General features: G+C 36.4%; 10 protein-coding genes and 1 non-coding gene across 16 annotated transcripts; 7 read left to right on the forward strand and 4 right to left on the reverse strand.

Moving 5' to 3' along the window:
* The first annotated feature begins 5,242 nt into the window (after nucleotides 1-5,242).
* On the forward strand, nucleotides 5,243-19,409 carry LOC125469360 (cellulose synthase-like protein G3). Its single transcript, XM_048566607.1, has 7 exons — nucleotides 5,243-5,332; nucleotides 14,558-15,199; nucleotides 16,752-16,901; nucleotides 17,130-17,255; nucleotides 17,369-17,812; nucleotides 18,035-18,379; nucleotides 18,615-19,409. The coding sequence occupies exons 1-7, from the start codon at nucleotides 5,243-5,245 to the stop codon at nucleotides 19,164-19,166; spliced, it is 2,349 nt and encodes a 782-aa protein (XP_048422564.1). The 3' UTR covers nucleotides 19,167-19,409.
* A 1,874-nt stretch (nucleotides 19,410-21,283) lies between these two features.
* LOC125469336 (cellulose synthase-like protein G3) lies at nucleotides 21,284-25,966 on the forward strand. Its single transcript, XM_048566556.1, has 6 exons — nucleotides 21,284-21,962; nucleotides 22,780-22,929; nucleotides 23,354-23,479; nucleotides 23,591-24,025; nucleotides 24,135-24,482; nucleotides 25,415-25,966. Exons 1-6 carry the CDS (start codon nucleotides 21,378-21,380, stop codon nucleotides 25,964-25,966), a joined length of 2,196 nt encoding a protein of 731 aa, XP_048422513.1. The 5' UTR covers nucleotides 21,284-21,377.
* Nucleotides 25,967-27,141: 1,175 nt separating this feature from the next.
* TRNAS-UGA lies at nucleotides 27,142-27,223 on the forward strand. Its single transcript has one exon. It is a non-coding gene; the product is annotated as a tRNA-Ser (tRNA).
* A 302-nt stretch (nucleotides 27,224-27,525) lies between these two features.
* LOC103949337 (probable E3 ubiquitin-protein ligase RHA4A) lies at nucleotides 27,526-30,054 on the reverse strand. Its single transcript, XM_009360455.3, has 3 exons — nucleotides 29,693-30,054; nucleotides 29,253-29,338; nucleotides 27,526-28,266 (listed from the first exon to the last, which is right to left on the reverse strand). Exons 1-3 carry the CDS (start codon nucleotides 29,939-29,941, stop codon nucleotides 27,801-27,803), a joined length of 801 nt encoding a protein of 266 aa, XP_009358730.2. The 5' UTR covers nucleotides 29,942-30,054; the 3' UTR covers nucleotides 27,526-27,800.
* Nucleotides 30,055-41,168: 11,114 nt separating this feature from the next.
* Nucleotides 41,169-42,656, reverse strand: LOC125469394 (30S ribosomal protein S6 alpha, chloroplastic-like). Its single transcript, XM_048566700.1, has 2 exons — nucleotides 42,270-42,656; nucleotides 41,169-41,595 (listed from the first exon to the last, which is right to left on the reverse strand). Exons 1-2 carry the CDS (start codon nucleotides 42,639-42,641, stop codon nucleotides 41,356-41,358), a joined length of 612 nt encoding a protein of 203 aa, XP_048422657.1. The 5' UTR covers nucleotides 42,642-42,656; the 3' UTR covers nucleotides 41,169-41,355.
* Nucleotides 42,657-43,212: 556 nt separating this feature from the next.
* LOC125469393 (26S proteasome non-ATPase regulatory subunit 8 homolog A-like) lies at nucleotides 43,213-46,059 on the forward strand. The gene is made up of 6 exons (XM_048566699.1): nucleotides 43,213-43,403; nucleotides 43,880-43,958; nucleotides 44,182-44,284; nucleotides 44,443-44,706; nucleotides 44,983-45,094; nucleotides 45,717-46,059. Exons 1-6 carry the CDS (start codon nucleotides 43,299-43,301, stop codon nucleotides 45,855-45,857), a joined length of 804 nt encoding a protein of 267 aa, XP_048422656.1. The 5' UTR covers nucleotides 43,213-43,298; the 3' UTR covers nucleotides 45,858-46,059.
* A 1,864-nt stretch (nucleotides 46,060-47,923) lies between these two features.
* LOC125469335 (protein ABIL2-like) lies at nucleotides 47,924-50,535 on the forward strand. Of its 3 annotated transcripts, none has more exons than XM_048566553.1 (10): nucleotides 47,924-48,096; nucleotides 48,392-48,514; nucleotides 48,610-48,692; nucleotides 48,915-49,065; nucleotides 49,151-49,250; nucleotides 49,365-49,448; nucleotides 49,626-49,653; nucleotides 49,785-49,861; nucleotides 49,990-50,087; nucleotides 50,175-50,535. In XM_048566553.1, exons 2-10 carry the CDS (start codon nucleotides 48,401-48,403, stop codon nucleotides 50,349-50,351), a joined length of 912 nt encoding a protein of 303 aa, XP_048422510.1. In that variant the 5' UTR covers nucleotides 47,924-48,096; nucleotides 48,392-48,400; the 3' UTR covers nucleotides 50,352-50,535. The 3 variants fall into 3 exon arrangements, with proteins under 3 accessions (XP_048422510.1, XP_048422512.1, XP_048422511.1); XM_048566554.1 differs by having other exon boundaries at nucleotides 47,934-48,068; XM_048566555.1 differs by lacking the exon at nucleotides 48,392-48,514 and having other exon boundaries at nucleotides 47,925-48,096.
* A 1,658-nt stretch (nucleotides 50,536-52,193) lies between these two features.
* On the forward strand, nucleotides 52,194-53,671 carry LOC125469392 (protein kish-A-like). Its single transcript, XM_048566696.1, has 4 exons — nucleotides 52,194-52,355; nucleotides 52,453-52,559; nucleotides 53,208-53,242; nucleotides 53,358-53,671. Exons 1-4 carry the CDS (start codon nucleotides 52,353-52,355, stop codon nucleotides 53,423-53,425), a joined length of 213 nt encoding a protein of 70 aa, XP_048422653.1. The 5' UTR covers nucleotides 52,194-52,352; the 3' UTR covers nucleotides 53,426-53,671.
* A 17,744-nt stretch (nucleotides 53,672-71,415) lies between these two features.
* Nucleotides 71,416-76,457, forward strand: LOC103939539 (protein NLP6-like). Of its 2 annotated transcripts, none has more exons than XM_048566589.1 (6): nucleotides 71,416-72,334; nucleotides 73,146-73,717; nucleotides 73,997-74,044; nucleotides 74,176-75,109; nucleotides 75,261-75,488; nucleotides 75,642-76,457. In XM_048566589.1, exons 1-5 carry the CDS (start codon nucleotides 71,788-71,790, stop codon nucleotides 75,473-75,475), a joined length of 2,316 nt encoding a protein of 771 aa, XP_048422546.1. In that variant the 5' UTR covers nucleotides 71,416-71,787; the 3' UTR covers nucleotides 75,476-75,488; nucleotides 75,642-76,457. The 2 variants fall into 2 exon arrangements, with proteins under 2 accessions (XP_048422546.1, XP_048422545.1); XM_048566588.1 differs by having other exon boundaries at nucleotides 71,418-72,334; nucleotides 75,669-76,457.
* An 872-nt stretch (nucleotides 76,458-77,329) lies between these two features.
* Nucleotides 77,330-80,634, reverse strand: LOC103939538 (bidirectional sugar transporter SWEET4-like). Of its 3 annotated transcripts, none has more exons than XM_009349637.3 (5): nucleotides 80,191-80,634; nucleotides 79,929-79,965; nucleotides 79,138-79,519; nucleotides 78,038-78,157; nucleotides 77,330-77,750 (listed from the first exon to the last, which is right to left on the reverse strand). In XM_009349637.3, exons 1-5 carry the CDS (start codon nucleotides 80,231-80,233, stop codon nucleotides 77,547-77,549), a joined length of 786 nt encoding a protein of 261 aa, XP_009347912.2. In that variant the 5' UTR covers nucleotides 80,234-80,634; the 3' UTR covers nucleotides 77,330-77,546. The 3 variants fall into 3 exon arrangements, with proteins under 3 accessions (XP_009347912.2, XP_048422705.1, XP_048422706.1); XM_048566748.1 differs by having other exon boundaries at nucleotides 79,126-79,519; XM_048566749.1 differs by having other exon boundaries at nucleotides 79,126-79,519; nucleotides 79,929-80,032.
* A 32,524-nt stretch (nucleotides 80,635-113,158) lies between these two features.
* LOC103935930 (protein KINESIN LIGHT CHAIN-RELATED 1-like) lies at nucleotides 113,159-116,538 on the reverse strand. Its single transcript, XM_009345761.3, has 3 exons — nucleotides 115,683-116,538; nucleotides 114,185-115,090; nucleotides 113,159-113,761 (listed from the first exon to the last, which is right to left on the reverse strand). The coding sequence occupies exons 1-3, from the start codon at nucleotides 116,327-116,329 to the stop codon at nucleotides 113,521-113,523; spliced, it is 1,794 nt and encodes a 597-aa protein (XP_009344036.2). The 5' UTR covers nucleotides 116,330-116,538; the 3' UTR covers nucleotides 113,159-113,520.
* Nucleotides 116,539-144,179: the final 27,641 nt, after the last annotated feature.

Here is a 144,179-nt window from a genome sequence, read left to right on the forward strand (position 1 = left end):
AAAACATATAATCATGGCTTCGAATTCACCTCTAACTAAAAAGAAATTAGTTCCACATGTTCGCAAAACAAAGATAATTAAACTTAAACATTAAAAACAAAGATACAATACACCTAGAAACACTCCAGGTGGCTCCTCCTTCCTTTCTTGCTGCCAACAATGGGGATTTGTGTGAATTTAGGCTCTTGAGGTGTGGTGGATGGTGTGGTGTGAATTTGTGGTAGAGGGTGGTGGTTTTTGAGTGTTGTGGCATCAAGTATTTATAGGGTGAAGGGGAGGCACGAATTTAGGCTGAAAATGAGAGGAATTAGGACTCCAAATCACCAAAGAACAAGGATACTTTCAATTAGATTCCAATGAGGACAAGGAATGGTCCTTGTGGCAGATTCTAGAACTTCTAGAAGGGTTACATGTGGCATAAACTTAATGCTCGAAAATAGGGCTTCTAGAACTTGATATTTAGGTGATTTAATGTGAAAAGGAGTCCTCTTTGAAGTTGGAATTAAGGTAGGAAAAGATTAGGATAGGATAAGATAAGATAAGGTTGGATAAGGTTTGGATAAGATAAGGAAATTTGGATAAGCTTCCTTATTTCTTGCTCTTTCCTTATCTTTCTTGCATTTGGACTTCTTTCTCCAGATTTTTAGCCTTTCCTAGCATCTCTTGACTTCAATTTCGTCCATCCACATTGCTCCATAGTTAAGCTATCCAATCCATGCCCAAAACTGCTCCAAATAGCCTCAAAATGCACTTTCTTGCTCCTTTTGCCATTAGGACCTAAAAACATACGAAAATAGCTTAAAAGACTAAAATAGATAGTAATTAAGTAACTAAATGCAAGGAAACAACATAGCCAAGTAGCATAAATATGCTCCTATCAAATTCCCCCACACTTAGCTTTTGCTAGTCCTCGAGCAAAACGAAATAAACAAAACAAACAAAACACAATCTAGACCTTCCAACATGTGCCTCAAGGATTTCCAATGAACATCACACATTAAAGGACACCACATACATAGATTTTAGTTATCCCTGCCCTCGAGCATATACTTAACCATAGTTACCACACACTAGCTCCCATTTAATCAATTAAAACATGATTTTGAATGTAGTAACATGCCTTACAGAATCCCCCAATTCCTCACTGGATACACTCTATTTTCACACAGATTTTCGGACTACACTCCCTACACTAGGTATATGTGAGAAGATTGATGTAAATATGTAAACTAATACTCACATATGTCATAACAAAGAAGGCATTTTCCGGAATTATTAACATGTATATGATCTCATGAATGGAATGCCACTACTTAGACGCGAGAACCAGGGATACCATATGCTCAAACCAATTTTAAACTCCACATATTGAAACACATAACAATCAAGATCGAAGTCTAAGGGTTGTAACGGGGCTAAGGTATTGGCTAACAAAGAAAGGTAAGGATAAACAAAAGTTCTTAAAGCAATAGTAAGCAAAGTAATGAAATAAACACTTAGAATTCACTTTTGAATGCAAAAATCAACTTTGAACACCAAGGGATGATTCACATAAAACTTAGGGTAAAATTCAAACTTTTGGACCCTTTCTTCAACAATCAACACTTGTGAGTTCATTCTCACTTATTTTCAACTTTTTTTTCTTTCTTTTCTTCTTTTTTTTTTTTTTCAATTCCCTTTTTCTTTTTCACGTTTTTTTTTTTCGTGCCCTCTTCTTTTCTTTGGCACATCAATCATCCATCCCCCTAGATTCCCACGAAAATCCTTCCCCCACACTTGTTTTTCCGCAAATTGTAGAACAAAAGGAATTCCCTCTAAGTCATGCTTTACTATACTTTAAGAACAAGAATATGGATAGTCCTATTCTAGGCTAGGTAAGGATAATGTGGTTAACAAAGAAAATTAGGCTAACTAAGGCTCAAAGGGGTTAAACCTACAATACATATGCAAATGGGTAAGGCTTTTTGACTCTGGTTTAACTAAACAACTTCATCTTGTTATATGTTATGCACTCAATTTTATGCTTTGAATGAAACAGGCATGAGTTCTAGTATTTGGAACTATAGTGAGAAAACGCATTCTAAGTAGCAACCAAGCAAAGAATGATGAGATCATGCAACGACTTTAGAAAACAAGACATCAAGATTAATAACTCTTCAAAGAATGTTTAGGCTCAAATCTCTCAGGGTTGTAGCATTAGTTTGAGTTCCTTCCTTCAAGCATGTTACAAAAACTGATTTTTTTCATTTGTGATTACATGTGAATTCGTAAATGTCAACTACAACTAAGCATAAACCAAAGAGCATATCAAACTTCCATCCATCTTTATAACTTTCTTTAATAGTCATGCAATTAAAAACCAAATCCATATTAGTAGCGCCACCATAGGCTGATTACAGGTTAGAGCCCGCTCGGATGGATGGTTTCGAACGATTGGTTAGGAATTAGTCCTACGAGGTGGTTTCATAATTCTAGGGAAAATACTTACTACTTTTGGGATTCCTACTAGCCGTAGGTATAACAACTTGCACACCTATGCCTATGCTCATCAAAATGACGAGTGCAACACCAAAAGAAATTCTGGAAACTAGTATTGGTTGGAATGTCCTAAAGGCTGAAAAATGAAATTTGTTAATAATGTACTTTAGAACGGACTTAAATCGAAGTCCATTTTCCTTCTAAAGATCCAGAATGATCACTAGTACATTTGAAAAGATTAGTGTTATCGGGGACCAAAAGTGGTTGTCCCCCAGATGTTCTTCCGTCGAGTGCTACCACTTAGCACCAGGCTGTTGCTCAAGACATTTCTAGAATCTCAACAAAGTAAGCTTCATAGAAATTCTGCTAGGTGGTATATTAACGGATACCACCAAGGAATCAAAACTATTCTTGGTTTCCTAACTCGAAATGACTGGTAATGATAATAAGATAAAGGTAGTGGAATTGGTTGGTAACTCTTAGCTTTGGGCCATCAACTTGTCTCAATTTGGGAATTTCCTTGGCAGGGATGTTCTCCGTTTTAAGTCTACAGACGTTCACCCAAATGTTCTTCTAGAATGTCAATAAGTTGTCTAAATAACCCAAAACTTAAGAAAAAGCTAACAAGTTTTTCGTGTTTGACGAGGTGGTAAGATTCGACAATTAGGTTCAAGAACCAAGAATGCTCACATCACGCGTGTGATGAACACAATACTACGCAAACTTATGCTTGGATACCAAGCTGACACACCCTGACCCAAAATGTCCCCCTGAACTTTGAATCGAGTTATGTTGGGCGACACCAGGAGGGTGATGAAGTCATAAAGTGTAGTGATGTGGAAAATGTGAATAAATTTGAACCTAAAAATGCTTAAATGTAAAAGTGCGCTTGTGAGTGGGAATGAACCCACTTCACATGTGATGTCAGAGCATAAGTAAAGTATAGTAAGGTAGGATGAGAATTATACCATCGAAGGTAACCACCTATACCAAGATTTGCCAAGAATCATCGTCGACACAAAAACTCAGCACTAAAACCTAGAGGGGCAAAAAACAAGGGTAAGTAGTCCTAAAAATAAAGCTTTATAAAAATCTTTTCAAAAACATAATAACCCCTCGCCGTAAAACAAGTATAGTTTCCAAATTATACATACTACGTATAGTAAGAAAATACTTACAATAGCCTGCAATATCTCAAGAATTCAATACAGCATAATATTTCGTAAGTAACCACATAACGTCTGTAATCACATAATCTCGCATAAGTAAACATATCATTTCGAGTGCTCATCGACACATTTTGACATGAGTTACATGTAGAGATATTCAGACATAAAGATGACTGGGTGTAACAATGATATATGCTCTAGTACTATAATCACGTGAAGACTGGCGCTATATGTAGCACATACGAGTCCTAATTGCCTATAGCAATCTAGGACATGAATGACACTTATAATGGATCCAAATTGAGCATACGGTGTGATGTGTAAATACACGTGAAAAACTAGCCCTGGCCCGGGTAAGTGCTAACACTGGTGTAGCAAACAATGAGCAGATAACATAAATATAACCATGCCATAATGATTGGATAATTCTAGTCAACATAATAGTATTCATAGCCATAAATATAAGTATGGCATCAATAATAATACGCATACTTGTGCATCCCGTAAGACGTAGCATAACTTCATAATTTCTGTTAATGTGCTCAATCTTATAAACATCACGCTAATCTAGGCGTATTGTAGAAAACTCTTTATGAAATGTATAAATGGAAATTAAAAATTATATATACTACATAAAAGAAAAGACCCACTTATAGTTACTTGTGATGTCACATCCGTTCGAGCTAGGAAGCCGGAGTCTCGGATAAAATTATACATAAGCATAATATTGTGACCCATTAGTAAAACTCAATCTAAACGACTAAATTTGGGAAAACGAAGTGCGGATTTGGAATCAGGACATTGAAATACATTAAGGAGGGCCCCCAAAAAATTTAACAAAAAGTCAACGATCAACCCTAAAAAGTCAACCAAGACACCTCGGTGGTCAACTACATTAAAACTTTAGAATTTCATCAAATGGATGCCAAAAATGGACCCGAGACGTCGGAATTAACCTAAGGGGGTTTTGAGAAAATTCCAAAGAATATTCTAAGAATAATTCCAAGAATATTCTGAGAATATTCTGAGCCCATTTTGGAACTGGGCTGGGTTAGAACATCAGCCCAAAGCTTTGGGCCAGTTGGGCTAAAGATTTGGGCCAAAGGTTTTGGATTGGGTTTTGGGCCTAAGGCCCTTTTTTTTTTCTTCCCTTCTTCTTCGGTTAGTTGCCGCTGCAAGCGTCGAATTTTGGAAAAATGATGGCCAAGATAAACCCCAGCTTCGAACAACCACACACTTTACCAAACCTAGTCATGTAATATACCAAAACAAAGATCAGGGAACAATGATTCAAATAGTACCATTGGTTTCCTCGACCGTGGCTGGATTTCGCCAAAAAACGGCTTGAAAGCTGCCGGTTCTCACCGAAAAAACTGGGTTAGTGTTCTAAGGGTGTTACTTGCACTAATCATCACCAAATTTCTTGTGTAAGCTCAAAATCAAGCTAGAGATAGGAAATTAAAACAATAGAGACCCTACTAAGTCGAGAATATGAGGAATCACTTAATTTTTCTCTGGTGTTCGTGTGCAGCGTGCACAGAAAGAGAAAGAGCGTGATGAAGTTTTCAACGAAGGGAAAGAGGAGGTGTAGGTCGATGGTGATGGTTGTTGGTGGCGGTGAAGCTCACCGGAACAACGAGGGCTTGCCAATCTTGGTGTTATTATCTGTAGAGGAAGAGGTTAAGGCAATTGAGAGGGAGATAGGATGAGGTGGCAGAACAAGAGAGGGTGAGTGAAGAAAGGGAGATCCAGGAATGTAGGGAGAAAAAGGACACATGGCAGCAAGAGAGTGGTTCCAAAAGTTTGAAAAATAAAAAGAGAGAGTTAGAAAGACAGAATGGACACGGGATAGATGGAGTCGAGAATAGGTGTGAGACCCACAACACAGACATTTTTATAAGAAAATAATAAAATAACTAAGGGTCAAATATAAAAAATTATGAATTTACCACAATACTCTTCAACCTTGTAAGTTCGTAAAATCTCCTTCGTAACTCCAAACAATGGTCATGAGTACTACACAAATACACTAAAAGAATGAGTCATACATCTCTCAAAACAATGGTCAACAGATGTCAAAATCCTTGCCTCTAGGGGTATTTTTGTCAATTCATACTTTTAAAATTTATAAAATCGTAGAATTAGGGACAAGTTGTTGCAGAATTGAGGATGTTTATGGTGTTACTATGGTTAGTGAAGATGAAAATTCTAATATTTCTCAGTTGATGAAATTATAAATGCTCTTGTTTTCATGGATCATTCGAATGCTCTCGAACCTAATGGTTTTTCTAGTTTTTTTATCAGTCATGTTAGGATAACATTGAATTGGCTAATATTGCTTTTGTACAAGATTTGTTTAAGGTTATATCCATTGCTAATTGTAACTTTGAGGGGCTTATCTCTAAACTCGAGGTGCCTACCACTATCACTCAGTACGACCACTTGCAATTGCAAACTTTCTGTTCAAGAAAAGCTCTTAGCCAAGGTTTAAATTTGCTTTACTCTACTAGGTGGATTACTTCTATCTCAACTCCACAAGGGTGTTGCCATCCCACGCATGTGCTATGCGCTGATGACCTATTTATTTTTTCTTGTAGGAGTGTTCGATCTTTTCGATCTTTGCGGGATTTCCTTGTCAAGTATAATCATGTTTTTGGACAATTTATTGATGCACGTAAAAGCACTTTTTATCTTGGGTTCACTTCTTTTCATCATATGACTTTTGTCTCCAGACATTTTGGGCTTTGTTTAGGTGTTGCTCCCTTCACGTATCTTGGAGTCTTAATTTTTCGTGGTAAGCCAAGGAGAACTTACTTTTAATCTTTGGTTGATAAGGCTAAAGCCCGTCTCTCGGGTTGTGATAGGAGCATATTCATGCGACTTAATTAGCTTGTTCTCGTGCATTTATGTTGTGTTTACTTATCTATTTCAGTGTTTAAGGCCACTTTTGTGTATTTTCAGATTATAAGGCCAAAATGTGCAAGAAGATGCAAATTGGAGTCTTTTGGAGCGAAAGAGGAATGAATGAGTTGAAGACTTGAAGAAACGACGAATTCCTACGCCAACGATGAATTCTTACCAAAACGAAGAATCCTACTCAAACAAGGCTTCCTATTTTAGGAAAGTTGACCCTACGTTTCCCGTTTTGGTAACCTTTCCTAATCTTAAACGTCCGTATTTTCTAGCCACTTTGAAGTCCTTGTAGGTGCTTTAGGACACAAAACCAAGGCCCTAGCTGCACCATTTTAATCTTCCCCCTTTAATTTCTGATTTTTCCTAAATTCTAGAAGCCTTTGAATTTATTTTAGTTAATAAAAATAAGCTAGGGATTAATTTCTGGAACAAAAACATTTTTTCAAACCCTAGGTTCTACCATCTTAGCCGCATCTCCCATTGCTCCATTATTCATATTAGCCACCATAAAATAATTTCCATGCTGCCGTGGCCTCCCATGATTAATAAAAACCTAATACGCCCATTATTAAACCCTAGGCCGTGCATTTTCCATTAACCCTAATTTCTTATTCAGCCACCATAATCCTAATCCTCTGATATTTTATTCCATCCGCAAAAATGCCATTATTCTTTGTCCTTTAGCCGCATGCAACCATTCAACCATCCCATATACTTCCATTCTAAACAGCCGCAATTCCCATTTTTCCTTTCACTCCATTCTTTCCCATTATTAAACCCTAATCCATTAAACCACCATGAAACCTAATAAACCAAAAAGAAAATCCACCTTCCATCCACCATATCATTTTTTTATTGTTCTCAGCCGCATTTGTTTTTTTTCCCCATTAATTTCAGACCTTCACACCTTATTCACTCCATAAGCCGTGCTTTTTCCCATCAATTTCAGCATTCCATAACCTAAAAACCGTGCAGCCATCTTCCACTTTTTCCTTCTCTGCCGCAGCACCACCATCCATTCTCCTTCCATTCCACACCTCCACACACCCTTGCCGCACCACCCAACCTCCCTAAATCCATTCCCAAATCAGAAAAACCTCCAGAAATTCCCTAGACCATCTCTGCCGCAATAAAGAGAAGAGGAAAGAGGAACTCAGACGCGCAAAAATTCAAGTGGATTCGTTGGGCGTTCTAGGTGTAATCAATCCTTTGTGCTTTATGTTAAATTCATTTGTAATTCTCTTTTTGTGGACATGAGAGGCTAAATCCCCCTAGTTAGCTAGGGGGTGATTCGAAACCATGTTTATGCTTGCAATATGAATTGATTACTTTCGGTTGGAATTTCATAAGTTGTGGATTCAATTCGTTCATCTATTTGATTGATAACTTATTTGTGTATGTTGATTGAGAGTGCACGCTTAGTTTTCATGCATGAATATGATGCTAGATTATGAGAGAGTTTCACCTAATAGTTACAATCTTATAATCACAAGTAGTGAAGATCGCTTGAAAACGATCGCGTTGAATGAATTCTTAGCATAAGTTTCATGCAATTCATAGTAACGAATGTTTCGTCAATGCTTATGTTTTTCATAGAACTTAATGATTCTTGCTTGTATCTCTATTATGCAATTCATGTAGGGAACTTGTAGGGAATGTTTTGGGTTGTCGTATGCAATCATCCAACTTAATAACTTGTGGAAAAACTGAGGGTTAATTAGTGCAATTCACGGTTAATTTGGGGCGTTGAGTTTCATAATTTATCGAAAGACCAACTGAGAATCAATCTTGTATGCAAGTATAACATGTGTGGAGAAGAACCCCTTAGCTAGCCTTCATTCCGTTCATTCCATCATAAATTCATATTTACATTCCGCTTAGTTTGTTACTTTGTTTTGTTATTTCAATTTTCATCAAATCAAAACTTTCCCCCCCCCCCTTTTACTTTCTTGTTCTTTAGTGCTTAGAATCTGTTTAGTTTATGTTTTAAAGTATTTTGAATCAAGCCATAATCTTAAATTCGTCCAAAATTAGTTTTGAGTCTTTTGGTTTGTCTTAATGTTTTAAATTTTAGTTTTGCATTCTTTGAGTCTAGTTTAGTGTTTTATATTGTTTTTACGTTCTTAAGTCAATTTAGAAGGTTTTAGCAAGCCCTCCTAATCCCCGGTCTAGAACGATCCCTCACTTATCCATTCTACTACAATTGTCAAACGAGGGTTTAATTTGAGTGTCAAGTAATTCTCACATCAGGTTGGAAAGGAAAACTTCTTTCTATGGCTGGATGAGTTCAATTAGTGCAATCAGTTTATTAAAGTTTAGTTTTGCATAGTTTCTCATTATATTAGTGGATGGCTTGCCTTTTGAAGCATCTCTCCTCTTTATGATACTTTATTTGGTCTAGAGATTTCGCTTCTCGTAAATTGGTAATTATTAAATAGAATATGGTGTGTGGGCCTAAAATTAAAGGTGGTCTCGTTATTTAACTACTTCGAACTTGACGGTTTTGCTCAATTTTGGATGGGCTTACTTCACAATCTTCTTCCTTGTGAGGTTCTTTTGCTCACCAAAATTTTCCTCTCATGCCTTACAAAATAAAATGTCTATTTGTAGTCATCTGTGTAGCGTGGTTTGAAGGTGATGTACTTGTTATGAATATCAATAGTAGTTGGATTATGGGAGATGGAAGACCAATTTGTTTTTAGTTTGATAAATGGATGAACAAGCTGATTATTAGCCCTTCATTATATCTAGTCATTTCTTTTACAATTCTTCTTGAGGTGGTCATTATAGATTTTTCAAGCTCATGAATTTTTGCGTCATCTTGTACCCTTGACAACGACTAATGATAAATTGATTTAGGAAGCCATCTCTTTGTAGGAATTTTTCCTTCTCTTCTGATTATGATCTAATTCAAATGAGACATAGTGATTGTGCTTGGGCAAAAGTTACATAGCAGTCTTTCATTCCGTCTCGACTATCTATTTTGACTCAGCCTTTTTTTCATGACAAACTTCCTAGCGATGTTGCAATGCAACGACTTGATACTTCTTTGGCATCCATTTGTTGTCTTTGTCATGTTTATGAGGAATGTACTTCTCATATATATATTTTTTTCTTTTCTAGCTACCAGTTTTCTAAGCAACTTTGGAAGTGGTTAGCGTATTAATTTGGTACATCTTTGCTTGTTTCAGATTCTTTGGCTATTTTTTTGGGATGCTTTTGTGTGTAACTGCTTTTCTCGTCAGTTGCACAATCTTTGAGTCTTTGCAAGTTTTTTTACTATTTCAGTTGTTTAGAAGGGTTGGAATAAGTTTAATTTCAGGGTCATTCAATATATTTCCATCATCCTTGCATGTCCATTATTTCTGACCTCGTCCACGGCGAGAGGTTTATTACAAGATACTCTCAAGGTTTAGATACTTGTATCATTTCTTCTTAGAGATTCAACATATTTCTCTCAAGGCCCCTACTATTTTTCCTGTGTTATGGTCTCATCCTTGGTATCCTTGGATTAAACTTAATATAGATCGTTTGTCGAAGGAAAATCCTGATCCTGCTGCTTGTGGGGCGTTTTAGGGATTGTCATGGTATTGGTCATCACAATTTTTTCTTTTGCTGCACTTTATAGAATTATTATTATTGTAAAATTTTCTTTTCAGAGGGGTTGGCGTGTCTTTGGTTGGAAAGTGACTCTTCTAGGATTGCTGATATTCTCGGTTTGGATGACTTGATCCTCATTGATTTCTTTGCACACAATGATTTACTTTTTAGGTTCGCATTCATTAGATGAATTTTTGTTGTTCACACATCTTTCAGGAAGGGAATGTTGTTGCAGATAACTTTGCTAACATAGGTCTATCTTTTCCTTATTTAGTTTGGCATGATTCTCCTAAGTTGGTAATTCATGCTGCTATGTTTTCAGATTTTGCTAGCTTGCCTGGCTTCCGCTTCTCAAATTAATATGTATCACAACTTCGGGTGATAAATTGCTTAGCTAATTATGGAGTTGATCATCCAGTGATTTATAAACAGTTTCCCTTGGCTTGGTTTGGGATTGTAGTTTGAGGAATTTTTTTTCTTTCTTCATCCAATTTTCCTTTTTTGATGTTGTATTGTTCTTTTCTTCGCGGATTTTGGCTTCGTTCCCTGGCTTGTACTAATTTTTTTTCGCTCTTTTTTTATTTAATAAAATTTCAGAAATAGTGGACAGAGAGGTTTTTCTATAGGGGAGTTGACCATTTCTAATGGCTCTGGACGAAAAGGAAGTAAACTAATTTTGTAGTTGATAGCTAATTCTTGAGGTCTTGGTTCTTTTTTTAATATCGTGTGCGGGTTTGGAGAGTAAAGCTACCTTGGTAAACCAATGACCAAGTTTTATGCGTAGCTTGATCATCTAATTCATTATTATCCTTCCCTTAACAAAAAAAAACTAAAAACTTAATAGGTCATTCAAATTGTCGGTGGAGATCTAATTTTAGTACGATGGAAGCTACTCCAAAATGATAGTTATACAATGAAATGCCTCTGTGAGTCTTCCCGGTCCTCGTAAGATATGGATAACCATGGCTTGCCACCAGTTATCCTCCTTTTTTCAAAAAACCAAAAACAAAAAGAAAAAAAAAGTTATACAAAAATACTCAAATATTCTTAATTAAGCTAGGATGTCTGAAATATTCCTCTTTCAAAACAACTTTTCACTTTCCCTCAGATTAGATATTTTATATTTAACTAATCATTTCAAGGTAAAACTACCAAAATACAACGTAGCGTGAAAAAACGACATCACGTCCTCTTGTTTTTGTGTTTGTACCGTGTGCTGAGGATGGCCAATTTTTAAAACGACAGATATGGTCACATTGCTATCACAGTTCAATTTCTATCGCCTTAAATTGAGCAATGTCCAATTGTTCACGCCTCCATCAAATCGGCCCGCCCACCATTTGTCTCGTTCAATAATTGACAAAAAGTGATTTTGGTACACTCTAGTTCATCCAGACTTGTCGATTGATTAAAACAAAAGAGAACTAAATAATAGAAATTAAGCAAATGAGAAAGAAGAAAGACGACGTGCGGAAATTATTTTTAATAATAATTGAGGGAGGACTGCCAAGTGGCAGCAGGACGTTTCATGTATATTCAGTGATCATTAGACCTCATCTAATATAGCCGACGTACAAAAACGAGAATTGGATTATTTGTTCATGTGGGTCTAAATTTGGCAAACGACGTTTCATGGTAATTTTTGTTTATGTTGCTTCAAATGATGTGTCGTTTAATAAGAAAACTGTAAGGTCTAGAGAAAAAAAAAAAAAAAAAACCAAGGCAAAGCAAAGAATTCCGATCTTGAATATCAAGTAACCGAATTTTTACAAACGCTCACTAAGTGCCAAAGGCTGTTTTGCATTTGAATCAGCGGGATACCCTTCTCTCCTGAAATTTTGATTATAAGGTGAAGTATCAATTTAGTCTCTGAACTATCATCTTAGTGAAAATTAGATTTCTGAATTATTTTTCGGTAAAATAAGTCCATAAATTCATTAAAAATTGCTAATTGCATCCCTACTATTATATTTAAAGCTATTCTATCTAATTTTTTTTGTCAACTTAAGTCACTTAACACACTTTAGAATATAATACCGTCGTTTTCTCGCCTATATGTCCTTAACATTTCATATAGGTTGAGAATCCAACCACTAATTTACCCTTCAAAGTTAACTCCATATACCTTTTTTATAAGAAAATTACCAATCTACCCTCCAATGTGCATCACATGCAAGCACCATGACTTAAATTGATGGAAAATTGAATATAGTAGCTTCGAATCTAATATTAGGGATGTAATTAGCAAATTTTTATAATTTAAAGACTGATTTTTCTATAAAAAAAATAGTTTATAGACGTAATTTTCACTCAATGATAATTCAGAAACTAAATTAACCTTCCACCCTAGTTTATATTAATAACAAATCCAATGCTTAATAAATTTTTAATCACTCGGACCACAAATTTAGATATTTATCATACGTTCTTGAATATTGCCCAGAAACAAGGTCATGCGCTTGACTAATATTGTCAATATCACGCTAACATGCACTAATTAAATAAAAGCAATGTATTATGCTAACATCGTGTCCATTTCTGAGAATGGTCCAAATTATGTGAGGTCGATTGATACAATAGGAGCAAATGACTTGGGAGGAGGTTTACCATTTTCCAATGCACAACGGGATCTTATGTATAGATAGATAGAGATATACAGATCCGAAATTTCTTGTCATGAGCTCAAGTTGATGATATTATCTTCTGCTGAAATTTCTAACAGCCAACAAAATAAGTCATGCTTAGCTACCCACGACTAGCATCCATTACTTCCCATTCTCTCTCTCTCTTTTCGGCCATGACACTACAGTAGGAGAGATTTTTTCAGTGTGCCAAAGATATAGCTCGATACACTAGCTGTCATAATACACGTACGTAATTGAATATTTAAAAATAAAAAAAAATCAACCAATTGTTTGACTGTATTCCCGAGACACTCAATTTTTTTCCTGCAATACATCATTCATCAATCGTCAATAATTCGTTTCATTTTCTACATATACAATTTACAAGGATGAAAGTATCGGAACGTTTATAATAATCCGATGTACTTCGAGTTTTTAGTTGCTAGATCTGGATTTTAATATATTTTGCGAAGAATTCAACAAAATTCCAAATACAATATGCCACGAAGTAGCATTAGCAAATCTCTAAAATTCCAAATATACATGAGTTGTGTATAACTTTTCTTCCTAATCAGTCAGGGACGGAGATAAAAATTTCCTTTAGTAGGAGAGACCTTAACCTCTAGACTTAAGAAAAAAATTCATGACAGTAGAATTTCTTCTATATTTTTATTGTTTTTCTTTTCTTCTCAAATTTTTTTATCCCAACTTGTAGACAATTTTTTATAATGATAGCTTATTATAAATATTATTTAAAATTTTCAACTAATCAGTTAAAGTACTTAAATATGATAAATTGAAGTTATGTAAGCATCTTGATTTATTTCCTCCACAGAAAATTTTAGTGGAGTAGCTACCCTCAGTGGGCCTAAACTGCCTCCATCCTCACGAACTGTCTTAATTTCTATATTTATCTTGCCAGGTCTTTGGTTTGAATTATTGGTATTTGATGTTGTATATACAGTAGTGATATGCATCATACCAAAAAGGGCCAAAACCCTAGATAATTTTGAGAAGTTTCAGCCAATTTCTTCATAAAATAAAATATAAATAAATAAAAAAAAAATAGAGCATATGTGTTATTTCTTTTTCCTTAGGAATATAGATGTTATTTGATATTATCTGGAAGTCAGGAGATGTAACCCTAAAAAAAACAAAAGAAAATGGTATTGAAGGTTCAGCTTTGTGTGACTCATGCATTTTTGCGTACGAAAATGTATGTATGGCTCACGTAATAAGAGAACGAAGACCATATTAATTAGTCAATTTAAAGTCAAGAGCTAACATTTTATCCTGACAAAGTATAATTTGGATAAAACCTTTTTATTTACAAAAATGTTATAACCTTCTAGTTTAAGTGTGATTGTGTAAATCTTAAATTAGATTTTATTTTAGTTATTCTTTCCTATATGGACTTGTATTTCTTGGGGAGAATGATTGCTTCTCTCTTATTACTATAAATAAAGGCACTGCATATAGGGAATAACACATATTCCTCTACACAACCCTACAAATACATCTCTCTCTGTGTCGCCGGCCCCCTTCCCCTGTCAGTTAAATATAGGTCACAACATGTTATCGGCATGCTCCTACAGCTACACTTAGAAATCTAACGTGAAAATTATATGCAGTAGATAGAGATTGGCAGATTACCATTTACCAAGCACCAAAAAAACAACAAAATCTTTATTTACGTGCCAAAGACTAAAAACCTTAATCATTTATAGGAAACCCTATTCCCATAAATTTAATGCCATGCCTATAACCTAAGAGTTCCAAAATACAGGGAAAGCTCAAACTCAAAGAGTTTCCACTTGCACCACCATGCCCACCACCACCCATGATGGGCTCCCACCACTTCACACCCACAAGCCCTCTCTTCGAACTACCACGAACCGTGTATTCGTGGTGGTTCACTTTAGTGCCATCTTAGCCCTGCTCTATCGCCATACACTCTCCCTCCTCCACTCCACAACCCTTACCTCTTTCTTCATCACCCTCACCTTCCTCATCTCCGACACTCTTCTTGCTTTCATGTACACCACTACACAATCTTTGCGCATGAAACCAATTTATCGCACTGAATTCCCCGAAAACCTGAAAAGGGTTGTTGAAGAACCTGATTTTCCTGCTTTGGACGTGTTCATATGCACAGCTGATCCCTACAAGGAGCCACCAATGAACGTGGTGAACACAGCCCTATCGGTCATGGCTTATGACTATCCAACCGAGAAGGTATCAGTGTATGTTTCAGACGATGGTGGCTCAGCTCTGACTCTCTTTGCTTTCATGGAGGCTGCCAAATTTGCAAGCCACTGGCTACCTTTCTGCAGGAACAATAACATAGTGGAACGCTGCCCGGAAGCTTATTTTGAAACGGATCATTCTCGGTTTCCCGAAGCCGAGAAGATAAAGGTAAAAAAATTCTAGTGATATATATCAATTTTCCGAAACTATTAGCTAAAAGTATGTTCAGCTACATTTCACACACACGCACGCACACACGCGCGCGCACACACACACACACACATGACAATATTCTTTTAAGTTATAATGTTTAATTTCTAATCATCCCTAGACCATATATAGTGTTAGGGATGATAACTTTGGATGGGACTTTCTAGATTCAAAAACATATATCATTGTTAAAAATGCACTCCAAGGATACTAATGAGCTATGCACTTAAAGATTACTAAATTACTACTCAAGCACTATAAATATACTAAACTTGACCAAAATATGTACTACAAAAAGACTACACAAAAAACTTTCAAAGTAATGCCTTTTATGAGACCTTGAAAGTTGTGGTTTTAAAGTTCTCACTAATGTGTTGCTTCTAGTTATTTATTAACTTTCTCCATAAATTTGCAACACATTGATTTCTTCAAAATTTAATATAAATTTGATTTTAACTACTTATCCAAACATAGCATAGGTAACTATTTGAAGAAGAGTCGAGCCTTTTCCTAAATTAAAGGGAGTGCTTCGAAAGCCTATAGAAACCCAACACATTACGTACCCATCTATATACTCAGTAGGATAGCGACGAGGGATAATATGTATTTATAAGGCATATAGGGACAAAGGCAGAAAAAAAAGGGTGGGGCATGTATTGTATAATAATTCTCCCTTTGCGATTCTCATCATGCGTATCACTCCTTAATTTTTGTTTATGTGAGCTATCGATAAAGAAAATAAAACACGCATCAGCCAGGGACGAAGTCAGAAATTTAACTAAGAGGGGACATCTTAAAAAATTTGAACTCTTTTTTTGGACAAATAAAGCTAATTCTTTTACAAATGCTGAAAAAATTAATTACAAAATGCCGAATTTTATTACTCTCTTGTCTAATTTTGTCTTTAATTGTTGACAATCTAATGCTCATTTGTACTAATTAACCAAATACATGCAACTCAACAAGATTTAGACATTAATGTGTAAGAAAAATATACAAGACGGAGGGGCATTTAAAAATTAAAAGAGGATTTTCACTATTTTAATATGATTAATTGAATAATCTGCAAAGCCAAAAAAAAAAAAGAAAAAAAAGAAGGGAATGATTAATTGAATAATTTGTAAAGAAAAATACTGGGCCTTACCTCCCTCCATCCATGGCATCAGCTAATATGGAGAAAATACTTGTTTGTCACCTTTGTTCCCTTTCCCTTTCATGCATAAACAACCAACATCGTTTACACGAGCAATGTAGACTTCAAGATTACTCAGCCTTTTTTTTTTTTGGTATACTAAACCACTTACCTATCTTATTTTTTTATATTGATTTGACTTTTATATTTTAATTATAAATTCAAGTGAGAAAATAGAACAGGTGAGTACACATATCAATACTCTTTTTTTTCCGGTTTGTGTAAATGGGTTTACTTTATGGATCGAAATTATCGATCCCACCACAATAAGAGCTAATTAATTAAGTAATTACATGTTCTTCTGAATCATGGCACAAGATTATGTACCAAGGCATGAAAGTGAAGGTAAACAATGTAATGGAGAGAGGCAAAGTCGACCAGGAATATCTAACTGGAGAACGGGAAATTCAAGCTTTTAGCAAATGGACAGATGGATTTACACGGCAAGATCATCCTGCTGTCATTCAGGTGTTTTTCTCGTTCAAGTGATATAGCACTTTATCCTCGTGATTAGAACATGCATGATCATAAGATAGCTGTTTTTAACTGAAACTTATCACGCAATTAACAATCTTGCAAGTAACCGTTTATGCTGCTAACATAAAACGTCGAATTGCGTCCTCACGTTAGATATGAAGTGCATAACTTATGAGCAACCAAATATTCATGCATATGAATGTTGTGAATTATGAGCAGGTTCTTTTGGACAATAGCGAAGACAGAGACATCACAGGCCATCTGATGTCAAACCTAATTTACGTCTCTAGAGAAAAAAGTAGAACATCACCCCACCATTTCAAAGCTGGTGCACTTAATGCCCTTGTAAGCTCAAAACCCTAGATAGTTTTCTCATTAATCATCTTTTTATTAATTAATTTTCTACATTAATAAACAAATTAACTAATTTGTTTATCTTTTGATGTTGTGTTACAAAGCTACGAGTTTCAGCTACCATGACAAATGCTCCAATAGTCTTAACCCTAGACTGTGATATGTACTCCAATAATCCCGATACGCCACTTCGCGCTCTATGTTACCTATCAGACCCTAAGCTTCGATCCAAAGTGGGGTATGTCCAATTCCCTCAACGTTTTCAAGGAATCAACAAGGCTGACATATATGCAAGTGAGTTCAGGCATCTATTCATTATCAACCCATGGGGATTCGATGGGCTATTAGGACCAAATTATGTAGGAACTGGATGCTTTTTCTCCCGACGAGCATTCTTTGGAGGGCCATCAAAGCTTTTACCACCAGAAATTCCCCAACTACACCCTAACAATGTAGTTGACAAGCCCCTTCAGAATCCAGAGGTTTTGGAATTGGCAAACCATGTTGCATCTTGCAACTATGAGAATAATACCACTTGGGGATATAAGGTATGTAAATAAGCTAATTAGTGCTACGAATCTTCTAATCAGGGAACCGTTGTTCACACTTCAAAAAAATCATCCTACATTCGTTGTAGTTAGCTCGATCATTTAACAGTGCAACATGATCTTTCAGGAGCGTGATTAACAACTCCCATTTTTCTTACAAATCAATGACATTATGACAGCGTAATTTGAAACCTAATAGATGAAATTGGTTAAATTGTGTAGATGGGAGTAAGATATGGCTCACTCGTGGAAGACTACTTCACAGGTTATATCCTGCTTTGCGAGGGATGGAATGCCATATTTTGCAATCCAGAGAGGGCAGCATTTTTGGGGGATGCCCCGATCAACCTTCTCGATGCGTTGAATCAAAGCAAGAGATGGGCCGTAGGCCTCCTTGAGGTAGCTTTATCAAAATATAGTCCAATCACATACGGTGTTCGGGCCATGGGTCCTCTGATGGGCCTTGGTTTCGCCTATGCTTTTTGGGCCTTTTGGGCCATTCCCATCACCACATATGCCTTCATCCCGCAACTAGCGCTCCTTAATGGGATCACCCTATTTCCAAAGGTAATGCACACTCACCCTTTACTAGTTTGTTTTCTTGAAAAAATTGTACAATATTCTATTGTCAGACTTATTTTGTTTTAACCTTGTGACTTCATACCACACATTTAAATAGAACTATACACAATTCATTCAAATTGATATAATGACAATATTTCAGGTCCGATCCTGTGCAAGTGTTCCTAGTTAAACAAGACGTGCTACACTTTTGAAACTAAGATTTAAGTACGTATTGCAGGTTTCGGATCCATGGTTTCTCTTGTATGTGTTTGTTGTCCTTGGAGCCTATGGTGAAGAACTCGTTGATTTTGTATTATCTGGAGGAACATTCCTTAAGTGGTGGAATAACCAGAGAATGTGGATGATTAGGGGACTCTCAAGCTTCGCGTTTGGATTCGTTGAGTACTTTCTCAAGTCCTTAGGCATTTCCACACATGGGTTTAATGTGACCAGCAAAGTCCTTGATGAGGACCAAAGCAAAAGATATGAACAAGGCATGATGGAGTTTGGAGTCTCATCTCCCTTCTTTGTGCCACTTACAGTGGCTGCCATTGTCAACCTGGCTGCCTTTGCTTGGGGCCATGTAGAGATTTTCCGAGGCGGTGGTAGCTTGGAAGGATTGTTTGTGCAAATGTTTATAGCTGGATTTGGCATAGTGAATTGCGTACCAATTTATGAAGCCATGATCAATAGGAATGATAAGGGAAAAATTCTTACAAAAACTAGTCTGGTTTCAACAATTCTGGCATTTGCTCTCTACACATTGGCTTTTGTCACTCTAAGGAACTGATGATAATCAACACCCGCAAAAGTGTATTTAGCCTTGGGGGTCTACGGCAGCTTTGTGCTCTCTCTGCCCCACAGATTTCTTAGTGTTCTACTGTCTACTCCACCAATCTTCTTTTGCAATTTGCAAAATAAAATTTGTATTTTGGACCACTTTCCGTCCATTGTGTTAGGTTTCCTTTAAATAGGCCTTTTGAGAAGTTTCTACATTTATAAAATCAATAAAGACTTTAATGCGTTGTTCAAAGTTTATGGTGGATGTATAATAAATTAGACTAATATTTTATCAAACATGATGAAAAACTTATAGCACGATGAATTTGATATACACATTTTATAATAGTCGAATAGTTTAATAGACATTTTTATTTGCATCTTGCTAAGATGACATGGGCTGAACATTTTTATTTCCATTTTCCAAAATTCCAAGGTCAGTGATTCATGTGCAGTGTTGCAAGTTGTACAGGAGAGATTTTTCAGTGTGACTGGTATACGGAGTGGTACACCATGTGTTACTATGCAAATAGTGGGATATGTGTGCTAAAAAGTTAATAACTTAAAAAATAAAATTTCACACCACTCCTATTAAAATACGTGATGTACCACTTGTGTTTTCATCATAATTAAAAACTTCTCGTTGTGCAGGACCTTCCACCAACACCCTCATGATTAAATAATAAAACTATGGCCAAGTTGGAGGGAGTGACGTGAGAACACGCACTCACGAAATCAGACCCTATCTTTCTTTAAATAATGAAGACTTTAACGAACTTTAACGAAAAGCTTTCGATACTGAAAAATCAATCCTAGTACTATTTATTTTACCCTTTATCTTGTCCTTATTGTTAAAATTTAAAATTTTCAAATCCTTTTTTATTAGTTTTCCTTTAAATAATTTATCTACGATGAGAATTATACACCTAAAACTTAATGGTCTAACCGGATTTACATACATCCATTGGGAAATGTCGCCCACGATTGCAAAGCAAATTTTGATTATTCTATTACTTTTGTTACTGAAAAAGAAACCATAAATATTATATTTTATGGGGTGCACTCAAAGTTTCCAATGTAGTCGTGATGTAGTATTAACAAAGCATTTATGTTATAATGTATTTATTAGGGCCAATTTCTTTCGTGGTTTTTGCGGTGTATTTTATTTTTAAAGGGGTTTTAACGAAAAATCACATTTTTACATTAAAAAGTTAATTTTTGTACTATTCACTTTACCCTTTATTTTGTCCTTATCGTTAAAACTCAAAGTTTTCAAGCTCTTTTCATTAGTTTTCCTTATTTTTAATGTGATTTTTGTAGTGAAAAAATTATTAGTTAAATGTTTATGGTGAACTTTGTTAATAATTGCAGTGCGAATCAAAATTTCTATTAGCATTTCATTAAAAACATGGTTAAAATCATCATTTCAAACAATTCTCTTAACTAAGAAGCCGAGCGAATTATATGTGTTTGAAATCCCATTTCTCAATGATCATATGTATGCCTCTCACGAAATCTTTCCTCTTTTTCTTCAATTACATCTAAAAACGACTTATAAACTTTATTATGACCGTCCCTCATTGGTGGTCTACAAATTTCATTATCATCAATCATTGTCCCAAGAAAGCACTCTGATGCACATAGATGATCATTGAGAAATGGGAAGTTATTAGAGAACTCATACGATAGATGATTTAAGCTTATGAGTTGTGTCAATTGTTTAAAATGACAATTGTAACCATGTTTTTAAACGGAATACTAACATAAGTTTTGATTTGGACTTTTAATTGCTAACGGAGTTCACAACAAGTATTTAATTAACAATAGTTTCACTACATTAGTCACGTTAAAAATAAGGCTACAGGGACCACGAAAATTATAAAATATTAACTTTATCATATGCATGTCATTCAAGTTGCAGTGCGGTAATACATAACATTTTAATAAATTATTGTTATGAAAAAAATATAAAAATAAATTGTATCAAGTTTATCATATACCATTATTATAATTTTGTCATCCACATGTCCCGAAGAATGATATTTATTTATTACTTTTTTTGTCTTGCCAAAACAATAATTCATATGCTTGACTAGCATAAAATTGGAATTTGGAATATGCATGTACCGTGAAATGCTTTTTTGATATATTCAGATCGATCTGGTATAAACCCTATAACTAAAACTCCTTCCCATGCGTGTGACATAGCAGCAAGCACACCATGACCACCACTCATGACGACCTCCCACTTCACACGTCCAAGCCTTCTCGTCAAACCACCGCAAATCGCTTATTCGCAGTGGTTCATTCGTGTGCCATCTTAACCCTTCTCTATCACCATTCACTTTCTCTCATCAACTCCACAACCGCAACATCTTTCTTCATTACCCTCACCTTCCTTGTCTCCGACTCTATTCTTGCTTTCATGTTCACCACCACACAATCTTTACGAATGCGACCGATATACCGTGACGAATTCCCTGAAAACATGAAAAGGGTTGTACAAGAATTGGATGTTCCTGCATTGGACGTGTTCATATGCACTGCCGATCCGTACAAGGAGCCACCAATGAACGTGGTCAACACGGCCTTGTCGGTCATGGCTTATGATTACCCGACAGAGAAGCTTTCGGTGTATGTTTCAGATGACGGGGGCTCGGCGCTGACTCTTTTTTCTTTCATGGAGGCTGCCAAGTTTGCAAGCCACTGGTTGCCTTTTTGCAGGAAGAACAAGATTGTGGAGTGCAACCCAGAAGCTTATTTTGCTACCGATCATTCTCGGTTTTATGAGGCTGAGAAGATCAAGGTACGTAATAGCCAGTATATATGTTAATAATTGTTATTTTACCAGATTTATGTTTGTCAAATATACGTATGCTTATGATTAGGATATCATATTTTCCAAAACAGTTGGTAGGAGAACAGTTACGCTGTCAAAACTTACTTATCATGAAATTAATACTACATATGCTAGGAACCTCTTTCTGGTGGCTGCACCGGCATACCACTAAGGTCGGCCTTGAAATGTATGTAGATATTAATATGTATAACAAAATAATGTGTAATACGAGACTTAGATGTTCTATTGATTCTTGTAATTTTCAGGTTTACGGTGAGCTTGCTTTTGAAGAAGTGCTTGAAGTTTGCTTATTGTTTTGTAATTGGTCATATTTAATTGTAATTCATTTTAAATCGAGTTTGCAAAGACCATTTGGGGTTAAACTTTTCATGAATGTTTCTATGTAATGTCTTTTATTTAATGCATGAAATATCGTATCTTCTAACTCAAGTGAAAACATTCTAAATAATACTAACATAGTCATTGCTTGACTATTCTTTTATTTATGCAAATCACAGTTTTTTCGTACAAATAAGTTACTGATTAAAAATCAAAAATAAAAAAATTCATACACATGTGAAATTGTAAATGATATAAATATAAAAATGTCTACTTGTCAGAAAAAAAAGGAGCCAAAGTTTATTTTGGAATAATGACAAATTGATCAACACCATTTTATATTTCGTGCTTTTGTTTTTTTGTTGGTTTAGATCAATGAGATTAATTTATAAAGCAACTGCCAATACTGGCTTATATAAATTACATGTTCTGAATCATGGCACAGGATGTGTACCAAGGCGTGAAAGTAAGGGTAAACAATGTAATTGAGATCGGCACGGTTGGTCCTGAACATATAACGGGAGAGCGGGAAATTCAAGCTTTTAGCAAATGGACGGATAAATTTACCAAATCAGATCATCCCACAGTTATCCAAGTATTTTCTAACTCGAGTGAAAGCACTTTTACGACCTGGAAAGAATACTTTAATTCTTCATCTCCCCTCCTGTGAATTATTAAAAACAAAAGGGTTACCTCAAAAGCAACAGTAATTATTCTATTTGGCACAGTTATTTACTTAATAAGGAGTTATGCCCCCAACATCTTCTAGCCAAAAGAAAATTACAATTATGTTATATTTTTAGTAGACAATTTGCTAAAGACGTATCATTCATCTGATTCCAACATATTGAGTTTGTAGTTATTTATATAATGCTTATTTAGGATAACATGCATTGAAATTCAATTTTTATGTCACTTTGCTCCCTAACGATTAAGTCCATTAATAAAATTGTTAAAAGTTTGTATGGCACAAATGGAACCCATTAATGCTGAGATTTGTGTCTCAATATCATGAGCAGGTTGTTTTGGACAATAGCAAAGACAAAGACGTCTCAGACCATTTGATGCCAAACCTAATATACGTCTCTAGAGAAAAAAGAAGGACGTCACTCCATCATTTTAAAGCTGGTGCGCTTAATGCCCTCGTAAGCTTTCATATCTATACATAATTTTCTCATAAAACCATCTCTTTCGATTAACTTTCTTCACTAGCTGATTAACCATTTCACTTGTGTCTTTTGTTGGTGTTAACAAAGCTTCGAGTTTCAGCTACCATGACCAACGCTCCAATAATATTAACCCTAGACTGTGATACCTACTCCAACAACTCACAAACGCCTCATCGTGCATTATGTTACTTATCATCAGATCCCAAAGTGGGGTTTGTGCAGTTTCCTCAACGTTTTCATGGAATCAACAAGAACGACATATATGCATGCGAACACAAGCGTTTGTATAAAATTAACCCAGTAGGAATGGATGGGCTACTGGGACCAAATTATTTTGGGACTGGGAGCTTTTTCTCTAGACGAGCATTCTTTGGAGAACCATCACATCTTCTACCTCCTGAAATCCCTCAACTTTGCCCAACCAATGTAGTGAGCAATCCCATTCAGTCTCCAGAGGTTACGGAGTTGGCACACCGTGTTGCTGCTTGCAGTTATGAGATTAGTACCAATTGGGGCTCGAAGGTACGTTAATTAGGGCAGCTTTCAGATTTATTTTAGAAGGTAAGTTCTTTAGTAGTGTTTGACAAAAAAACTTAAAAATGCTTCTTGTTTTTGTGTAAATATTGTGTAGATTGGTGTGAGATATGGTTCACTAGTGGAAGATTTTTTCACGGGTTATCGTATGCATTGTGAGGGATGGAAGTCGATATTCTGCCATCCAACTAGGGCAGCATTTTATGGGGATGCCCCAATGAACCTTATTGATGTCTTGAACCAAAACAAGCGATGGGCAATAGGCGACCTTGAGGTGGCTTTCTCTAAGTATAGTCCAATTACATATGGAACTTGTGTCATGGGTCCTTTGATGGGCTTGTCTTATGCTCACTACGCATTTTGGCCGATTTGGTCTATCCCCATCACCACATATGCTTTTCTACCCCAGCTAGCTCTTTTCAACGGACTAACTACATTTCCTAAGGTAATTAATGTATATTCACCCTTAGCAATTTTTTTTTCTAGATAACGAGCAAGGTTCTAAAGAGATACTATGCGCTAGTCGGGCAGTGGTCTGAGGCCTAGTGTCTAGGCGGCTAGATGGGCGCCTAGGCGGAATTTGCGGAAATCTATTATATTTCGTGTAAATAGGTGTCTATTTATACTTAAAATATATATAATTTCATCATAAACTACAAAATAACATGATATATATATATATATATATATAATTTCATCACAAACTACAAAATAGAATGACATATATATTATGAAGTATTGGCATAATGAAAACATAGGGAACAAGCATATAATGTGTGTTCATTTAAATATTCAACGAGTCTCTACCATTTATTTAAAAAAAAATGCAAATTGAAAGCTATCTATTTTCTATCTAAGTGAGTTGCAACCTAGTCGGTGCCTACACGGGTCTAGGCAAGTACCTAGGCGGTCTAGGCGGGTACCTAGGCGGTCTAGGCGGGTACCTAGGCGGTCTAGGCGGGTACCTAGGCGGTCTAGGCGGGTGCCTTAGCAGCTCTAGGCGCCCTTAATTTTCAAATGCCTAGGCAATAATCGGGGCTTTAGCCAGCTGCCTAGCGCCTACGCGGCGCTAGGCGGGGATTTTTAGAACAGTGATAACGAGTAAACTCATTTTATTATCAGACAGTTTGACATATTATATATATTCCAAAATTTCAATGTATTCCATGTTCAAAACATTCTGACAATGTATTATGAACATGTGGCAATCATTTCGGTTTTACAAAATGTGCTACAACAATTCATGATTTTTTTCAAAAAAATGTTACTCTTGCCACGCTTTTCATACCTCATTCTCCAACATATAAATGTGGTATGAAAAATGTGATAAGTATAACATTACTCTGATTTTTTAAAGATTGAAGTAGCTCAATGCAGGTTTCAGAGCCATGGTTTCTCCTATATGTGTTTCTTTTCCTCGGAGCCTACATTCAAGATCTCCTAGATTTTGTGTTAGCTGGTGGAACGGTCCAAACGTGGTGGAATGACCAAAGGATGTGGTTGATTAGGGGACTCTCAAGCTTCTTGTTTGGAACCATTGAGTTCTTTCTCAAATCCCTTGGCATTGCCTCACATGGATTTAATGTGACAAGTAAAGTCCTCGATGATGACCAAAGCAAACGATATGAACAAGGCACCATTGAGTTCGGAGTTCCGTCGGCAATGTTTGTGCCGCTAACAATAGCGGCCATTGTTAACTTGGCCGCCTTTGCTTGGGGCAATGTGGAGGTTTTCAGAGGCAAGTGTAGCATAAAGGAAGTGTTTGTGCAGATCTTTATAGCTGGCTTTGGCACAGTGAACTCAAAACCAATATATGAAGCCATAATCAGTAGGAAAGATAAAGGAAGAATTCCTAAAAAAACTGCCGTAGTTTCAACGTCTCTAGCATTTGCTCTATTTGCAGCAGCTCATGTAACTCTAAGGAACTGAATATGCAAAATTTATAGCCTTAGAAATTGGTCTCAAATAGTCAAATTTATGCAGAAATGCATTATTTAATGTCTTTGTTATTCATCTTAGTGAATTGACATTTTTCTTTGACCGACCCTCTCCCCAGCCTCATGGTTGAGTGCGCTTGCACGACAAATCATGGTCTTGGGTTCGACGGTTGGTGCTCTGCTCCTGCCCCCTAAACAACAACCCAAAATTTGACAAAAATAAAAAAAAGAACTGACATTTTTCTTTTCTCGTGGCAAGAGTTATTGCTTATGCAAAGTTCACAGTGAATTATGCTAAAGATTTGCACACTACTAATCTTAATCATAATTTTTCATTATTCAAAAGCTATATAAAAAAAAAAATTAAAGATTTGTACACTACTTATCATACTCATAATTTAAGGCCATTGCTAATACAATGTGAACTATGTTTGTACTGGATTTGAGTCGTCTTTTTGACATATTTGCCTTGAGACTCTTAGTTCTACGAAGTTTTTATGTCTCGTCTTTGTGACATATCTGCCTCGAGACCTCTAGTTCTAGTAGTGTGGTTTGTGTGGTAGCCATCTAAGCATTTAAAATCATTTGCATTTTTGTGCGAATTATCTTCAAATCAATAAATTGGTTACTGGAAAATATCTACCCATTTGATACCTATTGTAATTGGGGTTGCTCTTTGTAATAAAACTTTATCGCTTCTTTCCAAAATAAAAAAATTGTTTAGGTTGACTGGTTCACTTGAATCGGAATAAAAAACAATATGAATGTTAGTATGCTCACGTTCTACAAGACATTAGTATGCTAATTAATAGTGAACTTGAAAATTTAGAAATTATGTGAGTGCATTATGGCTACAAAATATGCATTACTACCCTTCTTTCTGGCGGAATAAGAATACTACCTCCCCTAAAGAATCCATTTTTTTCCAAAATGAAGGGTTAAATTTCTTATTCCGTGTGGACCCCCTTCTATTTTGATTCCTCCATGGTTCGTAAACACATAACTACATTTTAATCGAAGTCAAACTTTTTGTTTAATTCTGATTATAGAGTAGTAAATGTAAACATGTCATAAGCGTGGACTAAATGTAGATGAAGAAGTATGTTGTAGAGTGAAAAGAAATAATTAGCATTATTTACAATTGAATTTTCCCTCCCCGTATAACTTGTCGATATGTCCGAGTGGTTAAGGAGACAGACTTGAAATCTGTTGGGCTTCGCCCGCGCAGGTTCGAACCCTGCTGTCGACGATCATCCTTTTTCCTTTCCAAATGTGTAGTTTAATGTGTGATGCTTTCTCTAAAGAACTGGGTTCGAAAATTCTGCATTTTAATAAATTATCTTCTATACAGCTAACTGACTCTTATATCCAATTGTGATGAAAATTTTAACATCCCCATTGAATGTTTTCTAATTTTTTTGTACAATCAATTAGGAAAATTTCAGATTTCCTTTGCAAATGGTGTGATTTTTCCGTTTTTCAATATTGTCACATAGCTCATATTTTTTTAAGGCTACCACTACAAAATAAAAATAAAAATTAGAACATGTATGCTCTGAACTTCCACTGCTCCAAATTTCATTGAGACTATTGACAATTAGGTTTATAAACACTTTCATTGAGGTTTAAGAAATATAACTACACTCTCATCTAGCTAACTGCCGTCAAAATTGGAATCTCGCTACGATTCGACTTCTTTCGTTCAACACCATCAGAAAGCAATAGTCTCATGAGAATGTGGTTTCTGTCATGCATTCAGCACTCTCATGTGGTAGAAACAGTCTCATATAAGTTTTTCTCGTGTATACGCACATACACTCCTTGTCTCATGAATCATGAGTTTGGATATAGACAATGACTGGTTCTCCCAAATCTTCGTTAGTATAGTGCCCGGGTAACCTCCCAGAGTACCTTAAGTTTGTACTACTTTGATCACTTGATGATGAACCTTCTTCAATTGGTATTGTTACACTAGAAATAGCATTATTGCCCGATTGATACTGTTGTTGCTGATTTTGTTGGTCCAATAATACAATACTCCCTGGACTCTGATGGGAGATTATTATGCTATGGTGCTGCTCTTGTATTACTGGATCGGACACACTAGCAGCTGCAGGTGGTGCGGGACTGTCGAGTTTGGTACTGATGGGAATCACAGAGCATCTGCAAAGTGGGCAAGTTGTGTTGTTATGCAGCCAGTGATGTATACAATCAACATGAAACACGTGTTTGCATGATAGCACTTGCAGTAATTCCTCTTCCACTTCGAATTCACTCAAGCAAACGCAGCATCTGTCAAAAATAAATTTTAGGGTTTCGTTAGGTGCATGTTTAGCTATAAAACCTAATTAGCCTAACATAAAATCTGGTAATTTCATCAAATTAAAAGGAGCGATAGAAGTACATGATGATAGGTTGAGTAAGCTAATAATATTGAGCTGCAGGTGGGGTGTTGTGATTCAATATTCGTTACCTATCAACAAGAATAAAAAGCAATTGCACACACAATTTTATTGAACTTTATTCACGATTTGTCTCCACCTCCAAATATGCCACTTCTCATACATATGCTTTACTATGGAAAAACATTTCACATCACTAAAAGTGCTTTTAACAATGTTTCGCACCACAAACACTTTCAATTTATCGAAAGTGAACTAATATATGTGTGTGCACCCATGCACAATTCTGTTAGAAAACATTTAAGTTCCTTTTTTTGAAATCACTTACATTTTTAATTACAATATAGATGTTCTTAAAAAAGAAGTGTAAAAACTACAAGTGCTTTTTTAAAAAGAATGTCTAAAAGGGTGTCTTGAAAAGCACTTTTGAGAAAGATAGTGGTTGCTATGAAAGGTTCTAAACTCACATGTGAAGAGATTCTATTACAACTACCCTTGCAGGCCTTTTTAGGCCATAACCGGTAGCAAGAATAAAACTCCATGATCACTAGATGAGAATTTCAAGGATGTGTCCTTTTCTATTAGAGTTGAGGTAGAAATTTAACTCCTTTTTTATTTTATTTATTTTAGTTTTCTTTTAAATGGTCAAATATCTCAATAGTTGGTTGGCTAATTAGTGCATACTGGCTTTTCAACTTCATGATATGACACCATCTTGGCACATACCACTTGTAGGGCACGATTGATTATGGACCGCATTTGTGTCTCTAATACAAAGACCTATTCAATTTTATACCGGTAGGAGTATGCTACGATGCAAAGTTCGAAGCCTCATTTGTAACCAAAAAAATAACGGTAGAAATAATTTAAACTTACTGTGAATCCTTTTTCCTTTGTTCTTCATCAAATGAAATTGTTTGAAGCTTCTCCTTGAGCTCCCCCTTCAAACCCACCGGACAAGCCTACACATATAATGTAATAACATTTCTAAAGTTGGATATAGAAATAAATGAAGCTGTATGTATATAATCCGACTCTGTAAATTGTATGAATATGTCTTTGTTAATATAATCGTTAATTGCAATGGACGTAATACGTATGAACATGATCGCTTCGCTGCTATAGGTCTGCAATTGGAACGCAAAATATATTGAACCATATCACATATAATATTAAATTAATATGTAATCTCTTGCTGTATCTCTAGCCTGCTCTTACCATCACCTTACCCTAACTCACCAATGTTTTGTTAATTTGTATGCATGCATGTATGTTAATGTTATGAGAGAGAGAGAGAGAGAGAGAGAGAGACTTACAGTGGAAACATGGTATCTGGTAGGTGCAGCTTGAAGATTATAATTACTCCTTGGAAAAACTGGTTGAGATGAAGATAAGAGAGCGGAAGCCCTTCTTTTGAGGTAGAACAAGTAGAAGAGAAGGAAAAGAATGATGGAGAAAAGGATAGGAATCGAGAATATGAAGGCCTGGTAAAGTTTAAGTTGGAGTGCTTGAGGATAAAGGTGAGGATTACTAGTACTGTTCGGTGTTTGAGGAAGACTACCCATCTGATCACCTTCTAAAACCTGGAGAGATTATTTTGCCAGTTAATAATTAGCTCAACATATGTAGGAAAGCAGAAAAGCCCTGTTGATGAGTGTATTTATGGAGAGAAGTTGGTGGGGGATTTATAAGTATGAAAAGTGGAGGCGCTTTACACACACACACACACACACAAATTATCTTTTATAATACCATATGTGTGAAATGCAAATAATGACATACTCAGTCATTATAACTATTAGTTTTTAGTTTTTATATTTCGTGCTTTAGATATGTGAAATTATATGATGAAAAGGAGAAATACAGAGTAGGGGAAGGATGTATAAAAGATGTTGAAGACATGTATAAAAAATGGTACACAAAGAGAAACTAAAAACTATTTCAAACTATTTCAAGTTGTTTTCACTTTTAAGAGATTTCTTTTCATTCATTCATTTTTATTTGTTTCCATCCTCCTCTTACCATTCTTCTTCATTCCTCCTTTTTGGTGTATATTTCTCTTTATCTCTAACACAAAAGGTCAAATTATTTATCAAACTGATCCTAAATTTTTATCTTTTACACAAACATCATTGGGTTTATTAATTGGCAGTAACTTTATGACATTTCTGACATGATTGATAACTTTAGGGTTAACTCACTAATTAGGGTTTGTATTACACCTTTTTAAGTGTCTGCTGAAAACTTAAACATTACAATCTAATAAGAGTTAAACGAGAACTAATCAATGGGTAAATAAGTGTCGATCAATCAGATAAAGGCTTCGAGCTTGCAAGTAGATCATATGTCTTTTTTATTTAGGATATTGTTATCGGCACTTTAAAAAGTCATTTTATTTAGAGTGAAAAACATCTCCCTTTATTTTCCATTTTAGATTGGATAAATAGAAGGATTCTTATTTTTTTATTTTTTTTTATTTTTTATTGTTTTTGTGAAAATCATTTGGCTTGAGAGAACTCACGAAGGGCAAGGTACATGATAATTGGTTTTAGATTGGGGAAAGGACACATAATACCTTTGTTAATCTTATCAAAGAAATAAAATAAAAAAACTAAAGCAATAAGCTTTCTAGAGATCAAATTTACATGATGCTATTGCTATGATAGTATTATATTCCTTCTTTCAATAAACTTCGATGACGGGAAACCGAATGTCTATCAGATTATCACTAAAACATTATAAATTCTTTCAATTCCATGTTTTATAGTAAAAATATTGAATTCAGTTAAAACAGGAAGAAGAAGAAAATTACTGTGTATAATTAGGTGTAAATGTTGCTTTAGGCCAAGATTAGTGCATTCGTCTTGATTAAGCTAGCTGTTGGTCGATCTGGTCGTCCATGGATGGTTGGCAGGTCGATAACCTAACAAACCTATATAAAACGATAGAGAAATATATATGCAGAGTTAGGCTGTTGTTAGCATGGATGGTGGTTTGTCTCAACTTCAACTGATTGACACACCTCTCTAACTTATAAATATAAATTTTGGTCCGTTGATCATAAATAACGTAAATCCATAATTATATATAATTAGGCCTGCATGTTCACCAAAGGACATCAAGTTTGTTGGTATATGTTAAGATGTACAACATAACATCCCTAGTGTTTCTCCATCTGATTTGGTCTCTCTATGCTTTTTGTTTTTATAGAAGCAATATTAATATATACTCTAACTTATGCTACGAAAAAGGGTAAGGGTTTGAACCCAAAACGCAGTGCGAAATGCCCTATCTACTACGACAATCCATTGCTTGCAAAATTTAAACTATCTATTAACAAAATTCTCTTTGTCAACTAAAAGTGGGTAAAATGACAATTTGGTCTTCTATCACAAAATAAATGATGAACAGTAATGTAATTTCAAACAAACTAATTTTTGCTGAATTTCTTTCTTTCCTTATTCAAATGTCATCATAACATCTCTAACCTTAAATTAAAAAAAAATTTAAATATCTTCTACGTTCTTTCTCTCCCGCTCTCTCTTTCACATTTCTCTCAAACTTCTTTCTTTCGTATATTTTTTTGTTTTAAATTTTTTATATTTATACATGTACTGTGTGAGCTTCATTTAGTATTCACAAAGAAAAATGAGGTCTCTTTAGCTAGGTTTAAGGGCTAAACAAATTAAATGAAGAATTTGGCATACATTTAAGGGGTTTGGGGCCAATTTACAGTAAAATATGTCATTCAGTTGCTAATTTTTATGAAAGATAGGCAAAGTTAAGTTATTTTCCTTGAAGAGAAACAATTAGAAAATTACATGTCTAAAATCGCAATTGAAACTGCAGGTACAAATGAAGTAGAACTTCGCCCGAGTTACAGGGACAAAAATTTTAATTTAATATATAGTAATATATTATATAAGGAAGAACTTACTTCTTGCAAATGATCACAGAAAGCATTATTTCACTTTCTAAGTTGTTTAGAAGTACTTTATCTCATGACAAGAAAGAAAAAGATGATTTCTCTCTTTCATGCACTACACTGAAGTGAGATTGGTTGCTGTGAACTTTTCATCATTACATAAACACAAAAGAGATTGAGCAATATATAGCACATCACTAAATGATAGAAAACAATAAAAAAAACATGGCAATATAGAAGTAAGATCAGGAAATCATACATCATTGTTACCCAATAATAAACCGTTATGTGAGTAATGATTATTAGTCATTTTTCTTGTAGTGCATAAACTTTGGGGTAACAAAAAGTAAAATCATCACATTTTTCTTAAGCGATAATAGTAGGGAGATAAAATTTTATAAACTAAATGACATGATAAATTTGTTTAATTTTCTTAGCATTAGTACATCAAAGGTAGGTAGTTTGTGAATCATCTTGAGAACACAGGGCGGCACGTGATCATTTTTAAACATCGCTACTTTGACATTCACGTTTTACATAAAATCTTTCTCTACTCAAAATCCTAATTTGGTATTTTTGTACTTCAAAAAAAAATGTTTTTGATATGCTGTAGAATTAATAAGTTGTGAAATGAAGCAGTTAGATGCTTGGTAAATTAGATTTGCAAAAAGTGTTTTGAGTCTAAAATGTAATATCAAAATGTTTGATAAACTTTTATATAAAAATACAAATACGTATAATGACCAAGACGGACACACTGTTCATCCATATTTTTAATATTTTATTATTTTCTACAAATTCTCCCTCTTTCTATAAGCAAACTCACTCTCTCTCCTCTCCCCCATTTTCTCTGTTTGATTCTTCATACAGACCTACAAGCCTAAAAATCCATCTTTCTTCCCATACAATCCGGGCAAGTCCACGGTGCCAAGACCGAATTCGAATCTGGTCTCGCCAGAAAAGATGATGGTGCTTCTCGGAATGATTTTATTGGCATGGGAGTGAGTGAACGGACGAGAGAACACGATTTCGGGCTCTTCTTCGCCGGATTCGAGATGGGTATTCCTTCTTTGAGCCCCTCCATGAGTTCCCAAGCACTGATAAGTTCCGGATCTTCGCGGGGTAGCGACGATCTCATCGCGGTCCATTTGCTCTCCTCAACGCCGCCATTGATACGTTGTGGGCCATTTTCGAGGTTCAGGACGCGGCAGGTGCTGGAAGTGAGAGAGACGACGTGATGGATGACGTATTCTCTCTCAGCGATTTATTCAGATCGACGACGTGGACATGGAGAGTCGGTGCAATCTTCCCCGCCGCATCACCGCTTCAACTCGAAGGATTCCGAAGCAACACACCGAGAAGTAATGGAAGACGACAAAAGCATCTTGGGATGATGTATAAATTATTTAATTGCGTAAGGTCATTTTGAGTATTTAATAGTTTCACTAAAAGGCCTCAACCAAAATATGGTTTTTCAAAGCTATCTTTTGCTAATTTGGCTATTATCACTAAAAGTTGTGAAAAAACCTGATTATAAGATGTTTACTACACTAGAAAATTCTAGCTTTTTTTTTTGGTTTTTTTAAATTTCAGCAAGACAAACCTGGTACAAATCTTTTTTGAATTCTTTTTGTAAGAATTCTGATGATCCTTTAATCGTGTCAGTCATTGTGCAATTAGTTTTCATCAGGTACCATTTGTATTCAATTTTAAATGAGAATTGTTATTAGCACTCCAAAAATCTTATTTTACACTTCAAACTTTCTATATTTGGAAAGAAAATTATAATTGTAAGGAGTGTAGAATAAGATTTTTGAAATGCTAATAACACTTTCTATAAAAAATTTAAAATGATTTATTACCACATAATGTACGATAAAGGACACGATTAGTAGATTTTCATAATCTTCACAAAGATGATCCAAAAGCATCCTCATTACAAAGACCACTATCAAGCAATTCAATAATTTGGCCACTTTTTCATTTTTTTTTTTTTTTTTTTTATATATGTGGAACAAAAGATCCCTGAGATTTTCAAGTTGGTATCCAAGCACCAAGACTAAATTTTGGACAAAACTAGCAGGAAGCCCTGCTAAAGTGCCATTGTGGCTGCTTACCAGTTTGACACCTGTTCATTGTTTTGACCTTTCTTAAAAGAGTTATGTAATATTAAAATATCATGACCCAAACTTAGTTTTGTTCCTCTTCTTGGCAAAAGCACATGCACGCACCAGTTTTAATTTTCAAGTTTAGGCAAATTTAATTAATGGGTTCTTTTATTTTATTCTTTTTATGCAATGTTAAAAATACTTGTATAAAAGATTAGAATAACTATTTTAGAAAGCAGCTATGCCAATTCAAAGACAAGTACAAGTTATTTTAACTTAAGAGAGTACAATTCAAAAGGAAAATGGTGCAACCTCCGCTTCAACTTTCTATACTGCACAAAATTTGCCAAAAACAAAAAGAAATATCTTCCAATTTTTTCTTCATCTTGCACGACGCCAAAATAGTAGGTGGATACTCCACACCTCCGATTTTCTGTTTTACAAAAAATCTACAAATGAAAATCCTGCTCAATTTCCATTTTGTTTGGCTCTCTCATCTTGTGAAAATGCATGAAAATTTATTATTGATTCCTACAAACAAAAAGTCAAGCGGCTAAATGTATAATAGAATCAATATTTTCTACACATCTATGTTTGTTTGTTTGTATTATAGTTGTCATGTATGTAATACTCGCATTAAGTAGTTGGGTGAAAGAGATATTTTGTTGCCAACTTGTAATCTCGTCCAAACTTCTTGAAGTTAAAAATGAAAACCTGGTTCCCTTTGGTATATCATATGAGAGGCAAAAGAAAAAATGAGAGTTGAAATTAATATATTAGAAAATAAAAACGAGATAAAAGAAGTCGACAAGCTAAAAATTCTTTCAAAGTAAGGTAATACATTGGTGCATTGAATTCCCTGTGTTACCTGAAAATGTTGTTCTGAACCAGTACCAACATTGACATATCCCTACATTTATGTTTAAAGAGTAAGTTTGAATTCTCAAGCTCAACTCTTATGTCTAGAAATTAAATTTTGATATAACTTTATTAAAATTAAAAGAGTTAAAAGTCCTTACTTGAGGTAAGCTATCAAATAAATGAGCCTCATGTCTTACACCCTGGAGTGCACTTGTGCAAGTAAATTCCTAAACCGCTCGATGCAACATTTCTACATTTGCTAATAATACAAGACTAGTCTCCATCATCTTGAAATTAGTAAGTAATTCCTGATATCTTTGATCTGCCAACACTACTTTGTGTGCTCTTTATGTCTGCAGTGAAAGTATGCCCCCATACACCAAAGCCCATTTTTCTCACAAGTTAAATATGTCACCAACCAATTGTAGTCTTGAAGGCTATATTTATCAAGCATATTATTTTATGTTAGTAGCCATTCATTTTCATCTTCATAATCATATACACACATGCTGAAATCATGAGCAAATTCTGTTGATCTGTGAAAAACATGGCTCAAATTCTTGGCTGCATTTTGATAAATGTGCCAAACACATAATCGATGACAAGTTTCAGGAAAGACTTCAACTATTGCCCTTAACATTGCAGCCGATTGATCTGTTAGAATTGTTCTTGGTTGTTTTTTGAACATTGCTGAAAGAAAAGTATTAAATAGCCATTGAAAATAAGTTGTAGTTTCATCATACAACAAAGCTGCACCAAATACTACAGTTTACTTATGATGGTTAACTCCAACAAATAGTGTAAATGGTCGACCATATTCGTTGGTTCGATTAGTGGTATCAAAGCACACAACATCACCAAAGAGATTATAATCACTTACCGAACATGCATCAGCCTAAAATATTTGTTTGTGATCATATCATCATCATCAACTTGCATCGCATGCAAATAGGAGGAGTTTTCATAGTGCATTTTTTGGAAATACTGCAATATAGCACCAACATCTCCCTTTTTCATTTTAATCTTTCGCTTGCTATGTCTATAATTCCTATAATCTTTATCCAAAAATCCAAGATTGTCACGACCTCAAACTTCTATGCTCATTAGCTCCACACTTGCTTTAATAGGTAATCCTGCATTTTCTGCATCATCAACGTGTGCTATTTGAGCCTCATACATACTTCTATTGATCTTAAGCATATGCTTCATTGGTGTTGCAATCAAATCATGATTATGACCTTCCTCAAACGACACAACCCTAAATTTTCTGTTCTTCTGAAGTAGACAAGTCATATGTGCTCGGCAACCAACTCTTGAAATTGGTTGCAAATAAGTTACAACTTAACGCCGTTTGTCTTTTTGCCGGTAACCTTCTTTTGAGCAACAATAACTTAATCGTGACACCAAACTCATCTTGTTTTTTGTCTGGTGATGTTTCCGTACATTGAAACCACTTTTTCTACCATAATCTACGTAAAACTTAAGTTTAATCTCAGTTTACTACCTTAAAGTTTCGTGGTTTTCAACATTTGGTACATGAAATTTTTTTCATCCTAGAGTCATACCTCTAAGTTTTAATTTTCGGACAGTCTCATCCATCTGTGATGCTAACTGTTAAGTCATCCATTAACTGGTGATGTGACTCTATGTGAAGAATGACATAGCACCACAAGTCGTTAAGGGTCCACGTGGAAATAAAAAAATTAAAAAAACTAAAAAATTAAAAAATTTAAAAAAAGTAGAAACGGGGATAATTGCTTCCTCTGTCCCCGTCCATTTTTCTCTCTTCTGCGGATCTGGGTGTGACGGAGATGCAACTTTGGTGGTTCTGGCGGGTTGTAGCAGGTGGTCAGGCAAGCGCGAGCTTGCCATGGTCGAGCAGCAATAGGTGCGGGTCCTGGTGGATCGAGGTTGGTTGGGTGGTTCAGGCATAAAAGAAATGGTTGGGATCGGGGCTGGTGAGTTTGGCGTGCCTTCGGCTTTGCCCAGCTCCGCCGCAGCTCGGATTAAGGAACAAGAGATGAAAACCTAATGAGTCGGATTTGGCCGTGGACTGAAGAGATGAGCAGGATTTCTTTGCCCTTCACCTTCGTCCCCAAATTTCTGCAATTTTTTTTGAAGGGCAAGAATAGGGAAAACACTGGATATTGGAATTGGAAAAAAATTAATGGGCAAACTCCATAGACAAAGAATTTGAATTCTTGGGAGCAAATCAGGTCGATAGGCTTATCATTGGGCACACTTTATTCCCTTTCAATTCCTTCGTCGGTAGCCAAATCGATCTCCACCCAGCCATTGCCAGTGGCAGCAAGAGGAAGGGCGACGGTTACGAGGTCCGCAAACCTCTGCGGAGGGTTACAAGGCTGCGAGGGCAAGGGTTGCTAGGGATTTGAGATTTGAAGGACAACTCAATTTTTATTTTTTTAATTTTTTATGTTTTTTAATTTTTTAAGTTTTAAGTTTTTTTAATTTTTTAATATTCACGTAGGCTCTTAATGACACATGGCGCTCAATCATTGTCCATATAGACGCCACTTCGTCAGCCAGACTAACAGATGTATAAGACTATTCCAAAATTAACACTTTAGGTATGACTCTAGGATGAAAAAAACTTCATGTACTAAATGTTGAAAACCACAAAACTTAAGAGTAGTAAACTAAGATTTACCTTGAAACTTATATGCATTATCCCACGAGCTAAATTCCCTTCCAAGTACATCCACATGAACTTTCGTTCTATATAGATTATTCGCAGGTGGATTATCATATTGTGACTCACCTTGTAAATCAACTCCGGAATCACCGCATGGCCCATTGATTAAACCTAAAGTATCCATCTCTAGTAATTTGAAAAATAAAAATATTGTGAACAAATGAGTTGTTAAACTTAAACAGCCACCACATGAGTATTTTCTTTTTTTCAAACATATATATATATATATATATATTCCCAAATTGATGGATTGAAAAAGATATACCTGATGCTGCTGATGAGATATGGAGATTAAAGAGAATCCATGAGGAAGAGGATTAGCTTTTGTCTAAGAAGAGGAACAAAAGAAAAGTTGGGGTCTGTGCGAAACAAAAGAGAGGAAAGAGAGAAGACTAGACATATTGAACCGGGGCATAAGGTGATTTTGATCCTTTACATAATATTTTAATATTGGATAATTATTTTAGAAAGGAGAAAAACAATGGATTGGTGTCAAACTGATAAGCAGCCACAATGGCTATTCAGCAGGACTTCCTGCTAACCATTAAGCAGGCAAGTTTTGTCCCTAAATTTTCGAGGTGCACAAATTATTGTTTTTTCTTTAAACAATAGATATTGTTATATTAGTCATTGACGAGTTTAAATCTAGGTCGTCATGCAAATGTTCAACTTCATTTCACTACTGTGGTAAAAAGCCACTTGCAGGTGCACAAATTAGATTAGTAGCTACAGTTTGATTCTCTTAGCTATTAACTAGCACTAACTCATGTTCAAACTCTCTAAATTCTGAACAACGTGGCTGCTGTTCATTACGTTGGAAAAGTTAGCGATTTGGAAATTTGATTTATTTTTTATATTTACTTTTTATATTGGTGGTGCTATGCATATCTCTTTTTATATTTCATTCACTACTTTCAATTTTCAGCCGTTATATCAAATAAATTGAAAAAATTAAACGATAAAATTTAACAAGGTGCGTGCTTGAGCTAAAAAAGTGTGAATAACCATGCCCTTTATATTTTATGTATTAGTGCTTTTTAGTAGAATACTTATTTTTTTACTTGTTATTAGGCTTTAAGATTGCTCATTTGTTTGTTCCAGGATTGGATTTTTATAAATACACCTCTTGTAACTTCGTATAGATCATGAGGCAAGATGTAGTCCATCCCATAATGTAGTCATTTTGGTAAATAAGTAGGTTTCTTCTTTCATTTCATTCAATGAAATAATGATCAGAGTTTGCAATCAGTTTTCTTCTCGTTATTTGATATGTTAACAAATTAAAGTAAGGACGTTCTATTTGGGAGTTAGCCTTTTCTAATCGCTTTGAGTAGGAAAGAAGTAGCCTCCTTTGTAGTAGATGGCTATCCCGAGGTCTTGGTTATTTTAACTGTTTTGTGCGGGTTTGGAGAGTAAGGATAATTTGGTAGACCATTGACCAAGTCTTATGTGTAACTCAACTTGCTTTATCCATTATCTTTCTTTTATTAAAAAAAAAAAAAAATCTTTTGCCCTATCGATAACCTCATTAATTTAGAACCAGTAAACTGTTACGACTCATGAGGCATGCCACATATAGTATCAAATTATTGTTATAGAGCAAAAAATAACCCTAAAAATCCAAAAGACGACGCGTTGACTTTTTCTCTACAAAGACATGAATGCCCTCATTAAATGGTTAAGGCATACAAATATTCTCACACGCAGCTCAACATCCCTAGAGGTCCAAGACTACTGCTCAAAGCTCCCCCTCATGGCATGGAAAAGTCAAAGGCATTAAAGATATGATTAATTACTAAATCTTATCTTTAATACATTCTCAATTGAAGACCAACTCCATTGAGTACGGAATCCTTATCACAACCAATCATGAATGTTTCTATCATCATTCCAAGATATTATCTCCTAATTATTATCTTAAGAATATTCTTTCCTCATTCATTGACCAATAAGATGGTGTCACGGGTGGGGCAAAACCCTAACCCTATGGCCGGCCTATCCTTGCTATAAATACCTCAATCTCCACTAAATTTTGGTAAGCTTTTTGCTATGCATACAACCCTAAACACTCACTCTTTTAAAAGTTATTGACTTAGGCATTGGAGATCTATTGGGCAAACCGCCCACCTTGTTGGCTCGTGAGGCTTTGGTCTATGATCAAATGTGTTAATTATTTTGTAGATACAAATTCGTCAAGACTAAAGACGGCATATTTTTACTATCACAGTTGCAATCCACATATCGTATTAAAACGTTGAAATTTGAGTTAGTGTTGTCGTACTCTTAATTAATTAAGATAATCCCATCACTAGAGTAACTTATAACTCAAGCAATTAAGAGGATTTATTTTGCACACAAAGTCCTCAGTTGAATTCATTCCTCCTCGATATCGCCTTGTTATTTGTTGAGAAGTTGATATCGCTTGTATAAAGAAATAGCTACTAGCAATGTCTTATTTCACACAGTTTGTTCTTACTGAGTAAAGTGTTCCTACTTTATTTCTGAGTAATCCTTTAGCACCCATGGAATCTCTGCATCTAGAAAATTAAAAGAATGAGTCCAATTCGACTACCATTAGGCGGTGGCTTGCGAGTGGAGGCTGTCTCATCGTGCTTTGCTTAATCATCACTTACAAAAAGGCAGACACCATAAACTCAGATGATTAAAGGCAAAGGTGTGTTTTAATTAGTGCTATCCAAGAACAAGTTTATGAATTTGATTAAATTCAATAAGACAATTAAATAAAAAGCAAACCCCCACCCTTGAGATTGCGCATTCTGCTGTGCTAAAAGCCTAAAAGATAATTTTAGCAATGCAATGAACCTACGACAGAACAAATACGTGTATTCTATTCATTCCACAAGTCTACATCCAGGTTGCACCAACAAGTGGGGATTCAGCGCATTAGTAATGCTTTCTTGTTTCGGGTTCGTGCAGACCTGGACTTCCACCCTCTGCACTCAAATTCGAATTCACCTCTGCACCCATCATGATACTCCCCTTGAAACCATCCGTAATAGAGATGTATACGGTCCATCGACGTACTTTAATTTGCCTTGGCGCAAAGCACATAGGAAGCTAACCTTATCTCTGTGCCAGCAACTGGCCTTTTTTATGTAATCTGCATTCGGATCGAAGAAAAAAGGTTTAAAATTTCATTCTTCCATTCGAGTTTCTGCTACAAATTTCACTCTGGAAACTGCATATTTTCCTTTGGCTATTAATTCAAATATGTTACAAAACAAACTGAATGATCTCAAACTCAATAACGAAGGAACGAATGGACAGTTCAGAACATCCGAAATTACATTGTACACGCAACTTTTTCTTTCCTGCCTTCCTCTTAGAGATGGACAAAAGATTCAAACTAATCTAGTACTTCCTCTTCCTTATTTTGAAGCTCATCGATCGGATGACATTATCGTCGGCTTTGAGATTTGCTTCAAGAACTTCGAGAGAGTCAGGTTTTGTGAAGTAGGTAAAGAGGAGGTAGATACCATCCAGGTAAGTGTTAGACTCTCCCGCTTTGTTTTTCTTCTGGATGCCATACGCTAGAGGAATTACCCCTCTGTTGAAGACCTCCACGTACATGCCACCCCCGGCTATTAGCAACTGCAAAATATGGATCATCAGAATAAAACCTTGTAACCAACTACACTCACAGTTTTATAACCTGAGCAGGAAACGTAATGCTGCTTAAAGTAAATTGCACGTGTCAAAATTCATCTTATTTCAAATAAGCTCTTACACGGTTATCACAGCCATGACGCAATAAGTTACACAGCGTGCCAAAATTGAAGTGTCCGACATGAGTACTTCTCAATATACACAATTGGGGACCTAAAGACAAGTTTTCAGAGGAAAGTTTCAGCAGATGTACTGCAAACTTAACTACATTATGAGGACTCAAAATTCATTAGATTAGTAGTATCTTCGACATATCGCTCTAATAGCGAAAAGCGTTTCGCACTGTAAATGCAAAGTAAACTTTTCAAAACTAAACATCTCTGAAGGTCCTAACTCACTAAGAAATAAATGCATCAAATACCATCCGCCAATTGCCATTTTATTATATGTATCAATTCAACCAAAAATTCCAACTTTGTTCACTAATTTTTCTTATCTTTTCCTCAAATTTTCTCATCCGCCAAACAGATTACAAACCAAAATTGAAACAAATGGGTAAAACCCACTAATATTAAGAGCCAAAGAAATCAAATTTACTTCACCAAAATAAAAAGGCAACAGAATTTGGAAAAAAAATAATAATAATAAAATCCTTTTACCTCCTCGTACTTCTGGGTAAGAGTAAGTCTTTCGTCCTCGGACATGTCGGGTCTGAGCACCGCCATGGTCTCGTACTGTCGGAGCCCCGGTGGGCATGGGGGTTCCTCCTTCTCCTCCACGGCGGTCAAGCCAGACCCGGGCGGGGAAGTCGGGTCGTCCTCCGACTGAAACCCGCCCTCGAAAAACGAGCCCGAGAACTCCAGGGACTGGACATTGGCGGTTAGGCGCGAACTGGGATTCGGTCCGGTTCGGTTAAACCGAGGGAAGGAGACGGTTTGAGGTAGAGATGGGATTTGGGAAATTGTTTTGGGGCAAAACGGGAAATTTGAAGAAGGGGTAAGAGATGAAATGAGGGAAGAAGTGGAAGCCATTGCTGGAAGGTTTGGAACAGAAGAAAGGTTTTGGGTCAGTCCTCGGTGGATACTGATAAGGGGCTAGAGGAGAGGACAATGGTGAATGAAACGACGGGTCGTGTTTTTTTGTTGCGTTTTAGTGTAGGTCGTAATATAATATGACGGGTTGACAACTCTGGATACTGACATATGAACTAAATCTTATAATTAACTAGTAATAAATTAGCATTAATTCGATTCAAATATGTGAGAATTGAATTTAAAAATTCTTATTTACAAATAAAAAAAAATACAACTACTTATAAATAAAAAAAAATACTACTAAATCAGAATACTAAGTGGCGGTTACCCTCACACTCATAACACAATTGGAATACAAGTAATAATCATTCAGCTAATGTTTCATTAATGAAATCATAATTCTTGAATTTTTTTTTCTGATGAATACTATTAATTTATTGTTTAGCGGGTAAACTAATAAACGGGCGATTACCACCCCGGCACATGAAATCAAACCTACAGGCCCAAGACCAGCCCACATTGAAGCCCAATAAAATTCTATTTTCTTCTTGTAAAGGAAGCAAAGAGCGAACATAACTCAGAGAGGCAAAAAAGCAAAAGCAATCGGAGGAAGAAGAAGACGACAAGGCAAGCAACCGCAGGAACACTAGAGAGATGGATCCGAAGTTCACAGAGATCGCACAGCTCTTCGAGCGATTCAAAGCTGCATTCGTACGGAGCGATTTCGATGCCTGCTCCAATTTCTTGTCTCAGCTCAAGGTAACTCACCAATCCCCAAAAACCCTAATTTTCAATCCCCAATTCGAGATTATCAGCTGCTTATTCACATGATTTAGTAATATTTTTATGTCGTTTCACTGCTTAGTGCTAAAGTATGATTCTTGTGTGTCAGTGCTAAGTATGATTATTGTGTGTCAGTGCTAAAGGATGATTCTTGTGTGTTGCCCCGATGTGATTAGGTTTTTGGGTCAGTCAGAGTAATGGGATTGTCGTTTTGATTTGCTTCCTTTGAAATATTTTGTAATTAGATTTTGGGTATTGGTGAATTGAATTTACAAGATTTCAAGATTTCGGTGTAACTTGTTGTCGCAAGTGTTTGGTTGTTAAGCTGCTAGGGAGTGAAATGCTACTCAAAGACGTTAGTTCGGAGGATTTATTAACTGGTTTTCATGTGAAGATGTATGGAATTATGGTGTTGTTGTACGTGGATTGAGTTGTATCGGTTGTGTTTTCAGGTTAAGTTGACTGAATTTGGAAGCCTACCGCCGTTGTTTCAAGACACACCTAATGCTGTCAAGGAATTAACATTAGCAAGTAATGTTCTTCATCCAAATCTATTGCTTCTAGTTTCCTGTTCGTGTAGTTCCAAACTAATTAGTGAATGCGCCAGAAACAAAAATTATGCTTTTATTGTTCATTTTGCTACCTACTTATGTGGTCACGAAAGAGTGTGCTAGTTTAACATTGTTCATTGGTGTAGTCACCTTCATTATCTTAACCCAACTACCTCCTCATTTTCATGTTTCAAAACTGTCAGGGGATATATATGAGCATGCTGTTGTTCTTAGTGTGAAGATTGAGGATCAGGATGCATTTGAAAGGGATTTCTTTCAGTTGAAGTCTTATTACGTAGATGCTCGGTAAGTTATCATCCCCTTAAGCTAACTATGAAGTTGCATTCTGTCTGTGCAATTATAGCTTTGTTTATCTTATACCAATTACTCGGTCTTTTTTTCTAAACAGAAATAAATGTTTGTTTAGAAAGATTGTTAATGATTTTACTTTTCTTATGGAGTAGAGATCGTCTTCCACAGTCCCCTCAAGAGTACCCAATTTTAGGTCTCAACCTGTTGAGACTCCTTGTCCAGAATAGAATTGCTGAGTTTCACACTGAACTGGAACTTCTTTCATCTGCTGCTTTGGACGACCCTTGCATTAAGCATGCTGTGGAGCTAGAGCAATCTTTCATGGAGGGGGCTTACAACCGTGTGTTGAGCGCTCGTCAGACAGTGCCACACGAGACTTATGTTTATTTCATGGATCTCCTGGCTAAAACAGTCAGGTAATTTGTTTTACTTAGTAATTATTATGTTTAAATAATTGCAAAAGTTCTTCAAACTTGTGACAAGAAATGCTAATATCTGGAAGTTGGGAATGTTTTTACTTTGGAATGTTCCATCGTTGTCCGTGGCTCATAGGAATATGTGAATGATTTGAGCCCATCATCTTCCTGTTATTGAACTTATTGTGTAGTTAGCTATTTAGATGATATGTTACAATGTACAATTAAAATGTCTTTGCGGATTTCTATTTGGTTGATCTGTTCTGTCACTTTTAGGGATGAGTTAGCCGGATGCAGCGAGAAGGCGTATGATTTTCTCTCTATTAAGGATGCCCGTCAAATGTTGCTGTTTCCTTCTGACCGCGAACTTTTGGCATATGTCAGTAAGGTACGTCGTGCGTAACATGTTATTTTCCTTTTTCATAAAAAGTCCAAATTGACTGAACTTCTTAAGTATAATATATCTTCTGTATTTGAAATCACGTAAAATGCCTACCGCTATCTGGCAGTAAGTTAAAAATGCATATCCTTGCAAATCATGAGTGGGAAAGGCACCTGTTCGACATGTAACTTTCCAATGATCTAAATTGGTCGAGCCCCTTGTTCCCAATTAAAAGACTGAATGGAAACCTTACCCGAGGCCTGGCCATGTGCTTCTTGGGCTTCAGTTTTTGAGTATAAAATCAAAATATAAGTAACACAATCCTTTCCCCATATTGCCAATTGGTTTTATGATGGAACCTCAACTTTTTTCGTGGTATTAGAGCCAAGTTGTCCCATGTGTGAAGCCAAATGACCACACGCGCTTCACGTAATCCCCCGTTGTGTTGTCCACGTGTTAGGCTTGAGAATTAGCCACACGTGAGGTGACATGTTGAGAATGAATCCCACATTGATGGGAGGAGAGACCTTGCATGGGCGCTTATAAGTAAGTTGGGCTACTCCTCATATTGCCAATTGGTTTTATGGTTGGTTCTACAAATTTATAAGACTTTGTTCCGTGGATACAGGATCATCCTGAGTGGGAAGTGAAGAATGATGCGGTCTATTTCCAGAAGGCAAAGGAGTCTGCACCTTGCAAAGAGATACCTTCTTTACAACTCATCAACCAAACTCTCAGCTACGCAAGAGAGTTGGAGCGGATTGTCTAAAAGAGCTGCTGCCGGATTCTGGTTGTTTGTTTTGTGATTCACAACTGTTGCTCATACCGTCACTTCCAAAATTTCTTCTCAATTTAGAACTGAGCCCAAAACTGTGTACTATTGTATTTTAGTTTGACCACATTGGGTGGCAATATTTTTCAGATTTTATGTTCTTGCAATTTCATTAATCAGAAAGGTTGCTTTACCCTTAGAATGGTGCTCTCGACACACTTTTTTTACCTTCTACACACCCATCATAATTTTCGGTTGTCAAATTAAATGATAGAAATTAAGAGGGGATGCGTGAAAAATAAAAACATGTGGATATCACCACCCTACTTTTAATTACAGATCTGTCTACTTGAGTTAAATGTCACACAAAAAACCAACAGGATCCTCACTGGATCCGTTTGGTGAGGATCTTGAGAATTCGTGAATTGCGTTTGTTTATTGTACATCGTGTGATCAATTTTTTTTAAGTACTGTTTATATTTATTTGTAAATAAAAATATTTAAAATAATTTTTGACCTCACGATGTATAATGAATGAATATTATTCACAGAACATCGGGATCCTCACAAAGAGGATCTGGTGAGGATCCGAACTCCACAAAAAAATGTATAGTATAATGCGTTGTGGGATGATTATTGGGTGAGAGATAAGAGATCCTCTCCAGATCTTTTCCACCAAAATCACTGGATCAAATGATTCAGACCTTAGAAATTTCATTAAACGATAAAAAATTATTATAACTTATACGAGATTAAAACAGATGGTCGTTTGATGAAATTTTAAAGACTCAAATCATTTAATCTGGTGGTTTGGTGAAAGAGTTCGAATCTCTTCTCTAGGTGAAACTGCCCCGCTATCCGTACCCCAAAAGTTTCATATCTAGTAGTTATATTTTTTATGCATTTCAGTTAGAATCTTTCCTTTTGCAATTTAAAATAGAAGTGATTATTCACTAAAAGTACCACATGTTCGGACCTTTAGGATCGCTCAATAAATTGTCATGTTATCATGAGTAGACCAGATTAACAAAGCTATCACCTATATCAGAAAGCCTAGCTGATGCAGGTTAATGATTAATGGTGGTTTACACGTGGCCCTCAGTCCTATTTGTATTGTCAAATAAATCCAATTCCAACGTCTAATTGGAATCCCCAACTGCTTTACAATTAAAATATCTTGTTGGCATTCCCTACCATATTTGGCCGTACTACCAAATTAATTGCAATTTCTTACCGTTTAGTATTACGATTTGGTTGTATTTTTCTTTATTTGGAAGTGAGAGGTTTTAAGTTCGATTCTCGCCACGAGTTTGAATAATATTATTGCTAGTCCATTGTGAAATTAAGTACATACTCTCTTTCTCTTACTGTAGTTAATATCGTTTGTTCAAAAAACAAAATTGCAATTTCTTGACTTTAATTTTCACATGATCCATCGCTCATTCTCTTAGTCGAGAAATTGGTATCATCATAAAGGGGTAGGGCAAAGTAGTTGGGTCGAAACGTAAGACATGATAAAATTGAACCACTGGATTAAATGTTTGTTGAACTAAAATTGCATCTTCTATTTACCCACACTTAATTTTCTTCAGCCAAGCAAGCCAACCAGTGTAATCATTCCACCCTTGATGCAACTTGAGATCAAATTTAAGATTCACCCTATTCCCATCAATTTTGGGGGTCCCATGTTTTACCTTAATCAAACCATCATGCGGACGACAAGTGGCTCGTTTTAATTAACTTATTAGGCTTTTCTTTTCCCCATTTTTCAAAGAATTCTGAAAGGAACTTGTTACATGCAAATAAATTTTCAATATAATTGTCACACTGTCACGTAATGTTACCAATTTACTAATGTTATAACATATGGACATGTTTACCCTATGTTCTTAATCAACTATATTATCCACTCATATCAATAACACGTTCTGCTGGTGTTATGAGTAATTTAACAACAAATAATTAGCCGCCTAGTTGATATTTTGCTTTGAAAATTTAGTAGTAATTTGTCATTTTCCTAATAAAACCACAAACAGAAGTTTCTCACTCACTTTTTTCTTGAGTGGAATGTCGGCATCTTCTATTCTATATTCTGAGAGTTTCTTGTCAACAAAGGCATACTTTTCCATGAAACAAAAACCAATTAGCTTTCTTTTGCTCTTCTCAATAATTGGATACTTCTTCAGACGACTCAAGTTTTAGCAACAAGTGCGTTTTGGATTGCAGTTTCTGCGCAGTGAGCTTACTTTTCATCTGAATTTTCTGTCGCCAGAACAACTTTAATTTCATAGACTCACGGGTTTTTTTGGCTTTCAGCTATAATTATATCAGAAGTTATATAATATATATATATATATATATATATATATATATCTGTGTGCGTGCGTGTGTGTATGTTGTTTTTTTTTTTTTTGCTTTCATCTGAATTTTCTGTTGCCAGAACAACTTTAATTTCATAGATTCATGTGGATTTTTTGCTTTCAGCTATAATTATATCAGAATTTATATATATATACACACACACGTTGTAGGTGGAAAAAATGCAGATTGTGAATTCTTCCTCTTCAGTTGCTTCTCCTCCCCGAGAGAAAGCTTCCCACCATGATGATGAACTCTTCATGCAGCAGAGAGTGCTCTTTTCAGAGAACCTCAATGTCTGTGTGCTTTTTTTTTTTTTTCACCTCTAAATTTGATCAATCTTCTTATTGATTTTAGAGTTGTTAAATGTTATGACAATTTGCTCATGCAGGAACTGAAGAATCTGAGGAAAGAGTTGTACTCAGCAGCCGAATATTTCGAAATGTCTTACAGCAAAGAGGACCAACAACAATTGTGAGTTGAAGACTTGTTTTTCCCAGGGAAGTGAATTTTGCAATCCCCTTTTCTCCCCTACACTCTAGTGCTCAAATTGAATGAATCATAAACAAGGGGAGTGCAAAAGGAGAAAACGGAAGTGTGAAAATCACTGCAATTTTTCTAACTAGCTCTTTCCTGTATTGTACTTAGGTTTCGAATCTTTAATTGTTGTTTCGATATTTTTTTTTGTTCGGGTAGAGTGGTGGAGACTTTGAAAGATTATGTGATGAAGGCAGTTATCAACACTGTGGATCACTTAGGTTCAATGGCATATAAGGTCAACGTATTTTTGGATGACAAAGTCGATGAAGTTTCAGAAACTGAGCTCAGGATGTCTTGCATTCAACAGGTATGGCATTTTACTCCATAGGAGTTGGAACATTTTTGCTCTGTTTAACTTTGACAAATTCCAAGCATTTTTGTGGCAATCACAGCGACTGAGAACGTGCGAAGATTTCATCGGTCAAGGGGGCGTCTCCAAACATTCGCTAGCCATAAGCTTTCCGATGCACCACAGGCGATATACCTTGCCAGGCAAGTATCCTTTTATAGTTCTATGAAGTTTCCTTTTTGGTTTTGGGTGACTACTATTTGAAGTTTCCTTCCTATTACGCTGCATTCTTAATTTGAGAGTTACTATGTGTTCAGTTGGGGCAGCCATGGATGCTGTCGGCCAGTCTGCCTTGGCATATCGAAGCCCTGCCGAATACGATTTCTTTGAGGTTAAATCTGGTATTCATTCCATCCTTACATGTTGGTAGTTTTCTTTGTAGTTATTACGAGAAAGATAATAGAATTCGAGACTGCGGCCTCATTTCTTAGCTATCTAATTTGCTCGATTAACACCCGAAAGGGTTTAAATTACCGGGAAAAATCTGATAATTTGTTTGTGTGAATATTTTTCTGAAGCAACGAGGGATACTTCTCCAATTGTCAGGTACATTTTTTAACGCTTTTTTTTCGTCTTTATTTGTTGATACAATGGATATTGGGAGAGAGGGGTTCGAACACAAAAACTCAGTGCATAGTGAATGCTCTTAATCGCGTGTGCTATATATTCTGATGCAGTGAAATGTCTTCTGCATTGCACTCTCCAGAATCTTCACCCGGAGCATTTCAGTTCCCAAGAATTGCATCCAAACATGGTTTGTGTAAAAGAAATTTTCTTCCATACAAACAAACTACAACCGAAAATAATAAGTTGGCGAGCCTTTCATTGATCTTGCTATGTTTATATGCAATTTATTTACTTTAATTCTATACATAAAATCAGAGAAAAGAACAGTCTCGCCACTCCGGTTTCCACTTCCACGTTGTGGTACTCATGTGAAGAGATCAAGCACTCTGAACTCTTCTAGCAGCAAACAGCAGGTAAGGCACTTTTGAACTGCAGAATGTCGAATACAATCCAACACATATGATGATATTAAGAATATAACCTTCAAATTATATTTCCAGTACTCGTCAGAGCCCTGGACCAGGAGATCAACTTCATTATCTCTTAATACAGAAAAATCCAGGACAAGAGACACTGAGCAGCATTCGGGCAAAAATAAACGCTTCTATAAAGCCTTGCTTAGCTTCGGAAAGTCTAGGAAGGACGCCACATTCTACAAATATTTGGATGAGAATTGAGAGCACATAACAGAAGAGAGGTAGAAGCTAGTCCGAATTTTTGTTTAGTCTTTCCCCCTTGTATTGCACGTGCTACAAATTTGTACATCATTACAAGGAAAGCGTAAGAACTGCTCAGTTTTCGAGTTTTTTTTAACATTTCCGCAAGAGAGCAACAGAGTGAATAAAATCTTCCAATTCACAATTTACAAGCACCGGCCATTTGGCAATTGATTAGAGAAGATCTAGGGTTTTCTGGTGTCACTCTCGGCTCTTGCATGAGGTCATTAGATAGCTAACTCAGTAAGTAAACAAGGATCCACTATAAGTTATCACCGGGCACGAAAGAACATTTCCCGGTAAAGTTGTTTAAAATCCAAGATCAAAACTTGGGCATACTTTGATTTGCTCCAAAACAGGCTCCTCAAAACGAGTCCTTTTCTCATCAGCGGCATCATGAGAAGCACACGAACTCGGACTTGATTTCTCTGAAGCGTATGCTCTGTCACGCTTTTTAGTGCCTGAATTATGCCGCTTGAAACAAGTACAAACACAATACATCGTATCAAAGCTACAAAAGTTCTCATGGTTGCCAAAAGAGTGAAATGCATTGTAAAAACAAGAAATCATACAAATAAAAGATAGCGGTGCAACTTATGTTGTCTTCCTAAATTTCAAGAAATATAACCATGGCCCTGGTTTTGTTTCCTCAACACTAGAGATACAATGATTTGAGTTTGAAGCTTTCTTCAAACAATCTTTGTCGTCGGACTTCCCTTCACCCTCTGGAAAAAACAATGCAGGAGACATGATCAAGACGTTAGCAAGCATCGATGTCTAAACTAATGCCGGAACAGCACCATACCTCCAGAACTTGGGTAAGGTCCACCGACCTCCACCAGATGTTTGGTAGCTCAAATATACAACCTGGTCATTAGGGGTGGCGAAGATAGGATCAATGGAGGAAAAAACTTTAAGCAGTCACTTTCAGAGATGCAAAAGTTCAATCTAAAAGAAAAACACCTTTCACTTACTAACCCTTTCCAGCAGCTTTATCTGTGATAGCACCCTACCCTGTTCAAGCTTTATTCCCGCCTCAGCAACAACATTATGTTTGTTTTCTCTTGTACGCAAATCTGCTACAGGTTTACGATCTCCTTCGCGTTTTCCAATTTCAACTAAATGAGCATCAAATCTTATTGATTCACCGGATGCTACCACTTCATCTTGGATGCTACCACTTCATCTTTCTTAAGGAACCTGCAGTCTAAATGATTCCTGCTTGCATCAAACAGTATCATCTGAACAGAGAGAAAAAAAAGTTAAATCATGTGCGTCAAGTTTGCCTTGAGTAAATTTGTTTGCAATCACACACACAGGGCAACAAAGAAATTCCACTTACCTAATTGGAGAATTTAAGGGGCAAAATTTGAGATTGATAACTAAAAAAGTAAGAAGAGACGGTTGAATGGCCATCCGTTGAGGTAAATGAGACTTGCAAATTAGAATAGAAGGATAGCGTTAGTGCAGGAGAATCCGTTTAGGATTACGTTGGGCTAAGTTTTGTAAATTCCTATGGGTTTAGGATTACTTGTATCTCAAGTCAGTTGACTAGTATATAACTCAACCTGCTTTCCAAAGACCTAAAAGTCGAAAATTATAAGAAACCGACATGATACTTCTTGGCCCTTTGAGTGAGTTGTGTGGTGTACAGAACCTGCCATTCTTCATTGTAACGAAATTAGTATTTCAAATGTGACGCAAGAAATCCCGAAACATCTGCCAGGTTCGTAATTTTCGAATTGCCTGAGCTCAGCTTCGTAGTTTAAACCAAACCCAGGGGTATTCCAGTAAATTTGGATGACCTCCATATAAACGACTCGTCGTTTAAAACTGCTTCAGCTTCGTGAATTCTCTTTCAAGTTAGGTAGCGCAGAGCTCTCTCGGAAATCTTCAGTCATTTGCTCAGATCTCCGATCTTTCTCGTAGATCCTTACGAAATCGAAGATTCGGAATCGAAACATGGTAATAATCTGTGAATTTTCTTATCCATGTATTTATAATTTGATTGAAATTTTGTGTTTATGATTAAAAATTAGGGTTTTTTGGTTATGGCATCCAGTCGGCGCTTTTCAATTTCAATTCGTTTTTGACGGTGGTGCTGCTCGTGATTTGCACGTGCACGTTCGTGAAGATGCAGTTTCCGGCCGTCCTGGAGCAGAAAACAGGGTCGGTAGTCTCACTTCCCCATTGCTTCTCTAATTTTGTAAATCTGTGTGTTTTTATTCATTTGATTTTATTTTCTGCTTTAATTAGAGTGTGTTTAATAAATGTTTAGCATAATCCAATCGTATGCATTGAAGCATTCTTCAGCATTTAATCGACGTTTCCTGTGCACATTGTTAGTTGAGGTTAAGAAAGCTTCATTTAAATGTTAATTCTGCCCGGGTGTTGCATATAGCATCGGTTTTTGGTAGGATTGCTTAAAAACAAAAGGGTTGCGATTTTAAGCACTTGCGGTTAGCCCAAGCACCGAGCGAGGGTGGGGAAAGGGGTTTAGGATGAGGATGGGTCTAAAGTTTGATTCCCTTCAACGTCACGAAGACAAGGGGTGTGATTTTGAAAACTGGATGCACACGCACAAGATGGTTGGTATTTGGACTAGGATTTGTGCAATTTACGTATTCTACTGCTTATCCTGCAAGAATGTGTACTTAGTGGTACTTGCATTGGTTCTATTTGATTCCGCCGTCTTATGTGTTTTTCCTCCAATCAGTGATGTATGTGTTTTACTGTCCTTCATGCTTCCATGCCTTTGTATGATATGTCAAACTTCAAGATCAATTCGTGTTCTGATATTGTTTCTCATCCTGGCAGGTTCCGGGGATTTTTCTGGAAGGCAGCTAGAATAGGTACGTTTTTTAAGGGTTTTCTTTCATTCATCTGCGATCTTGGTGCTGCTAGAATAATTTTGATTCCCCAGTCCATGTTTCTGGTGGATGACTTTTGTGTGGGTACTTGAAACAGGTGAACGCTTGAGCCCTTGGGTTGCGTTTGGATGCTTTACAATGGGGATCTCGATTATATTTTTCTAGGCACAAGTTGCTTTTGTGCTCCAGGAAGCAGCTGGATCTCTTAGTTCATTTGTCAATTTGTTCCAACGCGTCGCTTGGTTCTTGTTCTTGACCTGATTTTGCTCGAACTGCAACGCAAATGGATTTACGTGATAGGTGTCCGGCTTGCGCATATGATTTCAACATGTAGTTGGTGATTTAGATTAGCATTCCACAGTTCTTTGTTTCTCTTACCGTTCATGAATGAATTGAAACCAGCTTCTTGTTTCTGCGTTCGCATGCGTTAATCCTTTTGAATGAATTGAGTTAGGGTGTTGATTTTTTGTTATTTCTTTCTCTATACTTCTGAAGATAGACTAAGCAAGTCCACTCCTAAAAAAATGTGTTAGCATCCAGCCTATTTAATCCACTTAATGAATAGTGAGACCCCTAATAAACAGTAATAGGCCAGAGGCATCTCCACTACTCAAACATGTGCTGACACAAAGTCTAAAAAATGTGCTGGTGCAAACGATCTTCATCCCAACAAAATACGCAGGCACTTAGTCCATTTAATATTATAATTTTTTTTTATAAACTATTAAATAAAAAAAATAGTTTTAATTTTTTAAGAAATTACATAAAGTACTTACGAGGGAGCACTCCCTTTTTTCTTTGTCGCCTTTTTACCTTGAGGCTTGATGAACTGACGAGTCGGCTGGGTCTCCGGCACTTCTTCTGGCGTCCCTTCCATCTCTTCAAAAGTGTCGTCGTCTTGTTCGGCTATGTCTGCTTTTGGTGAATTGTGTAGACCCATGCTTTGCATGACAACTTTTGGACCAGTTGCCACAATTCTATATCTAGGGCAATCTTTGACAATTTGCCAACATTCCCATTTGTTGAATGATTAGTTGTGGTTCTTCGCATTGTAGAATGCTTGTGCTTGTAGTGTCCATAAATGTGGGATAAGATAGTATTATAAAATGCGGGTGTAACACAAATCAATAAATTAAAATATTGATGCAGGTAGAATACATATAAATAAATAAATAAAAATATTGTCACATGATTCGATAAACATGTCCCACTACGCAGATTACCGGAAGCATGAGAGATAGCATTTTTCTAACAAGTAAAGGATGTGTTGAGTTTTCTTCCAACGACCTTGAAGACCTTGACTACTTCTGGCGCCTTTTCCATGTACATCGCAAAACGCTTCCATAATTTTACTCCACATTTCTCGCTTATCCATCTCATTACTTGTAATCGGGTCATGAGTAGTTTGAACCCAACATTCACACAACGTAACATCTTCGATGAGCTTCCACATAGTCATTTTTTTCCACAAAAAAAAAAAAAAAAAAACATATATATATATATATATATGAAAGCTTTGGTTGAAAGTGTTGAAAATATTGAAATATGGTGTAAAGTGGAAGATAATGGTTAGGTATTTATAGAAAAAAATAAAAAAATTATAAAAAATTTCTGTATTTTTTTAAAAAATTTAATAATTTTTATTAACTTAATTAATCTAGACCGTTGGATTTGAAAAAGATTGAAATCCAACAACCCAGATGTTGACATGTGGACCAACGGTCATATTTCTGACCGTTTGTTTGTTTGTTTGTTTTTTATTTTTTGTATTTTTGGAATGAAAAACGACAACCATTGATCTCGAATCAGACGGCCTAGAAATTGCCACGTCAACTAACAATTACGTTCTAATTTCAAATTTTTTTGATTGTTGGAAATCCAACGACCTATAACGAGCCACGTGGCCACTCATGGGTGCAAATTGGTGCGCTGCAACAGCGGGACCCATGCCTTTTTTCTGTCGGGGAAGCGCCCCCACTATAGCGTGTATCACACGTGCCTAACGCAAAAAAAATATCAATGGGCTTTGACGTCAGGCTAATGTAAGCCTGAAATCAGATGGCCTGGCTTTTTGGTCTGTCGATTATGGGCCGGCCTATGGCTTGGCTTGGGCTGGGTGCCAGCCTATTAGGCTGGGTTGGAGGGTTTTAGTTGGGTATCGGGTTGTTTGGGGGCGTTGGGTGCCGGGCTATCAAGCCCCGGTGCACTTGCTCTAAACTTCAGGAAAGTGGGCAAACTCTCTCTCTCCAAGGTTTGCTTGATCACCTTGATATCTTGCAACCGAAAATGATTTTCGTGCACTCTTTTTTAGCTCAACCGACGTCTAGCGTCGAATGTACATACTTTTAAGTATTTTTATATTTTGTGAATGATCTATTATGAATCTTGTATGTTATCCATTTTAATTTAATCTAAAGCACCAGCCACCAAACGAGCCTTCTGCGCTATCCTAAGCAATAGTTAGATTATTTGGTATATTTTGTTATTTATATTAACCATACGAGCCCTTTGAATACTGATTTTGCCCAGGTGTGACGATTGGATTATTTTGTCTGTTTCGTTTTTCTCTATTAACCATTCAAGCTTTTTGAGCTCTGAATTAGCTTTGGTGTCACAATTGGATTATTTGGTATATTTTGTCTTTGCATACTATGTCAACGATTTATTTTTCAAATCTTGTGAATCATCCATTTTGATCTAATATAAGCATCCCTCTAAATTAGTTTTGGCACAACGGTTGGATTATTTCACCCATTTCTCCTTATTATATGGAATTGATTCCAATTGTTTCCTTACTAACCAACTTTTGATGGGAAGTTTTATAGTCGCCTCATTAGGATTTGAAGGATTCATCTTCCTTCTCTTGGGGTAAGTTTGAGCTTGCACATGGAAAGCTATTTCATGGGGTGGTGGAAGTAACAAAATCAGCATTTTATTATTGCGAACTGAGCAAACATTCAATATTTTTGGACAAAAAAAAGTTGGTAATTTTCACACACCTCAATTTGTCTATCGCGCGCAAGTTGCCATTTACTACAGTGGTGGCGAGGAGTGTTGCTCTAGCACCACGACGTGGATTAGAGGAGTGTTGTCCTTGCACCATGACATGGATTCAAACCCTATCAGCTCTCTAATCTAACATCTCTATCATTTGACCAAAAAATAAAATTTATCTCTCGAGCACCTAATTGTTTAATAGTTTTAGCGTGTATCTTAGGCAAAATGAGGCGTGTAGTTATTTTCACACACCTCATTTAAACAATTGCAAAATGACCTCCTTATATATAATTACAGAAAAATTAGGGGTGTGAAAATTGCCAACTTATAAGTTAAACTGAAAACCTTATCTAATTATTTTCATATCTATCCTTTTAATATATATTTTTATTTTAAAAATGTGTACCCCCTTCTTCAAGTTCATGTTTAATTCAGAGAGTTTTAATAAAATAATCCGCTACAATTCATGTCTAGTAGAAGCAGTAACCAAATCCCTTGATCCATATAAAATAAGAAGACGATTTATTATCATCATCATCATCATCATCATCATTGCAAACTGAGAAAATATCCATTTTAATTTGCATATCCCAAAAGAAATTAGAGAAAACATGCATGCCTCTAATTAAATTGGAACAAATCCAACAAAAAGGCCTACCTAGCTAGAACAAAACCCTAAAACCTGAACGATAAGTAAAAAATTTAAAAATTCTTAAAAAAAAAAAAAAAACCCTACATAGATGATCGATGACCAACTAACAAACCCTACCTAAATGATCACAAACTATTAATTCGAATTAGTTAACCTCTATGAGGTACTCTGGGCTGATAACGTTGAGCGCAATTTTGTCTGAGCTCGGAAGCATAGTAGTTATTGTTGAACTGATTGAACATTTGGCCATAACAATATTCATCAATTTCCACGACGGCAGCAAAACATTCCTGTCCAACGTGAGTAAAATCGGCAAAAAGGAATCCACCAAGAATGTCAAGCACACAACTTTCTACCGTATTTAAAGACGACCGACATCTCTAGAAGTGTTGCCCTTACACCATGGCATGGAGGTAAACCGTGTCGGGTTCCTAATCTAACATCGCTATCATTTGACCAAAATTGTTTTTTTGTCTCTCGAGCACCTTTTTTAATTGTTCAAGAGTTTTAGCGTGTATGTTATGCAAAATGAGGCGTGTAGTAATTTTCACACACCTCATTTAAACAATTGAAAATGAGCACCTTATATATAATAACATAAAAATTAGGGGTGTGCAAAATTGCCAACTTATAAATTTTAACTGAAAAACTTATTTAATTATTTTCATATCTATCCTTTTAATACTTTTTTTTTATTTTTTAAATTTGTACGCCCCTTCTTCAATTTCATGTTTAATTCAAAGAGTTTTAATAAAATAATCCACTGCAATTCATGTCTAGTAGAAGAAGTAACCAAATCCCTTGATCCATATAAAATAAAAAGACGATTTTGTTGTAACCTTTCCTAGTTTAAATATGATTGTGTAAATCCTAGATTAAATTGGATTCTAGTTATCCTTTCCTATTACAACTTGTATTCCTTGGGGATGAAGGAATATTCTCTCTCCTTTTACTACTATAAATAAAGGCACTGTATAAGAGAAATAACACACACATTTCCCTACAGTTTTTACAAACACATCTCTCTCACTTTCTCTGCCCTTGCCACCGGCCCTATTCCCTTTGTCAGATAAAATAGGCTACAACACATTATCAGTACGCTCCTACCACTGCACTTAGGAATCTGATGTTGAAGAATTTTTCTACATCAAACTAGTTCATCCATGTCATCACGGAATCAGGTTCTTTCAAAACAACGGTTTTTATCTCGATACTTATGTAGCCCTAATAGCATGAACATTCACAATAATGCATGACCCAACTTTACGTTTTTCGAATTTTAGATTCTACATAAATTGTGTATGCATTATAGTCATAATTGTTGAATTATGTGAATTTGATATTTGCCATGAATTGCATCAAGTATATGTACATGCATTAAAATATTGAATTGCATATGCATCAAATTAAATTGCATATGAATTGAATTGGAAAAAAAAAAAAAGGGAAAACAAGAATTGTGCTAGGGTTCTTCGAACCCCCGACCTTGCCCAGGCCTGCAGCCTGCGAGCTGAGTTGCACCGAGCCATCAGCTCTTGGCCTGACTCTATGTTGCTGGGCTCCCCACGCTAAGCTGAGAACCACCAAACCACGGAGCCAGAAACTCGAAGCTTTAAAACCTAGAAGTCCCAACACCATTGATGGTGTCCCTGTCCACATCGACCATAGGCATGGCCTGCAGCCACTACCCTGAACCTTTGGTTCACGTCACCAACGACTAGAAGCCATCCCACGTTGGAAATTTGACTGAGATTCACTTGAATCTTATCGGAATATTTTTTCGAAAATCTGATTCAAATTTTCTAGGGTTTTTGGTTGTTGAAACATTTAGATTAAACTATCTCTGTGGCTATCCATGACCACCATGACTCGCCCTGAGTCCCAACAACCCAGACACGGCAATGTCGGGCATCTTCTCCGATGCGCACACCTAGCACGACTGGGATTTATGACCCGCAGCCCTTTGGGCCCCTCTTGACCCAAACCTAAAACCTAGCATCGGTTTTAGGCTTGCATGCTGCAGCCCATAACAGTTTTTTTGGCCCAATCGTTTTCTTCTGGCCTGCAAAAAAAAAAGAAATTTTTTTTTTGGGCTCGCCTGAAGCAGCATGTATGAATTATTATTATTTTGTTTTTGTTTTGTTTTGTTTTTAGGCTTGCCTACAGCAGCCTATTTCCTTGACCGGTCCTCCCCGTGGGCTTGCAGTCTCTCCCGAGACACCCTAGACCAAATTTTGGGCATGGGCTACATGGTTCGACATTTTTTAGCCCACCTCATGGGCTTAGGCCTTCTTTTGGGCCCCGAGTTTATCCGCCTAATTATCTTAGGGCCAATGGGTTTTATATTTTTTCACCCACACTTTAAATTTGGTCCAAAGTCCAAATAATTAATTCAATTATAATTATAGACCTAAAGTACTATTTGCATATTTTTGTTGCATATTTATGTGCATATATGTGCGTTTGCCTACAGAAACATATGAATATAAAGTTCCTAATTATTTTGAAACCTGAAGTTTCTTATAAACATGACTTGTTTGAAAACCTAAAGTTTTCTTCAACAACATTACCCATGAAAACCTGAAGTTTTTTTCATGCAAAAACAAACCAATACATGTCTATTAGAACCTGTATGTTCTACTCCTATGTGAGTGGATTGATTTTTTCTCCATTACACTAACCACATCTTGTCCACCTATTTTGTGATAGGAACATGTCGAATTTGAACAAACTTGACTTCACCACTTTGGAGGTCTCTGGAAGAAACTACCTCAAGTAGGTCTAAGATGTAAAGCTCCACCTCACTGCAAAGAACTTGTGTCCCGCCACTGAAGAAGAGACAGACAACTCTGTTGGCGAAGCTAAAAAATCCACTGCTATGATCTTCATTCAAAGACATATCTATGACGTTCTGCAAACTGAATATCTTGCTGAGGAGGATCCACGTGCACTATGGGTCTCGTTGGCTGATTGTTTTGATCACCAAAATGACATATTCTTGCCTGAAGTAAGATATGACTGGTAGCATTTGCGCTTCGAAGACTTTAAGTCTGTGAATGAATATAATTCTGAAGTTTGTTGAATTTGATCACTTCTCAAGTCTTGTAACGAAACTTTGACTAAAAAGCAGAACCAACTGTTGATGAAGAATCATCAAGCTAGACCTACTGGGATGACTGCTATTCCTGAAGCACATTATAGCACAAACCAACGCCCAAAATGCCAAAAGAGGCGTGCTAGGGGCGGCTAGAAGCCCCCTCTGTGAAGGTCAACAGAGTCAAGGCCTATCCAAAGGAGGAAACAAAGCCTAGAAACGCCTAAACCTCACTCTCAAGGCCCCGAACTTCAAGAATAAGGGCAAAGCACATGAAACCATGGATGCGGATATGTGCTATCGTTGTGGTTCAAAAGACCATTGGTCCCGTGTTTGCTGACCTCCCATGAAGGTTGTAGCTTAATATCATTCTCACCATAAGAAGTTTGAATCAAACTTCATGCAAGTGGACGAACTTGAGACTACAAAGATGGAGGTTTCTAACTTTCAAGAGGATTCCACCCCTATGGTAGATTAGAATCTTAGACATAAACAATTTTACTTGGTTAAAATTGCACATTGGGGCCGAATTCCACCTAGTGGTCGAACACCCCCCTCCCGGTTGTTTGGTTGATTTTTGCACAATTTTCCTTTATGTTTGGATTATTTGTTGGTGATTTGTTTTTGGATATTAAGTTTTAATTAATTACCATCCTTGTACAAATGAAATTATTTTGAATTGATATTTTTTTATAACTTTTATGCATGTGACCGATTAAATTAATTTTTCATTCTAGGTATAACTAGTGGGGAAGTTAGTTGTCTGGCAGTTAGTGCAACCATGCACACAATTTTGCGTGAACGCATCTATTTCACTAACTTCATACCTAAGAATTCACCTCTAAAAACTCTCTTAGGCCTATCCAACCTGAAAGAAGGACATGGTAAGACACGTATAATATTGTCCAATGGTACAATCTTGACCAATGCTGAGGCATTCCATTCTCCACGTTGAAGAATGTTGTTAAGTTTCAAGGACATTAGAGATAACAATTACCACGTTGGAACCCACGTAGAAAATAGAGTTGAATTTCTGTGCATAACTTCCTAAGAATATGGCCAAAAGTATATTCTAGAAAAGATGGAGCGTATCCCAAGTGGTCTGTATGCTACGACCATACGTCCCATAGAATGCCACTATGTGGCCGGCCCTACTACTGGGACCACGCACAAAATTACACTTTGGCATGATCGTTTAGGACATCCTGGACGAATAGTGATGTACTGTATCCTCAAATCATCACACGAGTATCCACTAAACCGAAGTTTAGGTTCGATCCAAGGAATTGCATGTCAAACATGTTAAATGGGAAAGCTTATTACTAAGCCTTCTTATGACAAGATTCGTTCGAATCCTCCCATTTTTCTACAATGGATTTAGGGGGACATTTGTGGACCGATTCACCCTTCATGCGGACCATTTATATACTTTATGGTTTTGGTTGACGCTTCCACACGTTGGTCACACGTGTGCTTATTATCCACAAGGAACGCTGCATTCTCCAAACTGTTGGCTAAGGTTATCAAGCTCAGGGCTCACTGCCCTGATTATTTGATCAAATCTATTCGATTGGATAATGCTGAAGAATTCACATCTAAAACTTTTGATGACTATTGCATGTCAGTTAGGGTTAAAGTTGAACGTCATGTACCCTATGTTCGCACCCAGAACGGCCTGGCAAAGGCTTTCATTAAGCACTTACAAATGATTGCTTAATCGTTGGTTATACGTACCAACCTCCCGATCGTTGCTTGGGGCCATACAATATTGCATGCACCAAAGTTGGTCTGCCTGAGGCCTATTGCGACATAACCATTTAGTGCATTTCAGTTGGTTACTATATATAAACCTGACATATCACATATGTGCGGTTTTGGTTATGCGGTATATGTGCCGATCTTGCCGCCCTTACGTACAAAAATGGGGCCTCAGCGAAGGATGGGAATCTATGTCAGATATGATTCTCCTTCAATTATTCGTTAATTAGAACCTTTGACAGGTGATCTGTTTACCCCTCATTTTGCGGATTGTCACTTCTATGAGATAGTCTTCCCATCGTTATGGAGAGATAAGAACGTCAATGTTTCTAAAGAACTACACGAATTATCGTGGGGGACTCCTACTTTGTCTCATTTAGATCCCTGCACCACTCAGTCTGAAACTGAAGTGCAGTGCATATTAGATCTCTAGAGCATAGCTCAGAGCATGCCAGATGCTTTCACCGATCTAGCGCGCATGACAAGATCACATATTCCAACTGCAAATACGTCTGCAAAGATAGATGTACCAAATGTATGACATACTTCCCTTATGGAAACCCGGGGCACCAATCTTGGTGATCCACGTACTTTAGTGGTTAGCCAATCATCTGCCTCTACACAAAAGCGTGGTAGACCTTTTGGTTCAAAGGATTCACACCCTCGAAAATGGAAACCCACGACACAAGGTCCTAAATAGCCTACCGTGAATCCGCGATCGCTTACTCATTCTATCCAACTCATGAAGAAATTTTAGATTACGGAAGCGTCCTTGAAGAGACTAAACCTCCTCCCAAGAATCGTGAGATTTTGGTTTAGTATACTAGCTTAGATGATGTTTGGCGTAGAAATGAGATGATTGTTGACAATGCATTAGTATATGCAGGTGCTAATGAGATCATGTTGAGCGATGACATTAAACCGCGTTCCGTTGATGAATGTCGACGTATAACTGATTGGTCAAACTAGAAACAAACAATCCAAGTCGAACTCAATTCGCTTGCGAAATGTAAGGTGTTTGGACCTGTAGCTTTTACTCTTCCATATGTGAAGCCCGTTAGCTACAAGTGGGTTTTCGTTCAGAAGCGTAATGAGAAGAACGAAATTGTGCATTACAAAGCTAGTCTTGTTCCACAAGGCTTCTCACAACGCCCGGGATTGATTATGAAAAAACTTATCCACTTTTTATGGATGTGATTACTTTTTGCTACCTTATCAATTTGGTGGTTTATGAAAAATTGAGTATGCAGTTGATGGACGTAGTAACTGTGTATCTCTATGGGGATCTTGATACGAAAATTTATATGAAAGTTCTCGAATGACTTACATTAACTGGTTCAAATATTTCCAAATCCCGGAACACGCTTTCAATTCGGCTGAGGCGTTCACTCTATGGTTTAAAACAAGGGAGTTTTAATGAAAAGCCCGCGGTACTGTTTACTTTAACGAAAAACCATATTTTTACACTAAAAAGTCAAATATGGTACTATTCACTTTACCCTTTTATTTTGTCCTTATCATTAAAATTAAAAGTTTTCAAGTTCTTTTCATTAGTTTTCCTTTAAAACAATCTGGAAGAATGTGGTATAATTGTATAAGTGAGTATTTGGCTAGTCAGGGATATGTGAAGAATGAACTATGCCCTTGCGTGTTCATTAAGAAGTCACATTCTGGATTTGCGATTGTTAAAGTATATGTCGATGACATGATCTCATCGGAACTTTTGAAGAGCTCGCAAGAACTGCCGGGTACCTGAAGTTGGAATTTGAGATGAAAGATCTAGGTAAGACTCAATACTGTCTCAGCCTCGAGATAGAGCATTGTTCGAATGGAATCTTAGTACAGCAATCGAACTACACCCAAAAGGTGTTGCGCCACTTTAATGAGGATAAACCAAAACCTTTGAGTACTCATACGGTTGTTCGATCGCTAGATGCAAAACGAAATCCCTTCCGTCTAAAGGAGGATGATGAAGAGATTTATGAGCCTAAAGTTCCTTATCTAAGTGCAATAAGCGCTTTATTGTACTTACCTCAATGCACTAGACCCGACATCTCCTTCGCTGTTAATCTTTGGGCAAGATACAGTAATGCACCAACATGCAGACACTCGATTGGTGTGAAAGACATCTTTCGTTACCTTAACGGTCCTACGGATTTGGGCTTGTTCTATCCCCACAAATCCTTGAGTGATGCCGCACACCCTGCTTCTCGAGTCCATTTTCGCCTTGTTGATTATGCCGATGCAGAATACTTATCTGATCTGCACAAGGCACGTTCTTAAACAGGTTATGTCTTTATCATTGGAGGCACCACAATCTCTTGGAGGTTAACTAAACAAACCTTAGTTGCCACTTCGTCTAACCATGTTGAAATTCTTGCCTTACATGAAGCAACTCGGGGATACTTTTGGTTAAGAGCAGTAGTGGGCCATATTCGAAGCTCCTGCGATCTTTATCCTATCATTGATGTCCCGACGATGATCTTTGAAGACAACGCAGCATGCATCGAACAACTCAAGAAGGGTTACATCAAAAGAGACAACACCAAGCACATTGCGCTGAAATTCTTCTTTTCACATCAACAACAAGAGCATCAAAAGATTGAAGTCACACAAATCCGTTCACAAGACAATCTGGCCGACCTCTTCACCAAATCACTGCCGAAGATGACGTCTCAGAAGCTTATTCATGAAATTAGTACGCGTAAACTTTTTGAGTTGTAACATTGCTATATTCTCTTTAGAATTGTGTCAAACTCAGGGGGAGTATCCTGAAGATACTTGCTTGATCTTAATGTACTATTTTTCCCTATGATTAGGAGCACTTTTCGTACTGGGTTTTTGCCACCTAACTAGGTTTTAAGGAGGCACCCACCTTGGGTTGGTCATATCTCTGATGACGTCTCATAAACGTTTCTTTTGATTTTTCATTTCTCACTCATTTTTCCTTAGACTATGGATTTTGTCCCTACTCAGGTTTTTGCCATAGCCTTAGGGTTTTTTAGTGAGACTTACTTATGCAAGTTCCTACTTTATTGAGAATAACCGTTGTTCCTTGGAATCAGTGCTAACTAGTCGACTTCCTTAACTTCTGCATGATGCTGAATCTACCTTGAGTATTTATACACTCAAGGGGGTCTGTTGTAAACTTTCCTAGTTTAAGTGTGATTGTGTAAATCCTAGATTAGATTGGATTCTAGTTATCCTTTCCTATTACAACTTGTATTCCTTAGGGATGAAGGAATATCTTCTCTCCTTTTACTACCATAAATAAAGGCACTATGTAGGAGAGATAACACACACATTCCCCTACAATTGTACAGTGACTGGTCCGCGGGAAAACTATAAAACTCATCGGAAACTGGGTAAATTTTAAACGTTCATAACTTCTTCAATACTCAACGAAATCGAGTGATTCAAAAAAGAAAATCATAATTCTCAATGAGAAAAAGATAATAGTACCTTTCTTGATGGCTAATTCGCCATGGTTTGGTCGGAAAACGGCTCAAAAGTGGCTAACTCGGGACCAAGACAGCCACTTTCGAGCCGTTCTACCGCCAAACCACGGTGATTTAGCCATAAAAAAAGGTACTATTCTCTTCGTCTCGTCGAGAAGTATGATTTTCGTTTTTGAATCATTCAATTTCGTTGAGTATTGAAGAAGTTATGAACGTTTAAACTTTACCTAGTTTCCAGCGAGTTTTCCCGCAGACCAGTCACTTTTAAGGCTATTTTCCGGTCATCTCCGGCAACTATTGAGCTTCCAAATGGTGTAATCTTGTTCTACACTTTTTATCTTCATTTTGATATATTATGGGTTGAATTTGGTTAAGAAACGATTGAGTTACAAAGCTTTAAAAATTGCCCAAACTTCCAACAAGAGCTCCGAGACCCTTAACGGAGTTTTTAACAGAATGACCACAATAATAGATGGTGGACAATCTCAGGGACAATTTCTATTGATTTTCAATCTTAAGGATCAAAGTGATGTGTTATGCAAATCTCAGGGACAATCTCAGGGACAATTTCTAACGTAGTTTTTAACAGAATGACCACAATAATAGATGGTGGACAATCTCAGGGACAATTTCTATTGATTTTCAATCTTAAGGATCAAAGTGATGTGTTATGCAAATCTCAGGAACCATTTTAACTATTTAGCCTATTTGTTATTATATGACAATCGGAATTCTATATGAGTTATGCTTTTCATGGTAATTACAACAAAATAAGTAATTAGTAGATTAGAATTAGCATATACCTTGGAAATTTGATGACAATCACAACTCTTATAATGCAATGGAGCTCTTTTCTGATTAATGGCGATAACTTCTGACAATTTCCTAAAATAATCTTATCAAGAAAAAACCGACTTTTAACGTGCAAGGAAACTTCGTAGGAGGATTAATTGTGTTTTGATCCAACTTAATTAGCATCAGCTCAAGCCTATAATCCCAAATGAAAATTTCATTAGTGAAGGATTAATTGTGTTTTGATCCACTAAATTTCATTAGTGGATAAGAGGTGTCACACCGTCTAATGAACTTTTCATTCGAAGTCTTTATCTGTTTAAAAGCTCTTAGGGCCTGTTTGTATCCTATTTGAAAATTTTTATCATTTCTCAAAATATTTTTTAAGAACATTTTTGAAAACAATTTTTTTTAAGACTAAAAAAAACTTAATTGGTTTGCGATTTAAAATTTTTAAATCTTACGACTTAAACTTGATTGGATTGGAGGAGATAGGAAAAAGGTATAAAAAAAAAGAGGAGAAAGAAAGAAGAAAAGAGAGATATAGATTTGGAGTGAGAGGGGAAGAGGGAGAGAAAAGAAATGAGTGAGTTTAAGTTTAAAAAATCTAAAAACTCACTTTTTATGTTTTTAGAGAATAAATTATATTTTTTAGTTAGTCTTGAGTTTAGTTTTGGAAAATAGTCCTACCAAACAAGTGTTTAAGGTCTAAAACTTGAAAATTGTTTTTGAGTTTAAAATGTTAGATTCAAGAATAATACCAAACAGGCCCTACGTTTTTTTTTTTTTTTAATTATAAGTCTTTGGTAATATTACATTTTTTTAGTGAAAAAACGCTTCAAACCCACTATAATTTAGGGAAAAAAATAACCGACTTGGTAATAAGGGGAGAATTTAACTAAAAATCATTTAGAATATGGCAATGAATCTACTAGGTTATTATTCCTCTCCAAATGAGCTCTTAATATATTTGTGTAAAACTTATAGTTCTCAACATTTTTTTTTTTTTTAGAAAATTGTTGTTGGTACTCTAAAATTTTCATTGGTCACTTCAAACGTCAATAACAGTTCCATTTTTTAAGGCAAATGATAAACATGCACTCTTTTTATCATATCACACAACTTGTCCGACCGTTATTTTCATTTCATCTATTTAATTTAATACGCACCCTTTTTATCAAATGATAAACATGCACTCTTTTTATACACACGGGCCAACAAACACAACTTGTTAGGAGACAAGTGAACAAGTGGATCGATACAAGCCAACCAGAATCGCTAATTACGATTACACAAAAGGCCCCCAAGGTTATCGTCACATCGTCATATAATACTACTGTTCAATTGTTCTTGGTACGTAAATTATTTATTAATAAAGTTTTATCAAGATTTGTTACTTAGTACTACGATTTAGTAATATTTATTTTTAGTTATAAATGAAAGGTTTTAGGTTCGATTCTCGCCAACGGTGAATTTGAACCACATTATTGCTAACCCATAGTGAGGCTTAGCCCAGGCCCCCATTCTCTTAGGGTTGATAGTATCGTTTGTTCAACAAAAAAAAAAAAAGGACCTTTCAATCAAAATGATCTCTGGAATTAGGTATCACGAATCAATTTGGTCATTTTGTAGCATTTTCGTCTAATTTTTTTGTTAGTGTGCTAACATGATACACTAATGAGTCTCACCTATCCAATTACGCGGTGCCATGTGGATTGATCACCAAAAACTATTATTTTTAAAAAGATTTGAATACTAAAACTGATAAAACTACTAATAACAATAATAAAATATCTTTTTAAAACAATATTTAAAACTCGTGTCTCACATCAACACTCTGACAGAAAATTTAATGGAAGGACACAATGACTAATTTTTTTTTTGTTTTTTGTTTTTTTAAAGATGATATTATCTACACTAAATGTGAGGGGATGTGTTTAGTCTCACAATAGGCTAGCAATAATTTGGTTCAAATTCTCATTTGACGAGAATCAAATCTAAGACCTCTCCACTTACAAGTAAAGAGGAATATCACTAGACCGTAGTACTAAGTGTCAATGACTGAATTGACTTACGAAACCATTTTAATTGTTTAGTCTAATTTTAAAAGTCAACTGTGATAAAACCTTTTTATTAATATTATACTCTAAACTACGCTATGTATCAATAAAATAACACACAAATCACTAACCCCTTCCAATTGTATAACAACTACCGTCTGAGTATTTGCCGCAGTTTCTCAATCTCATGTCCAATTGGAAGAAAAAAAAAAAAAACGTCTGGTATTGCGTCACTAAATTAGTGACATTTTAGTAATCAATATATTAGTGGATGCAATGGATCGTCATCAGTGGATGCAATGGGTCGTCATTATCGCTAATGGATCCAATTATATACAAAAAACCAATATTCTAATCGATGATGTCCAAATAAACAACTGTATTACTAGTTTTGACATCCATATTTTATAATTTCAACATCAGCTTCCAGATAATCAAACTAAAGTATTAATTAAGCTTAGTCCATAACATTAAGAAAGCTAATTAACATTTTGGAAATCTAACAACTCCTTTGTTTAAGAAACTACCAGACTCCCTAATCTAGTAGCTTTTTTTCTTTTTTCCTGAAAAGTTTGTCACTTTGTTGCAAGAAACAATAATAGTTGGGATCATCATATCATTAGCAAAACCTTTTAAGTAATTGCCTCATAGGCTGTGGCCACTTACTTGTACAGTTACTTTTTCTTTTGAGTATTGCTAGATCTATTACAGTGTCTTATTTTCCTATCTATATTATAATTTCATCTACCAAAAAAAAAAAAAGTTACAAAAATTGAAATGCTATTTTATCACCCTCTGTTACTAATTTACTAATAATTAAATACCCTCTAATCTATATCTAAGTTCTTTTTTAATTTTCAGAAAAATAAATATTTGAGTGCTAATAAGCCTAGCTAAGCCTCAATCACCGCCAAGGCCTCCTTTCCTGAATTTTATTCCGGTTAGAGTTCTAGAATCCGGTCACTTCCTAGATCTCCAACGGATTACAACTCTCCTTCCTTCTCTCCACATCCCCAACGCAACCCTCATCCATTCCCCCTCCAAATCCGACGACCAAGGCTCATGTCGCATTACCAAAATTGCATCCTCATCTTCTGGTCTTCCATTTTATTTTTATTTTTTTAAATAATTATGTTATTATTAAAATGGAGGAATGAAAAATGGAGAAAATATTTATTTGAAGGATCGTTGAGATAGCTGCAGATAGAGGGTGAAGAGAGAAGAAAAATATTATTTCTTTCTTTTTTCTTTGGCTCTTAGATGTCATTTTACAAGAGGGTAAAATTGGTATAAAATTTTTTATTAAAAAATGGGCGTGAAAATAAGACAGTCTGGTAAGTTTATCAACACTCTTTCTTTTTTCAGGAAAAATTGTTAATGTCATAGTACATTGGCTTTTATTCATTCAAATTAAAGCATGTTAAGCTTAAAGTTTACTTAAACTCACGTTTCTTACAAAGTAAATTCATAACACGGTTTATTATCATTGCGACTCACAAGAAAATGAAATAAGTACTAAAAATACGGATTAAAACATCAAGAATATTGTTTTTGCTCGTCATAGAGTTGGTGAATATATAAAGAACAAAAGAAGACACTAAACATGTACTAGTTGTAAAAACTAGAAATACAATATTTAGTCATCCGCATGTATAAATAGATAGTTAAAATCAAAATTCTAAAAGACACTAGGTCCTAGTAGGGTAGTTAGCTGGGGCCTAACGCCTAGGTGAACTAGGCAGATTTAAGTGAATGTATTATATATTTTATAAATAAGTTCCTTCTTATAGTTAAAAAATGAGTAAATTACATTTTACCCCCTCAGGTTTAGGGTCGATTTCAATTCCTTACAACATCTTTAAAACATTTCAATTTTATACATTTACTTATCATTTTATTTCAATTTCATACATCCGTTAGAAAATCCGTTAAGTGATGATTTGGCAAATATGGGGTCCCCATTTGGGATGATGTGGCTGCCCCTTTTGTGCCACGTGGCTAAACACTTGATAAAAAATTTAAAATATTAAAATAATTAACTAAAGAAAAGTATAATAAATAAATAAAAATAAATAAAAAACCAAGAAATCGTCTTCCCCACCCATTCCTTCCTTCCCGTTGACATCGTACTACCTCAACCTGGCTTAGATGGACCCTTGAGTGCCAGAGCTCCTTTCCTTCTCCACCATTGTTCCTATCCTTCTCCACCATTGCTCTTGCTTTTGCAAGGACCCAGATCCACTACACCATCGCTCTTCCTTTTCCTCCTTCTCCCTCCTCTTCTCCCTCCAAACCCCCATAAATTTCTGCATTTCTTCTAGAACACACAAATCAAAATTAGCAAATCTTGAAGCCCCATTTGACACAGAGACCTCAAAAGAGAATTGTAAGTCCATACACTACTCAAATTAACCCTATTGAGCTCAAAGAATTTTAACCCTAATTTGGGATCGTTTAACCTTTTAATAACCTCAAAAGCAATCGAAGAGGAAATGGAGATCTTGGTGTCTCAAGCCCAGAAGATCAGACGGGCTGTGAAGAACATGAGAGTCATCTGCAACGCCGCGCTAGCTGAGCTTGTTTGAGGCGTGCAACGTCGACGGGAAGGAAGGGATGAGTAGGTATGATGGATAAGGGTGGTCGAAGGAGAAGGTCGAATCGCTGGAAAACCAGACAACGACGGAGGTTAGGAAGAGTTGGAGTTTTGATAGGGAATATAGGTTTTTCGTATTTTTTGGATTTGAGAATGAGTTCAAATTTATGTGGGAATGGCTGGGTGATGGGGATAGGAGAAAGGCTGGTGCTTGGGTGGGGAAGATGAAGATGATTTCTGGGTTTTTTTTTTTAATTAAAAAAAATTGCCACATGGCACACGTTTGGCAGCTAGGTGGTACAAATATGGCAGCTACGTCAGCTCGTAATGGATCAATGAATGTAAAATGTAACGGATGTATTATATTTCAATAAAATAGGACTTGATGTATGAAATTGAAATGTTTTAAAGATGTTGTAAGAAATTGAAATCGACCCCAAACTTGAGGTGATAAAGTGCAATTTATCCTTAAAAAATACATAATTGCACAGAGATACATGAATTGAAAAAATAAAATGACGTATAAGATTATGAAGTATTAAAACATATTGAAAACATGGGGAGCAAACATATAATGAGTGTTTGTCAAAGTATTCAACAAGTCTCTTACATTTTATTAAAAAAATAAAATGTAAAATGAAAGTTACTTATTTTCTGCCAAAATGAGAGTCACGACCTAAACGGGTTTAGACACCCTTTATTAATTTTCAAACACTTAAGAATTAATCAGGGGCAGTGACTAATAGATTAGGCGGAGATTTTTAGAACAATAGTTAAAATAACAAGTTATAAAATTGGTACAAGCCTCAAAAAGAGCCAAGTAAATAACAACAGATAAAGTAAAAGATCCAAGCAAAATGAAAGCTCCAACCCAAGATACAAGGGGTCCAGATAAACTCAGCCTCGAAGGCTGAAAAAACAAACAATAGAAAACCCTAATATGAAGCAACATAAACCAAATTCCCCCGGCGCCACGTGAATTACCAAACAGTTTCGAAATAAAATGAGTTTTTCTATTTTAGTTGTATAAACGACTATCAAAAAAAAAAAAAAAAAAGGACTACGCATCAATGGCAGTGTCACCCATTGCATTAGGCATACGCGGCTTTCCGTCCCATGTATAATGCCGACCAATTTATTAGTTAATTGCACAACAGAAGATATTTTCCCGATACTTGCTTTATCCATGGTCCCAACCGCAGGTTGTAATAAAATACTAATAAGAGAAAACAATTCATGGATTCCATGGAATCAAACTGAGACGCTACAAATTGTTGCCGTTGCTCGTAGACTTTACTCTTTCTACCACAACCCATCTATTTCTTTTCCACAAGGATACAACTTTCCCGGAAAAAAACAAGACGAAACAAAACCAACGCTTTCCCGGAAAATGTCCGATCGTGAATACGAAACCCAAACGCCATCCACTCCGCCGAACCTAAAGAACGAAAGAGAAGATGCGCTCATGGACTTTGATTTCGACCTCGACGTTTTGTGCACGTTGGATCCGATTCACTTTCTCTCCTACCCCACGTCGCCGCTTTTGTTGCCGCCCAATGACCAGCCTTGTACCCCTTTGTGGGCTTTTTCCGACGGCGATGTCGAAAGTGACTATAAGCTAGCCGGGCATGCTGGTCAAGCTCTTTCTGACCGTTCTCAGTTCGTTTCTTGTGAGTTTTTCATGGGAAAGTTGTGGTCTTTTATGCTTTTCTGGGTCAATCCGTTTTTACTCTATTTTAATTGAATTTTTTTACTTCGGAATCAGAAATTAATTAGAAGTTTGTCTAATGACTTGTGTTTGACTTAGCTGAACAAATGCTTTTCTGGGTTTCTGTATTAAATTTGATTCTAATTAGGGACTAATTACATTGATTTGGTAATTTTACTAATCATAGTATTCAGTTGGAATTAAGCAACAATCACTTATTTTTTTGGCTAAAAAAGTGTTTTCTCTGCTCATTTCTTAGCAACCAAACAGCTGTTATACTCGAAAGGTTGCATTTTTGTCATTCCTGGTCAACAAGGAAGGGCTAAAAGTATTATCTGATATTGAAGTGCTTGATTATGATTGTCATATAAACTAAAAAAGCGCTTCTGGGTCAGAAGCGTTTTCTGGAGAAGTCTAGGTGCATCTTTAGGTAGCAAGCACTTGGAAATTTTGATGAAAATTTTGACATGTTTATAATAGAAGTTCTTTCTAACAAAAGTGCTTCCTACAGAAGCAGTCCCAACCAAGCCCTTAAGTTTGTAAAGTTCCATATAATAGAAAGAGGTGGGAGATTCTAAGATTGTATAGAATTTTTTTTTTCTTCTTTTTGGCCTGAGAATTCGTATAGGAATTTAAAGCAGTTTTAATTGGCTTGCTTTGTGCCCTCCAGTTACAAACCGATTACGATATTGTTCGTTTAGCATTTGCAGTCTCGAGTCGCAGCCAGAGGTTCACTCATTTATGTTTTCTCTTTACAATATCACAAAATACAGGTAATTCTAATTCCGTAACGGAAGGGTCAACAGAGACTAAGGATAACAGAATGCTTCCATCACCATTTTCAGGACTGGAACCTCTTGAAAGTTCAGATGTTTATAGTTTAGTTAACGAGAAAATCACTCAAGCACTCAGGTACCTCAAGGAATTGACTGACCAACCTGTTCTAGCCCAGTTTTGGGCACCAGTGAAGGATGGGAATCGGTATGTACTCACAACTTTAGGGCAGCCCTTTGTCCTTGATCCACAGTGTATCAGACTTCATCAGTATAGGATGGCCTGTCTGATGTATATGTTTTCTGTGGATGGGGAGAGTGATGGAGTTCTTGGGCTTCCTGGCCGCGTTTTCCAGCATAAATTGCCAGAATGGACTCCAAATGTTCAGTACTACTCCATTAAAGAGTATGCACGGCTTCACCATGCTCGGCAATACAATGTTCAGGGAACCTTAGCTTTGCCCGTGTTTGAGCCCTCTGGAAGGTCTTGTGTTGGTGTACTTGAGCTCATAATGATTTCTCCTTTGATCAACTATGGTCCCGAGGTTGATAAGGTTTGCAAAGCACTTGAGGTGGGGGTTACTCTTTTTCTTTTCTATGCATATATATTGCATTTTGTGTGATGTTCTTTTCTGAAACAAGCTTTACTTATTTGGTAAATGGTACATGACGGATTGTATTTTGTTATGGGAATAGGAAAATGGTTTCTGGATACCCTTTTCCGCCTCTTGCACATCCCTCGTATTTTTTAGCCATTGGTTTGAACAAAGCAAAGGAGAATCAATATGGTTTCTTAAGTAAAAATCAAACATGAAGAGATTTGTCACTGACTTAATTTTGTTCTCCTGCAGGCAGTAAGCTTGAAAAGTTCAGAGATACTGGATCATCCAAGTAGGCAGGTGAGCTGCAATAATGATGTGTGCCTAAGTATGGTGTTCTTTATGAAAACAAGAAAATAAATATGAAACTTTTCTTTCATTTCTTCCTCCTTCGTTCTCACAGATATATTCTTGCCACTTCTTGTAACCAGATTCAAATATGCAATAAAGGTCGCCGAACTGCATTGGCTGAAATCTTGAACATACTGATAGTGGTAAGTGAAACTCACAAATTACCACTTGCTCAGACGTGGGTTCCCTGTATGCATCGAAATGTTTTGGCTTATGGCGGTGGCCTGCAGAAGAGCTGTACTAGCTTTGATGGCAGTTGCATGGAACAGGTCTGCATGTCCACAACTGATGTTGCATTCTACATTGTAGATGCTCATATGTGGCATTTTCGAGATGCCTGCGTTGAACATCACTTACAAAAGGGTCAAGGGGTTGCTGGGAGGGCATTTTTGTCCCATAATGCATGCTTCTGCGAAGACATTACCCAATTCTGCAAAACTGAATACCCTTTAGCACACTACGCACGCATGTTTGGGCTAGCCGGCTCTTTTGCTATCTGCTTACAGAGCACTCATACTGGAAATGATGATTACATTCTAGAATTTTTTCTGCCCCCAAGCATCACAGACAGTCATGAACAACAAACTTTGTTGGGCTCTATATTGGCGATAATGAAGAACCATTTCCGGAGTCTCAGTGTTGCTTCTGGAATTGTACTTGAAGAGGAGGGAATAGTTGAAATTGTTCAAGCATCTAAAAATAATGGGCTTGCCACAAGACTTCAATGTATACTGATACCCCGTTCAGTGGAATCACCACCAGTGCCTGCCTTACCTAACAGAGAAGAGATGGTGCAACTAGATTCATCAAAACCACAGTTAGTGGTGGGATATGATGTTGTAAATGATGGGAGAAATTATGTTCACGAGGGTGGAGAAAACAATATTTCTTTCCCAGAGAACATAAAAAAGAAACCGGAGAAGAAGCATGGAAAAGCAGAGAAATCAATTAGTCTAGACGTTCTCCAACAATATTTTGCAGGGAGTCTTAAGGATGCTGCAAAGAGTCTTGGAGGTAGGCTCGCATATCATATTGTTTCCTGCAGTTAAGCTCATGCTGTGTCAACAGATGCTAAAATGATAAAATCCTTGTCTAAAATATTTGATCGTTTGGTTTTCAGTAGCAATTGCGATAAGTTGTTTTGAAAGAAATTCTTGTTTTGCAGTTTGTCCCACTACAATGAAGCGCATTTGCAGGCATCATGGAATCTCCCGCTGGCCATCTCGCAAGATCAAGAAGATCAACCATTCTCTTACTAAGCTACAGTGCATAATTGAATCAGTTCACGGTGCTGCATTTGGTTTAACTCCTCTTACTGCGAGTCCATGTCCTGTTGCTGCTGGCTCCATTTCTCAGCCTTATATTTTGAGGGAACTTTAACGAAAAACTCCCGGTACTGTTCACTTTAACGAAAAACTACATTTTTATACTAAAAAGTTAATTCTGGTGCTATTTACTAAAAAGTCCACGTCCTTGTTGTTAAAACTCAAAGTTTTCAAGTCATTTTCATTAGTTTTCCTTATTTTAAATGGTTCTAACCAACAAGGCTCACCAAGCTCTAAACCTTGTGAAGTTGATGGACAAAAGAAAGACTCGCCCACCTCTACTTCACCAGGAACAGAGGGGCGAGCTGGGATTGACAATCATTTGCTAGATGGGCGGATGCTGAGTTACGAGGAACTTCTGCTGGAACATAACATGTGTCTGTGAGACAGGGGTAAAGGCTCAAACACATCCAACAGGGGAAACAGCTCAACGGAGGCAAGTGCTTGTAGCTCTACTTGTCATGGTTCATGCCAAGGTAGTCCTGGAAACAGAATTGCCATGGTAAACCCTCCATTTTCAGATTCAGCTCCCAGGCAATCCAACACAATGCCACATATCACGGGCAGGCAAGAAATGAAGAGTGTAACCATAAAGGCCACATATAAAGAATACATTATTAGGTTTCACGTGCCGATGAGTTCAGGCATTGTGGACACGAAAGAGGAAGTGGCAAAGAAATTAAAACTGGAAGGGGGCACATTCGACATCAAATGTGTGGCTTATGACCTTGAACGGGTTCCTGTACCCTGTGATGCAGACCTGCAGGAGTGTCGGAAGTTTGTAGAACATCACGCATCAATCTGATCAGACTCTCGATTCATGAGATAATGTCCCATCTTGGAACCTCTTGTGTTAGGTTTTAAGTAAAGGTATAAGTTTTCCATTTTATTTGTTGTTCTTGCCAAGGTCTAGGTATTGATTCTTTGAGGTTTGCTTCAGTTTTGTTCTGTGAAGTTTCATTATCAAGAGCTTACGGCACTAGCTACTCCAAAATACGGCCATAATTTACAACAGGCTCGTAGCTCAATTGGTACAATGTATTTATCACTGGACGCGAGATCAGGTGCTTGATTCCCCCTCCACCAATATTGCCTGCATAATAATGATCAATAATCAATGACAATTTCTATATATAGAAATAAAGACGAATATGCTGATAAATAATAAATTCAACTTAATAATTGGCAAATTATGAATAAATGAAATTAATATCAAACAAGTGAAAATAGTGATTGAGGCTTGTGTACTGCAATATTATTGAAACAGAATTCCGTACCTATTTAGTGCTTGTAGTTCGATGGACGTCTGCTTCACAAGGATTCAACGATCAAACCAGGATTCTAGCATTGAAAAACTCGGTTCTTGTTGAATATCTTTGTGGTTCTCTCAGCAAGAAGGTTTTGGTATTTAAGAAGAAGATCGTTTTCCTTGGTTCTAAACGCCATATAGATGGATGTATGTATAATGCATATATGCATGTTCGCAACATGTATGAATATGGAATGCTTTTTTTTGAAGCATCTGCTCAAAGGGGTGCATAGCTCTAGGCATTCTTTCATCGTCTTCAAACTTCATCCGAAAAGATGAGTCTGTTACTTTAAAAATTAAATAATTAAATTTGAAATTAAAAAAAATGTTAATTATTGAATTAAATTATCAAAGCCCGAGCCCCAAAGCCCATCTTTTGATATTAATTATCACAACCCAAATGCCAAATCCAAGGTTCAAGCTCATTTTTGCTCTCTAAGGTCCACCTCTCCAATCACTTTGTAAGAGGTACAAAATGTTATAAAGTGTGAGAAACTTTTGATGGTGGCCAATATGAGACAATGAGTTAGAATGAGATTTCTACTCAAAACTCCAATAATATGTATATAAAATATATATATATATATAAATTCAGTCGCAAAACAAATTGGATCATTGATCGTTTGAAATGGTTGCATACAATTATGAAAAAGTACTAGTTACATGCGTACGAGACTCTTGGTCTTGTATGCATGCATCATGAATCCAACTATTTGTACGATATTTAGTAACATAGTGTAGACGAGCTAAAACTTGTAGATGACGGGGTCCCTGCTCGTTCGACTTATCAAACAGCAGACTTCGATGGTGGGGTTGATCATGTCCCGTTGTTCTGAGCGGGAACCCGGCCGTTCTGATGAGTGTTGCCAGTGTTTTTGGTTTCATCTCTGCCCGAAACCACCTCTGTCAAACAGAATTGTCTGGCTTTCCTTTCTGCCATCAGTCTCTTTGTGTTCTTGTGGTATGTAGCATAGAGAAGCAGTTGAGCTGATCCAAAAAGTAAGCCCAGCCCATTCGGAATCTGAAAATGAACACACCACAGGCCCATTTTAATTTGATCAAAATATGTGCATATGAGAACCATGTTCATCATTTTTGGTTTAGCAAAAATATATTCCATTACAGAAACGGGGATTCAAACTTAAGTGTAAGAAAGTGAAAGTAGTGCTTTGATCAACTGACTTAATCTAAAAACAGCTAAACGTGTTTCTTAATTATTTATGCATTCAGTTTTATGTTTAACTGACATGATTAATTAACTTAGATGAAGGATTTACTTTAAGTAAAGTTTGAGTTTGAGGTGCTTACAGTCAAGTAGATGTCAAAACGGAGCTGAGCATATGTGAACCAGGCAACGCTATTGAGAAAGATAAACAATGAGAGGAAAAACGGCATGTATTCCACACTTTTTGTCGTTATCACCAATTTCTGTCATATATGCACCAAAACACCATAGATTAGCATATGTTAAAAATGAGGGAAAAAAATTATTAATTTACCGTATGTAGAACATTGTCATTGTTATTCAACTATACATGAACAATATACCAAGCGCCGTACATTAGTATTGCTACTGGCCCATATAATAAAATGAGAAAAATAAAAATTGTTTGGTATTTGATAGTAGTTTAACTCCAAAATCATTTGGTATTTGATACTATTTGATACTACTTTTAACCCATAAAATTTAGGTCTTAACCTATAAACATTTTTTCTGGTCCAGCTTTTTTGGGTTAAATTTTTAGCCTAAGATTTTTAAAGAATGAATTTAGGATAATATTGTTTTTCTTAAAGTAACTTTAAAAAAAAATAAATTATGTAGGCTATCATGATTTAATTTTATGAACGTTTTACCTAAAAGTATTTATATTCCAATAAATACTGAAAAATCACTTAACCAACACTATGAAACACGTGGAACACTATTAAAGAATATTAAAAACACATGAAAAAATATCTTTTTTTAATTATTTTAACCGTTAGATTTAAATCTGGACCGTTAGGTTATTTTTTTTACCATTGGATTTGATCATATTAGATTTTAATCGTTGGATTCAATGAATTTATAAATATAAAGCTAAAAAAATACATATATAGTAGGCCAGTCCATTACCCAAGGGAATTCTGGGTTAAATTTACCCTAAAAATGAGTTCTAGTTTAAAACTCATATTTGGTCAAAGGGTTGGAGCAAGTTGTGGTAGTTTAGAACCTAAATTTGAGTTTTACTCCAAGAGTTGGAGTAGGTTTTAAAACATTTTCAATCGATATATCTAATTAATTAATCAACTAGGTATCAATAATATACCAGGTACTGAAAATTAGTATTGATACGGGCCAATTATCATGACCTTAAATGAAAAGATGAATAAATAAATATGGTTAGGAGGGTAGTTACCAACTTAATTACCATGACAGATAGAGGTGAAGCATACATCGCGATGTTACCTAGAACGCAAACTAGGCCAACAATTAGTGACCTCTTGCTGTATGTGTGGGCCAATTTGATAACAAGAAATGCCAGAAGAACCATGAAAACGAGCTCCGAAAGCAGCACGAGAAACACTTTGAGCCTCTGCTTCTTGTCAGATGCGTAGATGAGGAAGAGGATGACGAAGGAAAGCTCAATGAAAACTGCAGTGGCATTGATGGTCACCAACAGAATACTGTGTGGGTGCACCATAGGCAATCCGTACAGGGCCCATGCCATGCAGTTAAATAGGGTTGCAAGGTATGGGACTGGTGAGTATTGCTCCACTGACCCTTTTTTCCAAATTCGAACAAAGGTTTCCCTACAAATTAAATGGAAAATATGGAAATTATTAATGTGTTTTGTGTGAAAATCAAAGAATATTGCTTGGCTGCTACAAATATAGCAGCAGCTTCTGCTTTTACCCATCAATAAATAAACACGTGTCCAAATAATTGAAATTGTTAACACAGATTGAACACGTGTTCATCTATGATTGGTTAAAAGCAGGAGCGATTGCTAAACGAATACTACTTGGCTGTTGTAGATTCAGTGAACAAAGAATGTTGTCACCTTCAAATTGGGAAAAATATGGAAATAAAATATTGGAGGTCCGAAATATAATATATATGTGTCTAGATATAACAAAAATTGTTTATAATATTTTTTTTTTTCAAAAATGTAAATCATTTTGCCTTGAAATTCAAGAAATGGAGAAAAGCCATGCTTACACTGGTGAGAGGAACAGAGTGAGTGCGCTGAAGTTTCCTGAAAACAAGTAAAGGCGTTCATATCAAGTTTGGTTCTCAGATGATAAAGCAATCTATATATACACCTGAAAAATGAAAGAAAATAACTTTAAAGTTTATTTCTTCTTTCTAACAAGAACCAGCAAGTATACAAATCTCACGTATTTAAGTTCAAAGATGCTGATTAAGGCTTTAAAATAGCAATCTTGTGTGATACAACCCAAATTATATCTCTGTAACTCACCCATGATACCGACCACAGTTCGAATAGCATCTGCAGAAACCATGGTTGTCAGTCGTCACTAGTTAATTAAGCTCGATCAAAAGAAGAAGAAGAAGAAGAAGAAGAAGGAATTGCAGAGATAAATACGGCAAAGAAATTAAAGGGCTGGGATATTAATTAATCGTAAGAAGGAAATGAGGAGCAAAGTCGGTGGGGGTTGTCTTGTATAGTTTTGGTGGGTTGGATTGTAACTTGCAAACTGAGAGAGAGAGAGAGAGAGAGAGAGAGAGAGAGAGAGAGAGAGAGCTAGCTGTTAGGTCACTTGCATTGCATGGCATGTATTGGGTGGTGCAACTTATAGAGCAACAAGAGTTCACATGAAAAGATGATCAGGAGAATATTGTTATCCATTCAAAGGAAAGATTTTTCAATGTGTTTAGAATATGGGACAGTACGCCATATATCATTATATAAGTGGGGAAAACTAATTATTTTTATGTATTCATCTATTTGTATAATAACATATGACGTATGTGCTCATGTTTCAGAAATAATAAAAAATATCACCATCCAAACTGAGAGAGAGAGAGAGAGAGAGAGAGAGAGAGAGAGAGAGAGAGAGAGAGAGAGAGAGGGTGTGAGTTTGCCTTTGGACACTACGTACATACCCTTAAATTCTCGAAACGCTGGCAAGCAAAAGTTACAAGGCTCTCTCCTAGCCAGCAACCGTTATAGGACTTAAGAAAGTGACTCATGTTTTTTTTATTTTTTTATCCAGTTTTTTTTATTTATTTATTTTTTTTTTCCAAGGATTTGTTGCCACATTGATGCCCACTTTCCACTGAATATAACTCTTGCCTAACCAAATCAATTATATTTTCAGTGGTGCATTTCTTCTATTTTTGTTCACAGAAAATCATTTAATCTCTTCATTCAGTGCTCGTTACTGCGAAAAATCACACTTACTTTTTACCTCTCTTCAATATTTTTCTAGTCACATATTGAAAAAAAATTGAGGTTTCACGATCAAGTAGTGGGTTCAACTCCTTATAATGACATGCAAGATTCTTTAATTTTTTGTGGGCATCAACATGTGAATAATATACATAGTTCAACTCCTAATAAGTATATGCATTGTTCCTAATTTCCTGAGATTCACTCTCAAATATCTTAGTTACAAACAAGGTTCTAAAAGATACTAGGCGCTTGTCGGACAAGGGTTGGGGCTTAGCCGCCAACCTAGGCAAAGCAGACGGATTTAGGTAAATTATTATATATTGTATAAATAAGTGTTTTGACACACCCCGACCAAAATCAAGATGTGTTGGCCGTCACCTACTATATAAAACGTTAATTTAAAGCACATAAATGAAACTAGCTAATAACTTCTCATACAATGCTCAAATGGGGTGATTGAATATACCAACGTGATCTACTTAACTTCACGAACATCCCCATATTTTTAGAAAATTTTTCCGACCACCCACGCACCGTCCAAGGCACGGCCAGATGTGCCCCATGTGAGGCCAACCCTAACGAAATAGTTAAATGCCATTAGGAATATTCCGTGGAATATTCGGTTAAAACCTTAACAGAAGTTAATGGCGAAGGGTTAGAACTTTTGAGAAATGAAATGATTTTGAAAAGTTTTGTTTTTGCCCACTCACACTTTCTGTTTTGCGCCCTTCCAGGTTCTAGTTAGGAGTGCTTTTTGGTGGCTTGTAAGAAATCCACGGCAGCTCTGACAGATTATCATCATTGTATGGTCACCCTTGGGTGTTGTATAATTAGTTTTTGTCCTACTGGACTGCACTTAGGCTACTTATGCTCTAATACCAAACTGACACACCCCGACCAAAATCAAGGCATGCTGGCCATCACCTGAGGGTGACGACCATCACACCTTGATTTTGGTTGGGGTGTGTCATGTTTCCTTATACTTAAAAAAATAAATATTTGCATTGAGATATATAAATTGCAAAATAAAACGACATATAAATTATAAAGTATAAAACATAATGAAAACATGAAAAACAAGCATACAATGTGCGTTCATCTAAGTATAACAAGTCTCTTCACAATTTATTAAAAAATAAAATGCAAAATGAAAATTATCTAGTTTATGTTTAAGTGAGAGTCACAACCTAGAGGATGCCTAACCGGGCACCCAAGCAAGTCTAATCTGCTATGCACATATAACTATATAACTAGCTAGCCAAGGACGGAGTCAGGATTTTTTTCTTGGGTGGGCTAGCTGAAATTAGTACCATAAAATCATATGTTTATTTTTTTTTCTTATATAAAATTATAATCAATATAAAAAAAACAACAATAGAATATAAACAATTCTTGAAATCATAACCCTAACCGACAACTTCACAGACCATATGAATAATTAACCTACTAAATAAATATAGATTAAGTAAATAAAGTGATTAAGAATGTACCAAGGTTACATTCATTGGAAAATTGCAACAAAAAGTAAGGAATTGCGAAGATAGGGATTTAATTGTGAACTTAAAGAAAATTCTTTTTCTTTTCTTGAGTGCGAAGTACAAAGGCTAAATTGCATAGGGTAAATGATACTTTTCTTTAATGAATAGGATAGAAGGGGGGAGGGGAGATAGAACTAATTTATTATTTTTAGCAAAAAAAGGTATTATTTATTACCTATCCTCTACTAAATATACATGAAATAATAACCTGTATTGGAATTGAGTGGACTATGTAGGCAATATGCATTAACATAAACCATTAAAGCACGAGTTTAAAAAAGAATAGTGTTATTCACACACCCTCACTACTACAAAAGCACTCAATAGTGTCACCTTAAAAATGACGAGAAAAGCCCATTTGTATCGGATATTAGCAATAAATCCGACAGAAATTCATGTAATGTCAGATAAAGGAACCGAAAACATTGCTTGCGTCACAAAAGACTTTGGTTGTTGGATAGGACTCTTAATCTGCCAAGAAAAAGGAAAGCTCATTAAACAAATAAAGCAAAGTAGTGTCGGATACAACCGACACTAACATTACTGTCGAATACAACCGACACTAACATTACTGTCGAATACAACCGACACTAAATCTAAGAAATTCTGTCGGATACAAGTGCAATTATGTCGTTCATAACCGATAGAAAAGATATTAATAATTTAAAAAAATATATAAAAATGACAATTTAAATAAATATAAACAAAACTAATAACGGAATAAATAATACTAAACAAAAGCCAATAATTATCCGCCATAATATTGTTCATATATATAAAAGTTCGTTGAGTAATGTTTATAATCTTTTACTAATTATACAATTTGTAAGAAAAGGAAAAAAATATACCTACATTTGACTTCCTTTTCATCTTCCTTAATCAAGCGACAATCCTTCGTTAAGGGAAAAATATACAATTTGGGATTCCACAGCTCTGAGTTCTCCGTTGAGGCATTGCTCATTGTTAATTACCCAAAAAAAAAAAAATTTGGGATGCATATTTACATAAACAAAACCTACATAAAAGCTCTAAACAAAGCCCAATTTTCAATTTATGCATAATAATTGATAAGGTATCTCAAGTGAAGATTCAAAATACAAACTCGATTTAATAACATAATCAAAATTTAAAACACAAACTGAACGTAATACAAATAATTTAAAACGTACTGGTTTCAGAATGTTGCTCCTTGAATTGTTCATCCATGGTAATTGAAGCGAGAAGGAGAAGGGGAGAAGAGAAGGAGAAGGAAAGAAGGATGAGAGGATAAGGAAAGGGGAAGGTAATGGACATACTAAGATGTTGACAATTGTAAAGCTAAGATGACGACACTTGTCAATGTGTAATTGATTGAGTTAGTTGTGATTGTAGTTAGTTAGAGGGAGATTGTTAGAAGGCAATATAGTCATTGTTGTTGTAAGAATGGTTTCTATATAACCATAGTGTTATAGTCATTTGACTTTAATGTGAAATACACAAAGCTCTACTTTCTCTCTCTATCTCTCAAATCTCTTTCTTCCCGCTCATTACTTTCTTCTCAATTCCATAGTCTAGACAGTATTGCTGAATTTTTATGATGGTATCATCGCCAGCTATGCCTTCCAGCCATATCTGATCCTGAGGACTTCCGCTACGATTTCCTATTCATGATCTCTAATTTTCTGAGTTTGCCATCTCTGAAATCGAAGTTTTGTCATAATCTGGATTTGTGAAAAAGTTTTGGGAGTTTTCTGCATTCTTGAAGGTCTTAGAATTCATCTAATTAGGTGATATTGTTTCTTTCATACTACGCAATTCAGTTTCTTGTTAGTAGTTCAGTATATGGTTTGATTGCATCTAGTATACTTGGTATCTGCAAATTCGTGATTGAATCTGGCAAATTGGGATTTCTGCAAATAGTTGAATGATATGAGATTTTTGTTCAAACTGTAATGTTCTTGAACTCAGAATGAAGTTTTATCAAGAAAGTGTCATTCTTTCTTGAGTATTAAGAAAGTATCAGTCTTTCTACATAGTGTATGCAGAGAAAGTGTCATTCTTTATAGTTGAAGTAAAATCCTGCAGTGTTGTTTAAAAGTTTTGTGAAAATGTCTAATTCAGTGGTTAAAGTGGAGAATTTGTTGGGTATGCTTACAATAAAGTTGAAAGATGATAATTTCTTGAAATTGGCTTTTCAATTTACGACTATTTTGAAAGGTCAAAAGTTATTTGGTCATTTTGATGGCATAACTGTGTGTCCACCAAAATATGTAATTCATACAGAAACTGGGGTAACAAAGGAGATAACACAATCTTTCCTTGATTGGGAGTTAACTGATATGGCTTTACTTAGTCTGTTACTAGCAACATTATCTGATGAAGCCATGAAATATGGGCTTGGATGTAAAACTACAAATGAGGCTTGGTCCAATATGGTTGACAGATATGCTTCTGTGTCAAAATCAAGGGTAAATCATCTAAAGACTAAACTCTATACCATTCAAAAAGGGTCTGATTCTATTGATAAGTACCTGTTGAGATTGAAAAGTATAAGAGAACAACTAAGTGCTGGAAAGGAATTTGTATTTGATAATGATGTAATGATAGCTGATCTTGCTGAATTACCAAAAGAGTATGCCATTATCAGGACTGTCATTTTAGCAAGAGAATCATCAATCACTCTAAAATAATTTAGGGCTCAACTTCGTGGGGTTGAGTAAGAACTTGAAGGGGAAATTTCTTTGTTAACACATAATATGTCTGCACTTTATAGTCAAGGCTCTAATTATGCAAATATTTCTTCTGGTACTAATTCTGGGGTTTTTGGTTCAACTTCAAATCCACAAGAGCATATTCATATTCCTCCTACAACTGCAGGGGTCATTACTCCTAGTGCTTACAATTATAATTTTGTGCCAGTTCCAATTATATTTCCTCCTGAAGCCTACATTCTTCCTGGTTTTGTACCAATTCAACCAGCTCTATTCTTTCCTCAAAGGGCATAGGGCTATAGGTTTGTTGGGGGAAATAACAATAATTCTGGTCCAAGGTTTCCTACAAATGGCTCTCATTCTGGATCTACATATATAGGAAATAACAGTTTCAAAAATAATGGTGGCTACAAAGGAAAATGGTTTAATTATGGTGGTTTTAAGGGAAGTAATGGTGGTAATTTGTCTAATAACACTCAAAGTAGAACTAATGTTGTCATTGAGTGTCAGATTTGTAAAAAAATGGGTCATACAACATCCAATTGCTTTCAAAGGAACAATTGTTCTTCTTCTCAACGATTTATACTGAAATGTCAAATCTGTGGTAAAAGATGACACTCAGCTCTGGAATGTTTTCACATGGGCAATTACACTTATCAAGGGCTGCCACCACCTCTTTCTCTAAATGCAATGGCAGCACATCAAACATCACAAATTCATCTAAATGATTCTTGGATTGTTAACACTGGTACATCTCACCATTCCCTGACTCAAGTGCAACCTTTTAAAGGCTTTAACAAGATTACTATTGGAAATGGCACTGAGTTGTTCGTCAAAAACATTGGATCTACTTCTCTTAACATAAATTCTCATTCTCTTGTTTTCAAGAATGTGTTACATGTGCCTAAAATTGTTAGAAGTTTGTTATATGTTAAACAGTTATGTGCTGAAATACCAGTTGGTTCATTTGTGATGAAACTCAATTCTTTGCGCAGGAAAAGAAGATACGGGAGATATTGAATCAAGGAAGAGTAGGCAACAAAAGCTGTTTCACATACCAGTTGTTCATCAATCTCAAAGGTTGCAGTCAGTTTATTAGAATTCAGGTGCTTTTCTTGGTTAGATCATCAAATCAAATGTGTAGCATCAAAGATTAGGGCATCCATCAAATGAAACAATGTCTAGAATGCTAAGGCAATCAAATGTAAATGTGTCTTTAGATAAGAATCATAATATATGTACTTCTTGTTTGAAAGGAAAAATGTCTAGAATTCCATTTCTAACTAGAGTTAATCATTGCTTGATTCTTTTTGGAAAAGTACACTTATATATCTGGGGTCCATCACTTGTTAAATCTCTAGAAAGGCACATATATTATGTAAACATTTGTGGATGAATATACAATATATGTTTGGATCTACCCTCTATGTAATAAATCTGATGTGTTTACAATTTTTGTACAATTCTATAATATGATAGTTACTCAGTTTGGGACTAGGATCAAATGTTTTCAGAGTGATGGTGGAGGATAGTACACAAGCAAATTCTTCACTGCATTTCTGAAAACTAAAGGAATACAATAGATGATCTATTGTCCTTATACCCCTCGACAAAATGGAATTGCTGAGAGGAAACACAGACACATAGTTAGGACTACTATCGCGTTGTTAACAACTACTGACTTATCTCTTGAATTCTGGTATATAGCTTGTGCTCACTCTATGTTTCTCATAAACAGAATGCCTTGTCAATCATTATCAATGAATTCTCTATACAAGTTGTTATATGATAAGTTTCTAGACTTGACTACATTAAAGATTTTTGGTACTGCAGTTTATCCTTGGCTTATACCATATAATTCCAATAAGTTGCAAGTGAGAACTAAAAGATGTATATTCTTGGGGTATTCCAAGGGATATAAAGGTGTGATTTGTTACAGTATGAGTACTAATAAGTGTATTATATCAAGATATGTGATTTTCTATAAGACTGTGTTTCCATTTCTTCAAAGACAGTGTGATTCAATGGTTAGACAATCTATGCCGAGTTCAACAGCATCATCCACTATAGTAATTCCAGTTCCAGTTTCTAATCATAGAGTGGATTTATAGTCTCACGCTAACTTTGGGACAAGATCAACTCAATCAATGAATGAGTTTCAAACAATTCTACATCTTTTGGTAATTTTGGGGATTCCACTATGAGAAGTCAAAGTGCAAATGCAGTACAGTCTTCATCAGGCCATACTCTTTCCTATAACAATGATACATCTCCTTTGCTTCCTGTCCTGGGTCCATCCCCACTCCAGGTACTACTCCCAATATCTCCATGTTCTTCAACACATAGTATATCTCATGATTCTAAGCATATCAATAAGTCTCTAGACATAACTAAACTTATTGGTATACAAACAAGACTTCAAACAGGTACCATATCAAGGAAAAATTATGTAGCATTTCTTGCCACATTACCTGAGTTCAACTCTTTACAATTGATGGATATAATTGATGATATAGAGAATACATGTAATTTCAATGGTTTTTCATTCTTGGTTAATGTATATGAGATTGAGGATCCAAATAATTATAGAGTTGTTTCAGCTACTACACGGTGGCAAAATGCTATGCAAGATGAGTTTGATTCTTTGAAGGCACAAGGAACTTGGAAGCTAGTACCTCCACCATGTGATAAGGCTGTAATTGGGAGTAAATAGGTGTACAAAGTTAAGAAGAACCCTGGTGGTACTGTGTTAAGATACAAAGCAAGACTAGTTGCTCAAGCATTCAGTCAAGAACGAGGGTTGGATTTCTCATAAACCTTTAGTCCAGTGGTGAGACATGTAACTGTAAGGTTGATTTTGGCACTAGCAGCACAATATGATGGGATCTAAGGCAATTGGATGTTAAAAATGCATTCCTACATGGTGATATTGAAGAAGAAGTTTATATGAAGTAGTCACAAGGTTTTGTAGATTCAAAGTACCCATATTATGTTTGCAGGCTTGTTTAGTCTTTCTATGGCCTTAAACAAGCTCCCAAAGCTTGGAATTCCAAGTTTACTAGTTTTTTACTTGCCAGTAGGTTTACCATATCAATATCTTATTCTAGTTTGTACATTAAAGTTGACAATGGTGATATTATAGTGCTTTTGTTATATATGGCTGATATCATCCTAACTAGGTCAAATTCTGCAAACGTTTTGTGTGTGATTTCAAGTCTTGCTGAGGTATTTGATCTCAAAGATATGGGGCATCTCACATATTTTTTTGGGATTACAAATTCAATATAAGACAGATGGATCTTTGTTTATCAATCAATCAAAATATATCAAAGAACTACTCAAGAAAGCAGGAATGGAGACCTGTAAATCTACTTCTACACCAGCTAAGCCACATACTCAATTACTTGTTGATAAAGGCACACTTGTTGTAGATCCAACTCACTACAGAAGCATTGTAGGAGCCTTATAATACCTTACCTTTACTAGACCTGACATAGCACACTTAGTTAATATGGTGTGTCAATTTATGACTAATCCTACAGAGCTTCATTATCATTTGGTTGAAAGAATTCTGAGATATTTACAGGGTACTTAACATATGGTTTGAGATATACCAAGTCTTTTGAGTTCAATATTTCAGCATATTCATATTTAGATTGGGTTGCGGATATAAACACAAGAAGATCAATAACTGGCTATGTGGTGTTCTTAGGTTCTAATCTGATTTCCTGGCAATCAAAGAAACAATTCATTGTTTCCAGGAGCTCAATAAAAGTAGAATGCAAAGCTTTTGCCCATTGTGTTGTAGATGTGTATTGGATAAGGTCATTACTCAAAGACATTCATGAAACCAATCAGAACCTCTATGTCAACATTGTGATAACCTTTCTACACTAGCTTTGACTTCAAATCCTGTTTTCCATTCTCGGATAAAGCACCTCGACACCAATTACCATTTTGTTCGAGAAAATGTTCAAAGGGGTGACTTGAAAGTCCAATACATTCCAACCGAATAACAAGTGGCAGACGTGCTTACTAAAGGACTGCATAGTCTAGTCTTCATTCGACATTGCCACAAACTTAGTCTAGGAACTCCTAGCCAAGTTTAAGGGGGGGAGTATGGATATACTAAGCTGTTGACCATTGTAAAGCTAAGATGATGACACTTGTTAATGTGTAATTCATTGATTGTAGTTAGTTAAAGGGAGATCGTTAGAGCGCAATATAGTCATTGTTGTTGTAAGAATGGTTTCTATATAACCATAGTGTAATAGTCATTTGACCTTAATGTGAAATACACAAAGCTTTACTTTCTCTCTCTATCTCTCAAATCTCTCTCTTCCCGCTCAGTGCTTTCTTCTCAATTCCATAGTCTAGATAGTATTGCTGAATTGTTATCAGAATGAATGGGGAAGGGAGAAGGCAGCGTCGCAAGGAAGAGTGTGAGGGTTTTATTTAGTAGAATTGGTATTACTGTTAGTTAAAACTGACTGCAATATGTTTCTGTAAAAAATATAAAAACTTACACTCAGATATAATTGATAGCACTAAGAATGGCGGGAAATATCCTGCCCAAAATTCCCTCCCAAAAATTTTGTCACGATCTTAAAAAATAAAATAATAATTGTTTGGTTTAATAAATAAATAATACGTATTTAAATAGAATACATTTTTAAAAAATAAATAAATAATTGTTTGGTTTAATAGATAATACGTGTTTATATAAATAATAACCCATGTAAAATATGCAACAAAGAAACAAAAAGATAATTGTACAAAGAAAATGTCATCACACAAACTAAATATTATTTAATCAATACTTCAAAAACATAAATAAAAATTTAGCACAAATAACTTTTCGCACTTCAAAATTTAGGCACAAATTTAACGGAAATATGCATTCTACAAAACTAGTTTCAACAATCAAACCGTCAAACTTGTTTGCATAAACTACAAGACCACATACGTAAAAAATCGCAAAAAAAAAAAAAAAAAAAAAAAAAAGAGATTAGGTAATAGAGCAAAAGTTTGCAATAGTTATAAATGAAAAATCACAATTTAACGGCTATTTTAGCTCCGATTTTGATAATTTTTTACAGTTACACTCTTGGATATGATATGTGATATGCATTCTACGAAACTTTTTTCAATGATCCAACTGTCAAACTTATTTGTACACACTCCGACATCCCATTCGTAAAAAATCGAAAAAAACAAACATTCAGAGATTAAATAACGGAACAAAAAATTTCAACGGTTATAAACGAAAAATCACAATTTAACAATTATTTAAGCTCTGATTTTAATGATTTTTTACAGCTACACTCCTCAACCATGTAAGAATACAATGAATAAATTTGATTTTCAATTTAAAATATTGCACTAGTGGATACCACAAAATCTTATTTTATACTTAATGGAAGTATAACATTAACTCTAAGTGTTTGTTTAATCTACCTTTTTGACGCGATACACATTCTACGAAACTAGTTTCAATGATCCAACCATCAAATATGTTTGTATATACTCCGAGATAGTATGCGTAAAAAAGCGCAAAAAAAAAATAAAAAAAATCAGAGATTAGGTAACGAGACCCAAAATTTCGACGATTATAAAAAATAAAATCACTATTTAATGGTAAATTTAGTTTCGATTTTGATGATTTTTTACGGCTACACTCCTCGATCCTATAAGAATACAAAGAACAAAGTCAATGTTCAATTTAGAATATTTACACTAGTGGCTACTTAATCAATTAAAATTACGTAGTTTTTTTTTTTTTTTTTTTTTTACGACTTCTAGTTCCTCACAAATACAAATCACATCTGACAATAGCTAACCACCCTAAAAAAATAGAGAAATTACTGTCGACGACCACTTGTTGCCCTTGGGAATAAACAATTACTTTCGACCATTTAAACACGCCCTTGAAAAAAATATAACTATAGTAAAAACAAATTTAAAAAACCAAAGATCATCAAAATTATGCTTATCTAATTGTGATTATTCATTAAATTCAAGTTTTGTACATCTTTATACCAATTATAGTGTTTAACACAAATAAATTTTTAATCGCCCAAAAAAAACCATAAATAAATATTTATGTTATATTAAATATTAACCAGTTTAACGAATATATTTAATTGACTATTTGTATCGACTATAACCGCCAGATTTAGTATAAAAAATTCGAAAATAATGTGATATAATATGACACATTACTTACTCATGTCGGATATATCCGCCAGAATTGGTTAAAATTATTTAAAAAATAAATCTATTGGAGTTAAGGGCCCGCTTCATTATTTGTGATGACGCGTCCCAAATTATTATATATATTTTCTCCCCGAGTGTGTAAAATGACGAATATGCCCTCATTGGCTAAGTGACGTGGACGTACATATGCAGTTCTAAATTACTATTTTTGTCATCGTAATTAAATCGTACCCGATGTCACGGTTGCGATAACGTGAGTTAGACTTGAATGGGAAGCATAACGAAAAAATTATGAATATATATAGTGCCTAACGGGCCAAAATAAAGAACCAATCATATTACTTCCTATTTCCGTGGCCTCCATTAGCTATTTGGGCTTCTATTTCATTTGGACCAATTAAAATATATCTCTCTCTTCTGCCCAATCAAAATATAAACACCCACACTCTCCCTTCTCTCTCTCCTTCTCGAGACTTCCTCTTTCTTCTTCTCCTTGCACCCGAGACACCCCTAGCTCACTTACATCTCGAATCAACACGGATTGAACTGGAAATCATAACCATCACTATCCTTTCGACTTCACGAACCCAGTGGTACCTTTAGTTTCCGAGTTGGTTAGTTGTAACCCGTTAACTCGCGAGATCCAACGAGGAGCAAAGTTTCTCCGACGTGATCCTGGTAAGATTAAGAGGTTTTAGGACTTGGAAAGGTTCCCATGAAACTTCCCTAGCACTCTAGAGTAAGTTTGAGGTTGCGTTGACGTCGGATCACACTGTTTCAAGGAACTCCAGTTTTGGCTGGAGCTGTCGAGGGATTTTCCGACCATTTTCCGTTGAATGACTTCTAATAGGTACGAACGTGTTCTACTCTTTAAGACCTTCAAATCCATATAAATTTCATGGATTTTGGTTAAGAAATGAAGTAGATATAAGCATTTGAAAATTTTCCATAAATTGGCGAGTGCAGATGGTGGTGAACGGCGGAAACCAGCAAGTGAACCGAGAAGAAGAAGGTATATTTCGTTAACTTTAATGGAATATTCTAACGGCGTTAGGTAACGCCGTTACCATTTAACGGAATATGCTACCTATTTTGATGGAATATTCCTAACGCTGTTAGGGTTTCTGTCTCGTGTGCCAGGCATTTGCCTGCGCATGGTTGGTGCGTGTGGTTGTGCCTTGGCCGGCACATGAGGGTGTGTTCGAAATCTAAAATTTTTTGTAAAAATATAAGGGTGTTCGTGTTGTCGAGTAGATCACGTTGGTATATTCAAACACCCCATTTGAGCAACGTATGAGGAATTAATCCTAGGCTTTGTTTATGTGCTAACGAATTAATGTTAAATTAGTTATTTCACATATAGGTGAAACATACCCCAAGGGCAAGCGTGGACAAGCAAGGCTAGGGGGCTACGATCCACCTACTTATCAATGAGTGGGCATTTGTTTTCTATATATATATATGCTTTACGATTTCCAAAAAACATTTTTAAATGAATTTATGCCTTGCATGCCATGTCTATACCACTTATTACTATATTGTTGCATTAGTATCAATTGTGAATTATACTATTTGATGCCGCGGAGGCTCAAGTAAGCTTCAGGTGAGTTAGCATGTGATTGGTCTTGTTGCATTGCATATTGCTATGCATTTATGCATTTAGAGCTTATTATGTTGCACCCCGATGTTAGTGTTCCCGCCTGAGGCCAGGGCACAACTTTCACGTGATTGTTCACCTCCTACACCGCACGCTCACCTTGGATCCACGTTTTGGTGCTAGCATGTCGTACATACCACAATAAGTGGTTCCAACTCGTAGGTGACCCACGATCTATCGCACAACTTTCATTTGATCATAGCACTTGTGCGTACTTATTTACACCCTGCATGTCGTACAGGTCACATTAGGTGACTCCGACTCGTGTGTAGACATATGTTGATGAGCTATAGGTCCAGCCGTACAGGTCACGTTAGGTGACTTCGGTTGGCATGCTAATTTATATTGACTTTTCACCTGGCTTACATATTTTAGTGCTGAACATTATGACATGGCATAATTATGTTTTCATTGCTCTTGAACATTGTTTTTATATACGTGCATATTACTATTTCCTAGAAATTATACGGGTTTTACGGAGAGGGGTTATTATGTTCATAAAAATAAATGTGTTTCTCTAAAGCTTTGTTTTTGCCTACTCACCCTTCTGTTTTGCGCCTCCCCAGGTTCTAGGTAGCTGCTCGTCTTTGGTAGCTCACGAGGACTACATAGCGGTTCTGACGTTTCCATAAATAAAAGTAGGGATCTTCTCCCTATTTGTATAATTAGTACTTACTTAATTCGACTGCATTTTCGTTTTATCTATGCTCTGATATGCGTGTATCTTATATTTGATCACTTTCACACCCTTATATTCTATCTTTAGTTTAAATAAGTTTAGGTTGGGTTTTTAATTATTCACATTGCTTTTATTAGTATCACTTATGTTGTGCACTTAGCTATGTCACACTCACGTGATCGCCAGCATGTCTCGACTCTAGTCGGGGTGTGCCATTATTCTTGTCGGATGTAACGGACAATAATACTTTGTTATCCGACACTTTTTAAACATGGTGTTGTAAATATTTTATCCAACAGTAATAATATAAAACCACCACCACTGTCCGACACATTAAGCCAATTTTGTAGTAGTGCCTTAATAATTTTTTGTCATTGATCTTCATCAATTCATTCGATCCGAAGACCAAAAACTGAAAAGGATATGTGAAAAATAAAAATAAATGTGTAGATAACATTATACTTACAAAAAACCTCCCTGGACTATAGTCCACCTTAGTCTTGTGGGTGGATCCGCCCCTGTAGCTAGCAAGTGTAATTGGTGCAAATTTGATGCTACTACGTTAGAACGGATACTCCATATTTATTTATTTGCTTTTCTTTATGGCAATTCTAACCGTTAAACCCGATAACCGTGGATAACCGTCCAAATGGATTGGATTTGGGTATGAAAATTTAGGTATATTTTGGGTATGGGGAAAAACCGTGAATATTATTCGGTTATGGTTTTGGATCTGGATATAGGAATCCCCAATCCATATTCGTACCCGATCCGAACCGAATAATATATAATATAATTATATGTGTGTGTGTGTGTGTGTGTGTGTATTCATTATTCACCGAATTCATTACCTTGAGAATACAAAAATTGCATTGAGTGAGTTGCATTTTGTGGCAAAGTTCAAAAGTTTTGATATGAATCAAAATCTCTGATAATTTAATAGTATTTATGCGAGATATCAAAGATCAACTAACATTATCAATGTTTAACTTTAATTTTTATGTTCCATAAGATCCATTAATTAAATCATTTTATACATCAAATATTTAATAACAAAATTAATATTTACTAAATTATCACGCGTCAATTGGGCGAATATATTTTTTGTATTAATGAATATGGATATAACCGTTAACCGATGGGAAATTCATTATTTGATGGGTATGGTTACGGATAATACTTGATGGTTAATTTGCGGTTATTGATATGGTTAATTTTCGTGATTATGGAAATAGATATAACATTTTCATCCCCAAACCGATCAATTACCATCCCTATTTCTTCTTTTGTTTTATTCTGTATAATTGAGGGCATGTGGGTCATATTTTCTTTGTTTTTATTCAAGGTGGTGGCAAGGGAGTCACACTCTCACTTCAAAATGTGAGTCGATCATGTATTTATACTTTCTTATTAAACCTTCCCAACTCCTGTTGGTCTTCTTAATTAAGGAGATATTCATACATTTTAATTTAAGTCATCGAGTTTAACCCATAAACACTTGTACTAAATTTGTATGCATGCCTTCTTTTTTTTTTTTTTTTTTTTTAACAAGAAGAAGCGATATCATTTTCATTAATGAATAAAAACAATTACAAGAGTTGTCACAATGATTTTTTTTTTTTCAGTGGCCAATTCATTGATATAGAGATAATTTGTACAGATAAGCATAAAGAGTAATCTCCAAAATGGCTATCACAAGCAGCATCGGCACCAACGGGACAGCTCTGTCACCAAAACGCAAATGTAATAGACTTAAACTGAGGCACACGCAATGTAATTGCCAAAAGAGAGACCATATCAATCATCTTTGATAAGTGAGGCCACATAACTCGACTTTGATCAATTCTAATAAGTTAATACCAATAATACTGAAGCAACCGGATTTCAATCGCAATCCAAAGATAGAAAGAAAAATATCAAAGAGAAATGGAAATGGTAGAAGCATTTCTACCGCATGTAGATGCCATCATTGTTGATCATATCTCTTTGACAAATTGAGTTGCATGTGAAAGTGAAACTCGCCTATATAAACAGGCCAGTGGAAGGTCGCATATATTGGTTAGGAGAAAAACATGCATATAATGGGAGGTTACTTCTTTCCTCCACCCAGGTCGCATTATATTGGTGTGGAGAAAAAAATGCATATAATGGGGAGGTTTACTTCTTTCTCCCACTAGTACAAACATGTTGAGATAAGTCAAATCTCTACTGGAAAAATAATATGCATCTAACTAGTTATATATCTTTAAAAAAAAATATTATTTACATCTATTTGTATCATCATTTGTATTATCTCTCTAATAGAGATAAAATCTATGTGTATTGGTAGATCTTACGTCTATTAGAGAGATGGTAAAAGTGATGTTACATAGATGATAAATGTAGCACTACTCTATCTTAAATCTCTATGCATCCTCTCATCTATTTTATATATTTATATGTATATATATATATATATATATTTATATATATTAGTGTATGCCAACACACAAAGTGTGCGAAATAATTTATTTTTGTTTTGAAAATTGAAGGAGAGAGGAAAAGAGGAAGAGAGTAAGAGACAATGAGAGAGAGAGAGAGAGAGAGGTTTAATTTTTATTTTTATTTTTTTAATATTAGAGATGTTAAAATCACTTAGAAGTGAGACTTAAACAAAAAATAGCAAAATTTTATTTTGTCAAATTACTTTACTGCCTTTAACTTTTTTGTTGTGATAGAAGACTAAATAATATTTTCACTCTCTTCTGGTTGACAAAGAAAATTCTATTAATATGTAGTTTAGATACAGGTGATACATAATTATGATTTATTTAGTTGTAGTAGTTCTTTTTTAAAGAGGAGAATTCTCTACTCTCCTATTTTCATCCTCTTCCATCCCCTCCTCTCACACATTGTTTTTAATCTTATTATCTCTATAAAAAATTAATATAAAATGTTGACGTGACTTAACCACGACCGTTCAAATAGGACGGTAAAGAATCTTCCTCCTTATTTTAAAGCTCATTTAATTGGAAAAAACATCATGACAAAAGAACTGGTTTACTACACATTATGACACATCAAGACACATGAGCTACACTATTTTTTTAAATGAGTATTGACTATTTCTAAAAACTGAATATGGTACTATCATTATTTTTTAATCTGATCACTGATTATTTTTAAATTAACTATATCTAAAATTGAACATGTGTATTACACTATTTCTTGAACTGACTATTTCAAAAACCAAACACAGATATTATTTCTAAAACTGAACACATATTAGATTTCTATTCATATTCATTAACCTTTTATGAACGTGTAAAAGAACCACAATGAATTTGGTTTTAATTAACATATTATATAGAAGTGGATTTCGGTTCATGAAACCCCTTTTTGAATCTATCTATGGCACCTTTTTTCTTTTTCCTTATTTTATGCATGCTGACTTCATGCCTTTATAGTCGACATATTATTTATTGCTCCTCATTACCAAGTTTCTTGATTAACCTACCAAGTTAATTAGTTGTAAACCAGAAATTACATGTAAGAAGAATCATACATTATTTTATTTTTTAGGTAAAGTACGATGTTCATTCATAGAAATTTGAAATACATACAAATGATGAGGATACGGTGCAATTACATGGGTCTTGATAAAAAATTTGTCAAGAATTTCAACCTGATCGAAGAGAAAAAAGCGTCCCACACCAAGAAATTATGGATTAATTCTATCCCCATAAAGAAGGTCACAAATTAAATTAGGAGATTCTTCAAACCATCTTCTTTCTGCCTCCGCCCGCAGGCCAAGCCTTGCTAATCGATGAGCCACCCTATTCGTTCTCTCCTATGCAGACATTTCAATTGAGGGATAGAGTGTAGGAACTAATGCACCGCATCGATTACCGTACCAAAATGAGAATTATCATCATCATCCTTTTGACCACACGTGCTCTATGTCCCGAACATACGTATAGAAGTTGAACTTGGTTTCCAACTATATATATATTAAGAAAAACATTCACTCTGTTGAAAATACTAGTGGGTAATGAATGCCCACAGTATTGAATACCTGCCACAACATTGAAAACATTGCCAAAGTGTTGAAAACCTTGGCAGAATATTGATATGTGGAGATCATTTGTCAAAGGTGTGGTGTAAATATTCAAAATGTAATAATACGGAGTTGCTCTATAAATAGAGCACTCCGACTACTATTAATACATACAGAGCACATAGAGAAGGAGATGAGGGAAGAGAAACAGAGGAAGAGGAGAGGAGGGAATAAATAGAGTTATCTTTGTACTCCTATTATTCCAAATTATAATGAAAGCATCACTGCTGCCCGAGGACGTACTCCAGTCACACTGACTGTAGAGGAACCTCGTAAATTTTGTGTCTTGTTTTATTTATTCCACTGTACACACATCGTCGGTTTTACAACACGTTATCAGCACGAAAAGCTCTTATGTCAGTGGAAAGCACAACGCCATAAATCCGATGAAGCACTATCCACCTCTCACCTCTGTCATCTAAAATCTCACAGAATAAAAGGTATGTCCATTTTCGTCTCTCCCACTGCGCCAGAAGCGCCCCACCGAATTCTGGTGAGAATTGAAATTTACAACCTGAAGTCGTCACGAGATGAGAAAACTCGTACTTGACAACTGGTTTCCAGAGATCCAGAAGAATCTCATCAGACTTGGAAACCCAGATCACGTTGTTTTCAACGAATCTTGAGAACTCCCATGAATACTTGGTTGTTTGAGATGGTGATGGCAAGAATGAATCCACACAGGCCTCCCTCTCTTGTGCCTTCGTCAACCCCACTGTCATCTATGTCTCTGTAAGGAGGTTCTTGCTTAACGATGCCATGTTCCCTGGGTCATGCAAGAACAACGCCAGTCTCTAGTAGCCTTTTGGATTGAATTGAATTTGGGCAACTTCCATAACTACCCAGCTGGCCCTACGTTTCGAGACTGGCAGAGACAGAGAAGGAAGAAAAATAATAGAAATGGGGGATTGATGGAATGGCAAGTCACATGTGCAGAAGAAAAAAAAAAAGGGATGTTGACTGCAACCTAAGAAAAATATATATATAAAAAGGATTTGAATGGTGCATGACACCATTTGGTCAACATAATATAAATGGTTTCTGTTGGTGCATGGCACCATGCTACAGAAAAAAGAAAATTAACAATAATAAGGTTTGAATAAGTGCTGACAAAAAAGAAAAATAATAAATAAAAGGAGGTATGATACATCTTGTTATTTATGTGAATTGGTGTTGGTTTAAAACCCTTTCACAAGTTCTATTTACTTTAAAGCAATTTATTTATCATAGACAGTTTTACCGTTACCGCTTTAAGTTTTGATTTATGTGAATGGTGCTGAATTTAAGCCCTTGTCACAAGCTTTATTTAATTTATTCATTATAGCTGAAATTACCGTCTATTACTTTAATTTATTGTACTTCTTTTTGTTACGATGAGTACATACTGGACCCGAAGTTCCTTGATCAGATCAGAACCTGCAGTTTCTTGATCCTCTTCAAATAAAAATGATTGGACCTGAAGTTCCATCAAATAAAAAGATCAGGCATGAAGTCCCTTGATCCTCAAGATCAGGACATGAAGTTCCTTGATGAGTACCTTAAGTTTGAAGAGCCAAAGTGCCTCAACTTAATTGCAATAAAAGTCATAAGAGTCTTAGTCTACAGACTATTAAATAAGGACCAGAAGTTCCTTATATCCATACTCAAAAATGGTTTAGCAGAAGCGTTCATTAAGCGGATGAAATTAATTACCCGCGTTCTGCTGATGAAAATGAAATTGCCAAAGTTTCTACATGGGACATGTCATTTTACATGATGCATTATTGATTTGGTTGAGACCTATTGACAACCATCAATACTTCTTAGTACAACTTGTGTTTGGGAACCAGCCAAACATTATACATTTACGAGTTTTTGGTTGTGTTATCAATGTGCCTATTGCACTGCCACAACATACTGAAATGAAGCATCATTGCGGATTAGGCATTGATGTTGAACATTATCTATCATTCAATATTTAAAATCCTTGACTGGGGATATATTTACCGCGTGGTTTGTGATAGGAGCATATTCATGCGACTTAATTAGCTTGTTCTCGTGCATTTATGTTGTGTTTACTTAGTTGTTTTAGTGTTTAAGGCCACTTTTGTGTATTTTCAGATTATAAGGCCAAAGTGTGCAAGAAGATGCAAAGTGGAGCTTTTTGGAACGAAAGAGGAATGAATAAGTTGAAGCCGCACCCTAATTCAAATTGATGCACTTTAATACATACATTTTCCACCACCATAACCTAATTTAAATCCCAAAACCCGTGCATTACCTTTCATCCCATTTAAACTACATCCACTTTAAACCTTCCACCCATTAAAACCGTCCATTTCTAATTATCCCATCCTTTTTCCCACATTTAGCCGCAAGGAAACCATTTTCTAATCCTAAAACCGTGCAAACCATCCATTTCAGCCGTGTTCTCCACTTCCCATTTTTAATCTCCACTTCCCATCATCCGCACTATATCCCATTTTTTATTGTGCATTACCATTAAGCCATGCACTAACCTATAACAAATCAGCCACTTTCACATTATAAACCATTCCACCATTCCACTAACCCCATTAATTCATCCACCATCACCAAAAACCCATTCATTTCCATTTTTAATCAGCACCTTATCATTTTTTATTCTTCTCATCATACACATTCACACCATTTCATCCGTGCATTCCAATAACACTAATTAGGCCATTCATTCCATTTTACTTCCCATTATTCTCCCCCTAAGCCGCAAGCCATTCCCTCAATTCAGAAATCAATCCGTGCCATTCCCCTACCATACCAACCTTCCTCCATCACCTTACACACCTTCCTACACCACCAATCCTCCCTAAATCCATCCCTAACCCAAAATAAAATCCAAATCATCCATTTAACCTCACTGCCGCAGAAGGAGAAGAGGAAAGAGGAGCTTCGACGCGCACCAATTCACGTGGATTCGTTGGGCGTTCTAGGTGTAATCAATCCTTTGTGCTTTATGTTTAAATTCATTTGTAATTCTCTTTTTGTGAACATGAGAGGCTAAATCCCCCTAGTTAGCTAGGGGGTGATTCGAAACCATGATTATACTTGCAATATGAATTGATTACTTTTGGTTGGGATTTCATGAATGTTGGATTCAATTTGTTTAACCGTTTGATTGATAACTTATTTATGAATGTTTATTAAGAATGCGCGCTTAATTTTCATGCATAAATATGACGCTAGAATATAAGTGAATTTCACCTAATCGTTATGAACTTATATTCACAAGTAGTGGAGGTTGCTTATAAACAATCGCGTTAAATGAATTCTTGGCACGAGTATCATGCTTTTCATAGTTACAAATGCCTTGTCGATGCTTATAATTTCCAAAGAACGTAATGATTCTAACTTGTATCTTTATCATGCTGTTCATATAGAGAACTTGTTAGGAATAATTTGTTTGCGATGCATATTCATCCAATTCAATGATTCTAGGGAAATTTGAAGGTTAATTTAAGCGGACCTAATTAACTTGGGGCGTTGAGAGTTTCATAATTTATCGAAAGACCAACTGAGAATCAATCTTGTATGCAAGTATAACATGTGTGGAGATGAACCCCTTGGCTATTCCATCATCCATATTTTCATCTCATTCATATTTACGTTTTGCCTTTAATTACAATTTTTCCATTTAATTTAATATTGTCCAAACACAATCCCCCCTTTACTTTATTGTCAAATTAGTTAGAAATCAATTTAGTTTAGTGTTTTATATTGTTTTTACGTTTTTAAGTCAAAAATCCAAGTGGTTAACAATCCCTCCTAATCCCCGGTCCAGAACGATCCCTACTTATACTTATACTACAATTGTCAAAAAGAGGGTTTAATTTGTGTGCGTATAATTCTCGCATCAAATTTTGGCGCCGTTGCCGGGGATTAGCAACTTTGCTAATCCCTTGGATTGTTTTATTTTCATTTGTTTTTATTTTTCTAGATTCTTAAATTTGTTTTGTTTCTTGTTTTAGGTACTAGTTCATGACTCGGAGTTCTCATCCGATTCGTGAACATATCCTGGAGTGATTGAGTTCATCGTCCGGCTGTACGACGTTAAAGCAAGCGCTACTTGGGAGGCAACCCAATACAGTGAATAAAGCTTGTTTATTGATTTCCGAGTGATGGAAAAAAAAAAAAAAAAAAAAAAAAAACATGGCAGAAAGATGGAGTCTTGACAAAGGTTGTGTACTTGAGGCCCCACTACGTGGCAACACTCTCGGAACATAAGGCATTGGAGCAAGAGGTATTGGAGCAAGAGGTATTGGAGCGGAAAACATCGGAGCGGGAGGCACCAAAGATAGATCATTCAAGGCCTCAAACCTTGGTGGAACGCTGGATGACCCAGGAAAGAGGTGCCTCTGGAAGAAAGCTGCAAACCGTTGACGGTCATCAAGCTCATCAAGCTTCCTCTTCATGCCTGACGAATAATTGTTGGCAAGCACGTGCAAACTTCGGTTCTCGTACTTAAGCTGTTTGATCTCCTGCTTAAGACTCTCCACCTCCGCCATCAAGGATTCAACCTGACGGGAGCGAGCAAGAAGGCGTTGGCCCATGTTGGACACAGAGCCAGCGCACTGAACGCTAAGAGCCAAGGATTCTTGAACGGCCAACTCATCAGACCGTTCAGAAAGCAGCTGACTGTCTTTGGGAGTGAGGAGGTTCCGAGCCACTATCGTAGCCGTTGTGGGATCCGTCATCACAGAGTCCTCATCTGTAAGAGGGCCATGGGAAGATAAGAAAGACGGGCACCATACCTTACCCTGACGAGGCGCGACCGGATCACTGCTTATACTCAAATCTAAGCAAAGGTTCGATGGGTTGGATGAGCTAGCCATTGTTCACGAAGTTAAAAGAGAAGGGTTGGATGGAGTGAAATCTCAACGGGCCGGAGACGATTTCTGGGCAATTTTCAAGTGTGTATGCTAGAGGTGATCAATCACCTCTATTAAAGGAGAGGCGTTCACCAATTCAGAATGAAGAGACACCACTCTTCTCGTCAGACGCAATCCCAGCTGTTCAGAAGACGCGTGGAAGGCGAGAAATCAGCTGCACACTTTAGCTGACAAATGTGGGAGACAAAGCCGAAAGCTCCCGGCTTTCCAGAAAGCGTGTGCATATTTGTCGAAAACTCCCAGCTTTGCAGAAAACGCGTGCCACTTGTCAAAAGATCTCAGACAGAGCCGCATCCGCGCTGCTACGTGTCGTTCAGAAAGCGAAGGGCATCGTTCAGAAATCGAAGGGGCGACTGCTCAGAAATCGAAGAGGCAAATTCAAAGATCGAAGAGTCGTCACTATTTCAAAAAGCCGGATTTGCGGGATCAAAACGTTTGTCGACAACGGTAAAAGAACAGTACCACCACTTGCTATTGAATTCCCTATATATGTCGACCTTCATTTTTTGGCAAAGCAGAACTGAAGAAAAAGCCCAACTCTTTCTCACCTCTGAGGGTGCACTCCCAGCAAAGCCTTTCAAAATACTCCATTCTTTCTTCTTCCCCAAAGATGATACCAGATGCCTGGAGTACAGATGACCCAGGAGGAAACAGCACCACAAATACATGTGCTGATTCATTCACCGCTTCTTCAAAAAGCAAAGGTATCTCATATCATCAAGGACAAAAGCAAAGGTATATTATATCATGCTCTTTCCCTGTCTTTTCCTTTGTCCTTGATATTACTTGCATGGCAAAGTGAAAGAAGCAATCAGCCGGCACTTGGAGTCTATCTGGACTCTATTCCCTGGTTGCTTACCTAGCTTTGCTGAGCTATCCTCTAACCCTCTTCAATACGAATTGGAGAGATTGAACAAAGAAACAGATAAAAGGAGGAAGCTCAGACCCTTGGGGGAGACCAAAGGAAGCCTGCTACCCAGTTCAAGAGTAGCACAAAGGAAAATCAACGATGGGAGCAGCGCATTTCAAGAGTAAGCCTGTGGAATCACTCAAGATGGAGCCTCACTGCAATCACCAAGGAGAAGATGGAATTTACACTCCATAACCAGATTTGCATCTCTAAAACTCTTCTCTTTGTTAGATACATTCTGCCATGTTTAGTATGTTTAGTTGTTGTTTTTATATGTTTTCTTTTGTTTGATGTGTTTTAAGCTTAAAACATTGAGGACAATGTTTGATTTAAGTGTGGGGGGGGGGGGGGGGGTAACTAAGTATGTTGATGCAAATTTGTTGGATTTTATCACCCATAACTTTAAGTGTTGTTCCTTGCTGTTTTTAAAATGTTTTTAAACTGTTTTAGTGTGTGTTGAATTAAAAATCCGAAAATACCATAAAAATTTGAAAAAATTGTTTTGAAAAACCCAAAAAGAGTTGTTTTAAAGTTTTTTTTGTGTGTTTGTGTCGTAGGTCACCTTCCAACGCAATGATGAGGATTTGGTTTTTAATTGCATGATGGTTAAAGAAAGTTACAAACATGGAAGGACGTTTGATATACTCTTTGGTTTATGCTTGGTTGTCGTTATAGTTTACGAATTCACATGTAATCACAAATGATAAAAATTAGTTTTTGTAACATGCTTGAAGGAATGAACTTAAACAAACGCTACATCCCTGTGAGACTTGAGCTTAAACGTTTATTTGGAGAGTTAAAATTTGTGCATTCTTTGTTTTCTAAAGTCGTTGCATGATCTCATTATTCTTTGCTTGGTTGCTACTTAGAAGGCGTTTTATCACTTAGTTCCAAATGCTAGAACTCATGCCCATTTCATTCAAAGCATGTCATTGATTTGCATACCACATATTCAAGATGAAGTTGTGTAGTGACCACCACCATAGCCAAATTGCCATATTTCCCTTTTTCATTTGTTTTGTAGGATTTAACCCTGTTGAGCCTTGTTTAGCCTACTTTCTTTGTTAACCCGCATTATCCTCACCTAGCCTAGATTAGGACCATCCTTACCCTTGTTCTTGAAGCATAGTAAGCAATGAATTCCTTTTGATTAATGTGTTGCAGGAAATAAGTGTGGGGGAAAGAGTATTTATGTGAGTTTTTGTGCCATAGGCACGGTTAGAAAAAAAAAAAAAAAGAGTTGCAAAGAAGTGAAAAAGAGTTCTAAAGTATTGGTTGTTGAAGTAAGGGCCCAAAACATTGAATTAGGCCCTAAGAGTTGTTTGTGTTTCCCCTATTTGTCTAAAAGTTGATTTTTGCATTCTAAGGGAATTCTAGGTCTTAATTTCATTACTTTACTTATTATTGCTTAAAGAACGTTTGTTATTCCTTACCTTCCCTTGTTAGCCAAAACCCCAAGCCCCGTTACAACCCTTGACTTCTATCTTGAGTGTTGTGCATTTCAAATGTGGAGTTTGAATTTGGTATGAGCATATGGTGTCATTGGTTCTCGCATCTAAGTAGTAGCATCCCATTCATGAGATCATATCCATACACGTTTAATTACTCCCGAAATTGCTTTCTTTGTATAACGTATGTGAGTACTAGTCTTTCATGTTTACATCAATCTGCTCACATATAACTAGTGTAGGGTGTGTAGTCAGAAAATCTGAGTGAAAAATTGAGTGCATAACGAGTGAGGAATTGAGGGAATCCTCTAAGGCATGTTACTACATTCAAAATATGTTTTAATTGATTAAATGCGAACTAGTGAATGATGACTATGATTAAAGTATGTGCTTAAGGGGAAGTAGGACTAAAAGCTATGTGAGTAATGATCTTTGACATGTCATGTTTCATTAGAAATCCCTGAGGCAAACGTTGGAAGGTTTAGGTTGTTTTCTTTGTTTTGTTTCGTTTTGTTTACTTTAGTTGTTTTGTTTTGCTCGAGGACTAGCAAAAGTTAAGTGTGGGGGAATTTGATAGGAGCATATTCATGCGACTTAATTAGCTTGTTCTCGTGCATTTATGTTGTGTTTACTTAGTTGTTTTAGTGTTTAAGGCCACTTTTGTGTATTTTCAGATTATAAGGCCAAAGTGTGCAAGAAGATGCAAAGTGGAGCTTTTTGGAACGAAAGAGGAATGAATAAGTTGAAGCCGCACCCTAATTCAAATTGATGCACTTTAATACATACATTTTCCACCACCATAACCTAATTTAAATCCCAAAACCCGTGCATTACCTTTCATCCCATTTAAACTACATCCACTTTAAACCTTCCACCCATTAAAACCGTCCATTTCTAATTATCCCATCCTTTTTCCCACATTTAGCCGCAAGGAAACCATTTTCTAATCCTAAAACCGTGCAAACCATCCATTTCAGCCGTGTTCTCCACTTCCCATTTTAATCTCCACTTCCCATCATCCGCACTATATCCCATTTTTTATTGTGCATTACCATTAAGCCATGCACTAACCTATAACAAATCAGCCACTTTCACATTATAAACCATTCCACCATTCCACTAACCCCATTAATTCATCCACCATCACCAAAAACCCATTCATTTCCATTTTTAATCAGCACCTTATCATTTTTTATTCTTCTCATCATACACATTCACACCATTTCATCCGTGCATTCCAATAACACTAATTAGGCCATTCATTCCATTTTACTTCCCATTATTCTCCCCCTAAGCCGCAAGCCATTCCCTCAATTCAGAAATCAATCCGTGCCATTCCCCTACCATACCAACCTTCCTCCATCACCTTACACACCTTCCTACACCACCAATCCTCCCTAAATCCATCCCTAACCCAAAATAAAATCCAAATCATCCATTTAACCTCACTGCCGCAGAAGGAGAAGAGGAAAGAGGAGCTTCGACGCGCACCAATTCACGTGGATTCGTTGGGCGTTCTAGGTGTAATCAATCCTTTGTGCTTTATGTTTAAATTCATTTGTAATTCTCTTTTTGTGAACATGAGAGGCTAAATCCCCCTAGTTAGCTAGGGGGTGATTCGAAACCATGATTATACTTGCAATATGAATTGATTACTTTTGGTTGGGATTTCATGAATGTTGGATTCAATTTGTTTAACCGTTTGATTGATAACTTATTTATGAATGTTTATTAAGAATGCGCGCTTAATTTTCATGCATAAATATGACGCTAGAATATAAGTGAATTTCACCTAATCGTTATGAACTTATATTCACAAGTAGTGGAGGTTGCTTATAAACAATCGCGTTAAATGAATTCTTGGCACGAGTATCATGCTTTTCATAGTTACAAATGCCTTGTTGATGCTTATAATTTTCAAAGAACGTAATGATTCTAACTTGTATCTTTATCATGCTGTTCATATAGAGAACTTGTTAGGAATAATTTGTTTGCGATGCATATTCATCCAATTCAATGATTCTAGGGAAATTTGAAGGTTAATTTAAGTGGACCTAATTAACTTGGGGCGTTGAGAGTTTCATAATTTATCGAAAGACCAACTGAGAATCAATCTTGTATGCAAGTATAACATGTGTGGAGATGAACCCCTTGGCTATTCCATCATCCATATTTTCATCTCATTCATATTTACGTTTTGCCTTTAATTACAATTTTTCCATTTAATTTAATATTGTCCAAACACAATCCCCCCTTTACTTTATTGTCAAATTAGTTAGAAATCAATTTAGTTTAGTGTTTTATATTGTTTTTACGTTTTTAAGTCAAAAATCCAAGTGGTTAACAATCCCTCCTAATCCCCGGTCCAGAACGATCCCTACTTATACTTATACTACAATTGTCAAAAAGAGGGTTTAATTTGTGTGCGTATAATTCTCGCATCAGTTTGCGGACTGTCATTTTGATAAGACAATTTTTCCGCCGTTAGGAGGAGAAAATAACTTTGTTTCAAAAGAACGATGAGCAAATATCATTCCAGAAGAATGATGAGAAAAACCCGTTCCAGAAGAACGAAGAGAATTTATCTTATTTTGATTCATGAAGCAATCAATATACAAACGAAGTGAGAATAATTGAATGATGCAACGATATGCAAATCAAATGCCAGATGCATTTAATGATGCAACGAAAGTAATGAAATCACATATGCTTGCTGCAAATGTGCCTACAAGAATTAATGTCCCTGTTGGACAAAATAATATGGCAGCAAATGATTTATCTGTTGCACGCCTGAAGCGTGGCAGACCCTCAAACTCAAAAGGTTTTGTCCTTCAAAAGAAGAAGATTATGGCACTACTAAAACTATTGCATTCCCGAAGCATAACTGTCGCATGCCAGACGCATGACAGTTGCCGCAAGGATACTTGTCCCGGAAAGATCAATCCGCGGACATGGGAATATTGATGTCTCATGCATGAAGCATGATAGACGTATAGGTTCCAATGACTCAACTCCCGAAGTGGAGATTAAAATCCAAGCTCTATAATGCTCAAGAGGAGGTTATGATCCACATTCTCTAAATTATAACTATCTTGGAAGAGATAGTGTAATGCCCTTGAAGAGGCAATGGATATCCCAAAAGAAATGAAAAGTTTTTATGCATGCGCATGCACATGAGAATATGGGATCACAAATTGATGATAACCAATGGTAATTTTGGTTTTTACAAGTAGCTACTAAATTCATCAATGAGCTGTGGTGATATTGAGTCCCGTTCTTTTTCCATCAACGAAATTATGGGCCAAAATGGAAATAGGCAATTCCATTACAATTTTGTAAAAACGTGGAAAAATAGACCTATATACTTGGATACAATACAAATAGCCAAAAGATGTTGAACCTAGAAGGTTACATATGGGCATTTGTAATATTGTGAAATACACTCACATGATATGACACAAGGTTGTAAAGGAGTTCATATGAATGGAGAATTATATACGAAGGGTTATGAGTCGCCCACATCATATCTCCATGAGTAAATCCCTCAAATATACATGGAAGCGAATTGCTCTGTATAAATTCCAAAGGAAAATGTGTCATGAAGTATAGAAAATCTTTGAAGAATTTAAATTGCTTGAAGTAAGCCCTGGAAAGGTAAAGCATAAAGTATGTACTCAATACCAATGGATGGTATAAATTGCCTTAGTGAGTACTTTCATTATGGTATTGTTGCAACATACTAAAATCTCTTGCAAGAGTTGATGATATTAAATTGGGACTCCTGAAGAGTCAAGAAAGATTATAAAGTGTTGAGAGAAATATTGTCTCAAACTGCAGAATCGAACAATATGCCAACACGAATCTTATCCATGATGTTTATGACATTAAAGAATCATATGGATTGAAGATTATAAGTTAAATACTCAAATGATTTAGACACTAAGAATGATCATTTATCTTCGCGAAGGTAAGGATAAATTGATACTTGGTCCAGAAGTACCACATCTTAGTGAAATATATGCTTTATTGTATTTAACACAATACACTGAATGAAATAAAGCTTATATATTAATATCTCCGAGAAATTACATACACATGAGTTAAAACAAACAAACAGAAGGGAACCTTCACAAAGGTTACTCATGTGAAGCCTCAGTACTCGGAAGTACCCCAGAAGGGGAAGACACCAGAAGTTGATTATTTGGAGTCTCAATACTTGGTGGAACTCCAGACAGCTAAGATAATGGATGTCTTTGGAATAAAGACTCGAACCCCCAATTGTCATTTTGAGTCCGACCTTCGGATTCTAGTAGCTGGTCGAGCTTTTTTTTCATGCTCGTAGAGTAATTATTTGCAAGCATGTGTAACACTCTATTATCATGCTTGAGCCCTTTAATCTCTTGTTTAAGACTTGCAACCTCAGCCATTAATGATTCAACTTGGTGAGTTCGAGCAAGCAGGCGCTGGCCCATATTGGATACAGAGCCCGCACATTGAACACTGAGAGCCAATGAGTCTTGAACGGCCGCCTCATCAGACCGGTTTGAAAGGATTTTGTTGTCCTTTGGAGTGAGAAGATTCATGGCTACCACTGTAGCAATTATGTTATTCTTCATCACAGAGTCCACAACCGTAAGAGGACCATTAGAAGATGAGAAGGACGGGCGCCATATGTTATCTTGACGCTGCTCATCTGTATCAATTTTGAGACTCAAATCTAAGCAAATGTTAGATGGGCAAGCCATTTTCAGAAATGATGAAGGAAGTCAGATAAAATCTCAGAAGTGCAAGAAAGGGAAATTTCTGCAGGCAACAATTTTCTGAGTGTTTCTCAACAAAATTGATATCTCTATAAAAGGAGGGGCAACAGGACCACTTATTCAAAAATCGAAGAGACACCGATTTTCGAATTTCAAAAGCTGGATTTCCCTGCATAACGTCTGTCAACATTTCTTAGACGCAATCTCAGCTCTTGGATATCACGTGCAACTTTGTCAAAGATCTCTGATAAAGTTGAAAACGCGTGAATCTTACTGTTCTAATTACACCACAGTTGCTGACAAGAGTAAAGGCACAACACTACTACCTGATATTGGGAAATCCATATATATATGTCAACCTCTATCCTCCATGGCAAGGCAGAACTGAAAAATATCTAACTCTTCCTCATCTCCGAGAATGCATCTTTCACAAAGTATCTCGAAATACTCAGTTTTCTTCCTCTCCGAGAATACCTCTACAAACAAGTCACACCAGAGCAAGAGTATCTCATATCATCAGGGACGAGAGCAAGAGTATCTCATATCATGTAATCTCCCTGTCCTTTCTTTTGTCCTTGTTCTTACCTGCCAAGACAAGGACAGAGAAAGCAATATGTCGGAACCTCCACTCAAACTTTCGCTGCCACCAAGAAGTGATGGTCCATTCAAATGCAAGGTTTGCATTCCACTCCTATATTAGGGGACAAATACTACAAGAGAAGATGCCAAACCTGCTTAAGGAAAATACCACTTCTGCAAGGAAAGCAAGTAAGGCAAGTGAAAATGATACATTGAAGCATGTGGAGATAAGCACAACAAACACATGTCAGTTCATCCCCGACAAAGTCTAAGATCACTTGTCACGTGAAGCTCCTCATGGTCAATTTCATTCAAGATCAAGCCTAGACGGCCTTTGAAGAAATCACAAATCCGATTCAAGATCAAGTGTCCACCACCCTTGAATCAACTTCAGCTCCAAATAAAATAGGTAAATTCAGACCTTTGGAGGAAGTTTAGCAGAAGGTCATCCAACCCAGTTTAAGAACAAGCATGTGGAAAGTTAACAACAAGTGAAACACCTCATTCGGCAACTATCACCGCTAAGAGACTAAAGCAGCAGGATCAATGATCAGCCTAAAGAATTTGAAATCAGGGGGAGATACTCATCAAGGGGGAGCATCCAAAAGTAGATCAAGATTTTAACGAGGCAACTAATGTTGATATGTGGGCATCCAAGGGGGAGTGTTGAAAATACTAGTGGGTAATGAATGCCCACAGTATTGAATACCTGCCACAACATTGAAAACATTGCCAAAGTGTTGAAAACCTTGGCAGAATATTGATATGTGGAGATCATTTGTCAAAGGTGTGGTGTAAATATTCAAAATGTAATAATACGGAGTTGCTCTATAAATAGAGCACTCCGACTACTATCAATACATACATAGCACATAGAGAAGGAGATGAGGGAAGAGAAACAGAGGAAGAGGAGAGGAGGGAATAAATAGAGTTATCTTTGTACTCCTATTATTCCAAATTATAATGAAAGCATCACTGCTGCCCGAGGACGTACTCCAGTCACACTGACTGTAGAAGAACTTCGTAAATTTTGTGTCTTGTTTTATTTATTCCACTGTACACACATCGTCAGTTTTACAACACACTCAAGATTTTCAATTATTTTTCTCTCATGCGTACACAAGTTGAGCATAGCGACACACATCAAAAAAACCTGCTTCTGACGGAGACTAATGGTTAATTAGGTCACAACACAACCAACTAGCTAGTGGGAGGAGAATTGGAGTCTCTGTCAAGAAACAGGCAGTGTTCAAATCAATGGAGAGGCAGATATATCTACGGTTGCATATTGTGCAAGCATGGTTAGGGAGTGAACATATTCCTTTCCTCTAGGGAATTAATCATGTATACAGATATAGCTATCTGTCGATGAATCAAATTCTGATAACGACTAAGGTGACATGCATATGAATTCTTCTAATTGGACTGACATATGCATGAAAAGATTAGAGATTTTAAACGACTACATGAACACACAGTGTAGGACTCAAAATTATTTCAAAACGAAATAATAAAAAAAGGGAGAGAAATTGGCAAACATCATAACCCTAGATTTATATACTAATCTCATAACCCTAGATTTATATACTATTCTTCTATATATGTGGATGCTTCCACTGCCTTGTATATGTAGTGCATGAGAAAACTACGTACCTTCTGATCTCCTAATCACAATCTTTTTGTTCCTAGCTAAGCTTATTATCTTTTTAAATTCTAATTAGGGCACACTTATCTTTACATATCCTCAATTATTTCAAGTAAATATGTTGATTATATAATACTTACGCATTAATGCTAAGCTCATACGTCAAATTTCACCGAATCTATCTACCAAATGCTATAGACTCATTTGTCAAAGTGTTGATAGCTAACTCGTATCAATAATGCTAGCCTCGTCAAATTTATCTACCAAATTTATTTACCAAAATATTATGTTTGTATACGTATTAGAGCCATCTTTGGACAATGTAAAGTTCTACTAATTGCAAGCGTATTTTATTTCTTGTCAACTATAATGACTGTGAATATGATTCATTAGAAATAATAGAGACCAGATTCTTAAGCAAATTGAGAGACAATATGAGTGGAAATTTCCTGGCAAAATCATGGCCAACAACAAAAATTAAGTGATATGCTCCGTCCATTAAGGTATTACAGAAGATTAGGGAAGATGGCAAGAATTTGTGCCAAAGTTATGCACACGAAAAGCTAATAGGATTTAGCATTTCATACTTTAATTATTCAAGTTGGAAGTTAATCATTCGTGCCTAAGCACATGCTCATTTTTGGTACAATTCAGTTTTGATTGCAAGCTCCATGCGCATTTGTTGTTAGATCGATGGGTTCACCCTTACCCTTATATGACAGGGTATAGATTAATCATAATCCTGTAGTCGTTAAATCATATTAGGGTCTAAATTAACCATAATCCCCTGAGTGGTGTCCGATGAGATGGAATTTCGCAGCGAAGATGGACCCCTGAATCAAAAGGTCTTGGAGTACAGGATAGTTTGCAGAGAGTACTAAGATGGTAGAACAATGCAAGGACTCAAGAATTCAAGAAAGGGGCAAAACATACATGTGAATTTTATTCATCAAATGCATATTTTTCTTTTCAGTAACCAGCTTCAAGCTCACAATGCAGCAAATCAATAAAACATCATCAAAGACGAAGAAAAATAATGAGAAATTTGAAAACTCGAGAAACAGAAAACATCGCCAAATTACAACTTCAAACCTATACATGCTTTTCTATGTTACAGAATGTGCAAGTGCAGGAGAGCAGAAAGAAATGGAGTGAAAGTGGAGAATTTTTCCTTTTTTTTCCTCTCTTTTTTTTTTTTTTTTTTTTTTTTTTTTTTTTTTTTTTTTTTTTTTTTTTTTTTGTTGGTGGATAAATCTTCCCTTGTTTTTTCCTTCAAAGTTTGAAACTTAACGCACCCCACCTCTTTGTCCCCTCTTTCCTTGTCTTCTTCGAGGTCGAGTTTGAGTCAATGAGGTTTTCCAGTGACTTTGCCTTTCTGTCTCGGGTCCTACCGGCTTCTTTCAGAAGCTCGGATAGCCTTCTCTTCTCATCTGCAAAATCCGGGTTTGCAATTCCAAGCTTTTCTTCTCGCAATTTAAGAACGTACTCCAGAATTTCAATTGCATCTTCAACTCTGAAATAGAATCCAGAATAGAATTCGTTAAAAACTTCGTATTTGAGTCATAATAATCAAGTTCAACTCTGAAACAGAATCCAGACAGTGTACCAGAACCGGCTACAATTATCGGTACAGCATTCTCCGTAAACACTAAACACACAGTGAATTTTGATTAATACATAAAAGCAAAACAGGAACAAAAAATCTGTTGCCAGACTCCTTGTAGGACATGTGGGGGACCTCACAACTAGTTGCAATTTTAGTGGACATTCAAGTTTGCTGGCTACAAGGGTCGTAAACTTTTCTGATTATTAAGGAGATGGGCCGCAAAGGGCTAAGCCATATAGAAAACAATGGTTTTTGCACAGATAGTTGAAGCAAATGAGAAAGATGGTACTATATTGAGGAAAAAATGTATCAGAGGACTCAACATATTACCTCCCCATAGCATCATAGGTTGCTGCAAGATTGCTATATACTCCAAGACTATCCTGATGACAAGGACCACATTCTTGTTCTAATATCCGTCTCGCTTCTTCAAACAACTCAGCAGCCTCATCTATCTTGAACAATTGAACACAAGCCAAACCCATCTGGTTCAATACAACCCCAAAGAAGGGCGACTTCTCTCCACTAGCTCTAAGTTTTGTTACAGCGCTTTCAAAAGAGTTCCTTGCTTCTTCATATCTCCCGAGCATGCAAAACATCACTCCCATCCGTGCTTCTATTCCAGCAATTGTGCTTTGCTGTCCTGGTTTACCCTCTAACAACTTCATCGACTTCTGCAATAACTTAAGTGCCTCCTCAGGCTCATCCATTGACTCGTAAATGGCTGAAATTTCAGTCAATCCACCAGAAATCTCTTCTGCCGTTGTTCCAGGCACAGGTTTCACATAAATCCTCAGGGCATTCTCACAGTATGATTTGGACTCTCGGAGCTTTCCAGTCCTATGATATAGGTCAGCAAGGCGTACAAAGACAGAGGCAACAGAAGGGTGGTTATCACCCCTTGATGACTTTAAAACGGTGAGTGCCTTCTGATAGGAGAAGACAGCCTCATCGAAGCGACAAAGAGACATATAAATGTTACCTATGCTGACATCAATAGCAGCAACCTCATTTTCTAGCCCATTTGCAATCATTGCCATGCTGGCGAGGACAAGTTGCTCAAGTGCTGATTCATAATCTCCCTTCGACTCGCATATGAGAGCCATCAGCCGGCGGTCAGCTGACTCTTCAAGAGATGCTGGTTCACTATGAGCATGGTGAATTTCAAGAGTTTTCTTGCACAATTCTTCTGCTCTTTCAAACTGCATTGCTTGGACATGCGCCTCAGCTAAATATCTGCATATCCAACACCAGTTCACTTAAATAAGGATACTCCAACTTTCTTTCAAACCATAACTAGAACAACCAATCCTGTGGCAGTTAACGGTTAATCTACGTACTAATGTATCCCAGATGCTTCAACCTAAGCCTTTCGGGAAAAGAAAGACAGTTCTGTCGCGCCAAGTTCAGCTCATTTTTACATCAACATCCCACATTACATGCAAATTTATGCAAGGTTCATCAATGTGGACATTGAGTTTCACAAACATTGACACCAATGTCACTTAGGCAACGAACTTGACAATATCCGAACCTCAAGTTACAATCAACCGATCAGTTAAAATGCTCGAATTTTCCCTTTTCGAGTAAGTTTACAATCCTCATTTTCTTTCCGTTTGGTTTGGTCAATTTGATTGTGTTTTACAACTAAAGGGCCAAACTTTCAGCCGGCTTAATAAACTACTCACATTAAACATTACCAAATTCTCCAAATTTAGCTATGCAATTATAGAATCTCAAACAACCATTAAATCTGATCCCAATAAACCATGCACGCAAAACCACAATATCTGAAAAAATGAAATAAAAAAAAGCAGAGTAATCAGACCTGCAAGTCTCGCCAACTCTGAGATCAGTGTCGCCCAAGGCCTCGATCTGGATCTTCAATCCCTCCTCATAGCATTCAATGGACCGGTCCACCTGACCTAGCATTGAATACGTGTCCCCGAGCTGCATGTGCCCAGAGAACGCAGCGAGCGCGTGATCCGCACCTCTTCCGACCTCTGGCACCAGAATCGCCCGGTCCAGAACCGGAACCGCCTCCTCGAACCGGCCCAAGCTACAGTAAATCGCCGCCAGCACGTGCAAGCTCATGGCCAGGTCCAGGCTCGGCTCGCTGTCCACCGCGCACCGCTCGAACGATTTGGACGCCCTTACTGCGTACTCCAACGCCTTGTTCGGACCCTCGCCGGAGGCGATTGTGTCCCGGGCCAGCTTGAGCAGAAACGGGCCGAGATCCGGGTTGTCTAGGGAGGCATCGGCGAGAATAGTATCCGGGGAAGCGGGTTGGGGCTTTTTGGATCGGGCGGGCGAGGGTTTGGGTCGGGACGGGGACGGGGACGGCGGTTTTCTGGTGTGGGGGGAAGGGGTTCTGGAAACCGGGGCGGGTTCGGATTCTTGGGGCTGGGGCTCCGGGACGGCGATTCGGGGCGAGGCGGAGTCGGGCGGGGTTTTGACGGAGACTAAACCCGGCATCCTCGCTGAAGAAGAAGAAGCGATTGTGAAAAATGCCGAGAGAATTTCGGATTAGTTGGTTAATGAAAACAGGGGAGTGTGTTTAATTACGTGATTACGTGGGAGGTTATTAAGTTAATCATGGATTAGAACTCGCCACCATGCCCAACAAACTCAGAGACTGATGACTAATTAATTAATCTGGGACTGATGTGATTAGTGGTTTTAGAGAGAGAGAGAGAGAGAGAGAGAGAGAGGGAGGATTGGATGTTTGCCAGGGATGCAGATGAGATGTCTCTCTACTCTCTGCTGGCTAAAGTGCGAAGGTGGTAGTTGGTTTTCAGTTTTCGATTTAGAGCGGGGTGAAGTGGTAATTTGGAATTTGACTTTGACCTGCCGTGGCCATTTTTTATTCCAATAGACCTTTCTATGCATCTGAATACCGGGTAGTAACCTGTGGCGGACTCAGTATGGAATTATTGGTTGTTCTTGCATCCAATAATTTTAAAATTTTCATATATATTTGTTTGTATATTGTATTTGATTTTTATAAAAAGCTAAGACAAACTAAATTACAATTTTCTCTTCCTACTTTTTCTATTTTCTTCTATCATATTTGTCTTACTTTTCTCTTTTCTTGTATGAAATAATTTAGTTGAAATGTTTTGGCAATCTTCAAAATTACTCCACAATATCATGGTCCACCCTCGATAAGCATCTACAAGTAATAGTAGTTGTGATATATGTTGGCATAAACTTTTGACATATGTTGAAAGGAATTGGCAGTTGCCTACTAGGTGCTCAATGAAATGGCACAATGAAACTTTTTGGTCGATATTATGATCTCATTATTTGAAAATCCTGACTACACCACTAGTAGTAGCCATATGGTTTTATACAAGTGTAGAAGAGTTTTTCTCAAATGTCTTGTCACTTGTATAATGATATATGACATATTCCGGGTATAACGAAAAATCTCTCGTTATTAGAGGCAAGTTAGTCCAATGATTGTACGGTTGTAGGTGACATGTGTCCTCACTTTATTGGTGTAAGGTGTAAACTATAAGGAGGCAAATTCTCTGCCCTTCCATTTTTCGTGCCCTCCTATTTTGTGTGGTCACGATTAAACCACGTCGATATTTTATATTGTTTTTTTTTTATAAAGATAATAAGAAAAAAATGAATAGTAATATAAAATGTTGATGTGGTTTAACCGTGATCACACAAACAGGAGGGTACGAGAGGGCACGGAAAGTGGGAAGGCAGAGAATCTGCCTCCAAACTATAAACCCATTTTCTTTTGTTTGTCAATAAATCTAAATCCTATGAAACTTATGGCTCCGCATGATTCTGTTCGGTTTGGTTCAATAGGGATGAAATCAAAATCGAAAAAAGTTTGATATGATTCAGTTTGCTTTTAAAGTGTGTACCGAGCTGATATCAGACTGTATGATTTCGGTTCGATTCGACATGAAATAGGGTTGATTTGATTTTGTGCTTCAATTATAGGCCCATTTTTTCTTTCTTTTTTATTAAAAAGGTTTACTTTTTCAATTTCTTGTATGTAGCCTATCTGAATTGGATGGAGCTGGCTTTTTTTCTTCTTGTATTTTTTCCACATGCAATTATGTTACCAACTTACTTCTTACCATAAAGAAATTTGTTTTGAGATTTCCTCAATAACCCTTCAAAATCCCAAGCCCAAGTATTCAACATCAAACTTTTAATTAAACAAAGTGCCTTATAAATTCAAAACCAAGTATAGCCAAACGAAATGCCTTATGGCATTAGTACACAAAATCCGAAAACAAACTCTACAAAATACAAATACATATACCATTTAATTATATTAGTCATTATAAACTTCACCAAAACAACCAAAACCACATAAAATGATAAAATTCAAACAATAATTACAACTAAGAAGCAAAATTAGAAACCTACCCAGATTCAATACTTTCGTAGAACTCTAGGTGGTCCATTGAAAGTGCATCAGTCCAAAGTAAATATATTATCACCCCTCAACCAATTTTGCATGCAAATTAATGTCTCCACCAATTTAGGAGTTAAAGAACTTCTAAAATCAAAAATTTCTCTCCTCCGGTGCTAAAAGCACTCTTCAATGCTACAGTACGGACTTGAATAGCAAATATGCCTTGCATTTCCTACTAATATAGGATACTTGCTACCATTAAGTCTTCCACCATGAGAGAATGACAAAATTGCCCTTGGTTTCCTTTTCAACCTTCTCCAAGGATCCAACAAATGAGTTCACCTCAACTTTAACCACTTGTTCCTCATTCTCTTCCACAATCAATTTAATCATGTAATCAATCATCTTTGACTGAGGCAACAATTGATGATATAGAAGAAGGCCTTATATGAGGTGTGGGGGTCTTCGTGTGCTTGCCCCCATCAACCATTGGAGCTTATTCCTCAAAAAGGGCGTGCATTACATCTATTATTTGCTTGGTTTTTATCTGGGCCTCAATTTCCAATACTTGCTTTCTAAGTAGACAAGTGACATGCCTTAACTTGAACCGTTGACCTAAAACAAGAGCAATCACTAGTAATAGGTTCAATTCAAGGTAGAAACCAAAATATTTGTCATATTTTGCTCTCATGTCATTGTCACATCAATAGTATCTTTGTTGGTGAACTGGTTTACATGTTGGGTGGAGGAACCAAATTCTTGCATTTGTGATCTTTATTTTTTTGACATCATGAAGGGTCGTATGAGACATGGGGACCAAAGAATAACTCACCCACAATGTCACCTCATAGAAAACTTGTAAAAACCTCATAAACACCTCCACATTTTCCCAATCTTCTCTGGTTGGTGGTCCAGCCCTTTTCTTCCCTCTAGTAAGACAAGCAATTACCACTTCATCTTCATTATTTCTTCCTCACTTTATTGAAGTATGGCATAAATAAACAATCATCATCAACCTATTGGGTTCCCGGGCATATTAAGGTTGGTTATAATTGATACAGTGACAAACAAAGATGGTTAACATACTAACTTAAGAGAATCCTTAGCCACGCATGTGCCACTAGATTGGATTATTCTTGTGCTCCCGATCTTCCTTTTCATGATTGATCATGTAAAGCTCCCACAGTGTTCAGTCTATAAGAATATCCATACTGATAAACTAGCAACAAATAATAGAGTGATTAACTTAAATGTACTAGCAATACCTCTCACTCAGTTCAAAATGGAGTGGATGACACTAAGGTGTTGTCGGCTTGAGATTTTTCTCTCTTTTTTTCTGTGGGAGAGAAAACTGATTGCACTCGCATTAGGGACATATGAGAGAACACATGGGTATTCGTAATACGCCACCATACAGGATTTTTATGTTATAGGCTTTCTTTAGTTAGGTGAGCTTCCCTGTGAGGCATAAGTGCAACAGCGGTGAGTCGTGGGTTGATTGGGCTGATTTGTAGGCCCAACGACTATCCACGTAGATTCGGCTACGCAGATCTGGCACGATCATAGTTTCACGAATTGAGAGTAGTGCAGCTCGTTGGAATTACTACATTGACCTGGACTGGGCTTTTAGCCGAGTTCTAGAGTATCGAATCTGATTAGCTATTGTGTCTGGATTTCGTTTGATATTATGATCTGGAGTATTGAAGTGGAGTCGGTCTGAATTTCGTGATCTGTAGCAAACTAAGGTGCGGCTGCAAATCTAATTCATGATGTGAATCACATAGCTTATCATGGGTCTAGGTCATAATTTCAACATCTAAAATAAAGGAAGTTTGGATTTTGGGCAATGCTAGGGAGACTAAATTTGCGAACTAAATAATGTGTCAACAATAGGAAGTAATCATGTTAATCAACAATTAAGTAATAATCTCATTATCAACAGCTACATCATTTAGTTTACAAAATTTAGTTTAAAAAAATTAGTCTCCCTAAAATTACCCTTGGATTTTTATAGAAATTGAACGAAAAACAAATCCAGAAATTAATAAAATTGAAAAAAAAATGGAAAATAGTAAAGCCAATTTTGTTCTCGTGTTGTATTTGTGCCTCAGTGTTCGTGGGTTGGAGATTTGCCTTTATATGGCTTGGGAAATGGTTGGAGAAGGACGGAGAAGAGACTACCACATGGGGAGGGAACATGGATGACAATGAACAAGAAAAAGAAAAAAATAATAATTGAAATTAGTTTGTGGTTGCAAGATATAAATGAATGGCCACATTATGTGGTCCACTGGCTCCAGCGAGAAAGACCCAGAGAGCATCTGGTAAAGAAGGTTGTGGACTTTTTTTCACATTGTTTTAAGATATTTTGATATTTGTCACTTAGTACTACGGTCTAGTGATATTCCTTTTAACTTGGAATTAGTTTGTGGCAACACAGAGAAGGAACATGGATGACAATGAACAAGAAAAAGAAAAAAAACAATTGAAATTAGTTTGTTGCTGCAAGATATGAATGAATGGCCACATTAAGTGGCCCGCTGGCTCTAGCAAGAAAGACCCAGAGAGGATCTGGTGAAGAAGGTTGTGGGCCTTTTTTTTTACCTTTTTTTAAGTTATTTTGATATTTTTCACTTAGTACTACGGTCTAGTAGTATTCTTTTTCACTTGAAAGTGAGATGTTTTAGATTCGATTCACGCCAAAAGTGAATTTGAACCACATTATTCTAGCTCATTGTAAGGCTAAACACACCCCTTATCATTTAGTGTAGTTAATATCGTTTGTTATAAAATTAAAATAAAAATTATTTTGATACTTATATTGATTTGGTTTGATAATTAATTTTTTATTTTCCACATCATTAAAAATGTAGGTCTTATATTTATCACATCATGTCCTCATGGTTAGTTTGAATTGAGAATGATGTATGACATTGGTACGAACCATGAGCCATTGTATGAAATTGTAAAAATTGAAAAACGTTGTATGAATTTGTAATTAGGCGAAAACATGAGGGGGCAAAATGTAATTATCATTTACAAAAATAAAAATTTACACTTTTAGTATTCTTGATTTTTTTTTTAAAGTGTCAATAATAATTTTATGTTTTTGTATAATTAATCGCGCATTTGTTAAAATTTTTCTAGTTGTAAGTACATCGAATATTTTTTTTTGTCGTAAGTTAGATATTATTATATACAAATAGAAAGGTTTACATCAGAAGTCAGATAATTAAACAACCATCCCATAAATGACCACCCCCTACACGCGTGACATAAAATGCTACAAGATGCGTAGCCTCATTACAGGCACAAGGAGTATAAAGAAACTCAATGGAACATAATTGTTGCTTAATATGGTTAATATCCCATAAAATACCATCCATGACTACCTTCGGTTGCAAGCTCCCATGGATTATGTTGACAAGGACCTTCGAACTAGTTTCCAACTAAACAACCCCAAAGCCTCTTTCCACACAAGCCAGCAAAGCCAATCTCATTGCTTCTGCTTCCACCATGATACTCGATACACATAGAATTTTGCCCATACCTCCAGCATCTTTAAAAATCCCACAAAATCCCTCATAACCCACCCAAAACCACCCACACCAGTATGACTACACCAAGCTCCATAACAATTCGCTTTGATTATACCAAATGGAGGCTTTACCTACCTTTTATGGCTCTCCCTTCTCACTTGTTGCCCACGGTTTGGTTGCTGCACCAGTTCTCCTTCACGCCCTGCTATCGCATCCCATTGTTGTCAAAGTAGGTGCAACACAACACTCAGTTCTACCTTAATCTTCTCAAACACCACATTATTCCTACATTTCCATATCCTCCACAATCCACAAACAACCCAGCACATTAGATCATTAGGTTCCCCTTCTTCGTCATATTTCTTACACAACCACTTCTAACACCTCATAAAATCCCCACCCACCACCGTTGTCACATCCAATTGAAGCGAAGAACAAACCAAAAAACATGAGCAAATGGGTAACAAAAAAAAAATGCACCGCGTTTCACATCACCTGCACATAACGAGTAACTAGTCTCCAACTGAATCCCTCGGTGTTGCAAATTTGTACGCACTACAAGGATATTCCTACACCTCTTCCAAACAAAATGACAAAACTTGGGAGGAACCTTCAACTGCCATAAACCCATCCAAACCGGATCCCTGTTGTCATCCCTACTAGATTGATCCACCTCTTTCCGTCCAAGCTCCTTATTTTAATTCATCTCTTGAGCCACCATATACCATGATTTCACCAAATACACCTCATTCTAAATGTAATGCCAAATAATACGATTAGGGCATCCAAACTGGCTAAACGGCATACCTAAAATAATACATGCTTCCTTTTCATTAAAACACCTCTTAATAACATCATGCTTCCATTTAGCCCCAGGGACCACCAGGTCAGCAACCATTCTAGGCATCTCCTCATGTCTTGAAATCGATTGAAACGTTCACAACGTAGGCAACCATGGGTCCTTCATAATCTAAATACTTTTCCTATCCCTAACTCTCCATCATATACCAGCCTTCAATACTTTCCTCCCCTACAAAATCCCCTTCCAACCCCATGAAGTACCCCTTCCCACCGATGCTTCAAGAAACGACGAAGAATGATAGTATTTGGCTTAGAGCACTTTAGCCAATAGCGATTCCAGATTGCATATAATACGCCACCCCACTTTAGCCAACACAGCTAAGTTAAAAGTAATAGTCTCCTTAAAGCCGAGTCCTCCTAAAGACTTCTTTTTTGCAACTTTATTCCAAGTAACCCAATGAACTCCCTTATTTGTCTTTTGATCCCTCCATCAAAATCGTGCAATAATTTGTTCAATCTCATTTGCCAATTGGATTGGCAATTGGAAACATGACATAGTGTAAATAGGTAAAGCTACCGCTACACTTTTAATCAATACCTCATTCCTTGCAACCAACAAAAACATTTCTGCCCATCCATTGATTCTCTCACCCAATCTATTCCGTACATCTTTAAACACCTTTTTCAAGACCCCAAAATCCGCTTGAATACTCAAATATTTCCCGAATCCTTCCTGATGTCTAATCCCCAACACCTGCGATAAGTGATCTTTCAACCCCTACAAACAACCCTCACTAAAATAGACCGAGCTCTTGTCCAAATTAATGAACTTCCCAGACCCCTCAGCATACCATTGAAGCAAACATTTAACATTATGAGCCTCAAACTTCGTAGCCCTACAAAATAAAACCGAATTATCTGTAAAGAAAACATGGGATAAGGGCTCGGCAATCGCATTCACTGATATCCCCCGAATGCGTCCAACCCTCTCCTCATTATGAATTAAGGATGAAAGACCCTCAACACAAATTAGAAATAAAAAAGGAGACAACGGATCCCCTTGTCGAAGTCCCCTAATAGGTGTGATATAACCCAATGCCTCACCATTAACTACGACACTATACGACATGGTTTGCACACACTCCATCACCCACTAGCAAAAAATATCGTCAAATCCCAATTTGTACAACATAGCTTTCAAAAAGGACCATTCAACACGATCATAAGCTTTTTCCATGTCCAATTTCATCACCATAAAGTTAACACCATCCTCATTTCCATGTTGCATAGAGTGTAGGTGTAAGATCCCACATCACCTAGGGGTGAGGATCCTGTAAGCCTTATATGTATCTTCCCATCTCTACCTAGCACGAGGCCTTTTGGGAGTTCATTGGCTTCGGGTTCCGTAGGAACTCAGAAGTTAAGCGAGTTCCCAACGAGAGCATTCCCAGGATAGGTGACCCATTGGGAAGTTCTCGTGTAAGTTCCCAGAAACAAAATTGTGAGGGCGTGGTTGGGGCCCAAAGCGAACAATATCGTGCTACGATGAAGTCGAGTCCGGGATATGGTGGGGGCCCGGGCCAAGATGTGACAGTAAGAGTTCATGAACCACCAAAAACGCCGATTGATTCTGACTAATCACTTTAGGGAGAACTCTCTTCAACCGATTCATTAGAACTTTGGAAATAATTTTATACACCACATTACATAACGAAATCAGCTGAAATTGGGACATTTTCGTTGGGTTATCCACTTTAGGAATGAGCACAATATTAGTATGATTCAACTCTTTTAACATTCTCCTTGAGCCAAAAAAAGATTTAACCATACCCATAAACACACCAATGTACTCACAACTCTCTCTCACCGGGTCCGGTTGTGAGTACATCGATGTGTTATGTGATATCATGAGTAGCCAAATCACACAACAAAATAGTTAAAAGGTTGCAGTTTTGATTAATGATGCGATAATGGCAGATGTGATATATGCAGTAATTGCAAGCATATTAAGTTTCTAACATTTTATTCCATTTTGATCATGGTTTTTAAACCTAAGAACATAAAACTCTCTCTCTCTCTCTCTCTCTCTCTCTCTCTCTCTCTCTCTCTCGTAAGAAACACACCAGGTCATCACATTCTCTCTATATGCCCAGGGATTTTACAAGAGCTCATAACCCTAAGCTGAACGAGGTGGAGGTGGGGTATGACGTGGATTCGGCTTTGGCTGCGGGTAATCCAACAGTTCATCTGGTGCAACGAGAAGCTTTCTCCCAACTTTCAGCATCTGATTAACCACATGTTTATTTAATTAATTCATTAAACTAAAATCACAAAATCAAATAGTTTTGTTTGCATGGAGGGTGAGAAATGAAACATATGATATATATATATATATATACACGTACGTATGTATATATATATATATATATGTATGTATGTATATGAATATAAGTAGTTTTAATTACGTACCGCATGACCACTTGAGTAGGTGAGCTCCATTTCATCGTTGAAGCTGTCAGCTCTGCCTACAAATTAACGAAAGAAGATGGTTTGGCTTATTTTCTAAGTCAAATTCAGAAAACTTAAAACCTATGAGATTTGCAACCTTAAAAATCTTATGTACCAGAAACCGAAAAGTTAAAGAGCAAGAGGAGCATGATGAAAATCTTGACTTGAGGAACCATCTTGAGTTTCTTACGTTCTTGCTAGTTCAATTTTTGGAGGAGATGTGTAGAAGTCTTGCTTTTTATAATTTAATGTGGGTGGATGGAGCCCAAAGAGATATATATTGGAGAAATAATTAGTTAGCATTTTGGTTTATATTTATGTTACGTTATTTTTGATATTTTATGTATTAGATTTCTTAGTAAAAAAGATTTATGATTCATTACCCTTTTTTCTAAAAGAATTATAGGATTGCTTTCCTAATCTTCTGGTATGGTGTTTTTTTAGATGGTTTTCTATTTTTAGGATTCTATAATATCTCTTTAGATAGTTTCCTAGTTGTCACACCACAATATATTCGTAGGATTCTATAATATCTCTTGGATAATAGGGTGAGTAATCACACTAATTCACCAAATTTTATCTTCTCTGTGCTTGCCACCTCTTTCCCTCTCTTTGTCATTCTTATTATGATTTTTTATTTTATTGAATTAATATACCTGCTATTGATTCAATTTCTTCTTTTTATGTTGAAAGTGATACAACGCATTAAAGGTGGAAATCCGATATTGGAGAAGTTTCTTCTACAAATAGCATTCAATGGCATCATTTTGTTTCCAGTAAATCAGATCCTTCTAAAACGCAAAATTAAGATATTATAAGTCACCGGTTAGCATGAAAACATTAACCATGATGCAATTTTACTATTATATATATTGTATATTGCCTATATTGTTCAATATTTACAAGCATTAACATATTCATATTTTGGTAATGCAAATTATGTTATATTATGCTATATTGCTACGTTGAATTATGTGAGTCAAAGAAAAACAAGAAAATGGAAGCATGAACTTTTGGTTTTGTTTATTTTCTAAACTCAGCTTCAGAAAACTTGGAGCCAATAGAATTTTCAACCTTAAAAATATTACCTGAAACCAAAAAGTTAAGGAGCAAGAGGAGGAGGATGAAAATCTTGACTTGAGGAAGCATCTTAGGGTTTATATTTTCTTTCCCTAGCTTTTTGCTCTTGTAGCTAGTTCAGTGTTTGGAGGAGAAGTGCAGAAGTCTTGGTTTTTATAATTGTGAGTGCGAGGAAATGCAGCCAATAGAGATGTAGAGTCAATGACCCTTACACAAAGCTTCTCGTGTAGCAATTTTTCAGTGTACCTTATCATCCACTTTTATGATAACAATTGATGAAGTATACCACATAATTTATGTTTTCAGCACCCATAAAATTTTACTTTTGTGATATGATTTTGAAAATTACTTGCTAAACACAAAAATTTGATTCTAGAAATATACAATACACCTTATCCCCCACCTCAAAGTCAACTCCACTCAAATTCCTTAACATCAAAAGCTTTGCTTATCCTTCTATGTATCGCTCAATGCATTAAGTGGAATGTGTGGGGGTGGGACAATACAATATAGCTTGTGGGTTTTTTCAACCTTTTGGAATTCACTTCCCCTTTTGATCTATCTAACTATTCTATAAGCTTTTAGCTTTCATTTGTGGGTCACTTTCAGATGTTAGGTCTCATTCCATACATATATCTAGTTTACGGTGTTTACCTTGTGGCAATTAGTTTACTTCACGAGCAAACTATTTGATATATATTAATTTGTATCTTTTGACTCAAAAGCACACGTATACATGTCAAGTATAATGATAAAGATGCAACGATTAGCATAAGTTGTATGCTAATTAAAACACCATTATTATTGATCATAGAGCATATATTGGAGTTCCGTGTTAAAAGTATTTAGCTACAACAGCAATTATAAGTGCAATGTTGAAATTAGGGTTTATCCCTTGCTTGCTTCTGCGGACTCTTTTTCCCCCCACTTTTTGCAGCGTAGGACTGACACCTATTTTGCACTTTTGCTCAACTTAATTATTCACATCGTATGAGCATGAGTCCTCAATGGGTGGCACAAAAAATTCCCATAACAATTTTAATAATGGGATTAATAATCTAATGAGTTAAGCTGGCTCCTCTTGCTATTATATAAATCACTTCCAAATAATCTAATGAGTTAATCTTGTTCCCTCCATTGAGAGGATTTGTCTAACAGTTACAAGTTCGATTTCACTAACACAAAAATTTCTAACATAGACAACTTTATGTGTGTACAAGACATGAAGCTCCATTTGACTATTGAGAAACTGAGAATTCATCGAAGCCAACAATAACGTGGAAGAGCTGAATAAGCCATCGACGTACTATTCATGTTGATACTTACAAATGATAGTACCTCTTTAAAGAAGGTTTCATGACTCTTTGGCTTGCTCCACGTACTATTCATGAAAGATAATTTTGCCTGAAGCAAAACATGATTGAAACCTTTATGTCCTTGAATACGTACAATTCTAAAGTTTTTAGAATCCGATTGAATTTTCAGTAGAGAAGATTTTTCTCGTTCTTCAATGTCTATAACTTGCTCATGCAGCAGCAGTGTAGAAAACAGAATGTTGAAACCAAATTCATGCACCACCGTGAGTGTTAGTTGTGCAAAAACTCGAGCAACCTGCAAAACAATAAATACCCGTGAGCATGCCTAAGACCATGGGGAAGGGGTGTGTGCCGGCCAAAAGCTCTCGACGGTCAAGTTAGTGAATAGTTTTTTAGACTCATGCAGTGGGCAAGAGAATTGAAGTGTTTAGATTGCGTTACCAATGATGAGTCCTAGATGAGTGTATTTATATCAGGGGAAAAGAGACATTTTTAGGATAGAATCCTCATTCTAAGCCTAGTGAATCTTTGAGGATATGTAGAAGTAGACATTGCACCATCTTAGTAGTTGTGATTACTTGCGGCGTATGTCAATTCTTATATTGTAGAAACTTTAAAACATATAAGGATCTGACTAGATCCATATCAAGATCATATCGTGCGTACTGCAGAACAAGCATGTCTAGCAAAGTCACTATGACTCTGCCTATTACCCCGGAACAAAATGATGGTAGTACTGCTGATCCATTTGATTCAGCTCCGACCGAAGCTGGTGTGTCCATGACCGAATTTCTGAAATAACTGTATTTAGATCAGCTTTACTCCAGCCTTGGAAAATATATGGTCAGACAATTACCCCTAATAATGCATCAGAGAGGCAACCCATTCCCCTTGAGGATGGATTGTTATCCATATATCATGCAATTATTGTCCCTTATTTTGGAATTTATGTCTTAGGTGCCAAGGATCACGCTTTTGGCCATGATGCCACATTTGGCAGGCCTTGATTTTACCATATGTTATAAAACAAACCCTAAAGTGAGTAAGAGCGAGATAGAGACCAACCTGAACCTTAGGTTCGGAAGGCTCCAGCCGAAACTGTAGGGGTCTATTCGATGCTCTTCAGCCAAAATTGGATGAGTAGATTCAGCAGGTGTATGTCGAAGCAAAGCCTTTTGTTCGGCACACCTCTGTCGAAGCAAAGAATGTCCTTTGGGTCATCCTTATCGAAGCAGGGCATGCCGTTCGGTAGGCTCCAACCGAAACAGGGTTAGACCATTTGGTAGACTCTAAACTGGGTCTATACCATTTGGTACCTCCCAGCCGAATCACTAGGATGCCCTTCTCTCACAGTTGTGGTAATAATGAAATCTGATAATTTGGTAAACTTTTGCTCTTTACACTGTTGCTTAGGAAAAAAGTTAAAGACATGGAAGGACGAGAAAAATCTTCTCCAGCCAAAATTCAATTGTATCCTATAAACTTCATAACTTTACCTATTCATGGACGTAAAGGTTTGAATCATGTTTTGCTTCAAGCAAGATAATCTTTCATGATCAAATTGTCCGTAAAGTGAGCCAAAGAGCCATGAAATCCTACTAAGGTACTTCCATTGTAATGCTTCAGTCATAAGTCTTCGAATAAAGATCAAGGCTCTTCAGCTTTATTAAGGCCATTGTTGGCTTCAATGGTTTATCAGCTTCTCAATAGTTAAGTGGAGCTTCACGTCTGGCACCCACATAAAGTAGTTTACATTAGAAACTTCCAAGTCTATGAAATCAAATTTGTGACTATTTGGCAATCCATTGAATGGAGAGAACAAGATTGTCATTGGTGATACGAGAAATAAAATCTCCATAAGCATCAAAGTTGGAACATTCAGGTTCTAAGACATGGTTTGATTTAATTTGCATGAAAAACTTCAAGTTTTCCATGGGTGTATTGTTTTATGAAAACTTCAGGTTTCAAACACACTAATTCAAAATTTCATGTTCAATTTAGATGCACTTCTAGCTCATAAAAGGAGTACGCAAAAGAATACATAATACAATAGATAATTCAAGTGTAGTGAATTTGAGGTTACTTCAAGGACCCATGTGTGAATAGTTTAAGGACTACGAAAGGATGTCAACGGTTCAAAAAAAAAAAATAATATTGAATCGTTAATTCGAAAAAAGTATGTTTGCCGTTAACTTGTTTTTTGTCGAGTTAATAGACAGCGGGTAAATAATTCAATAAACCAAGACCAAATAGGGGTCGAGTTAATAGGGGTCCAGCAGCATAAGGCTGCTGGTTGTGCAGGAAAATGAGGTCCTGCAACATCAGGCACCAGGCTTGGGCTCGGGGCAGGCTAGAAAAGGGTCGCCAAGTGGAGCTGCATTCAGGTTGCTACATCATATTTGAGCGGCCTAAGGAAAAAAAAAGTCCATCAAGTTGCAACTTTACTAAAAAAAAGGCCAAATATTTGAACTGGGCTTCGGTGCACAGCAAGCCCAAAGATGTAGGTCGCAAAACCCAAACACCAAACTCTGTCATTCTGAGGCAAAAGCTAGAGATGCATGCTCGGCTTTTGGCGCAGTTTGCCAAGTGCGGGTTGGCGTGCGGCCAATTTCTTTTCTTTTTTCTTTTTTTTTTCTTTCGGTTTTTAGGGCTTTCAAAGCCCTAGTCCGTACTTTTATTTTCTTGTTTTGCTTTCGGTTTTTATACTCTTTTTTTTTTCCCCTCGCAAGGGCTTGTTTGATAACCCTTTTCAATTTTTTGTTTCAAAACTAAAAACTTATTTGTTAATTGTTTTTCAGCTTTTTAAGAAATGAACATTCAAAAAAAAAAAAAATTACACATAGAATATACTTTTAATACTTAATTATATATTCAGATAACACTTTTTAAACATTTCATAAAAAAAAGACAAAAGTTAATAAATGTGGAAGATAACATCATTGACTTTTTTTCTTTACAGTGTAAGTGACCAAAATATCCGTTATAATGGCAAAGTCTTTTCACACTTCTATCACCTTCATCTGTTGCTCCATTCTCTTTCTTTCACTCTTCTAGAAATAATGGTCGATTTTTCTCTCTACTCATCTGCTAGACTACTTTTACGTTTTATTACCAGCAAATATTTTTCAAAAATTTATGCTTTGGCAAATCACAGTTCATATTTTTTTTAGAAAACATTAATAACCTGATCGTCTTGAGGAATTTACGAATGGACCGTTGCTTCTTCTTTTTATGGGACATGCGCTGCAGCAGCAACATCTACCTTTCTATCATTATTTTGTCCACTATTGCATTCTTCTTTTTTTTTTTCTTTTTTTTTTAAGATAAACAAAAAAATAAATGCTTTGTCTGATTGAATATAGAAAATAGTGCGTGCATTTTTATGATATTTAATTTTCAAATAAATAGTTTTCATTTCATGGAAGTAGATTTGTTTGAACTTACCATTAATTCTTTAATTAGTGTAGAGAAATTTGAAAGTAAATTCCCCAAGAAAAACATTTGTAGTTTTTTTTTTTAGGTGATGTTATTTCCACCCCATTGTCTTATCTTGTCACCCATCTTTTATCAAAAAATTTTAATTTCAAATTTGTTCATTTGTAAAATGATTGATAAGGACATTAATTATCCTCTTTTGCGTTAAAAAAAAGGGTTGGGTTGCACGCTTAGTTTATCTTAAACCCTAACTCACCTTTCCATCTCTTTTCATCCAGAGAAAAGCAAAAAATAAAAATAAAAAAAAGGATTTAGATGACTTTTTCGTTGAAGAAGATGACGTTTCTATGGAAGAGATAAAAGATTATGTTTCTATTGAAGAGGTAAAAGAATAATTTTGTATGTGGGTCTTTTGCATTTGCCATCGAAGTTTTCCTTTTGAATTTTGATGCCTCTGTGTTTTCCAATTGAATTTGCATTCTTGTGACTTCAAGATCAGCAAAAAGGATTTAGGCAACATATCCTTATTTTTATTGCTTATTTGAATTTGGCCAACATATGTTGAGAAACACAAAACTCACCTATGAAAATCTTTAAGCAAATCAAACAATCCTTTCCTTTTTTGTTGTTTCATTGTCGTGTGCATTTTAGAACGCTTGGAATGAGTCAGCAGCACCCTGGCACAAGAGCTAGTTGAAATACCACGTCTGTGATGCATTATGAAAATTATATGTTGTTTTATAATTTCATATGTATGCATATGTGAAAGGTTATTTTGGAAATAATAGTGGATGGGGAAATAGAATTTTAATTTTTTAACTTTTTAAGGTGGGTGAGATTATAACATGGGTGGAGAAATAAGACAATGGGGTGGATCTAGTAGCACTTATATATATATATATATATATAAAGTTGTTTAATTCATTTTAAGTCAGAATAAATTGCAGCTCATTTTTAGTTTATAGCATGAGTCCGTAGTTTTCTTGTGTTGTGAATGTATAATTTGATCGATGACGGGTTGGACTAATGGCATATATGTAGTTGTGTTGAAAATATACAAACTAATTCTACTAAAACTATACCAAATTATTATACTAAAAAAAGTATAAAAAACTGATTATACATGTATTTGAACTGATTTTGCAAAAATGGTCTAAGACGGGTTGAATTGATTCTGCAACAATGGTTGAAGGCGGGTTGAACTGATTCTGCAAAAATAGTCGAGGACAAGTTAAATTGATTCTGCAAGAATAGTACAAGATTGGTTGAACTAATTCTACAAAAATGGTTGAAGACTCTAACTCTGCAAAAATGGTCAAACATAGGTTGAACTAATTTTGCAAAAATGGTCGAACAACTGATTCTGCAAAAATGGTCGAAGACAAGTTGAACTGATTCTGCAAAAAATGGTCGAAGACGGGTTGAACTAATTCTACAAAAATGGTCAAAGATGGGTTGAACTAATTCTACAAAAATGGTCGAGGATAGGTTGAACTAATTTTGCAAAAAATGTCGAAGACAGGTTAAACTGATTTTGCAAAAATAATCGAAGATGGGTTGAACTGATTCTACAAAAAATGGTCGATGACAGGTTGATTTATTCTAGTAAGAAACTGATTCTACATATAGTTTCAAAACTGATTATGTAGAAATAGTTAAGGATGAGTTGAGTTTATGAGACATTAATTTTGTTGAAGTTGTGAGGGTTAGGTTCTATTAACAACCCTAAAGCCTTAGGGGTATAGTTGATATTTTAAAACATTGTTTTCATGTTTTTGGACTGGGCTTTAATTATTTTTATATTTTTGTCTCTTCTCGATATTTTTAAAACTAGTGGAGTTCCTTGAAATATACTGAAAGTTTTGGTCTCTATATATAAAGCTCCTTTCAAAAAATGAAAAAATTGAAAACGTAAAGTCAAATAATTTTTAAAAATCACAAAAAAAAAATCCAAATTTCTTTTATTTGTTTTAATTGAAAGTGAGAACCGATACCAAACAAATTTTCAATTTGAAAAAAAAAAAATTGAGAACAAAATAAAAAAACGAAATGGTTATGCCCATAAGATAACAGTAATTCTTGCATTTATGGTAGTCTGCAATATTCATTTATTTTGGATGCAACTATAGTATAATCAAAATATTTCTTATGAATTCACCCACTTTGAGATTTGACTAAAAACTTGCATATATATTGCAATATCTTAGTTCCTATATGCCGAATCAAAAATTAATTTCCTTGGCAGTGTGAGTTTTGTCTCGCCTCTTTATAATTATAATCCCAAGATATACACATATTTTGATTACATGTCAGTCTAGCTAGATTTAGATCTTAATCAAGATATGTATATACAGTACTTGAAAGCAGATACTGAATTTCTGACATTTTATTCCAGTAATACATACATTCATCATGGTCTTCACAGTTTCACAGCCAAATATATAAAACTCTCTTACTCAACATCACTCAAGAAACACGTGCATCGTCATTCTCTCTCTCTCTCTCTCTCTCTCTCTCTCTCTATATATATATATATAGCGTTTTCACAAGAGATCATGCGGCTTCTAATAAAAGGATGTGATCATCTAGTTATTCAGGGATTCCCGCCTCTACCAGCAGCATTCCCTCCTTTATGTGGATCGTGACCTTTATTTGGCCCTGCCTCCTCGTAATCTGAAATTGCATCAAGTGAAATAAGCAGTTTTCTCCCACCTTTTGTCATCTGCTGATTAACCACCTTATAAACACGATTAAGAACAAGATCAAACTAAATCACCAAATCATACAGTTTGTTTGCATGGACGTTGACGAAATAAACAATATATATTTTAATTACCCCATGATGACTTGAAGAAGTGAGCCCCAGTTCATCCTTGAAGCTGTCAGCTCTTCCTACAAATTAAAGAAGAGAAAGGGTTCAAGTATTTTCTAAACTCAGCTTCAGAAAACTTGGAGCCAAAGGAATTTGCAACCTTAAAATATTACCTGAAACCGAAAAGTTAATGAGCAAGAGGAGGAGGGTGAAAATCTTGACTTGAGGAAGCATGTTAGGGTGTATATTTTCTTTTCCTAGCTTATTGCTGTTGTAGCTAGTTCAGTGTTTGGAGGAGAAGTGCAGAAGTCTTGGTTTTTATAATTGTGAGTGCGAGTAAATGGAGCCAACAAAGATGTAGAGTCATAATGACCCTTATCCAAAGCTTCTCGAGTAGCAATTTTTCAGTGTATCATGTCCCCCATCTTTATTATAAAAAGGTGATGAAGTAAACCACGTAATTTTTGTTTTCAGTACCCATTAAATTTTACTTTTGTGATGATTTTCAAAATTACTTACTAAACACAAAAAGATATGATTCCGGAAATATACAATACAACCTTATCCCCCACCTCAAAGTCAACTCCACTCAAATTCCTTAACGTCAAAAGCTTTGCTTCTCCTTTTATGTGTCGCACAATGCATTAGGTGGAACGTGTGGGAGTGGGACAATACAACATAACTTGTGGGTTTTGTTCACATTTTGGAATTCACTTGCCCTTTTGACCTATCTAACTATTCTATAAGCTTTTAGCTTTAATTTGTTGGTCACTTTCTGATGTTAGGTCTCATTCCATACATATATCTAGTTTACCTTGTGGCAATTACTTTATTTCACGAGCACTATTCGATATATATATTAATATGTGTCTTTTGACTCAAAAGCACACGTATACATGTTGTATATCAATGACAAAGATGCAACGATTAACATAAGTTGTATGCACCTTAAAACACCGCATAAATTGGAGTTCGTCTTAAAGTATTTAGCGACAACAGAAATTATAAGTACAATGTTGAAATTAGGGTTTATCCTTTGCTTGCTTCTTCGGACTCTTTTTCCCGCCCTCTTTTTGCAGTTTAGGACTGACACCTATTGCACTTTGCTCAACTTAAGTATTCACATCTTATGAGCATGAGTCCTCAATGGGTGGCACAAAAAATTCCCATAACAATTTTAATAATCGGATTCATAATCTAATGAGCTAAGCTGGCTCCTGTTGCTATTAAATAAATCACTTCCAATTAATTTAATGAGCGTTTTATTTTGATTATGAGCGTTTTATTTTGTTGGCTAACATCATAACAATGGGCTACTTTCTAAACGCAAAAAGCTTACCTGGAAATTTAACAATTCAATGTGCTCATCCCTGGAAACTGATCAGAAACAGAGAATTAGAAGTCTTTTTCTGCCTTCTGTGTTTTAATTTTAATGTTTTTGTATGCATAACCCACACGATTGCGTGACGTGATCATTAATTGCCATGTAAGTTGCTCCCTTGTTCTAGAGGTGACTTGGTAAACCCATGTTTCTATTATTGTCAATATTCTACTCTTAGGTTATTTCTCTGTCAAATAATGGGTTTAGCATGGGATTCTTTGAAAAACTCGTTGGAAATGTCATACATTTACTTCATATCATGCTTTTAGAGAGGGATCTGTGATGCATTTCAATGGTGGTTATCAATTCATTGTATACCACAAACACGTTGTGAAGAGTTGACTCGTGAACTTTGACAGCTCCATCGATCCAAGAAGGAATTTAGTCACATTACTTGGCTCTCAGTGCCATCCTAGCACACAATTCCTGCTATTGCTTAATTATTTATTAGAAATTAATTATCCACCTCCACTATGCCTTAAGTTTTACTCTTTGCTTTAATGCTACCACCTTTTATATCAGCGGTTTATAGTTATATCATGAGTCAGCTGATAATCAGACAGCATTCCTACCTGTTTAATTATTTATATTTTCATTCAACTACTTTGCTTCTAGTTAAACTAAGGGTGTTTCAATTGAGATTTTGAGAGATTTCAATTCTTTTTATAAATTTAGGAGTATTTATTCAAAAGTTTAAGTGATTTTCTAAAAGTCTAGGTGTATTAACTCAAATTTTTAAAAGAGTTTATAGTTTTAATTTCAAATGTATTTAATTATAAATTGATTTTAAAAGATCTTGAAAAGTTAGGGAATTTGAGAGATTTCGTAGTATATGTTAAGCATTAATAAATCTCATCTCTTCCCCTAAGAATTTAAGGGAATTCACCCAAAATTTTACATGGAATCTCCATAAATCGATTAACCTTCTTCCAAATCCATGAATTTATAAATATATTAAAATCCCTCAAAATTCCAATTGAATACACCCCCTCTAAATCATGATTTTCTTCATGTATTGGATTATAGATGTTAATGCGAGACTCACAAACCTTTTAATTTCGTATGTGTTAATAAACCCATAAAAAGTCAGAAACAATAATAACTTCAATACCTATTCTAGATATAAGTACAGGGCCGGCCCTCATGGTAGCCATAAGAGATGGCCGCCTAGAACCCCCAAGTGGGAGGCGCCCCGAAATTCTTTTTGTCTTATGTGGTAATCTATAAATTACACACATTAAAAAAAGAAATTGAGAAGAGTAATGTTATTCATACTATATTTTTATACCACCTTATGTGATATCTAATGTGGACAGCCACACCATTTGAAAATTTTGCAGAACCCAGGGAAAAGAAGGAGAAAGACTCTTCGTATACCACAATCATCATTTAATTAACTAGTTTTTCTTAATTATTAGTTTATTAAATAATGAACTAAATTTAAAAATCTGATTAATTCAAATGATGTGGCTGTCCACATCAAATTCCACCTAAGATGGTATGAAAATGTGGTACAAAAATATGGTATGAATAACATTGCTCAATTAAGAAAGTTAGCTATTTTATTAGGGGAGTATTTTTTTTTTTTTTTTCAAAAATTCTATTGAAGCCTAGGGCCTAGGGTTTCGTACTTCTTTGAGCCTTCCCCTACAACTCTATCTCCCTAGCACTATTTCACTATATTTGCAAATTAATTATCCCATAGAATTTAGAAGATTGTAATTTGAGGTAATCTAATTATCCCATAGATTCAGTGACAGTTATGTTATCTGTTGAAAGAGGTAGGAAGAAAACTTGATTGTTGATGTTTGGATGCAGTTATAAGTTTCGGTGATGATTATGCATTTTGTTTGGTGTGTTATTTTTTTGTTACAACCAACTTGTGCTCATCAAACTGTTTAATTTAACTCAAGACTCCTTGTGTGCTCTATTTCGAGGCTTCTTCTCTTTATTGTGTTTGTTTAAAAAATGAAAGGAAAAAAAAAACTATATGAATGTGTGTGACACATCGAAGGACTTCGAAATTTTAGGGCCCCCTCTTAGAAGCTTGCCTAGGACCCTCAAGATCTCAGGGCCGCTATAAGTAAACACGACACTCATATTAATGAATGGATGAAAATAGGTAATACCATCGAATTGCTAAAACTGCATCAATTAATTGGAATTTGGCAATATATTTTCACGCAGGTTGACACTTTAAAATTTGATTATTGGTGTTATTATTGCAGAAAGTCATTGCATTAATGGAAGACATGATTTGTAATATGCAATAGGACTCGTCAAGAAGATACACACACACACACACACACACACACATATACATATACATATACATATATATATATATGTATACACACACACACATACATATACATATATATATATACATATAGGTCAATACAATGATCACGAAATAATATTAATTAATGATAATAATACACCTTGTTGCATTTCTACAAAAATATTTCACCTTCTTTATTTATGGCATAAAGAGATGAACATACTTTATATGGTAAAAACAGATTAATTACTAAGGATATATAATGATGTGATCTTCCCCTTGTTATAGTCATGCATAGCTGCAGTATTTTATTGATTAATTGGAATGTTCTGGCATCATATTTTGGGAAGGAGTTTCTTGACTAATTACCACCACCTGACCTTCCTTTGTCATGCCTGGGATTTGGCATTGGCTTCACGTAGTCCAACATTGCATCGACTGCCACCAGCTCTCTCACCTCCATCTCACCATTTACCTTCAAGACAAACATAGTACAAATTAGTTATAAAATTAACCAAAAAATTTGAAAAATAATCTGTATCCATAAAAACGTTTTTTTCATGAGGAGACATATTCTCCCCTACACACTGTTCTCTATTTTTAGTCATTTGTCGATTGGATAAATATAAAAAAAATATAAAAAAAAATCAAGGGACAAAATTAAAACAAGAGTGTGGATTTCATTTCACGTCTTCGTGCATGAAAATTAGTTACCTTGCTTGACGAAGGGTTTGCAGGACTGATACCATGCCTGAAGCCTTTGACTCTGCTGCCTGCATGAATTAAGTAATTAAATAAATAAATATATACACACACATGTAATACATTCGGAAAGAGATCCTCTCCAGATCTCTCCCTTCAAAGTCCAAGATCAAGTGATCCGGACCTTTGAAATTTGATCCAATGGCTAAAAACAGAGAAGGTAGTAAAAACTTTTAAAAGCTATAATAATTTTTGATCGTTGGATCAAATTTTAAAGGTCCGGATCACTTAATCCTTGAGCTTTGGAGGAAAGAGATCCGTCCAATACATTCATTGTAAACCTAATTAACTGACACTCTGATAACACTTTATATATTATATTAACATGCTCGGACCTGAAGAAACGTCGAAAAGGAGTAAGAGAATGACAACAAAGGTTTTGATATAACGATCCATGCTGAATGTGATATCTGAGGAGGAAGAGGGTTGTGCTAGCTAGCTTTTATATTGTTGGTAAAGGAGATGCATATATCGATCCAAGACTACTTTTCATGGTGCAACTGCAACTTACTGTGTAGTGGTGATCAATTTCTTTCCCAACCACTACAAAGTCAACCATACTAACTTCTGTTCTGTAATTATGCATACTAACTTCTGTTCTGTGATTATGCTCTCAACTTTTAACTAAGATACCAAATCCGAGGTGGACTTACCCAAAAAGTTTTAACAGTTTATGGGCAGAAACAAAAGTGATTCTTGCATGCATGGCTGAACCTCCGTATTTTCTCTTGTGGCTTCAACTAGTAGGATATATTGCGTCACTCAATTAATCTATATTTTTGGTATTTATTTAAACCTTTTGTTTATTTTTACTTTTCCTTTTCACCAAGCTCCATGCAATGGGGAGGTTCCACTTGGGTTGCAAAAACTTCTGTTTTTTTTTTCTTTTTTTTTTTTTTAGGGGCTCAGCAGACTTGGGTATGAGAAATTTATTGCAAACACTTCTATTATTACCATGCAAATTATAATATTTGGAAAAGGACTACAACATTGTAAATGTAAATAACCATTTCACTACCAGAAATTATCAATTGTCTGATGAAAAGAACGATCTTTCATCGGGCAAAGAAACTTTACGCGATGGAATAAAAAAACTTAGTTGGGATAAAATTGGTCAACGTTTTGGTTATTTTAAAGACTTTTGGCTGACAAAAACAGTTTGATAGGCAAAGTAATCTTCATTGGGTAAATTTTGCTCCAAGGAAAAAAAAATGGCGCCTAATATGACATCTTTTGCCCGACAAACCCTTCATGTTTAATCACACGAACATATATTTAATGATTTAGGATTTCAGTTTACAGTCCATCGGGCAAAATGAAATATTTCATCAGCAAAAAGTCAGGGACATTTTGGCATATTCAATCCCTTCGGTGATTTTCACAGTCTACAAAATTAATTTCAACAGTCCAACTGTCAATGCAGTTGGTATATACTTCGAGAGGGCAGATGTTGAAAATCACTCCAGATGAAAATTTCCAAAATTAGGTAGCAAGATGAAATCATTCAACAATTAGAAACGTATCTGTAAACACGAAAAATTCCTGAAACAAGAGACAAGAATACGTGTACAAAATAATATTTTGTGTTTAATGATTTTGGGGTTACGATCTCTTTGTAATTTGATCCACTGATTCTATCTTCGTAGGGTGTAGGTTTGTGGATGAGTTGTTGATCCAAAGGGCCGTCGGGGCTTGATCTAAGGATGAACAGTTGATGAATGGATCTTCAAGGGGCGTTGGGCTTGATCTTGAAGAATGGGTGTATGGGTTTGTTGAGGTTGTTGATCCAAAGGGCCGTTGGGGCTTGATCTTAGGATGAACGGATGATGAATGATGAACACTTTCTTCAAGGGGCCGTCGGGGCTTGATCTTGAAGGAGGATTTGACGAAGAACGAAGAGTGCTTTCTTGATCCTTCGGGATTTTCTTGAGAGCTTTAGAACTTTAAGGCTTCAAGGTTTTGGTGTCTGTCTATTCCTCTTGATGGAGAAGCCTATTTATAGGCTTTGAGAGTGAATCACCACCATTCATTTTTTTGGTGAAGTGAGTGGATGTTGTAGGTGAAGTAAATGGAGTTGGTAGGTGAAGTAAGTGTGTGAGGTTGGTGAAGTAAGTGGAAGTTGTAGGTGAAATGAGTGTGTGATGTAGGTGAAATAAGTGGAAGTTGTAGGTGAAATGAGTGTGTGATGTAGGTGAAATAAATAAATGTTGTAATTTTAATACATTGGTTAACATTTATTTCACTGAAATTTCGATGTCTACAAATGCCCCCACTTCAAGGCGCGTCGTAGACATGTGCTTGTCACGTGTAGAAGATGCGTTTTGAAGTCCCTTAATGTAGATGTCAACCCAAGGGCCGTCGAGGCTTGATCTTGAATTGGGCTGGAAATTTCTTCAAGGGCTGTCGAGGCTTGATCTTGAGTTCGACTGGAAGATTTTCTGGTTTCCTCCAATCGTTGATTTTCCACAGGCTTAATCTTGAACTAGGCTGGAGAATTCTTTTGGTCTCCCCCGAAGGTCTGAACTTACTCCTTTTATCTGGAGTTGAATTTGATTCAAGGGTGGTGAACACTTGATTTTGAATCGGACTTGTGATTTCTTCAAGGGCCATCGAGGCTTGATCTTGAGTTCGACTGGAAGATTTTCTGGTTTCCTCCAATCGTTGATTTTCCACAGGCTTAATCTTGAACTGGGCTGGAGGATTCTTTTGGTCTCCCCCGAAGGTCTGAACTTACTCCTTTTATCTGGAGTTGAATTTGATTCAAGGGTGGTGAACACTTGATTTTGAATCGGACTTGTGATTTCTTCAAGGGCCATCGAGGCTTGATCTTAAGTGAAAATAGGACCATGAGCGGTTTTAGAATTCAGACACATGGCAGGCAAGCACGAGGTGGAGGTGATGACCTGTTTCTTTGTTCAATCTTTCCAATTCATATTGAAGAGGGTTAGAGGATGACTCAGCATATGCAGTTGTTGCGTTTGCTGACGATCCACAAGATTGATGTTTCATTGTCACTCGTCTTAGCTGTTCTCCAAGCAGATGTGGTCCATTCTCTGGAAGTGTATCAACCATTGAAGATGACTACTCAAGAGCAACGCTAGGTAAGCAACCAGGGAATAGATTCCAGGTAGTCGGTTCCAGATCGGAAGACTGACTCCAAGTGCCGGCTGATTGCTCTCTTTCTCTTTGCCCTGCGAGTAAGAACAAGGACAAAGGAAAGGACATGGAGAAAGCATGATATGAGATACTTTTGCTTTTTGAAGAAGTGTTGACGATTTAACGGCGTCACACAGCGAGGCTTTGCTCTTTGGTGACGGCGCCAACGGAGGGTTGTTGAGGCTTCTCGAGCTCTTTGATTAGAACAATGATGTCGAGCTTGGATTTGACTTAAACTCCTCTGTCTGGATGGTTCTGCAGGGGAAGGCGTCGCGCTCCAGCAATTTGTTCCAACTCCTTGTACCGCATTCTTCTCTGCTTGTTTCTTTTACATAGCCTGAGGTGGTGCGCAACCCTTTGCCTTTAAATGGTCTTTCAGGGCATCATTTCTCAGTAATTCATCTATGCTTGGCAGCTTCAGTGTAAAGAGTCGACACTCCGTCACCTGTCCTAGAGTATGCGCTGAGGGAATTCGAGACTCACCAACAATTGAAGATGAGTACTCGAGAGCAACGCTAGGTAAGCAACCAGGCAAAGGTTCTGGGCAATCAGTTCCAGATCGGAAGTTTGATTTCGGGTTCCGACTGATTGCCTTCTCTCTCAAATTTGGTCTTCTGATTTGATCTCCGTAAGATGTAGATTTGTTGATCCAAGGGTCGTCGAGGCTTGATCTTGGATGAACAATTGGAAGTTTCTTCAAGGGCCTTCGGGGCTTTAATCTTGAAGGTTAGATGTGTGGGGAGTATTCTCTTCCATTTTGGGAGTAGAGAAATGTATTTGTGAATTAGTTGATTTTGATGATGATTTTGCCGTACACAGTTTATGCTCTTGCGGGCCAGGAGTGTGGTGCGTTTGCTTTAGGGGTAGTAGCGCTTCAAAAATCTACCGTTGATGGGGCCGATCTTCAAGCCGTCTTCTGCCATGATTAAGTAGGCGCCATTGGTGTAGACCTCTTGTATTACGTAGGGTCCATCCCACTTTGATGTGAACTTGCTTTTTGTCTTGTGGGTTGTAATGATAGGCCTACGCAATGCCAGCACGAGATCTCCGACTTGGAAAGACCTTGGGCGAACTTTCTTGTTGAATGCCTTGGATAGTCGTGCTTGGTAACATTCCAAGTGTTGTTGAGCTTCGAGCCTTCTTTCATCCAGCACTTCCAACTCTTGAAGGCACAACTTTGCATTTTCTTTATCAGTCAAGCCTTCTTGTATAGCCATCCTTAGTGAGGGGATTTGACTTTCGAGCGATAGCACAGCTTCCACGCCATATACAAGAGAATAAGGCGTAGCTTGGGTAGGAGTCCTGTATGTAGTCCTATATGCCCAAAGTGCTTCACTTATTCTTTTATGCCAGTCTCTCTTTGTTCGGCCGATTACCTTTTTTAGGAGGTTGCACAACGTCTTGTTGAATGCTTCTGCGAGGCCGTTGGCCGGAGCATGATACATGGAAGACTTGTGCTGCTTGAACTTGTATTTGTCGCAAAGCTCATCCACGAGTCGGTTGGAGAACTGTTTTCCGTTGTCAGTGATAATGTAGCGAGGCATACCATATCGGTGGATGATATGCTCCTTGATGAAACGAACAACAGTTTCCTTTTTGACTTCCCTTAAAGGTATGGCTTCAGCCCACTTGGAGAAGTAATCTGTTGCAGCTAGGATGTAAGCTTCTCCTGCAGATGACTTTGGCGTAATTGGTCCTACAACGTCCAATCCCCATGCGGCAAACGGCCATGAAGTAACTGTAGGGTGTAATGGTTCAGGCGGTTGATGTATGAAGTTGGCGTGGAATTGGCAGGCTTGGCACATTTTGGCGTGTTCCAGGCAGTCCTTCACCATGCTCGGTCAGTAGTAACCCATTCTTTTAAGCTGGAAATGTAGCTTTGGTCCAGACTGATGTGCCCCACACACACCTGAATGTGCTTCTTCCATGGCTTGATTAGCTTCTTCCTCACCTAGGCATCTCAGGAGCACTCCTTCAAAAGAGCGTCGGTAGAGTGTCCCTTTGTAGTAAAGGAAGCGAGGTGCTCGTCGACGTATTTCGGAACGGTGTCTAAGATCATCTGGAAGCTTTCCGTGCTCTAAGTAGTCGATCAGCGGTTGTCTCCACTCTTCAGCATCGACTGGAAGTACTGAGATGACATTTGTATCATCTAGTGACATTTCATTAACGAGTGGAATCACCCATCTTTGGCAAACTAGCATGTCTGCAGCTTCATCTTTTCTTAGTGTCATACTCGAGGCTAGATTGGCAAGAGCGTCTGCCATTTGATTTTCCTTTCTTGGCACATGTTCTAGTGTCACGGCCTCGAACTTTTGTAGCAGTTGAGTTGCCAGCCGGAAGTATGGGACAAGATCATCTTTCCTCACCTCATATTTAGTTAAAAGCTGATTGATTATGAGCTTAGAATCGCCATATACCTCAAGAGCTGTGATTTCCATGTTGATCGCTATTTAGAGCCCGATGATCAATGCTTGGTACTCAGCAACATTGTTGGAGCATAGCTCACTCAGTTGGAATGAGTAAGGTAGTATTTGCCTTTGTGGCGACATGAATACTACTCCTGCCCCCGCTCCGTCTACTCGTGCGGATCCGTCGAAGAACATCGTCCATGTCGGGAAGATGTCGATGTAGAACACCTCCTCGTCAGGCAAGTCGTCTGAGATTTTCCAATCAGCCGGGATTGGATGATCGGCAAGGAAGTCTGCTAGCGCTTGTCCCTTGACTGCTTTAGCTGGGACGTAGATGATCTCATATTGATTAAGAAGCAAAGCCCATTTGGCGAGTCGCCCTGTTAAGACTGGCTTGGACATGACGTATTTGACAGGGTCGGCTTTAGCAACGAGGTGGATGGTGTAAGCATGCATGTA

This window comes from the organism of the source record quoted next, unplaced genomic scaffold (assembly GCF_019419815.1).
Source record: "Pyrus x bretschneideri cultivar Hongxiangsu unplaced genomic scaffold, Pyrus_bretschneideri_v1 Contig42, whole genome shotgun sequence".
Classification (NCBI taxonomy): domain Eukaryota; kingdom Viridiplantae; phylum Streptophyta; class Magnoliopsida; order Rosales; family Rosaceae; genus Pyrus; species Pyrus x bretschneideri.

Bases quoted from the DNA above. Each gene is read 5' to 3' on its own strand.
- LOC125469360 (XM_048566607.1), top strand. From the start codon at position 5,243: ATGGTGATGGTTGTTGGTGGCGGTGAAGCTCACCGGAACAACGAGGGC. The intron at 17,813-18,034 runs GTATGTAAATAA...TAAATTGTGTAG, and splicing joins ATACCACTTGGGGATATAAG to ATGGGAGTAAGATATGGCTC. The intron at 18,380-18,614 runs GTAATGCACACT...TACGTATTGCAG, and splicing joins GGATCACCCTATTTCCAAAG to GTTTCGGATCCATGGTTTCT.
- LOC125469336 (XM_048566556.1), top strand. From the start codon at position 21,378: ATGACCACCACTCATGACGACCTCCCACTTCACACGTCCAAGCCTTCT. The intron at 22,930-23,353 runs GTATTTTCTAAC...TATCATGAGCAG, and splicing joins ATCATCCCACAGTTATCCAA to GTTGTTTTGGACAATAGCAA. The intron at 24,483-25,414 runs GTAATTAATGTA...AGCTCAATGCAG, and splicing joins GACTAACTACATTTCCTAAG to GTTTCAGAGCCATGGTTTCT.
- LOC103949337 (XM_009360455.3), bottom strand. From the start codon at position 29,941: ATGGGTAGTCTTCCTCAAACACCGAACAGTACTAGTAATCCTCACCTT. The intron at 29,339-29,692 runs GTAAGTCTCTCT...TTATATGTGTAG, and splicing joins CCAGATACCATGTTTCCACT to GCTTGTCCGGTGGGTTTGAA. The intron at 28,267-29,252 runs GTAAGTTTAAAT...TATTTTTGACAG, and splicing joins CAAAGGAAAAAGGATTCACA to ATGCTGCGTTTGCTTGAGTG.
- LOC125469394 (XM_048566700.1), bottom strand. From the start codon at position 42,641: ATGGCTTCCACTTCTTCCCTCATTTCATCTCTTACCCCTTCTTCAAAT. The intron at 41,596-42,269 runs GTAAAAGGATTT...CATATTTTGCAG, and splicing joins TTACCCAGAAGTACGAGGAG to TTGCTAATAGCCGGGGGTGG.
- LOC125469393 (XM_048566699.1), top strand. From the start codon at position 43,299: ATGGATCCGAAGTTCACAGAGATCGCACAGCTCTTCGAGCGATTCAAA. The intron at 43,404-43,879 runs GTAACTCACCAA...TTGTGTTTTCAG, and splicing joins ATTTCTTGTCTCAGCTCAAG to GTTAAGTTGACTGAATTTGG. The intron at 44,285-44,442 runs GTAAGTTATCAT...CTTATGGAGTAG, and splicing joins TCTTATTACGTAGATGCTCG to AGATCGTCTTCCACAGTCCC.
- LOC125469335 (XM_048566553.1), top strand. From the start codon at position 48,401: ATGCAGATTGTGAATTCTTCCTCTTCAGTTGCTTCTCCTCCCCGAGAG. The intron at 48,515-48,609 runs GTCTGTGTGCTT...TTGCTCATGCAG, and splicing joins TCTTTTCAGAGAACCTCAAT to GAACTGAAGAATCTGAGGAA. The intron at 48,693-48,914 runs GTGAGTTGAAGA...TTGTTCGGGTAG, and splicing joins AAAGAGGACCAACAACAATT to AGTGGTGGAGACTTTGAAAG.
- LOC125469392 (XM_048566696.1), top strand. The intron at 52,560-53,207 runs GTCGGTAGTCTC...TCATCCTGGCAG, and splicing joins GTCCTGGAGCAGAAAACAGG to GTTCCGGGGATTTTTCTGGA. The intron at 53,243-53,357 runs GTACGTTTTTTA...TACTTGAAACAG, and splicing joins CTGGAAGGCAGCTAGAATAG to GTGAACGCTTGAGCCCTTGG.
- LOC103939539 (XM_048566589.1), top strand. From the start codon at position 71,788: ATGCCGACCAATTTATTAGTTAATTGCACAACAGAAGATATTTTCCCG. The intron at 73,718-73,996 runs GTGGGGGTTACT...GTTCTCCTGCAG, and splicing joins AGGTTTGCAAAGCACTTGAG to GCAGTAAGCTTGAAAAGTTC. The intron at 75,110-75,260 runs GTAGGCTCGCAT...CTTGTTTTGCAG, and splicing joins TGCTGCAAAGAGTCTTGGAG to TTTGTCCCACTACAATGAAG.
- LOC103939538 (XM_048566748.1), bottom strand. From the start codon at position 80,233: ATGGTTTCTGCAGATGCTATTCGAACTGTGGTCGGTATCATGG. The intron at 78,158-79,125 runs GTAACTACCCTC...CATATATGACAG, and splicing joins CTGTCATGGTAATTAAGTTG to AAATTGGTGATAACGACAAA. The intron at 77,751-78,037 runs GTAAGCACCTCA...GTTCATTTTCAG, and splicing joins GTTTTGACATCTACTTGACT to ATTCCGAATGGGCTGGGCTT.
- LOC103935930 (XM_009345761.3), bottom strand. From the start codon at position 116,329: ATGCCGGGTTTAGTCTCCGTCAAAACCCCGCCCGACTCCGCCTCGCCC. The intron at 115,091-115,682 runs GTCTGATTACTC...TTGGATATGCAG, and splicing joins AGAGTTGGCGAGACTTGCAG to ATATTTAGCTGAGGCGCATG. The intron at 113,762-114,184 runs GTAATATGTTGA...ATTCTATTTCAG, and splicing joins ACCTATGATGCTATGGGGAG to AGTTGAAGATGCAATTGAAA.